This window comes from Anolis carolinensis, chromosome 1 (assembly GCF_035594765.1).
Source record: "Anolis carolinensis isolate JA03-04 chromosome 1, rAnoCar3.1.pri, whole genome shotgun sequence".
Lineage (NCBI taxonomy): Eukaryota > Metazoa > Chordata > Lepidosauria > Squamata > Dactyloidae > Anolis > Anolis carolinensis.
In genome coordinates this window covers 205,657,625-205,801,803 of record NC_085841.1, presented here as the reverse complement: position 1 = coordinate 205,801,803, position 144,179 = coordinate 205,657,625, and the positions used below count along the sequence as shown (strand labels likewise).

The following is a 144,179-nucleotide window of genomic DNA, read 5'->3' as shown; positions in this document are numbered from 1 at the left end:
TATTTTCCAAAAAATCTCTTGTTATTTTATATATTTGCTTGTTTTAGCAAGTTTAGCCTCCATTTGACCCAAGGAAAGTTTTATTCAATCAAGTTAAGAATTCATTCTTCTTTCTTCTCTCCTTGCATCTGCTTGCCAACAAACCACAAACGGTTAAGACAGGCATGTGACCTTTAAAAGGTTTATGAATGGGTAATTTCTATTCATTTATTTGTAAAGCTGATTGCCTACATTATTAATCTAACACACAGTTTGTGTTGCAACATGTCTATCAGAAAATGTAAGGCAAAGGCACAATATAATCTCCAAAACTATGACCGCAGAACACACCCTATCTATCTCAACGACTAAAATAAAAGTATGATTTTCAAGCGATCATATACTGGTCTGAGTCCAGGATGTGACCCCCATGGAACAAAAGATATCCATTCTCAGTTAGTGTCCCTGTTTAATTTTGTGGAAGGAGGGGGGGGGGTATAGAGATTATTGCCCACTTACCCAACATCATGGTTCATTCAGCAGAGTCTCCCAGTCTTTTGAGCACTACTTTCTGGAGGTTGAAGAATGCGGTAAGGAAGTCCATTTTGGTCAACCCAGATGCCCTGGTATAAAACTATATCTAACCATGTAGCTGAACTTGGACTTTCACTAACTTTGGGTAAGGTAAAGGTTTCCCTTGACTTTAAGTCCAGTCGTGACCAACTCTGGGGGTTGGTGCTCATCTCCATTTCTAAGCCGAAGAGCCGGTGTTGTCCATAGACATCTCCAGGTCATGTGGCCGGCATGACTGCATGGAGCGCCATTACCTTCCCGCCAGAGCGGTACCTATTGATCTACTCACATTTGCATGTTTTCGAACTGCTAGGTTGGCAGGAGCTGGGGCTAACAGGAGGCGCTCATTCCGCTCCCGGGATTTGAACCTGGGACCTTTCGATCCGCAAGTTCAGCAGCTCAGCGCTTTAACACGCTTCGCCAACGGGGCTCCCGTTTATAGGGACAACTTTGGGTATGTCCCTATAAATAGCTTGGAGTAAGATGTAGCATGAGTTCAACATGACTTTCCAGGTGGTGCAATAGAGTCTCACTTATCCAAGCTAAATGGGCCAGCAGAACCTTGAATAAGCGAATATCTTGGATAATAAGGAAGGATTAAGGAAAAGCCTATTAAACATCAAATTAGGTTGTGATTTTACAAATTAAGCACCAAAACATCATGTTATACAACAAATTTGACAGAAAAAGTAGTTCAATATGCAGTAATGTTATGTTCTAATTACTGTATTTACGAATTTAGCACCAAAATATCATCATATATTGAAAACATTGACTACAAAAATGCCTTGGATAATCCAGAACTTTGGATAAGTGAGTCTTGGATAAGCGAGACTCGACTGTATTTTGAAGTTTTAAGAAATAGCTGTCTGTCTAAGGTTTTAGGAAACATCATTCATGAAATCACAGGACGCTGGGTGTCTGGAACAAAAAAGACATGCACCCATTCCAGATACAGAATTTTCATCTCGGTTTCCCTTTCTAATCAGGTCTGATACCATCAAGCAGAGTAGTTGGCCAAATTCTGGGACTCTGGAAGACCTATAATAGCATTGTACTGTCAACCTTTCAACTTAAAATGAGCCATTGTATAGGCACCAGGTGTTGCTGTCTCCAGCATTCCCAAGGTGCTTCTGGATGCCAATCTCAGTGTAAAAGCCTATGGCCAGAGCCTATTTGTAACCCTAACTCCAAGCTAAATTAATTTCATCAGGGGGTGCTTTAGGGAGCCCTGAGGACACCTGATCAAAAGTCTCTCCAAACCCAATTTCAGACCTTTTGCAATGTAATTAGGCCTTGTACACTGTGATTAACTGAGCGCATACACAACCATCAATTTATCCAAAGCAGCGATTGTAAAACAACAATTAGAAAATGTAAGCTTTGGGAGGGGCTCTAAGAGAAACAAGCCTTAGCCTCCTCTTTTATAATATTGAAGATTATAACCTTTCTGTCTCCAGTATATGGGTAATTTTATTAAAATATTTTATGTGTTGAAACTTTAAAGATCGAACTCTGCATCTTTGCCTCATAATTCTTTTACAGTGACAGTACTTCACCTTCTGATTGCTGTGAGCTGATTACTCAATTAAGTATCCTTTTTTGTATTTTTGGATGCTCTGCTGCTGCTGCTCAATCGCATAGTCGTTTACAACTCTTCGTGACCTCATGGACCAGTCCATGCCAAAGCTCCCTGTCGGCCGTTGCTGCCCCCAGTTCCTTCAAGTTCATGCCAGTCACTTCAAGGATATCGTCCATCCATCTTGCCCTTGGTCGGCCTCTCTTCCTTTTTCCTTCCATTTTCCCCAGCATCGTGATCTTTTCCAAGCTTTCCTGTCTTCTCATAATGTGGCCAAAATATTTCATCTTTGTCTCTAGTATCTTTCCCTCCAGTGAGCAGCCAGGCATTATTTCCCAGATGATGGACTGGTTGGATCTCCTTGTGGTCCAAGGCACTCTCAAGATTTTCCTCCAGCACCAAAGTTCAAAAGCGTCTATCTTCCTTCGCTCAGCCTTCCTTATGGTCCAGCTCTCACTATTTTATCAAGGTTGGCCATTGCTCTCCTCCCAAGAAGTAAACGTCTTCTGATTTCCTGGCTGCAGTCTGCATCTGCAGCAATCTTTGCGCCTAGAAATATAAAGTCTGTCACTACCTCCATGTTTTCTCCTTCTATTTGCCAGTTATCAATAGATGTAGTTGCCATGATCTTGGTTTTCTTGATGTTTAACTGCAACCCAGTTTTTGCACTTTCTTCTTTCACCTTGGTGATAAGGCTTCTCAGCTCCTCCTGACTTTCAGCCATCAGAGTGGTATCATCTGCATACCTAATGCTCTGCTATTTTGTGAAAATTCCCTAATACAGGGTTGGAAGGACAATAGCTTTATAAACAAGCATCTCGGACTCCCTATAAATGTCCTGATCCTCAAACACTCTCTGTTTCATTTTAAAAAATGCTGATAGACGGCGTTGTATTTCAATGTCAGTGTTGACTTTTGTGGAGAGGTGGCTACTAAGGTATCAGAAGTGGTCAACATTTTCTAATGTTATACCATTAAGCTGAATGTCTGGCATTGTAGAGGGATTGGTTGGTGCTTGCTGGTAGTGCACTTTGGTTTTCTCGATGTTCAGTGAGAGGCCAAGCTTTTCGTATGCTTCTGCAAAGGTGTTTAAAGTAGCTTGTAGGTATTCTTCTGTATGAGCACAGGCTACATTATCATCAGCATATTTGAGTTTTATAACATGAATCAGGAGAGCTTGTATCTTTCTAGACTGGGATGAGCAAATCCCACAAGCTCACGGACTACAAATGGCTCTCCCTGAACTTCAGAGAGGTATTCCGCTCCTGCATCCTTTGACACTCCAAAAAGTTGTTTTTTTACAGAAACTTGGGCATTCCAACCAATGTCTACCCCTGCAGCTGCAATGGCAAAAAAAAAAATGGCAAAATTGCTTCTGCATCTCCTAGAAGGCATGAGTAATAGAATCATAGAGTTGGAAGAGACCTTACAGGCCTTCCAGTCCAACCCCCTACCAAGAAGCAGGAAAATCACATTCAAAGCATGAATGGTCCATTTTACATTTGTGGCTCATGGGCTGCATGTTTCCCTCCTATCTTCTAAAGCAGAGGTTCCCAAACTTCTTTCTCCAGATGTTGTTGAATAATGGTTCCCAGAAACCCCAGGTATGACAATCAACAAGCAAGGCTTCCTGGAGTCACAGTTCAACATACCTAGGGGACCAAGTTCTGGTGCCACTGGTCTAGATGTGGAAACCACAATTAATGCTTGCAATCCTCAACCCAGTGAATTCTAATCCACTTACTATCTTAATAATTTCATTAACGTCAGCCATGGCATCACTTGTAAGTAAAATAGATATTATTCATTTCAGCGCTTTCCAGTCACCGTATTAATCCTTTCTCATGGGAATGGTCCTAATCTGGACTAAAGAATGTCTTCACTCACAAAGAGGTCATTAGCTTTAACAATTGTGTGCCAACATACTGTGTTTGGAAAGGTAATTAAAAGGAGAAGGGGTACAATACGATCCATGTATTCAAGGGAAATACATTCCCAGACTTTGTGTGGCTACAAGAAACCATGGATAACAACAAACCTTATTGAAATAACAGATTTCCTGCCCAAGAATACTATAGAATTGAGCTGGAAGACCTAGAAAATGTCTAGAGAGGCCATATTTTGTAGGATGTGAACAAATGAAACTTCAGATATCTAAGCACAGGCCTTTTACTTTATTAAGAGAGACAGACTCATAGTTCAAAGCAGATCTGCAAGATTCCAGAACTAAGAGGAAACTAGAGCATTTGAATTGACACATAGCTTCCCCTAATTAGGTAAACAAAACTGAAATAAATGATTTATAGGCTTGGATGCCAAGCTCTTGCAACTAGAGTACCTCAATGAAGGTTTCTCATTATTGTGGTAAGATGAAGGGCAGGGAATTGCGTAATAACCCCAGTAGAATACCTCCATGTTGGGATTGGCAGTGAATGTGTAATGACCATCTCATGGCTGCCAGGACAACTATGACATTGTATCTTTGAATAGACTGAAAAGATATGGTTTTTCAAGGTACCATGGGAGGTCCCCCCTCAAATCTTTAAGCAGTCAGCAGGCATAGCTGACACTGGAATATTCTGTTCCATCCTAATGGACTTCCAAATGACTCATACTGCACTATATGTTCTTCAGACAGAGGAGGAGAATGTTCACAATTTCGGTGGACAATGTGATCTACGTGTACAGCAAACGACTGTTTCATTAAACAAGAAGTAGAACTGTAGAGTTTTGGCCGGGACCACGCTGCATGACTGGGGGCTGAATTAACGACTTAGACGAAGGGTTAGAAGGCACGATCATCAAGTTTGCAGATGACACCAAACTGGGGGGGATAGCTAACACTCCAGAAGACAGGAGCAGAATTCAAAACGATGTTGACAGACTAGAGAGGTGGGCTGAAACTAACAAAATGAAGTTCAACAGGGACAAATGCAAGATACTTCACTTTGGCCAAAAAAAAATGGAATGCAAAGATACAGAATGGGGGACGCCTGGCTTGACAGCAATGTGTGCGAAAAAAACCTTGGAGTCCTTGTGGACAACAAGTTAAACATGAACCAACAATGTGATGCGGCTGCTAAAAAAGCCAACGGGATTTTGGCCTGCATCAATAGGAGTATAGTGTCTAGATCCAGGGAAGTCATGCTCCCCCTCTATTCTGCCTTGGTCAGACCACACCTGGAATACTGTGTCCAATTCTGGGCACCACAGTTGAAGGGAGATGTTGACAAGCTGGAAAGCGTCCAGAGGAGGGCAACTAAAATGATCAAAGGTCTGGAGAACAAGCCCTATGAGGAGTGGCTTAAAGAACTGGGCATGTTTAGCCTGCAGAAGAGAAGGCTAAGAGGAGACATGATAGCCATGTACAAATACGTGAGGGGAAGTCATAGGGAGGAGGGAGCAAGCTTGTTTTCTGCTGCCCTGCAGACTAGGACACGGAACAATGGCTTCAAACTACAGGAAAGGAGATTCCACCTGAACATCAGGAAGAACTTCCTCACTGTGAGGGCTGTTCGACAGTGGAACTCTCTCCCCCGGACTGTGGTGGAGGCTCCTTCTTTGGAGGCTTTTAAGCAGAGGCTGGATGGCCATCTGTAGGGGGGGCTTTGAATGTGATTTCCTGCTTCTTGGCAGAGGGCTGGACTGGATGGCCCATGAGCTCTCTTCCAACTCTACTATTCTATGATTCTATGATCAGATGTTGCAGAGGAAGGAACCAGCAAAATTACCTCTGAGTATTCTTTGCCTAAGTACATTATGGCATAGTTTCCATTATCCATTCTTGCAATGTGGGATAGCAGCAACGTACGATGTCATGATGATGGGTGGCTTCACACTGCTACTGGCATTGTTCAATTACAACACCTCGGCTCTCCAAGTGGGAATTATGCCGCCTGCTTCCAAATGGCCAGCGTAAGTCCACCCTCCCACTGTGCCATTTCCCCACTTTTTTTCTTTTTTTCTGTAGAGGGGGGCAGATGCCATTACAGAAACTGGGGGACCTCATGGCACAAGTCCCAGCACTGTGATGCAATCAGAGTAAATTGCAGTGCTCTCTGGACCATTCTCCAAAAAATCAAATGCCCTGACACATTTGTGACCATCCTGTGGCTCCCCCATGATGACATGATGGCAACAGTTTTGGACAGCAATGGCTCTCAAAGTGACCCATTTAAGGTGGAATCAGGTGTCAAACAGGGATGTGTTATTGCCCCAACCTTATTTTCCATCTTCATCACTGATGATACTTCATCTTGTTGATGGGAAGCTTCCCACCGGAGTGGAAATCATCTATCGGACAGATGGCAAGCTATTTAGCCTCAGCAGACTGAAAGCCAAAACCAAGGTCACCACAACATCTTTTATAGAATTCCAATAAAACGGTGATAACGTAGTTTGTACGCTTTCAGAAGAGACCTACAAGCCACTCTAAACACCTTTTGCAGAAGCATATGAGAAACTCGGCGTCTCATTGAACACTGAGAAAGTGCTCTTCCAGTAGTCACCAGCCAATCCCACTGCCATGCCAGAAATACAGCTTAATGGTGTAATGTTAGAAAATGTTCACCATTTCTGCTGCCTTGGCAGCCACCTCTCCACAAAAGTCAACATTAACACTGAAGTACAACACCGCCTGAGCTCTGCGAGTGCAACATTTCTCTGAATGAAACAGAGAGTGTTTGAGGTTCAGGAAATCTGTAGGGATACCAAGGTGCTTGTTTATAAAGCTATTATATATGCCTGTGAAACGTGGACTGTCTACAGACATCACACTCAATTCCTGCAAAGATTCCATCAGCGTTGCCTCCAAAAAATCCTGCAAATCTCTTGGGAAAACAGGCGGACAAATGTCAGCACACTGGAAGAAGCAAAGACCACCAGCACTGAAGCGATGCTCATGTGCCATCAACTCCGCTGGACTGGCCACGTTGTCTGAATGCCCAATCTCCATCTCCAAAGCAGTTACTGTACTCTCAACTCAAGATCGGAAAACAGAATGTTGATGGACAAGAAAAGAGATTTAAAGATGGGCTTAAAAAGGTAAAGGTTTCCCCTGACGTTAAGTGTCAGAACCCTGCTACTAGAGCCTGGATGTGGCTCTGAGTTTCAGGGTCACTGACATTGATAAGACACCTGCGTCCCAGGACTCGGAGGAGAAACGGCTGATGGACTTGGCGGGGAATTTGCGCGGGGTTTTACTGAGCGGGAAGAGACTGTTCAAATGAGGGGGAGGGTATATAAAGGAGGGTTGGCCGGAGCCTCCCATTCTTGGCTTTTCTGATGTTCATGTTTCCTACAGTAAAAGTTTCTGGTGATATCACAGAGAGTCTTGTGTGTTCATTCAGGAGCGGCTGTGGTGAGCTGACACTAAGCCAAGAATACGGACACCATCCCGCTGTAGCGGTGAGGTGTAACATGCAAGTGGAGGATGAAGAGCTCTTGGGCGCCGGAGGAGGAAGGTCGGAAAGGGCCACTCCCGAGACGGACGCTGAGTTCCACCAGCTGGCGGCCCTGGCGTCATCCACCGCTTATGCCCAGCCAAATGGGGTAACCCAGAGGCGCGGAGTGGTGCGGGGAGATAGCACCGGAGGAGAGGAAGGTTCACCTTCCCCAGGCCCGCAAAAGATGGTGTTTCTGGAGGAGAGGATGTCGGCGATGGAGACCACCCTGGCAGTGATGTCGAGGGCGATGGAGCGCCTGGCGGTTTTGGCGGAGCCGGAGCGAGGAAGGGAACTCCGGGCTAGCTCAATGTGGGACGTGAGCATGGGAAGCAGCCAGGGCTTTGCAGACCTCCCAGCACCGAAGGGAAGGGAAATGCGAAAGGAGCCCGGTGCCCGGCCCAAGATCCAAACGAGCCTGACGCGGGTGGAGGAGAGTGACGACGAAGGGGAAAAGCCTCCGAGAATCCCGGCTACGCTCCCAACTGAGACCCTGGTGCCCCTGGCGAATGCCGGGCGTGGCACAGGACAAAGGGAAGCAGCAGCGGGGCCCACTGGCCCGCAAGGGGGCTTGCGACGGGCGGAGGATTGGGGATTGCCACCACAGGGACCCCTACCGAGACGAGAGGAACTAAGGATCGAGTTTGGGGGAGAGTCCTCTGAACTGGATTTTTTCCTGACCACGGTGAGGGGCTATATGGAGGACAATGCCCACACTTTCAGAACGGAATCCAGCCGGGTACGGGCCATTGGTGCAGTGTTGAAGAGGGGAGCGGCCAGCTGGTACGTTCAACTACACGCGCGGCGCGACCCATGTCTGGGGTCACTCCGACGCTTTATGGGGGCCCTGGAGACCCGTTTCCGAGATCCACTGGAGCAAATCCGGGCGAGGGAGGAGTTGAAGACCGTCTCCCAGGGGCAGAGGTCGGTATCTGAGTATGCGGAGGAGTTCCAATGCCTCGCTGAAAAGGTGCCGGAATGGTCTGCAGTGACAAAGATAGAACTCTTCAAAGAGGGGCTCAGGCGGGAGATCCTCTCCTGGGCGGTGCATCGTGATGAGCCTGACACACTGCGCGGATGGATTCAGCTGGCGGGGCGCGTCGAGACATCGCTGGCCCAGGCGAGGAGGCACCGAGGAGGGCTACAGCAGCGGCCGCAGATGAAAGAGGGGAGCCGGAAGGAGGGATCAACCCCAGCCGGGAGGAGAACGGAGCCGCCAGGGAACGTGAGCACCAGCAGGAGGGGCTGCTTCGTGTGCGGCCGTTTGGGCCACAGGGCTGCCGAGTGCTGGCAGAGAAAAGGGGAAGGCGGAGGCCCGCCCAAACCAAGGGCCGTGGCAGGGAAACGCGCCGAGGAAGAACCACCGATGAGGCACCACTCGGGGGGGTTGGTAAGTCAGGACAAAGCCATGATAGTGGTCCCCATTCAGCTGGAAAGTGGCAGCAAACAAGCAACCTGCAAAGCATTTGTGGATTGTGGATGTTCCAGGAACATCATCTCCCCTGAATTAGCCGAGGGATTGGGATGCGAAAGAACGAACCTAGAATCCCCAATAGCTTTTTCGCAGTTGGACGGATCCACAGCATCGGGATCATTAGCTAAGTACAGTGCCGAAGATGTAAAGTGTAAGATAGGGAGTTGGGAAGGAAAGGTGTCATTTGTGATATCACAAATAGCCAGCTATAATGTTATACTAGGCATGCCATGGCTGGGGCAGGCCAACCCGCAAATCAACTGGGAGGATAAGAGCATGATCTTCAGGATGAAGTTGGAAGAAGGGAGCCAGGAAGTGGAGAGAGAGCCGGGGAAAAGGGGGGAGGAAGACTCTATCAGGATAGCAGAACTGGCAGATAAATTACCCCCAGAGTATCGGGATTTTGTGGACGTATTTGATGAGAAGGAAGCAGACAGTTTCCCACCGAAGCGGAGAGTTGAAGTGAAGATAGAGCTAGTCCCAGGAGCAGAGCTTCCTAAGGCAAAAATATACCCAATGTCGGCTAGGGAAAAGGAGGAACTGAGAAAATACATTGATAAAAACCTAGCGAGGGGTTTCATAGAGCCTTCAAATTCCCCTCTAGGGGCGCCTGTGTTGTTCAGGCGCAAAAAGGACCAAACGCTGAGGCTCTGCATTGACTACAGGGGCCTGAATGCAATCAGTTCTGGAAATAAATACCCCCTACCTTTAGTGAAGGACTTGATCGCCCAGTTATCGGAGGGACAGATATTCACTAAATTGGACTTAATTGAAGCATACCATAAATTGCAGATTAAACCAGAGGACAGGTGGAAGACGGCCTTCTCCTGTGCATTCGGATTATTCAATTATCGTGTGCTCCCTTTCGGTTTGTGCGGCGGAGGCGCCGCGTTCATGCAATTAATCAACGAAGTGTTGCATCCATTGTTGTACAAGGGAGTCTTTGTTTTTTTAGATGACATATTGTTAGTATCTCGGACTAAGGAGCAACACGTAGAACTAGTCAGGGAAGTCCTGCAAAAGTTGAGAGAAGCAAAACTGTATGCGAAGCTTGCCAAGTGCGAGTTCAATAAAGACCAGATAGACTTTCTGGGGTATAGGATTTCCTCCCAGGGAGTGGCGATGGACCCTGCGAAGGTAGAAGACGTGAGGGGGTGGGAAGCCCCCAAAACACGGAAGCAGCTGCAATCCTTCCTAGGGTTCGCAAACTTCTATAGAACATTTATCAAGGACTTTGCGCGCCTCACTTTGCCATTAACGGATTTGTTAAAGACTAAAGGTAGGGGAGAAACAGCCAAAGTGAAGGCCCCAGGGGCCAAACTGACCTGGACAATAGAATGCCAGGAAGCTTTCGAAGCCCTTAAAAAGCGTTTTACGGAGGAGCCTGTCCTACAGCACCCTGATATGTCTAAAGCCTTTGTATTACATTGCGATGCGTCAGACCGGGCATATGGGGCAGTTCTGCTACAGAAAGACGAGGGGGGGAACCTGAAGCCATGTGGCTATCTGTCAAAAAAGTTTAGTGATACAGAAAAAAACTGGCCGATTTGGGAGAGAGAAGCCTTAGCGATTCTAAAAGCACTAGAGTGCTGGAGACACTTCCTGGAAGGAAGTGGAACACCGTTTGAGGTGTGGACTGACCATAGAAATTTACAGTATCTAAGATCCCCTCGTAAACTATCAGCGAAGCAAATTAGATGGGCCCAATATTTCAGCCGTTTTGATTTCAGACTCAGATTCTTCCAGGGGAAACATAATATACTCGCTGACGCTCTCTCTCGGATGCCTCAGCACGGGGGAGGAATTCAGGAATCTGAAGGGAGTATTTTTCTTGATAAGCAATGGGGCCTGGCAGTACTAACTCGAGCACAAGCGGCCAAAGAAAACAAACGTACTGCCATTTCCACGGGGGGAGGAGAAATATGGGAGGAAGAGTTGAAGCGAGCGTATGGAATGGACAAATGGTTACAAACAAACAAAGAAAAGGGAGAATTGTGTGGGGATTTGGTGTTTGTAAATAAGAAATTGTATATTCCTGAATGTTTAAGACGAGAAATGTTAAGGAAGTACCATGATAACAAGGGTGCGGGTCATCTAGGCCCCACCAAGACTATTAAACTGTTGGCCAAACAATGCTGGTGGCCCGGAATGAGGAAAGACGCCAGGGGGTACGTCACGCAGTGTGAATTATGCGCAGAGGGAAAAACACCACCGGGGAAGCCCCAGGGGCTATTGCAGAAGGTGGTAGAGCCCATGAGGCCATGGGAATGCGTAGCCATGGATTTTGTAGGCGAACTACCCCCCAGCAGAGGCCACAGATACATTTGGACAATATTGGACTTATTCTCTAAACAGGCACACTTTGTGGCTCTGCCAAAACTTCCTTCAGCTGAAAAACTTGCTGATTTGTATGTGAAGCACGTATATCGCCTACATGGGTGTCCCGACAAGATAATTAGTGACCGGGGAGTCCAATTTACTGCAAAATTTTGGGGAAAATTCTTACAGCTGTTAGGAGCAGAAAGGAACCTGAGCTCGGCCTTTCATCCCGCGACCAACGGGGGGGTCGAACGTACCCAACAGACACTGTGCCAATTCTTAAGGATGTACACCAATTATAGACAGGATGATTGGGCGGACCTTCTTCCGTTTGCTGAGATGGCTTTTAACGGGGCCGTACATTCGGCCACAGGTCGTGCCCCATTCGAAATAGTATACGGACAGGAGGTGGCACCTTTCCCCAGGCTACCCGAGTGGAAGGAAGGGGAGGGCCAGACCGACGAGGAATGGCCGGCCAAAATCAAGCAAGGGTGGCGAACCGTGGTAGAGGCATTGCGGGAAACACAAAAGAAGTACAAGCTCTTTGCGGATCGTAGGCGCCGAGAGGGGGACAAATTGGGCGAAGGAGATCTGGTTTGGCTGAGCACAAAAAACCTAAAATTGGGGTTCCCATCCAAGAAATTGGCTCCTCGCTATATAGGGCCATTCAGGGTAGCAAAAAGAATAAACGAAGTGACCTATGAGCTGAGGCTACCAAAGGACCTAGGAAAGGTACACCCGGTATTCCATTGCAGCCTGTTAAAAAAGTATAAAGGAACTCTGGACAGCGGAGAACAATAGTTGTGTTTAATCTTTTCCTTCCAGGACGAAGGGGAGGAGGACGCCATGTCAGAACCCTGCTACTAGAGCCTGGATGTGGCTCTGAGTTTCAGGGTCACTGACATTGATAAGACACCTGCGTCCCAGGACTCGGAGGAGAAACGGCTGATGGACTTGGCGGGGAATTTGCGCGGGGTTTTACTGAGCGGGAAGAGACTGTTCAAATGAGGGGGAGGGTATATAAAGGAGGGTTGGCCGGAGCCTCCCATTCTTGGCTTTTCTGATGTTCATGTTTCCTACAGTAAAAGTTTCTGGTGATATCACAGAGAGTCTTGTGTGTTCATTCAGGAGCGGCTGTGGTGAGCTGACAGTTAAGTCTAGTCATGTCTGACTCTTGGGGTTGGTGCTCATCTCCATTTCTAAGCCGAAGAGCCAGCGTTGTCCGTAGACACCTCCAAGGTCATGTGGCCAGCATGACTGCATGGAGCACTGTTACCTTAAAGATGGGCTTAAAGCCAACCTTAAAAACTGGCATAGATACCGAGAACTACGAAGCTGCGAAATGCTCTGTGGTTTGCCGTTTCTGCATGATACAGTCCTAAGAAAACCATGTGAAATTCATGGGATTGTAATAAGGCAGTTTGCGCACATATACACACTTTAGAATTTACTATTAGAAACACATTGAAGTTCAATAATTCAGGAGAGAGAAATAATCTCCAGCAAAAAATTCTGATTTCTGGCTTTAAAGGATATATTCTGCACCTTACCTAGAAAATAGCTGCCCCATCTTGAATACCTACTTTCAGGTTTACACTAAAGCCCAATTAGATTCATCATCCAACATACATGAAATTTATTGTCTGACTGCTCTTAGACATCACTCTCACCTGCTATGAGCTGAGAAGATGCTCTAAAAAGACACAAGAAACTTTCCCTATCTTACATTATGCCAGAAATATTGGTAAGAACGTATAAGCATCTTGTAAGGTCAACGTACCTCACCAATGAACCCTAGAAAGGCTTACAAGGCTCCCTGGAGGACAACAGATTGAAACAAGCAAACAAACAATACTGCTAGAAAAGCAAACTCTATCAATAGAAATAAATCAAAGTACAAACAAGAGGCAGAATACCTGAAGGAATATTTGTACCAGGCACGAATGTCCCTGCTTAGAGTTCCTCGATAGACACATTCCTTTGGGTTGCTTTGCAATATTCAGGGATTTCTAAGTGGGTGCCTTTTTAATAGATCCACTAGCCCCATTTGCTAGGGAGCCAATGATGTTTTTGTAGAAACAAATCTTTTACTTTTTCCAGTTTTGGTTTTTAAATATTTTTTTCCATGGATTACCTTTTAATAGTCTACAGATTTGCTGTTTTTATTTTGCTTATTAAGATATTTCATGGTGCTCTTAAATAGAAGTTGCACTGATACTGAATGCATTTGAAGGACAAGTTATAAATATAAATAGTAAATTAGTAATACATTTTAAAAGATTCTAATCAAGAGTTAAAAAGATATTTCTTTTGAGCCTTCAGATCCTTGATTATGAGTGACTAATAGGCACGTCATTTCATGAAAAGGTTTTAAATGCTAACCAGGTAATAATTTTGTGATTAGCTGATGTGATGAATGACACTTGTATAACTAATCCCACAATTTAAGCAATATCTTGGATTGGGTAATGGAGGAATAGAACCAGAACACTGAACTCTAAACAAACACAGTAGGAATAGAGAGCCTTGCAACCTTATCATGTGAGGTCCTTTTTGGCAACATGTACCAGTTTGGTTATACTTTTAAGATGGAGCCTGACGGATCCCATCTCACAAAGTAGAGCAACTTCCAGCAGGCTCCGTCGTAAAAGTATAGGTGAACTGGCACATGCCGCCACAGCGGCAACAATGGAGACTTTCTGTATTGAATAGAAGTCAACGGGGTGAAGCTAGGCAGCCTACGCTTCCCCTCATCAGAAGCGTGAGTCGTATGATGCAGAGTGTGTGGCAATGGGTTCCTTTTGTCCCTCAATGGGCACCGTCAGATTTTCCATGCGGCATGGTGATTCCAGAAGTTCATCTGATGAGGTCACAAAACATACAAGTTATTCTGTTAATATGGCAACTATGATGACTTCAAACAAAGTTTCTGAATTTTAGTATTATCTCTTCTCACAGTCAATTGCACATAATCTTCATCCTTGCTAACATTATACATATTTCCATGATATATCCTTATACAGTAGTGTCTCACTTATCCAAGCTAAACGGGCCGGCAGAAGCTTGGATAAGCGAATAACTTGGATGATAAGGAGGGATTAAGGAAAAGTCTATTAAACATCAAATTAGGTTATGATTTTACAAATTAAGCACCAAAACTTCATGTTATACAACAAATTGGACAGAAAAAGTAGTTCAATATGCAGCAATGTTATGTTGTAATTACTGTATTTACGAATTTAGCACCAAAATATCATTATATTGACTACAAAAATAGCTTGGATTATCCAGAGGCTTGGATAAGTGAGGCTTGGATTAGTGAGACTCTACTGTACTTTACCTTCGATACTCTAAAATATATATCCAATATAGAATTTGTTAACAATTATATTTATGCAAGTTCATTATTGCAGGGTAGTTTGTTATTTGTTTTACTAAAGGAGCCATGTCGAATGGGAATATGAACTTCTAAACCTGAGAGATAAGGAAGACTGCAAGATAACATTTGTTTAATTAATGATATTCATAGCACCACCCATATTTATTCATTCTATGGCTGGACTCATGGGAAGTTCAAGCTTTTACACTCATGCAGAAATAAAGATCTTTTTTTTCATTGAAGTCTGCTAGATTAATATGTATACAAAGCAGTTCATCTCAAGAGAGAGGCCATGGGTAGGCTGAGTAATTTGAATTTCTAGAAGATATATTAATCAGAGGCACCCAAATGGGCTGTCTGCTTTCTCCTTTCCCAGGTATTTACAGGCTGTACCTCAATGGCAACCTCAATGAGGCTTAGACAAGAGGTGAAGACTATAATATCCTCAAGACTCTGACCTGATTCACTCAGACTACATTCTCGGATCACCACAAACTCATTTCATCAACAAGGTATTATGTGATTTAATGATCATATGGAGCCCTGGTGGCAAAGTGCGTTAAAGCATTGAGCTGGAGACCGAAAGGTCCCAGGTTCAAACCCCGGGAGCGGCGTGAGCGGCTGCTGTTAGCTCCAGCTCCTGGCAACCTAGCAGTTCGAAAACATGCCAATGTGAATAGATCAATCGATACTGCTCCGGCGGGAAGGTAACGGCGCTCCATGCAGTCATGCTAGCCAGATGACTTTGGAGGTGTCTACGGACAACTCCAGCTCTTCGGCTTAGAAATGGAGATGAGCACCAACCCCCAGAGTCAGACATGACTGGACTTAACGTCAGGGGAAACCTTTACCTTTACCTTTAATGATAATACACCCTTGAGAGATGGATGCAGAACATGGATGACAGATACAAAACAAATTGTCTATATGTCCGTTGGTAACAGAAGCCAGATTTGTCACTCCTAAAGATGCACCAAGGCCTTCTTCCATGACCTGGAAAGCTCTTTGGGTAGTTAGCACATTTCTTTCCCTCAAAGGGTGCTTCCAGATATAATTTAAGCATGCGCCAAAGTGGGTTTAAGAAATGCACTTTGGCATGAGTTTAAGTCCCCACACCTCCCCCCAAAACCTGCACTTTCCCAGGGGGGGCTGTCCCTATTTCAGTGCGATAACTACCGCGCTGGAATGGAGCAACCCACCCCACCCCCCAAAGCCTTAAAAGAGAAAAAAAAACCTTACTGCACCATCATTAGGCCTTTCTGGAGTTTCCTGGGCCATACCAATGGTGCTCCAGGAGTCGGGGGCCCTGGATCTAATGAGGTATCTAATTGATTTGAGACAAAGCATGGATTACCTTTTTGTCCAAAATTAATTCTCTTTTACTGGAAACGTTGTTTGGATGCTTCCGGTGAAAGCTTGACAGCTCGCGCATTTGGGTCCTGTGTGGATGGGCCCAAAGCAAGAACAGTGAGCTATACAATGGTAAACTATCATATTGGTTTAGTTCACTCCTTTTTGCTTCAAACCTATAAGACATTCCTTTTGCAAGCATAGGTAACTCCAGGCATCTCAAATGATTATCTGTAACAGAAATGGTCAAAGTATAACCCACCAAGAATATTTTGTTGCCAACATGTCCCTGCTGAATTTCCCCAGTGCCCTCACATGACGTTAAAAAATCTTGTAAAGAAAATGAATGGATTTTCCTACTCCTTGAGGTTTCCTGGAGAAACAACTTTGTTATAAACTGGAGCAGAGGAACTCCCTCCAGACCAGGTTAAGAGGATGAAAATAGTGGGATCACTCCAGGAGTGATCTGGAGTTTTCTATATGGCAAAGGGAGAAGTTAAGCATGGTCAGATATGGGTGTTATACTTTCCACTGGGTGTGATCTCATTGTCAAGAGTACAAAAAGAGATGGGAGTTCATAATAGATAGGAGTTTCTTAAAAGTGAGATATTGAAGGCACAATTTCAAACAGTTCCAATGAAGAAGAAAAATGATGAGGATGATGGAATGCAGGGTATGCTTATCAGATTTGCAGAATATGCCAAATTAGAAGGTATTAACCCATAGGACAGTATCATACTTTAAAATGAGCATAACAGATTTGAGAGCTGAGTAAAAAACTAACAAAATGAATTTCCACAAAGAGATGTAAAATACTACTCTTAAACAGTAGAGATGTAAGGTACTACTCTTAGATACAACGTTTTAGGCAGAAAAAAATGTCTAGTTCTGGGACAATTCAAAAAGGATACTGACAAGCAGAAAGGTATTTAGAGGAAGGCAACCAAAATAAGGCAATTGAGAGGAGACATGATCGTCGTCTCACTCGTTCAGTTGTTTTCGACTCTTCGTGACCTCATGGACCAGTCCACACCAGAGCTCCCTGTCGGCCGTTGCTGCCCCCAGTTCCTTCAAGGTCGAGCAAGTCACTTCAAGGATACCGTCCATTCATCTCGCCCTTGGTCGGCCTCTCTTCCTTTTTCCTTCCATTTTCCCCAGTATCATGATCTTCTCCAAGCTTTCCTGTCTTCTCATGATGTGGCCAAAATACTTCAACTTTGCCTCTAATATCCTTCCCTCCAGTGAGCAGTTGGGCATTATTTCCTGGAGGATGGACTGGTTGGATCTTCTTGCGGTCCAAGGCACTCTCAGGATTTTCCTCTAGCACCAGAGTTCAAAAGCATCTGTCTTCCTTCGCTCAGCCTTCCTTATGGTCCAGCTCTCGCATCCATAGGTTACTATGGGGAATACCATTGCTTTCACTATGCGGACCTTCGTTGCCAGTGTGATGTCTCTGCTTTTCACTATTTTATCAAGATTGGCCATTGCTCTCCTCCCAAGAAGTAGACGTCTTCTGATTTCCTAGCTGCAGTCTGCATCTGCAGTGAGCTTCGCGCCTAGAAATATAAAGTCTGTCACTGCCTCCACGTTTTCTCCTTCTATTTGCCAGTTGTCAATCGGTCTGCATGTTTAAAAATTTGCGGGGGGGGGGGGGGGGGGGTAGTCATATTGAAGACAGAGCAAGTTTGTTTTCTGCTAGACCAGTAGTTCTCAACCTTCAGATATTTTGGCCTACAGCTCCTAGAAATCCCAGCCAGTTTACCAGCTGTTAGGATTTCTGAGAATTGAAGGCCAAAACATCTGCTAGACACGAAGACAGAACAAGGGATTCAAACAACAGGGAAAGAGATTCTGTCTAAACTTTCCGAAGAACTTTTTAACTGTGAGAACTGTTTCACAGTGGACTATGTTGTCTTCAATTGTGGTGGAATCTTCTGTTATGGAAGTCCGTAAACAGAGGCTAGATGGCCATCATTACAGAATACTTGGATTGTGTCTTCCTGCTTGACCGAATGAGGCTGAATTGACTGGTCTTTTGGTCTCTTCCAATTCTAGGATTCTATGGCTGTATGATTTTATGAAGTTTTGGGCTTGCTCAGTAGTTAAGTACGGGATGCTCAATAGTCTCGTTTATAAGGATTATATAAGGCTTGCGTCAAACCAATAAACTTGTCTCACCCTCTCTCATACTAAGTGGCCTGAGGAGAGTTTCAACCCTTTGATCAAAAGTTGTGTACGAGATAGATTAATTAGCACTTCTTGCCTACGTGAGTGTGGAATGGTAAAACAAGAGCATTACCTTTCAAAGAGATCTTGAAGAGGTGCCTCTAGAACAAAGTATGAAATGCGAGGCTCTCCAATCCCCCAGTGATAGCCAACATGGCAAGGAATTCTAGGAGTTGCGGTATTCAGCAACTTGAAAACAATACAGCCTCTGCTGTACAAAGAACCTTCAAGTATTAAATATTGTAACATTTCCAGGCATTGAAACAAACTGAAATTAACAGGGAAATGAAGAACAGTATGTAAAAATGCAACAAAGAAAGAGATGTAAGGAATATGACAAGTGATGGAGGATAATGATGCTTTGTGATAGCACTGAGATCAGTCAGACACTAGATATAACCATGTCTCAAATCATCTGATATAGGATTGCTAAGATTATGTACAATGGCAAAGAAAACAGTTTTACAATCTTATGACCCAAAAGGGCTATAGACAGAACACCATGACTTTACTTGGATGGAAGATGCTAATTGATGTGACTGCAAAAGTTGCATAAAACTCAAGTAAGCAGTAAGAAGAACACAAGTAAAAACAGACGTTCGCATCCATGAAATGAGTAGGACAGCTTTAGAAGCAGACTCACAGAAGTTAATTCACAAGTATTTTTCCTGCTCTGTCATCAGCCATGTACGCTTGTGACAGAAAAACTGAGAACAGTAGTGACTAGTTCCAGCCAGTTGGGACACGAGGGACAACACACTCAAGTCACAGAAGATCCAGTGGGCCATTTGGCTGTCATCTGCATTAGGTAAAGGTTTTCCCCTGACGTTAAGTCCAGTCATGTCTGACTCTGGGTTGTGGTGCTCATCTTCATTTCTAAGCCGAAGAGCCGGCGCTGTCCGTAGACACCTCCAAGGTCATGTGACCAGCATGACTGCATGGAACGCCGTTACCTTCCCGTCGGAGCGGTACCTATTGATCTACTCACATTGGCATGTTTTCGAACTGCTAGGTTGGCAGGAGCTGGAGCTAACCGCGGCCGCTCACGCCGCTTCCGGGGCTTGAACCTGGGACCTTTCGGTCTGCAGCTCAGTGCTTTAACACACTTTGCCACTGGGGCTCCGTCATCTGCATTAGGATTACAGAAAACTTTTCACACAGCCAAATGGGAAGGACATAGGAAACGAAAACATACTGTATTTGATAATTAGCTATGCCAACTACACTTCAAGAGCGACATTATAATTAGGGCCAATAAAAACAAAGATTTGTGAAACTGGGGCTAGCAATACCGTGCCTATAGAGCATCACTGTGTTCTTTATCACTTTTGAATGTACTCTGCTGCCCCTATTATAATTATTGACTACAAAGTGACTACAAAGCAACACACCTGGTTGGCATTTACCTTTTTTGTTTTCTTCCCCCATGTAATATTCTTAGAGAGTGAAGCAGGCAAACAGCTAAGGCCAAGTTTTGCAGTGCAAAGATGTAGTTTGAAATTAATTTAATTGCTATGGCTCAATGCTATAGAATAATGGGAGTTGTAGCTTGGTAAGGCACCAGCACTCTTTGGTACAGAAGGCTAAAGTCTTTGTAAAACTGTTGAGTGATTTCTGCTACTGCAAGTACTATAGGTTCTGGGGTCCAGAGTGTCTCACTTTCCAAAAGGTCCAATTAGACATAGATGGGTAGAAGGCAAGAGCGGGAGGTTTTATTCTCCTCTGTCAGCAGAAGAAGCATTCCAAAGTACTGACATACCACAACTGCAAATACAATGCATTTTTATTTCATTTGACAGCTATTCAAGAAACCTGCACCAGCTCCTGATTGGTCCAGAAGCTGTCCAGCTAGGATCTGCATCCCGAGTGGTTCAGGACTCCGTCCAACGTCATTGCTGGCTGACTCTTTGTGTGGCGGGAAATTCAATAAACTGCCACTGGAGCATTTAAAGTGTCAATTTATTGATCTGCCTCCGAGAGGGATGCAATCAGAAATATATGCTGCATGGCGTTGAATAATGAGTCCATGGTGTCCTTAATGGGTTGATTCTTGGCAAGGGGTTGGACTGGATGGCCCACAAGGTCTCTTCCAACTCTATGATTCTAGTGTAAACAATAGGGTTAGTCCAAAGTTGTCAATGGGTGCTTGAAGATGACAAGTTCAATATATGTTGTAAGGTTCTGGTTTGAGTCATGGGAGATGGATCATTCCCACAGATAGCCCCAATCTTATCAATGGGAGCAGGAAACAGAAGCTATTTTCTGAGCACAGTTCCCAGTCTTTCCAGAGCATGGCTGCTGGATTATGGAAGTTGTAATTCCCAAATGCTTGCTGTGTGGGGTACATACAGTATTTTCTGTCCATGATCTAGTGAAAATAATACAGAGTTCAGATGTACTCCTGCTTCCAGGGAAAGTTATTAAGATCTTCCTTTTGTGTGCTTTTGTGGGGATTTGTCTGGCTACCACTGTTTGCCGCTAGTTTTGAAATTCATTAAATTGTCAGTGTAGACAGGGCCATAGTTAAGGCGCATCTGCACTATAGAATTAATACCGTTTGACACCACTTTAAGTGTCATGACTGAATGCTGTGGAATCCTGAGAGTTGTAGTATGGCAAGGCACCAGACTGTTGGAAATGACAACCTTCATCAAGCCTTCTCTAGCAATCTGTTTGTCTATTATCTTGTTGCTTACTGTTTCCTGTATGTATGTTCTGGTATGCAGCTTCTTTTATTCTATGGTTTCGAAAAAGTTATAAAAAGGGCTGTATACCACATGCTCGCTCTCGCTCTCTCACTCTCTCTCTCCTTCTGACTATGTGACCTGTTGATAGCTGTTTTGTTACAAGAGAGATGCCCTGGCCAGCTGGCACAGGGAACCACTTCAAAGATATTTGAAACTAGACTGATACGTTTTTGTACCTGTGTATGCTGAACACATGAAAGTTGTGAGTAAACCAAATATGTTATTTCTATTAAAGTCTACTTCAATTTTGTCTCTTGACTGCATAATATGAAACAAGTTGTTTTCTGGGAGAATATTTTGGGCACTGAAAAAAAAATACTTCTTAAAGCTCTGCTGTTTTTATGCACTGGCAAATCTCTGTCAAATTTCCTGACAGATGAGAGATTGCTTGTTATTTAGTCTAACAACTGACACCATTGCCTAGCATAATTATATTTGGCGTTTGTGTTTTTTCGGTTATTGTGTACATATTATTATTGGTTTTTGTTATTGTTCTTTGATGTTTCATATTTTATCATTGTTTTGTATCTGATTTTGCTGTAAGCTGCCCCGAGTCCCCTTTGGGGGAGATGGAGGCGGGTTTAAAATAAACTTATTATTATTATACTATAAGGGGAGATTCTGCTCTAAAGGGGTTTTTGGCTCTTCTCTAAAAGGTTATGCTCTCTAATAAGACCTTGTAAAACTGCAGATCCCAGGATGCATTAGCATTGATCCATGGTAATAATTGAAGTGTTGTCAAATGGCATTAACTGCATAGTTTTATTATTCCATCTCTCTGTTTGTCTGCATAGTATGTACAGTAGAGTCTCACTTATCCAACATAAACGAGCCAGCAGAACATTGGGTAAGCGAGTATGTTGGATAATAAGGAGGGATTAAGGAAAAGCCTATTAAAAATCAGATTATGATTTTACAAATTAAGCACCAAAACATCATGTTATACAACAAATTTGACAGAAAAAGTAGTTCAATACGCAGTAATGTTATGTTGTAATTACTGTATTTACGAATTTAGCACCAAAATATCACGATATATTGAAAACGTTGACTACAAAAATGCGTTGGATAATCCAGAACGTTGGATAAGCAAGTGTTGGATAAGTGAGACTCTACTGTATTTTAGATTGTACGCCATTGGCAGAATAGTTTTGGGTCCTTTGACTTGGGACCCTTCCACACAGCTGTAGAAAATCCACACTAAACTGGTTTATATGACAGTGCGGACTCAAATAACCCAGTTCAAAGCAGATATTGTGGACTATAAATAACCCAGGCCCCTTCCACACAGCCATATAACCCAGAACATCAGGGTAGAAAATGGCACAATATCTGCTTTGGACTGGGTTATCCAAGTCCACACTGCCATATATTCCAGTTCAAAGCAGACAATGTTGAATTTTATTCAGCTGTGTGGAAGGGGCCTGGGTTATATGACTGTGTGGAAGGGCTCTTAAAGTACATTGATTTTTATTTTATTTTTTCGTGTCAGGAGCAACTTGAGTCGCTTCTGGAGTGAGAGAATTGGTCGTCTGCAAGGGGGTTGGACTGGATGGCCCATGAGGTCTCTTCCAACTCTACTATTCTATGATTCTATGATTCTAGGGGACGCCCAGATGTTTTGATGTTTTACCATCCTTGTGGGAGGCTTCTCCCATGTCCCCGCATGGAGCTGGAGCTGATAGAGGGAGCTCATCCGCACTCGCCCCGGGTGGGATTGGAACCTGGCAGATTTCAGGTCAGCAACCCAACCTTCAAGTCACTTAGTCCACTATGGCATCTAGGGGCTCCAAGTACATTAATGGCACTATAGAAATACAGTAGAGTTTCACTTATCCAAGCCTCGCTTATCCAAGTTTCTGGATTATCCAAGCCATTTTTGTAGTCAATGTTTTCAATATATCGTGATACTTTGGTGCTAAATTCGTAAATACAGTAATTACAATTACAAATACAGTAATTACAGGGAACAAAACAACATAAACAAATACACAAAGAGGTGGTTTGGGGCAGTCTGCACATAAAGTGCGTGCATATTACTTAACTGTACAAAGATCCCACTTGGCCACCACCCTCACCAAGAGATGCAACAAAAGCAAAACATTCCCATCACATGCACCAGCTGTGGCATGTTCCGCTTTTTCACACAAAAACTAGTCAACTACATCTGCTCCAAATGCAAACAGATGACTCTGATGGAGCAGAGGATCCAACAGCTCGAGCACCGTATTAAGACCCTTAAGGACATTCAGGCACTCGAGGTCTTCTTGGACACTGCACAACACACTGCTGTAGATCTGCAGCCTGCATCACACCACACCACCATGATCAGGAACCTTATGGGGAGATCAACTCAAAGGTAGACAACCCTCAGGCTTGGAAGGAGGTCACCCATAGAAGGAGACACAGGACCAGGCAGCCTCCGCAGAACTCCTCTGCTCAGCTGGATTTACACAACAGATTTGAAATTCTTACACCACTAACATACAATCAGGAAACACATCTTGTGGAGGACCACAGTTTCTTAGATACCACTCAGTGGGCCACCCTTGATCAATGCGCAGGAGATAGCCCTGACGGAGACAGTGCATCACCACATTCACACTTATGTAATCATGCAAATGCTCCATCCCCAATCATAGACAGGAACATCCTTGGGAGAGTAATGGGCTTTCGGATGTATCTCAATGGATTGTCATTGATGAATGCACTGGGGATGTTGAGGAGGAGGACAACACTTTACACCTACATGATTCACTTCAACAAGAACACTCTTCAGGGGACATACACACTGTCTTGCACAAAAGGGACCCTGTCAATCCTCAAAGGAAACAGGTCTTGGTAGTAGGTGACTCCCTCCTTAGAGGAACGGAAGCCATCATTTCCAGACCAGATGGGATGGCTCGAGAAACATGCTGCCTCCCGGGGGCAAAAATACACCATATCACTCAGAGGCTCAGCAGGCTCTTAAAGCCCCATCACCCTCCCCATCTTATGTTGATTCATGTAGGTACCAATGACACCGCTAGGCATACTTTTCAAAAGATCACAAATGATTTTCGAGCTCTGGGAACAAAGCTAAAACTGTATAATGTACATGTGATCTTTTCATCCCTCCTCCCCGTTGTAGGACACGGCTCTACAAGGGCCGGAAAAATAGTACAGGTTAATAACTGGCTCAGAAAATGGTGTCAAGAGGAGCATTTTGGCTTCCTTGACCATGGTCTACTCTTCCAAGAGGATGGACTACTGGCAAGTGATGGGGTGCACCTCACACAAGTAGGAAAACATCTTTTTGCACACAGACTCACAAACCTCATCAGGCGCTCTTTAAACTAGATCCACTGGGGGAGGGGAACAACAGGCTGGCGAACACTATATTACCCATGACCACAGGGAACCGCCAAAAGGCTAAACGGAGGGCTGCACAAACACAGCAAGGACCAAGTACAGAGAGCACAATAATCCCAAATAAACAGCTTGAGGGGAGGTCACAGGGGCTTACATGTCTTTACACTAATGCACAGAGCATGGGAAATAAGCAAGACGAACTCCAACTCTTAGCACAGCACCACACATACGATGTCATAGGCATCACTGAAACCTGGTGGGATCACTCCCATCACTGGAATTTAGCCATTCAGGGCTATAACCTCTTTCACAGAAATAGAACAAAGGGGAGAGGAGGGGGAGTAGCTTTATATGTCAAAAACAGTTACGTTGCAGAAGAAATGCAAGACTGTAATCCGGGAAACCAGCTTGAAAACATCTGAATAAGAATCAAGGGAACCGGGACTCAAAAAGACATTGTCGTGGGTGTCTACTACAGACCTCCGAGTCAGGATGAAGGACTTGATGAAGCTTTCTGTCAACAGCTGACCAAACAGGCACAAAGAAGAGATATAGTAGTCATGGGCGATTTCAATTATCCCGATATCTGCTGGAAAACAAACTCGGCCAAGAGTACAAAGTCCAACAAATTCCTTACTTGCCTTGCAGACAATTTTATGGTCCAGAAGGTGGAAGAGGCAACAAGGGGATCAGCAACTCTTGATCTAATCTTAACAAATGTGGAAGACCTGATCAATACAGTTGAAGTGGTTGGATCCTTAGGGGCAAGTGACCATGTGCTCCTCCAGTTTGCAATACAAAGGAATGCTGAAACTAAGACAAGTCAAACACGCATTCTGGACTTTAAGAGAGCTGACTTCCAAAAAATGAAGGAATTACTGTGCGGCATTCCATGGACGCCAATATTAAAAAAACAAGGGAGTTAAGGATGGATGGGAGTTTTTCAAAAGTGAAATACTCAAGGCGCAAATGCAAACAGTGCCAACAAAGAAGAAAAATAAGACAAGTGCAAAGAAGCCAGAATGGATGTCCAAAGAACTTCTAACTGAGCTAAGACTCAAAAGTGACATGCACAAGAAGTGGAAAAGGGGAGAAATCACCAAAGAAGAATTCAAACGTATAGCCAACACCTGTAGGGAAAAGGTTCGCAAGGCTAAAGTGCAAAATGAGCTCAGGCTTGCCAGGGACATAAAAACAACAAAAAAGGCTTTTTTGCTTACGTTGGTAGAAAAAGGAAGAACAAGGAGGCGATAGGGCCTCTGCAAGGAGAAGATGGGGTGATGGCGACAGGGGACAGGGAAAAGGCAGAACTGCTCAATGCCTTCTTTGCCTCGGTCTTCTCACAAAAAGAAAGCCATCTTCAACCTCAGCAACATGGAATGGACGAAGGATTGGGGGAAATCCAATAGGGAAACAAGTTGTCCAGGAACACCTGGCCGCTCTAAACGAATTCAAGTCCCCAGGGCCAGATCAGCTACATCCAAGAGTACTGAAGGAACTAGCGGAAGTTATTTCAGAACCACTGGCAATTATCTTCGAGAGTTCTTGGAGAACGGGAGAAGTCCCAGAAGATTGGAGGAGGGCGAATGTGATCCCTATCTTCAAGAAGGGAAAAAAGAACGACCCAAACAATTACTGTCCGGTCAGCCTCACATCGATACCAGGAAAGATTCTGGAAAAGATCATTAAGGAAGTGGTCTGCGAACACTTAGAAACAAATGCGGTCATTGCTAATAGTCAACACGAATTTACCAAAAACAAGTCATGCCAGACTAATCTGATCTCTTTTTTCGATAGAGTTACGAGTTGGGTCGATACAGGGAATGCCGTGGATGTAGCATACCTGGATTTCAGTAAGGCCTTCGACAAAGTCCCCCACGACCTTCTGGCAAACAAACTAGTAAAATGTGGGCTAGACAAGACTACGGTTAGGTGGATCTGTAATTGGCTAAGCGAACGAACCCAAAGGGTGCTCACCAATGCGTCATCTTCATCATGGAAAGAAATGACAAGTGGAGTGCCGCAGGGTTCCGTCCTGGGCCCGGTTCTGTTCAACATCTTTATTAACGACTTAGACGAAGGGTTAGAAGGCACGATCATCAAGTTTGCAGACGACACAAAACTGGGAGGGATAGCTAACACTCCAGAAGACAGGAGCAGAATTCAAAACGATCTTGACAGACTAGAGAGATGGGCCGAAACTAACAAAATGAAGTTCAACAGGGACAAATGCAAGATACTTCACTTCGGCAGACAAAAATGGAATGCAAAGATACAGAATGGGGGACGCCTGGCTTGACAGCAGTGTGTGCAAAAATGACCTTGGAGTCCTCGTGGACAACAAGTTAAACATGAGCCAACAATGTGATGCAGCAGCTAAAAAAGCCAATGGGATTCTGGCCTGCATCAATAGGGGAATAGCGTCTAGATCCAGGGAAGTCATGCTCCCCCTCTATTCTGCCTTGGTCAGACCACACCTGGAATACTGTGTCCAATTTTGGGCACCGCAGTTGAAGGGAGATGTTGACAAGCTGGAAATCGTCCAAAGGAGGGCGACTAAAATGATTAAGGGTCTGGAGAACAAGCCCTATGAGGAGTGGCTTAAAGAGCTGGGCATGTTTAGCCTGCAGAAGAGAAGGCTGAGAGGAGACATGATAGCCATGTACAAATATGTGAGGGGAAGTCATAGGAGGGAGCAAGCTTGTTTTCTGCTGCCCTGCAGACTAGGACACGGAACAATGGCTTCAAACTACAGGAAAGGAGATTCCACCTGAATATCAGGAAGAACTTCCTCACTGTGAGAGCTGTTCGACAGTGGAACTCTCTCCCCCGGACTGTGGTGGAGGCTCCTTCTTTGGAGGCTTTTAAGCAGAGGCTGGATGGCCATCTGTCGGGGGTGCTTTGAATGCAATTTCCTGCTTCTTAGCAGGGGGTTGGACTGGATGGCCCATGAGGTCTCTTCCAACTCTACTATTCTATGATTCTATGATTCTACAACATAACATTATTGTGTATTGAACTACTTTTTCTGTCAAATTTGTTGTATAACATGATGTTTTGGTGCTTTCTAATTTGATGTTTAATAGGCTTTTCCTTAATCTCTCCTTATTAGCCAAGATATTCGCTTATCCAAGCTTCTGCCGGCCCGTTTAGCTTGGATAAATGAGACTTTACTGTAAACACTACTAATAATAGAAGCCCATGAGAGGTCGCCTTCAGGCCATGGTCTCTAAAGACAGGTGGGTGGAGCCCAAAGGAGTGGGCGGAGCCTAAGCAGAGGACGTGCAGACCCCCAGTTAGTGAGTCACTCCGAGCCAAGGCTAAGCCAGGGTCTCCAAAGGCAGCAAGTGGGCGGAGCCTAAACAGAGAAGACGTGACGGACCCCCAGTTATAGTGAGTCACTGCGAGCAGCTCCTGTGTGCCCAGAGAAGCACGCATGCGCGCGGGCATTGAAGCGCGCGCGGGCGGAGCCGGAGATCTGCGCCTGCGCAATGCACGGCAGGGCAACCTATAACCACCGCCTGGCGCCGCGTGCAACCTTTTACCCGACGTCACTTGACGGCTCAACACGGAAGTGCGATGGCGGCGGCGGCGGGAGGCGAAAGGAACGGCGGCGGTTCGGACGGCGCGGCTCAGCGGAGGCTGCGCATCCTCTCGGGCCACCTACACGCTCCTCCGGGCACGCAGCTGTCAGCGAACCCGTGCCGAGGGCGGGCTGCCACGGCCCCGTCCGCCGCGTCCCAGTCGAGAGTCTTCCCCAAGAGGCGGTAAGAGGCGGAGGACAGCCCGGCCTCGCCCCTCAGTGACGAGAGGCCTCTCAGGCCGGCTCTATACAAGGCAGGAGCAGGCTTAGGAATAGTGGGAGTTGAAGTCCAAAACACCTGGAGGGCCGAAGTTTGGCCTTGCGTTCTCCAGACCCTTGGTTTAGTGTAGGCATGCATGCTTAAGGCAGTCCCACTACACTTAGTGGCGCTTCTTCCCAATCAAGTGCTAGTAAAGAGACCAAAGCAGAAATTTCAGAGTTTCACATATCAGCATTGATTGAGAACTTCTTTGGGTTGGCCAGATCCAAGAAAAACCTTCCTATTCTGTACTTCAGGCTGTTTTGCCCCCCCCCCCCCCCCCCTTACGACCAAGGGTGTTAGTTGAACTAAAACCCTATTTGCATCAAGCCTGCTGTATAATCTGGATACGAAATGAATACATAATATAGCCTGAACTTCATATCTGGAGTTCCACAAAATTAAAGGGCTGTTTGCATAAGTAAGCTCTAGATCAGTAGTCAGTATGGTGGAGCATAAAGATATACCAGCATACATCTGCTGGAGGTAGTTCTGCCACAAGGGAGCTATCTTGACATATTCCTGTAGCCAGCAGATTGCCATAACAGTGGAACTGTTCTAAAATATTCTCCAGATACCAAGGCACAGCATATGTAAAGCTGCTGGATACCTTCTTGCTGGCATATTTATTTATTTATTTAAGAGATTTATTTATTTACTTAATTTGCTAACCGAAAGGCTAGCTCTTCAAATCCAGGGAGTGGGGGTGAGCTCCTGCTGTTAGCCCCAACTTCTGCCAATGTAGCAGTTTGAAAACATGCAAATGTGGGTAGATCAATAGGTACCACTCTGGCAGGAAGGTAACGGTGCTCCATGCCAGCCACATGACGTTGGTTGTGTCTACGGACAACGGCGGCTCTTCAGCTTAGAAATGGAGATGAGCACCAACCCCCAGAGTCACACATGACTGGACTTAACGTCGGGGGAAAACCTTTATCTTTACCTCAATGTGTCAGAACCAAATTGAGAATACAGTTATAATGTATAAAAAACCACAAAGTTAAAAACTTGGCATTATACTAAATTTCCTTTGACCAGAAGCTGGCCACTTTGGGTGCCTCTGGTGTCACTGTAGTAAGGTCCTCCATTGTGCATGTTGACATTGTAGTAAGTGGTCTGTGTTTTGCTCTTTTCCCCACTCACATGTCATGGACTCTACTTTGTACCCCTATTTCTTAAGGTTAGCTCTGCATCTCGGCACTTTCCAAGTCGCCTAGTCATATTCTGGCATAGCCCCTGTTTATACAAGTGTAAGTAAGCAAGAGCATTCCGACCTTATATACAATTTGAGATGCAAGCCTCTCCACTTACGTAGGAATAGGCCTTAGTTAGTCCTATAGATTGTATTAGATCAGGCTCTTTGTGTGCTTGGTATAAACTTATTACTCCAGTAACAAGTTGGCATCCTGAAAACCAACCTGTTCTGTTTAGAAACTTAATTTTATTTTTTATAGATTATATGACAAGCTCTTGCAGTGTACTCATCAATATTGAAATTGTTCCCCATGTGGGTAGCAGTTTTTCCTTCGTTTTTCTTTGTACTCTTAATTTCGTTTTGTGCTGTTGTATTTCATGAATATGTTTGTACGTTTAATAACATTATTTTTAAAAATTTAAAAAGACATTATTCTCTGTGCCAAATACCTTTGAGGGCAGCAGGTAAGTAGAAATGTTGGCAAGCTTCTGTCAGTGCCCATTAGACATGAGTTCCATGTTCACGTTGAGCTCATATATTCTCCAATTTTAATCCGAAGCACACAAATTTAGCTGTAGAAATTAGTTGTCTAATGTTTAAAGTAACTCAAATTCAGTTTTTATCTTGTTCTTTATTTACATCACCTTTCTGAAGAATAAGCTGATTGAATAATGATTAATAGATATGTGTTATGTGCGTGCATAGCTTACCATGTGTATGCCTGGAAATATAGGGAATAAACTTTAATAAGTTGCTTCACTGACTGTTTACTGCATAAATACATGTCTCTTATTTAAAATGAAGTTCATGTTTTGTAACAGTGCTAATAACAGATTTGTATTGTGAGCGGCATTTGGTGGTTACTTAGATCTAGGCGCCTGTGTTGAAATCTTAATAACCTCTATTCCTAATGAATACTTGATGGACCCTGTCTAGGGTATGGAAAGAATTAGAAAAGGCTTGACAATACGGTCTTTCATCTTTTAAAAATGTTGGCAGAAAAGAATGCATCATGAATGGGACCATGGCAATGTTGAAGTGTGTTAACCTATTTTTCTCGATGATATCTTGATGATCACTGTATACACTACGCATACATACACTATGCTGAAGCTTAGCAGTCTTCTCAAGAAAATAATAATGAGGAAAAGACCCCCAAATATGACCTTAGTTTGGATTATTCCTGCTTCCGGCTGCTAGTTATCAACATTTTAAATGACATAGCCCTGCTCACAGCTCCAAATCATATTGTTATCTCTGAGACATAAATTTGTTTATGTGGAAATGATTTGCAGTGTATGGTGCCAACAACATGTCTCTTTGTCATAATCTACACCAGGCATGGGCAAACTTTGGCCCTCCAGGTGTTTTGGACCTACTCCTTGGCTGTTAGGAATTGTGAAAGTTGTAGTCCAAAACTCCTGGAGAGCCAAAGTTTGTGCATGCCTGATCTATACTCTTCTTAGAAAATGCCTTTTTTTAAAGGAGAAAAAACATTTTTAATTAGATACAAAAAACAGCTGTAACTCTGGGCAGGGTATGATTACAAAACAGAATAAGCAATATCAGGAAATGTGTCAGACAGGAATACAATGAGTATAGCAAGAGAAAAGTATGTGAGATATATTATGAAATGACAAGGAGAATGACTAGAAAATTATTCAAGTTCTGGTGCAGATTATTATCTCTTTCTTGTGACATGCATTTTGGGGGTGTATTTTATTAGTATTCACTGCTGTTGTATTCAGAACGTCAAAGCCTCCAGAACTTTGCAGGGCAAAGAATCTGTTCAGGTATAAGAGTGAAACAACACAATAATTGTTTGTTAGCAAGTAATACAGGTTTTGCCATCCCCCTCAAATACAAAAGCTCTTCCCTAATCACAATATAATGTACATATAATTACAGAAATTAATCCTGCTTCAGAACAACAAAACATGCATATACTACAAGAAAAGTGGAAATATCCAAGTGTTTAAGTCATTTGGAACTTATGTACTTTGTGGGGAAGGAAATTACAGTACAATTCCTGTTTCCATGGGTTTCACTTTCATGGATAAGTGAAACCCACGGTTTCACTTATCCATGTCTGACAAAATATGTCATCTTTGCATTTCTTAGGTTCTCCAGGCAATTGTGTGGCATGCTTATGCCAAAAGTTACCATAGAGTTGTACTGGAATACCTGGTGTTTCTTACAGAGGTGTCTTCTCTAGATATATCAGTGCACCTCTGTAGTCAAGAAGTTCATTTAGTGGTGTTCACTATTAGCCCCAGTCTGGCATATCCATGAAAAGTCTTGAAAACATATCCTCCACATATACTGGGGCGGGGGTGGGAGGGTGATACTATAAAAGCAATTACATAAATCACTTGAGAGTCTTTATTGGAGATTGCAACAGGTATATAAAGGATGTGTTATAGAGATCCAAGTTCCTTTTCTTACCAACAGCTCCAGTATGTGCTACAAGTTCCAAAAGGAAAGGTTCCCACTGCAGGTAATTTTCCATCCAAAATTAGAGGACAGAAAGGGAAACCCAGGTAGGGTAAAATAGGGGAGGATTATAAACTTTTGATTCTGAAGGTTAAATTGGTGTCATTCAGGTACCCCTGGAAACAGTTTCAGATATAGTTTAAGAAAATGGTTGACTGAACTTAATGTCCTCATCTTTCCCCATACAGCAGACCCTTGATATTTTCAGAGGTTTGATTCCAGGACCTCCTGTGGATACAAAAATCCATGGATGCTCAAGACTCATTATATAAATGACACAGTACAATGGTGTCCCTTATATAAGATGCCAAAATCAGAGGTTGCTTTTTGGATTTTTAAATTATATTTTCAAGCAATGAGTGGTGGAATCCATGGTATGGGCACAACTGTATATTACACTCTTGTTGCTACTTGTCCTTCCTTCTACTTTTCTCCAAAGTGCTTTTTCTAGTCAAATCATACTGTCCATCTTTTCATTTTAAGAGACTTTTTGTCATTTTGAAACTCTGTCTGTGAAAAGAGGCAATACCCAGTTGAACCTGTGTAGCACTGTGTTCCATTATACTGACTAAACTGTCTTTAAGACAGGAGCTGAAGGTTGCAGTAACAAGAAGATGAGTTTACCTTTCTTCTATTTTCTCAGTATAGCTGTTCCACAAATTGGTAAGTTGTGTGGCCATAGCCATAGTTACAGTGGCTTTACTTCACCCAGTGCAATAACTCATGGACCATACCACAATGTTGTAGCTAAAATTCCAGAAAATTTGACAGAATCGGTGACTGTAAAAATAACCCCAGGAACAAAAACAACAATGTTTGCTTGTAGTCCATGCTAATGACATTGTACGATTTGAAGCAGTATTGTAATTGGCTAATAATGATAGCTCTGACCAGAGCATATGTGAATTAGGTTCAAAAAGTAAATAAACAGTAGACTTGTAGGTACATTGATACAGTACATGTAAGATAGGTTTATGAAAAATATTTTGCAGCTATATTTACAGGGATATTTCTATTAAAATAATACATTTCTGCCTTTATAGGCAGTCATTTTGGTGTCACCCCTTTTGATAGTGTCACCTTGTGCAGTTTTTACCCTCTAGTGATGCCATTTCAAGGCTGTTTCACTAGCCATTGGGGACAGATTTCATCACTTTGCATTTCCTTGCTTATTAAACATTTATATTTTTTGACCCTAGCTTGGACAGCAACAACTGAATTTACTTTAGAAAAGAAAGCTGCATTTTGTGTAAGAGGAAAACGCCTTTCCTAACCTTGACTATTGAGTGATTTTATTTATGCCGTTTTTCTTTAGCTTTGCTTCCTTTGAATGAAAAGAATTCACACACTATCCCAGATACTAGTAATCAATTAATCAATTGTTATTGCACAATCATAGACCATTAAAACAAAGCTATCCATCTGACAATGAAAAGATAAACAATATAAAACTGATTGGAATAATATCAATTCAAGAATTATTTGAAAAATTTAAAAACACAATAAGCTTAGTATCATTTATTATCTTAAAAGGTGAGACAAACCTCAAGTACCACATACGTGTGTGAGCCATAATTTTATGAATCTTGGCAGAAGAAAGCAGGAACTTTGCTAAAATTTCTGCTGAACATTTTTAAATCAAGTGTCATTTGGAGAGATTTCCAGGAAAAATTTTAAGGGGAGTATAATCAATCTTAATCTCCATTCTTTGTCAGAATTACAAAAAAATACATAGAGAATTTTGTATATCTATATCTTTAATCCAGAGAGCAAAAAAAGGGTTTTCCTTAGGAAAGTCTTGAATGAAAAGGAAGTTGTTGGAGGAACATATTATCTACTATTTGTTTTCAATATCTGTAGATAATCAGCTAATATAGTTTTCTTCTTGAAAAAATGCATATGCCCTGATTTGGGTCTTGCATAAAAAAAGTCTTAGCCAATATCTTAAGCATCAAGCAGTACATTCCACTGATGAAAAACCAGCTTTAAGCAGCAAAACTGGATTATGTGATTTTAATAATTGATGTAACCATTTTTAGATGTTTTAATCCTCTGGTTTTTAATGTAGATGTTTACCAATTGTATGTTTTTAAGGCACTGAATTGTTGCCGATATGTGAGGCCACTCTGAGTCCCCCTCGGGTTTGAGAAGGGTAGGATACAAATATGGTAAATAAATAAAACCGCTTATGACGCTCAGTTTTATATGTACTAATATTATGCATTTATTGCCTCCTTATGCAACCAGGCTGCCATTTCTAGCTGGACCACGCAGCCAATCTCGCAATTTTAAAAAATTTTGTGTGTTTGTAACAGGAGACAAACATCAAAGTTAGAAGATGTTTGTCTGCAATATGTAGACTAAAGCAACAATTGATTGTATTCATGTAATGCTGCAATTGTAATTTCAGATGTAATACCTTGAGGTGACACCTGGCTACAGGGAAGTAGCCTATTGCAACAGTACTCACATATGGCTGTGTGTCACATCAATAAAGCAGAGTTAAAAAAATTAATGAGCTTTTGGGACCTGGGATGGCGTATTTCGGGGAATTCTGATGGGTGTTTTGACAATACAGAATATTGTTGTCTAAGCAAAAGACTGTAGGAAATTAAAGTGCTAGGTAAGCTAGCAGATCCAGAACTTTCATGGCCTCTACCTTTCTGAGTGAGGATTGTAGTTCATATAAGAGCCCAGAGTTATTTCTCTTCGCACATGCTTGGGTGTGGTTGCGGGACCAGAAAAGAGTCGTTCTCAGAATCTGAAACTCTGGGTGTGCACTCATGTCTGGAAGTTACAATAAAGAGGTGCCAATGTCTCTACCTCTAGTGAGGCAACCAATGCTTTATTTGCTGTTACTTTGGAGGAGTCATTGTGTCGCAGGTGTCCTCATTAAGTGCTTCAACACTGAAGTTGCTTAATTTACTCATGAAGAACTGGGACATTGATCACATTTCCACAGCTCTGGAGTGGCTGGGAGGAAGAATGGGAAATGTCATTGCTATTAATGCAGCTTTTTCTGCAGTAGGAATTATTAGCAGCTTTGGCATTAAAGCATTCCATTGTATCAACCTCTGTATTAGCATTCCTCCAGTTACATTCCATTCTCTGCCCTTGACTTGCCTGTTACTCCCTGTGAGTAGACGTATAAGGCAAAAGTTTACCTCAACACTGGGAATGAGATACAATCCTGTAAGTGTAACAGGAATTGATTGTTTTTTCCCCTTTTGTATAGCTGCATTCACTCAGTTCTTGCCTCCTTGCTACAGTTGTTGAAACCAGGAAAATATTCACAACTACAAGTAAATGAGTTCTCAAGGTTCATCATAGGGGATTCTCAGCTGCTTGTAAGGTACATGAAGAAGTAAAACTGAGGAAATAATTCTGTGTTATTTTGTTGATGCATCTTTCATTTTATTGGGGGGGGGGGGGGGGTTGCCTGCTTCTTATTAAAAAAAACAAGTGGTATGTTATGGTACAGTTGTTCCCTTTCAGAAAATAGAAAAGGTAAAAGTAAATAGTAATAGATTTATAAATAAACTGTCCTTTGATTATACTCAGTCAGGATAATTTTATATCAAATGAAATTATACACCATAAATTTTATATTCCTAAAATAACAAAGTAACTTTCATCGCAATCATCATCATAGATGATCTTTCGCGACCAGGTATGATTGTCTTCCAAGGATAGAATCTTAGTGGTGGGCCTGTAAGTAACTCTAGGGACCTATTCTGAATCCACATGATCTGTCACAATGAGAACATAAGTTTCCAAGTGGGAGATGGTTGCAACATGGGTTTGCTTGGAAAGCCTTCCTATCGGCATGTTTCGCCCTCTATTCAAGGTTGGGGCAATAACACATTCCCATTTGATACCAGGTCCCATGTTAAATGGGTCACTTTGAAAGCTGTTGCTGTCCAAGACTGTTGTCATCATGGAGTAGCTGTAGGATGTTCACAAATTTTTCATGGCATCTTGATTTTCAAGAAGATGGTCCAGAGAGCATTATGATTCACAGTGTCAAAGGTCCTTGCAAGGCTGGTGAATGCCATATAGAGAGGTTGATTTTGTTCTCTGCATTTTTCTTGGAGGTTTCATGCAGTGAAAATCATATCCTTTGGAGGAGCAGGAGACATTCTGTTCTTTTGGAGGAGCGGAAGCCATTATGCGATTCAGGAAGGATGTCTTTAAAGATAGTTTGTGCGGATTCTTGTGTGGATTTTTCCGATGGAGTTTCAAAGAGAGATACCTCAGTAGTTTCCACAGTCTGTTCTTTCTCCCTTTTAAAAAAAGAGTGATGATAATGGTGTCCTGCTGGGATTTTCTCAGTCACCCACACTTTTTCAATAAGCTTGTGGAGTTGTTGTTTCAGCTCGGGCACATGTTTTTTAAAGATTTCAACAGGTCTGAGGATCCCCTCAGGTTTGCTGGCTTTGTTATTTTTTAGTTGATTAATGGCTTTACTGGCATCCCCCTAAAGTAGGTTGTCCTGCAAGCTCATCTCGGGTTTGTTGTTGCAAGAAAACTTATTCCGCCATATTGGAACTGCAGTTAAGGAGGTTGTGGTAATGCTCTTCCTAACGTAGTGCCAGGGCTGTAGCCAGAAAAAAATTTCGGGAGGGGTTTTGAAAATTTCGGGGGGGGTTGAACTCCTGACTTACCCGCCCCCCGGGTTCAGACCTGTCAATATCTGCTTGAGATAGTGCCTGGAGGGACTCTTAATGTTTTACGTCTCATAGACTTAGCATGGGGATTTGGTTAACCAGTTAAAATTCATGAGTAAACCAGGTTTTTTTTAACCTGAAAATTTTCGGGGGGGGGGGGGGGTTGAACCCCTAAAAAAAAAACCCTCGCTACAGGCCTGCGTAGTGCCATTGATATTTTGTCCTTTAGAAGTTTGCTTCCATCTGATGACTGTAAGGGTGTATGCCATGATTTCTTGGGTTATAAATGACCTTTGTGGCTTCAAAAAACATCTCAGTGCATTGTGGATATCTGTTTTGGATTTCTTGAGCCTTTTTTATTCACCAGACGTTCTTAGGTTCTCTGGTCCTTCTTTGGACCTCAGCTTTTGCACTACCATAGGTCTTTTTTTATCAGCATAGTTGATGTCTCTTTGCCATACTAGGAAGACTTTTCTTTGCTTATCGATTATATGTTGGATCTCACTATTGTTCTCATCAAACCATTCTTGATGTTACTTAGTTTGATGTCCAATGGTTTGTTCACGGGTTGCAATGATTCCAGTGTTCCTCAACATTTATAATTGGGGCAAATCAAATTCTGTTTTTCCCAACCTCTCACCCACACATTCCCATATTTTCCCCATGGCTTCAAAATTTCCAAATCATTTCTGTTTCTAGGTATCAGAAGCAGAGACTTCCTGGTCTTACATTCAGGTGGCACATCTCCATAGTAGAATAAATGCAGTTTGATCTCACGTTAATTGCCATAGCTCAATGCTATGAAATTATGGGAGTTGTATTTTTGCAAGATCTTTAGCCTTTCCTGCCCAAGAATGTTTGTGTCTTGCCAAACTACAACTCCCATGCAGCACTGATCCATGGCAATTAAAATAATGTCATACTGTGTTAATTCTACTGTGCAGATACACCTAGGTTCAATGGTACTGGAAAAGGCAGTCCTCTAACTACTTGGGCCCTGAGCATTTAGGACTTTGTATTAGAACCATAGTGCTGCCATGTATTTAAAGCTTCTGTTTACCTGTTCCTATGACATTAAAACTCTTAAACTTTCTTAGTCTCATTAAAATAGCTATTCAGAACTGGTTTAATATTTATAGTGTTTCTCAGAGAACTCTGGGGAGGAGGAGAAACTTTCCCAAAGCATGCAATGGCAGTCAAAGTGCATGCTTGCTTTGCTTTATTGTCCTGCAGATCATAGTGTTTGACTTACACTTTAAAAACTCCACAAACTAAAAACAATCCATCCAAGGCCAAAGAGTGACTAGACCATCCGGAAGGGGAGTGATAAAACACTTTGGATAGTCACCTATCAGTTTCCTAAATATTTGCCATTGTCTCACGCACAGCCCAGGGTAATGTGGAATAGAACTAAAAAATATTTGAGTAAGCCTTGACTCCTGTGATATCCCTGGCTGTTTGATCCTTTTTTTCCTGAGACAGATTCCTTAGGCTGCCGTTCTGGTGCTGGTGTTATTTAGATGGGCCTTGTGTTGGTGGAGTCTGGTATGAGTATGGTCCTTATCCATTTCTTCACACAAGTACTAGAAGTCTACTTTATTGTTTGTTTTTTTTCTTGTTTCAGAGACAGGAAGGTTTGACAATGGGCATTTGTGTTTTTCTGCTAGAATTCCACCATTTGAGTATTGACTTTGAAAATAAAAGGACATTCATTTCATGTTCTATTGGCCCCTGCATTTTAACAAATTTTGCACATTGCATCTTACTGAATCCACACAGGCCTGCCTCAATAAACACAGCCTCTAACAAAGAAGTTCTTTTTACAAAGTTTTTAAAGCCTACCCAGCCCTCTCCACGCCTTTCCTTATCTGTTGTCTATTTGGAATGCTTTTTAGAGCAGCATGGTGAAGGAGGGCTCAAGAAAACAGAAATGTCAGTGCCACTTTTAGGAACATGTTGGCAATAAAAATGCCATGCTTAAGATGGGCAAAAGTGGACTTACGGTTGGGAAAAGATAGCAAGCAAGATAAACAACAGACCACTCCAGAATCTATTGCCAAGTGTGCAGAATATGCAAAAGGGGAAGAACACATACGCCTGTCTTACCAGTTCCTCCCAGTATGTTAAAAAGTGCATAGATTAATCAGTTCGGCCTCCAAAACAGCAATCTTAAAAAAGTGGAATCTGATGAAGGAAAAATTTATCCTGGGATGCATATGAGAAGAAGTTTTAAAGTCGTGTTTTTGTTTTCTCATTCAAGACTTATGGTACTTGAGTTAGTTGTTTCATTTCACATATGTATATTGTGAACTTTGGATAAAAAAGGTGGCTGAAACTTGTTGAATTACTCTTGTTTTATTGGGCGGGGTGGGGGGGTGTAGGCATCACTTGCCATTCTTTGAATGTTATTTCAGCCTCTGGCACTAAAGTTTCAAGAAATAATGCCCAAGAACATATTTACTTCATTTACTGAGGCATACCTGTATTTCATGGATTATAACATAATCACACTTTTCAATTATTTTCTTGTTAAGTAAGACTTAACATCTGAATATAACAGGACATCAATCAACTGCCCACAGTTCTGGTCTTTATCACTTCATTTGTGGAATTACCTTGTCAATCTGTCTTCTACTCTTGTTACAAAACTTTCTAATACCATGGCTGCATAAATGTAATTATTAATTAACATTCTGCCTCAGCATTATAATAGAAACCTGGATAAATAAAATGGGAAAAAAGAATCTGTTTCAATTTTAACCACTAGTGCAGACTCAACACTGACTTGAAAATCAGGGAAAGGATTTTGCTGTGGGGTGTGTGTGTGTGTATGTATGTATGTATGTATGTATGTGTATATATGTGTGTATACAGTGTTCCCTCACTTATTGTGGGGGTTACGTTCCAGAACCTCCCACAATAAGTGAAGATCTGTGAAGTAGGGACGCTAATACTCTTTTAATGTACTGTACTGTATTCCTTCTTGTTCGCTGAGGCGAGGAGGCACAGGCAGGGCTTACTGGCGCTGCCTGCGGGTGGCTGAGGAGGATAGGCCGGACCAGGCTAGGCCAGGCCCATCTTGGGCCTTTTTGTGCCTGCGAGGGAGGGAGGGTCGTATGAAAAAACCTGCAAAACAGCAAATTTGCAAAAAGCGAACAGTAAAGTAGCAGGGGGCACTGTATAGGTAGTCCCCAAGTTTTGAAAAATGTAGGTTCTGTAGATTTTTCTTAACTTGCATTTTTAAAATGTAACTCCATATATACTAGCTTGGGTACCTGGCGATGCCCGGGTTATTTGAAAAGGGCCTGATTTGTTTTTGGGTGTTATGTCATATCAGTTTTATCATATGTTATGCTATGTCTTAGAAAATAACTCAGTCTTTGCTTTGTTTTTTATGAATGCACCCATTAGAAAATGCATAAGGATGTGGGTGAACTACAATTCCCAAACATTTTCAGTCAATCCTCCCCAAACCCCACTAGTACTCACAGTTGGCCATGTTGGGTCTGTGCCAGGTTTGTTCCAGATCTGTCATCTGCTGGGTTCAGTGTTCTCTGAAAATAGGTGAGCTGTAAATCTCTGATGCCAAGGTCAATCACCCCAAAGTCCACCAGTATTCCCAGTTGGCCATGTTGAGTCTGTGTGCCAAATTTGGTCCAGATCCGTCATCTGCTGGGTACAGTGTTCTCTGGATAAAGGTGAACTACAACTCCCAATTTCCTAGGGCAATCATCCCAAACTCCACCAGCATGCAAATTTGGCTATGTTGAGTATGTGTGCCAAGTTAGTTCCAGGTCCATCAGTAGTGGGGTTCAGAGTCCCTACAACTCCTATAAATCATGGTGAATTCTCCTCAAACCTCTCTCTCTAGCATATTCAGCTGCTGATCAATTCCTTTGTTTACTGTGTGTCGTAGGAAAGGGTTAAGGGAAAGGCAGTGGGTGGGGTTATGCAAATGGGGAGAGAAAGGAACACTGATGTGCTCACTGTAACCTGCAATGTCCTGGGAGGAAGTGACATGGTGGTTCCTCAGCACTGGGAACTATAGCCTGTTTGTGTAGGCCAGAGGCTGAAGGTAATGATGCTCCATACAGTCATGCCGGCCACATAACCTTGGAGGTGTCTATGGACAATGCTGGTTCTTCGGCTTAGAAATGGAAATGAGCACCAACCCCAGAGTCAGACACGACTAGACTTAATGTCAGGGGAAAACCTTTACCTTCTATCTATCTATCTATCTATCTAAAAATGTAAAAATTTCTAAAAATGTAAAAAATTCCCATGGAGTAAACAACAAAATCACTGAACCAAATCACACCAAATTTGGCCACAAAAGACAGTCATCCAATTTATGTCTTTCAATCAAATAAACCTAGAAAAATAAAGTCCAAATTAAAGAAACCGTCAGAAACACAAAGCGGGGAGGGGGGGGTGAGGTAGAGCCATTGTCCTCCTGGCTACCAGTCAGAAGGGTAGGCCCTGCCTCTTTAGGCACTGCCCACTTTGTGTCATAGCAGCCCCCTTAGCCACAATGACGCCCGGGGGACAGGCAGGGTTCACTTAGGCCTCTTTCACATTGCTTTATTTTCATTTTGTGAGCACTCTCTGTCCCTTTATCATCACAGACCACACTAATAAAATATCACAGCAGTTCTTTTCAGGGATTTTGGGTAGTTGCCAGAAAATGGCTTTCATAATTGTGAACCAGCTAAAGAGTGCTTCTTTGTATGTGCCCTATTTATTTGGTGCTGGCATCATGGATGATAGTATCAGGAAATAGTACATTACATTATACCTAGACAAGTAACCTAGTAGAAACTATTGTGCATTTTGTGACCCATTTTGGCAGAAGGCAGGTAATCACAGTGTCTGCCAATTGAAGTCCTGTTGGAACTTGTTACTTTTTGAGCAGTAGTAGAAGTGATGAATGCTTCCCTTAGTCCAATTTTTAGTCCTAGCTAGAGGATACACATTATTTCAGTAGAATTTACATTATTTACCAGTCACTTACTGATTCAGTAGAATTTGGGACTAGCAATTGGATTTAGACCAGCGACATCTAGGCTCAAACTGGAGCCAGGATGCCACAACTTACTTAAAAGATAGATTTATTGAAATGCCAACATTGTTGGAGCTCTCTGATGTCAAAGAGCATCACAAGTCTTCTGGTATTAAACGTAATATGCTCTTTATGCAAACTCCTACATCATCTGATGCTATCGTGATATTTACTGGATTTGATTTATATCTTTATCCAATTTCTGATTTCAGCAGTATATAATTTGGTTTTGATTTATTCAGTTTTACCTTGCATTTGTTACTTCCTGTCCTTTCTACATTGGAGACTTCAAATTGTATACGCTGATGTTAGATTTTGCTTGAATGGCTTGAATGTGTTTACCCTTATTCTATTTGTCAGTTAATGAACTTATGTAGTGTGACAAAACTGAACATATTGATTTATTGATTTATTTTCTAATTTCACATTATAGCTTACCTCTGACCTTTTTGTGAAGAAAACTATAACTTGACTAGGGTATCTAATGATGAACATAAAAACCTATTTTAAATTATTGGAAGTGTCATTAGTTCTACAGACACTTAATTGGCTGTATAGTTCTAAAATGACAGATAGTAAACTGCATGGGCTGATTATGTCATTTTGATGAGTAAGATAGTGTTGGATAAGTACTGATGATGAGATTGGTAGACAGAACATGAATGAAATTATGTGCATGTTAAATGAAAGCTTATCTCACAGCAATGAAGATAATGAGTTTGATTCAGACTTGCCTTTCCACATAAAGGAGAACTGCTTCCATTTGTGGAAGAGGCTGAAATCTAGACGAGCCTCCTACTGGAACATGTTGTGGGAGGCAGTTTTTTGTTTTGTTTTTGAGGCACATTTTTAAGAGGATGCCATTGAGGCTGCGGAGGGAAGGGCGAATCTCATGAAATCCTCTCCACCCCCTGCCTTTAGTAATGATGAAATTGAGCTCATGGATCTTTCACAACGTGAATCTTCAGATGAGCTGCTTTCAGAGAGTTTGTGAAATTATTTATTTTTATTTACTGCATTTATACCCCGTCCTTCTCACCCCAAAGGGGACTCAGAGTGGCAGAAAGGAAGGGATACTGCTGAAGGTGGTAGAAGCTCCTCAAACTAACAAAATGAAGTTCAACAGGGACAAATGCAAGATACTTCACTTCGGCAGAAAAAATGGAAATCAAAGATACAGAATGGGGGACGCCTGGCTTGACAGCAGTGTGTGCGAAAAAGACCTTGGAGTTCTCGTGGACAACAAGTTAAACATGAGCCTACAATGTGATGCGGCTGCTAAAAAAGCCAATGGGATTCTGGCCTGCATCAATAGGGGAATAGCGTCTAGATCCAGGGAAGTTATGCTCCCCCTCTATTCTGCCTTGGTCAGACCACACCTGGAATACTGTGTCCAATTTTGGGCACCACAGTTGAAGGGAGATGTTGACAAGCTGGAAAGCGTCCAGAGGAGGGCGACTAAAATGATTAAGGGTCTGGAGAACAAGCCCTATGAGGAGCGGCTTAAAGAGCTGGGCATGTTTAGCCTGCAGAAGAGAAGGCTGAGAGGAGACATGATAGCCATGTACAAATATGTGAAGGGAAGTCATAGGGAAGAGGGAGCAAGCTTGTTTTCTGCTGCCCTGCAGACTAGGACACAGAACAATGGCTTCAAACTACAGGAAAGGAGATTCCACCTGAACATCAGGAAGAACTTCCTCACTGTGAGAGCTGTTCAACAGTGGAACTCTGTCCCCGGGGCCGTGGTGGAGGCTCCTTCCTTGGAGGCTTTTAAGCAGAGGCTGGATGGCCATCTGTCGGGGGTGCTTTGAATGTGATTTCCTGCTTCTTAGCAGGGGGTTGGACTAGATGGCCCATGTGGTCTCTTCCAACTCTACTATTCTATGATTCTATGATTCCATTGTAATTAATTCCCCATGTTCCAGTACACATTATCTTAAGAGAGTCTTCCAGACCTCTGAAGAGGCTTTTTGTTAGGTGCAGATACATAGGGGAGGATCTGTTCTACGTCTTACAAAAGATACAGCATGATTCCTGTATCCGCTAGACTATTTATTCATCTTTTACCCAAAAAAAAGTTCTGTATAGGCATTGTCAGGTCCCCAGTGCAACTCTATGGTCCTTCATTGCTGTAGGGTTCGTATAACCATGGAAAGTCCAAGAATATATCTTCATGATACTGGGATTGTACTACATTAACACCTTATTTCTAGCATGTCTTAAGAGCTATGTACATAATATGTATTCTAAGGATAACCACGTAAAATGTATATCAGATTTGATTAGATTTGAATGGTAATGTTCTTGATTTGACTTGTATGATATTCATGTATTAGTTTGCTAGATGGGACATTTTTATCTCACATAACTTAGAAGTGTCAAGGTCTTTTTATTTACTTAATCTCCACTGGGCTTCACATATGTACTTGTGATATATTTTGGAAATTTTAGTTTGGAAACATGAGCTTCCAGATAAGATTGTTTTGGGCATGAAAAATTCCAAGAGAATATAGTTGGAAGGGAGAATTATTTTGAGGTTTGACAGCTACTTGAAGCAATTTTATGTGACAAGGGAATTAAATACCTGTATGCCAGATCGATTTGTGGTAAGCAGGGTTTCAGTCTATATTTTTTCAAAAATAATATGAAACCTGAATTTATTTGTAAAAATTCATTTCCGTTTTGTTTTTCCAAAGCTTTTTTGGGGGGATGTACTCTATGCAGGTATATAGGCATTTGACTGCCGAACAATCTTCATGGAACACTGAGGGCAAACCTAGAAATGAAATTCAAGGGAATCTCAAATATTAAGCTGAAGGCACAACTGAAAAATTGAATTTAAAAAGCAGCATTTGCAATGTAAATGCTCATTTCAAAATCTGACCTTCTTTCTACCTCTTTGTTCATGAATGATTTATGCTCTAGTGACTTGGCTTTATTTCTGTTATCAAACTACTATGTGAGGAAAGCTTAAGTCTTAAGTCTGAATAAAAGGCAGCGACTCTCTCATTCAACTATATAGAAATGTTGCCACCTTGTGGATGCTGATTTGTGAGTCTTCACTTTCTCTTAGCTACATTTCTGAATCATAGCACCCATAATTGGGTTGCATGCTGCTCATTTCCTTGGGGAAAATGAGGGAATGCAGTATCTGTTGCTTCGTAAAGGAATGTGATCATTTTTGTATTGAATGCATGGAATTGTCAAAATAAATGTAAAGCTACAAAAATGAATGCATTTTGAAAGGTTATTTTAATAGGGCCTTTCCACAGTTTTTAGGTTTCTAATCATGTTTCTATGGAAATACCATTTTTCAACTGCCTTCTTTGGTATAATAGGGCAAATTATTATTAATTCAGAATGGATATCCTAGAGATGTAGGTTCCACCATTTTCCCTTTATTCTTCTATGATTTGAGCAATGGGGATCTAGATCTGCTATTTTAGCTAAGGCATATTTACTGTACAGCTTCATATCTGGTGAATAACGTTGATATGAAAGTTTCATTATACTTCTCAAGCTCTTTTAACCAGCTATACTCTTCTTCAATAGCTTTAACCAATGTTTCTCAGGTGTAACTGACAATTATTACTATATTATTTTTTGTAGTATTCCAAAGACTAGAACCATATTTGTGTCCATTGGCTACAGTTGTTTCTTTCTTTTCTAGAAGCATGTCAGGAACTAGCAGCCAGTAGTTCAGGGACCACCACTCTGTAACACTGGTTTAAACCATTGGGAACAATTTGCTGACATGGTCATTGCAGTGACATATAGTTCAGTGTACATCTCTGTGTAAAATTCTGGATACTGCTACAAATCATTCAACACTACATTGGAGCAAATAGGCTAAGATTAAAGGACTAGTTATCCAAACATCACCATCATCATTATTATATTTATTTATACTCTGCTTTATCTCTCCCGAAGGAGACTTAAAGCAGCTTAAGCATTAGCATACAATTTAAAATATACAAATATGCAAACATTAAAACAGAATTAAATATAAACAATGTTCAAAATTCACAGTGAAAATCCATTAAAACATGAGGGATATAAGGATATGTGTCATTGGGTTTCTGGTTTCAAAATGATACGAAAATGACAGAGCAAAACATCAGAAAGATATAAAATTGTGTGACTTGATCATAACCTGGGTTGTGTGTTTCAGGTAATAACTTATTTGGTATCTTCCACTTCAATAAAGCTTTACTAGTATCACAAGTAATGGACCTCCTGATATGGTTTGTGGTATTTATTAGATAAACTTTAAAACTGATTTTATGCTTTCTTGCATTGAACAATATATCAGAACAATTTACAAACTTGTTTATAATGAAACAACAAATTATACTTGTTTTAATCTTTCTTCCCCTTTTAGGCAAGAAATTTTAAAGTGGAATGGATGGGGATACAATGATTCCAAATTCATATTCAATAAGAAGGGGCATGCTGAATTCACAGGAAAAAGGTAGCAACTTTGGATATTGTACAGTCAATATTTGCTGTTCTGTTTGAAAAGGTTTTTAAAAATACTGTGTGGAGTTTGAATATTTAAAAATGAAACTAAAAAATTAATATTCCCGCTCTAACAATCAGCAAAATAAAGAGTCAGGAAAGAAGTGATTTATTGTGTAAAATAACACTTGTTATTCAATAGTAGCAAATAACTGTACTACTCATAAATTGGAAACTTGTATACATTTTAATCCAGATCACGTATCCAAAATTTGACTTACATTACCAAGAGAGATATACAAACATTTCATAAATCTGAAACAGTTTGCTGTATGTTACTATGGATACAAGTGTTTTTTACGACTGAAAAGTATTTGGACAAATATCCAGTCTTCATCTGTCACCGATAAACAAAACTAAACCCTTCCTTCATTGGTAACAGAATAAGGAGGCCTTTGCCCTTTGATGACTGCCTCTCCCTTGAGAAGCAAAAGTATAGACTGAAAATTGTAGTTCTGTGGTACACACACACATATAATGCTACCAGAGATTATGGTAGACCTATTTCCATTCATTTTTTTTTCACTGCATGCATAATTTTTATAAGGCTCTTTTCAAAGTCGAAACATTGCAAGTGTTTTAGTCTTTCGTCATAGGAAAAATGCTCAGCCCCCATACCCCATCATTTTTATCACCTTTTCTGGATTCTGAAATCACCTTTCGGAGCATGTACACCTCTCCAAATGTGGTTGCATCATGGATTTATATTTCTAAAAGAATTATCATGTCACTTATTTTCAGGAAATAGTTTTTTTCAATTTAAGTTCATAATGAATTCTGATTTCACACAATTACCATATTTACTCAAATTTAGTGTGCCATCTAATGTAATGCACACTTCAGTTTTCAAAATTCTGAAACCCAAAAAAGTATTTGCTGGCAAATGTAATGTGCAGTGGCAAAAAGTGCACTTTTTGTAATTTGATCAAAAAGGTGTGCCATTACAGTTGCTGTGTACTTAGAATTCCTTTTTAAAAAACTAAAGTGTTAGGGCTTCAAATCTTCCAGCAATTGAAAAGGAAACCAAAAGAAATAGATAACCCTTCCCTCAAAGAGCCTCTACTGTTTATTCTGCCTCAGTTTCCTTGGGTGAACCTATGCTGTAGAATAAAAGCAACTTGGTATCACTTTAACTGCCTTGGCCCAATGCTGTGGAATCCTGGGAATTGTACTTCTATGGACTCTTTAGCCTTCTTGGCTAAAGAGTGCTGGGAACTCACCAAACCACAAATCCCAGGATTCCATACACAGAATAATGGTATTCTAAATGTTATCAAACAACATGCATTCTTACAGTATAAGTGTATCCCAGGCTTCCTGAAATGCAAAGATCTCTACTGGATAGCCTTTTTCCAGAAACTATCAGTGTCTATATGATTTTTTTTGTGTTCATCATTTGGCATACTGGGACTGAATGCTCACTTATGTGAGATTCAGTACAAACCATTTTGTTACTCGCCTACACCAAAATGTTCTTTTGTCTACTTCAGACTTGGGTAATTTGTTGCTTGAAAATTTAACTGTATCTGATTTCATTATATCATTTATGAAAATCTGAACAAATGTTATAAGTAACTGACTAAAATGTTTTTGAATTCAGGTATCAGATAGGTGGAATTGTGTTCCCTCTTTTGAAAGAATGGTTAGAGAAAAATCTTGGAGGAAGTCTGGAGCATAAAATTACCCCTAGAGTAAGTAAATACATGAAAAATGGTGTTTGTACTTTAACTCACATGTGAGTCCTGCAGTTTCTTTTCATGTGGTTGAATTGATCTGTAAAACAACTTAGACAATGGCAGTCTATTCTTCTACTGGAAGTGTCAGTCATATTTTTGGGTTCACAGCCCTGTTAAGAATGTATTACAGTTGCTCCCAAATTGGTTTGATGCACTCTGCTCTTGAGAATTGCGTGCTTTTTTCAGCTTAATGTGTCTTTCCAAATGGGCTGATGTTGCTGTCCATTACACAATTGAAAACTATTTTAGTTCTGCATACACTTAATATTTAATTCAGTATGTATCTAGGACTTTTGCAGTCTTCAATAAGTGCATGATGCAATTAATATAGCATTGCAAGCTTCATGTGCTGTTTGAACACCATTAAGGGTGTCAGTTTTTGGATATTCAAACTGTACTAATAAGTCACTTGGATGCTCTAATTGTATCAAAACACATAGCTTCATGGAGGCTGATAGTCACTGAACAGCCACAGCACATTGTTATAATTGGAGAGAAACATTAATATGCCTTGGAAGATAGCTCATTTGATTATTTCTGAAATCCCTATGTCAAATAAGTGCAGTGAATGATCCCCACAGTGTCCACATCAGATATAAGCAATGTCCAGAAGTAGAAGAAGGGTGTGCCCTGAGGGAAAACTCTTTTCTGAGTGCCTTCATGCACTACTGGTTTCAGCTTGCCACCTCCCATTCAAGCAATAGCAATAAGTAGAATGAATACAGACAGTCTCTTTGAGCATTTTTAATTCTGCTAGATTTCTGCTTCTCGCATTGTACACATTCCTAAGTGTTAGTTGAGGAGAGAGACGGAACCAGGAAAGCTGCAAAAAAAAACAAAAAACTTCTGAGAAGTGAAATAAATGTTTGCCCTCCTTTGTCTTGTTTCTTTTCAAAGAGACCAGTTAGCTGCATCCTGCAACTGAACAATAACAGAAAAAATGTGCTTTTCGAGAACTAACATTTAAAACAAAACATTTGAAATATTCTTTTCTGTGAAGAAACCTGCTTGGGGAAGGAGGTTCTGCATAGTTTTTTATTGTAAAGTATACACAGCTGACTGTTCTAATATTAGCTAACATTTTCAGAGAGTAGTTATTCTAACGGTATGGTAGATTCGAGTCTGAATTTATGTCCCAAAAATCCATGGTCAAAATGAGACTACAAGTTTCAGTGTTTTTGGATAACATTATAGGTGCATTATTAATCTAAAAATATTAATATTTTCATTACTTATTAAATATAGTTATATGTTTCAGAGTAATACTCATGAGCTTATTTTCCATGATTAAAATTTAGTAGAGATTTAATCTAAGAAAAATGCACCTTGAGTTTGGGGAACAGAAGTTAGGAGAACGACTTGGCTGCTGTTCAGGCATAACCACTGCTTGTTTTCTTAGGTAAGATTTTATTGCAGTGAACTCTACTGCCAAGTGTTGGAGTGGATTATTACATTAAACATATTTAAAAATATTGCTGTAGAAATAATGAAAAGAAATGGTGACAGACATCATTTGAGAAGCAGGACCATTTTCCAGAGAAGGGAACAGAATTAAATCTAAGGGAACAAGCTCAAGATCTCATAAAATGAACTTGCAAATGACTTTGTAAATGTGTTCTGGTAGAGTTAAAGAGAAACAGTGTGGATAAATACAAGTGTTAATTAACATCTTAATTCCTTAGAGCCTTTATCTTCCATTCACAAACCTTCTTTAGTTAAAGCTAGTGAGCGCAATATTTTAGCAGCCAGCTCTCTGTGTAGTTCGATGCAGGAGCCTTAGGTGGAGGAAAAGCACTTGCTGAATAGCAGTCTGCCTAGTCCCTGTGTTTTCGGTTTTAAATGCTAACAAAATTGATAGGATTGCTTATTCTGCAGTGTGTAAAAAGCACTATGAGTTTCTGGGGAAGCTTATACAGTTGGTTGTATACATTGTGCTTGTTTGTTTTTTCCATTGAAGGCATCTTTAAATATTAGTGAAATACCTCCTTCCATTGCAAGTGAAGAATTTCTCCAAGATCTTCAAATGACGAAAATACCATATTCCAAAGAAGCAGAATCTAGAGTATTTAGAGCTCATGGTAAGCTAGAATCCATACACAAAAGAGTGCATATTATCTTTTTAAAAATAAAATAAAATTGTCACCTTTATAAGACTGTCTCCCTTTGTGTTTCAGGTCATTGTCTCCATGAGATATTTTTGCTAAGGGAAGGAATGTTTAAACGAATTCCTGATGTAGTTGTATGGCCAGGTAAGCTCTTCTCAATATTCTTTTACTTCAAAGGCTTTCTTTTCCATTAATTTCCACATAACAACATTAAGTATTCAGATCAGTTTTAGTGCAGATATTGGGAAAGTTGCAAATGCAGAATGGCCCTTGGAATTTATTCCAGTCTGTGAATGTTGTTAATGCAACACGGAGCAAGGCCTTCCTAAAACAGAGTTTCCATCTTTACTTGTTTGTTGCCTGTTTTGCTTTCTTTCAAAGTAAAAAGAATTATACCCCTAGCACAGCATGGAAACAGAAACATAAAGCAACTCATACATGATTCCATGTGCACCAATATTTTTTTTTCTTTTTGTACTTTGAAGACAAACATTTGAACTATTAACTTCAGGACCAGATCTTTCTGTAGCTGATTCTTATTAAAGAGTAAAAGTATACTTATGCTGGCATTTTCAAGCCTATATAGGTCACTGATTAAATAGCTTTGCAGATGTAGGAGCTGGCTAATTTAGATTACAGATCTTGGAACTAAGCTGGTGCTTACCCAGCTTGAGTATATTTCTGCAGAGTGCACTACTATGCCTAGCATTCACTGTTAGTGCAAATTCCTTTATGCACCTATCAGAGCTATATCCTACTGCCCTATAAAATCACTGGATGACCATGGGTTCAGATTTTGAATGACGACACAGACAGACAGACATACACACACATAGAGAGAGATGGTAAAGGTTTCCCCTTGACATCAAGTCTAGTCATGTCCGACTCTGGGGGTTGGTGCTCATCTCCAAAGATTCGGCATTGTCCATAGACGTCTCCAAGATCATGTGGCCGGTATAGCTGAAGCAATATGTATTGATCTACTTACATTTGCATGTTTTCGAACTGCTAGGTTGGCAGAACCTGGGGCTAACAGTGGGAGCTCATCCCGCTCCCCGGATTCTAACTGCCGACCTTTTGGTCAGCAAGTTCAGCAGCTCAGCAGTTTAACTCGCTGCACCATCGGAGGCTCCATGTATATAACTTTTAAAATAGTCAAAAATTAGCCAGCTTATCCACAGGTAAGTGTAAGTACTGTATGTACTTTATGTTGGATAAGCAAGACTACTTTATATATATATTTTTTTGGGGGGGGGGGGGGGGAAGAGCCATCACCTTCTCTGAATAGAGTGATAAAAGACAGGAATGTAGTCCATCCCAAAAAATCTAAAAGAAGCATTGACCCCCTCGAATATCTGCAATGGGGCCACAAATAGAACAGAATAGAATAAGTTTATTGTCATTGTACATTGTACATCAAAATAAAATGCCATCTGGCCTTTTTGAATATCTGGGTGGGAAAATGCTGGGGGTGGTTTGCCCTCGAAAACAGCGCTAGCACTTTCTGTTCTGTCACATCAAAATTCATAATTCTGTCCCCCAAACATGCCCACGATTTATATATTAGGTCTACTTATACAAAAGTATATATGATAATTCTCTTTGCTTGGTTCTATTCCTCCCCTTCCCCCCCCCCCCCCCAAAAAAAAATTGCCAGTGCTTCCAATGGCTATAGCTCCTGATTATTTCAGCTAAAATATAAAGACCTGCTCTATGTTCCTCACTCAAATTCACTAGCTGCTTACTAGAAAAATCTTGCATTTTTCCTTTGTGGTTCTAGCTTTAGTAGAACTGAAAAAGTCAGTCAAGACCCAGTATTTTTGGCATTAAGCAAAAGTCTGATTTCTCAGCCAGGATTTTGAGAGTAATTGGTATACAGGTTCCTTTAAGTTTGCTTTGTTTGTTCTACCTGTCTTTAGTCTTCTGAGTCTATAATTTGATATTTGTTCAGTTTTCATTTTGTTCTAATTTATGTTCAATTTTTGTAGCTTTTAGTTTTACATTCTATGATATTTTTATACATCATGTTTGGGCGTAATTTGTTTTTAAAGCAGCATATAAATTACAAAAATTGAATTAATATTCTTGACTCATGCACAGTTTTTCATGCAAGTGCTACATATAGTTTTATTTGTTCTGTATGACCAGTGTTTGCTTTTGTTTGGGAATTCCTTTTCATTCTGTCAAAAATATGTGGGACATTGATTTATTTCCTTAACAGAAGTATGTCCTCTAAATTAATTGTAAAGGCAAGTTAAAATACCTGAATATATAAATAATTCTAAATATTCTAGAATTAATGGATTGTTACAACTGCTTAATATATTGGGATGCATTTTAATTCTGTCTTTGTTTTTTGTGTTTTTTTTTCTTATAGAGTGTCATGATGATGTAGTTAAAATTGTAGAACTAGCCTGCAAGCATAGTGTTTGTATTATACCATATGGTGGTAAGTAATGCAGCTATTTAGCAACTTTAGGAAAATATTTGTTTCTTTGTCTTTAGTGGCCTGGATCCAAGAACTACTTGAGGCATAGCTAATGAGTGGGGTATGCTTAATGGGTTTGTTTGCTTTTAATGGCAGGCTCCTTTGCTATAGCACATTCTGCTTATGGAAATCTCCAAACTTTCAAATACAATTATTAAAATTGCCTGTGTGTACAGTGCATGTTTGTGTGTCCGCTAGACATGCTTTTTATACCTCCCTATTGGTCAAGTGTAAAGAACTAAATTCAAGACAAATGTCTTCAAATGTTGATGTATTTCTGTGTTATTTTTGTAGGAGGGACAAGTGTTTCCAGTGCTCTTGAGTGTCCTCCTGAGGAAAAAAGAACCATTGTCTCACTGGACACCTCACAGATGGTATGTGAATAAACCTTTTCAAGCAGTGCGCCCCTCCCTGCCAAAATAAATATTTATTGTAGAAATATTTCCCTGGAAATACTCCAGGGTGTTACTCAAGCAGTCATTGTTTACCTGACAACCAAGATCAGAGGGAAGCTCCCTGTAAATGTCTCCAATGTTGACACAAATGTTTTATTATCTATACAAAAGGTTATCTGGAATTGTATAGGGCTGGGTAGCTGATTGTACATCCGACCCAGACTTTCTTATACCCTAAACCTAATGCTTTCTGTCACATTTGGGCAGTCTAATATAAATACCGTCACCGGATTTGATTGTTCATAGATCTTTATAAAATATTCCAAATCTGAGACCATGGGAGGTTTGAATAACTTAATGGAGCAGTTTTAAGGGGGCAAGATTAACATGGGAGTCATATCCTCGTACACAATAAAATATGCACTTCCGGTTTAAGTAAATATTACTGCCAGTGTAGTACAAGATACTATTTTATATTTCTTGAACATAATGTTTTTGCAAGGCAGTCTGTGCAGAATCCTTTGCGTTAGATTTCTATGCATGATATTATGTTGGCCAGATCTGAGTGATTCCACTTCCATCGTTCAGGATTTGTATTAGTTATTAGTCGTATTATCTTTAAAATCATGACCATGAATAAGAAACTGCTTTCTGCTACATTAGTATCTTTCACTGTTCCGAAGATTTGGTCTTGGTTTATTGTTGCGTGATACCATTGAAAAAATTGATGTATCATGAAATCTATTTCAAATGGCCAGCAACCTTGTGCTTGGATAGAGTCCTCAATTCTTACTTTAATATCTATGCCTTAATAACTGTCTGCCATTTTGCATCAGTCTCTGGGCAGCAGTCTACTTCTGTTGTATTCTATTCTTTTCACAACTCTCTGATTCAACTACCTCTTTCCCCATAATCCAATGATAATAGGGAGAGACTCAGTAAAGTGTGGATTAAATGTCATGGAAGTCTGCAGTAGGAATGGAATAAAGTTTCAGTTCTGTTATCATTGGGCATGGATGTAAAACATTGGTCTTTATTTCAATTTGGGGGTGCATGGGGGCTGTGCCATTATAACACCAGAAAGAGGATAAATAACTTAAAAGTTATTTTAGTTTTATTTGTTTATATTAGGGGTGGGAAAAGCACAGCCTTCCTGATATAAGAAAGTCCCCTTTAACTTTCCCCAAACTGCTTATATATAGATAGATTTTTTAAAATCTTCTTTGTTTGACTTTTTTCAAAACAGTAACAGAAGGTGTGAAGAGAGGAATTGGCTCCTGTGCAGTTGCTCATAGAAATACATGCTTTCCAGCTTCTGTGGAATATGTTGGTTCTTTCATGAGTCTTTTTTCTTCCTTTGCAATAGAATAGGATTCACTGGATAGATGAGAAAAACTTGACTGCTCATGTTGAAGCAGGCATTGCTGGACAAGACTTGGAAAGACAGGTATTTTCAACTTGTTTCTTTGGTAATTATTGTAGTTTTATTTCTGCTGAATTTACAGTGTGTATTGTTTCAGGGAAGATATTACATTGTCAGGCACTTCAAAATGGCTCCAGTTTCTTCAGCGTAGTTTCTGTGAAATCTGCAACTGTGGTATTTCCTGTGTCCACGCAGCTGTTTCGGATTTTTCAAAAAAGCTTGTTCAGTTAGGGACTCCAGCAATGATATAATCAGGTAGCTTGACTTGAGCCCTCAGTTCCTTTTGTCCGCAAAAGCAGCAACAACTTGGTGTTCTCTACTCCTCTAAAGATTATTGGTTTGACTCAAGGACTCCAGTTTGACTTCTCTAACATACTGGGACTCCAACTTGTGTTCTAGGACCTTTGTTTATCCTACTCAGGCCAGTATGGCATTTTCTTCAACTTTAAAATGTATGGTCTGTGGGGGGAAGTTGCTCCAGGGTAACTCCCATCCCCTTTGTGTTTCTTGCTGGTGGGAGGATGAACCCACTCCCTGTCTCCCAGCTACCACGTCATCTGAGACACAGGCTTCTTTGCCCTTGGCAGCAGGCAGTAGCTTACCTTCTTTTTCTTCTGTACCCCTCACTCAGAAAGCAGGAGGGAAGAAAACTTTTAAATAGCCTACTGCCCCTCGGGAAAACCAGGAAGGGGCAGAGCCTGCTCCGGCGAAATGCTGCTGTAAAACTAAGTGGCTTGCCACCAGTAGCACTGTTTTGGGGTGCGGCCTGGCCTCTCAGCTGCTTCTGTCTTCAGAGGACAGCCTGCTTGCACAGCCCATGCTTTCCCCAACCCACCTACCCCAGCAGGCAGTGGACGCTGCAGCGATCCCTGCCATGCTTTTGCCCCCCTCAGGAGAGGGGAGGCTTGGGCAGCCACGCCGCCTGTGCGAGTGATGGCTAGCTGAGGTTTTGGGCTCAGTCCATGGAGGATGACCCCTCCCTCTGCATCTCGCCACCTGGGAGCTTCAGTGATAGCTCAAAATGCAAGTATTATGTCTTCTGGCCCCCTTTCTGCCCCCTTCTGCCACTTGGTCCATGCCTCAACAGGTAGGATGATACTATTTTGGTCAGGCACCATATGACCCTCTTTTCCTTCTCAGGGATTTGGAGGCTTTTATTTTGGTTTCAAGGTTTTCCTCTCAGCTGCAACCAGCAGGCATTCCCTACTCTTGAGAAAGACTCAGTTTACCAGTTTCCGCGGGAGATGAGTCACCTTCTTTTTCCTCTTTAATTGCATATTTGGCTTATTCCATGCAGTTGCCTTCTGTGTCTTCTTCTGATGCACCAGTAGATTTGCTTTTGCCGGCTGAGCAACAGCAGGAACAAGTTCCAAGTACGGTTCTTCCAGTGCTTGCAAAAAGGCAGTGGTTAGTTAACCCTACTAAACCAAACTCTATTGTGGTCAGAGTCATTCAGTCCAAGAAGGCTAAGAAGCTCAGGCTAGCCTGCTAGTCAGAGAAGGAAAGAAAATGGATGCCTGTGGGAAGAAGATCCACACTGCCACAAGCCTGTTCACGTGCATGGCTCACTACCAAATATATGGCAGCCTGTCAAGCATTCCTATGGGATAACTTAACACCTTATTTAGATCTTCTCCCCCTAGAACATCAGCAGATTCCAAGTGTTTTCTATCAGGAAGCTCTCACCTTAGCCTCTCATCAAAAATACATGGCTAAGCATGGCGCCGATAAAGCAGGTAAGATGTTTGCAGTCACTTTGGCTATCTGCCACCATGCTTGGCTGAGATCCTCTACCCTCTCCGAAGAAGCTTAGAGCCATGGAGGTGAAACTGCCCATGGCAGAAGACAGTCTGTTTCATTCTGAAAAAGTCCCTCAGCTGAAAAGTATGTACAAGATTCAGCAGGCAGCTTCTAAATTTGGTTTTTCAGCTTAACCCGTTTTCCAGCCTAGACTTGGGTGACCAGCCCCTCAGCTCAACTATCATCAACCTACTTGGCCTGTCCCTTTAGGCCTCAGCAGGGCCAGAACCCTAGGACTTCTCTGACTGGAAGACATCATTTCTCCACCCGAAGACACCACCAGACTAAAGGGAAGTAGCAAGATCAGGGCCGTTGCCGCTTTTAGCACTTACATCTCTCATCACCCTTGATAATGGTATTCTTCCTTCCACACAGGGTGAGGGTTACACTTCTTCTTTAATAGCCTCCAACCTTTCAGCTCCTATTTTTGGACCTCGACTAGAGCCATTTTAGATGCATGGCATCAGATTACTTCTGATTAATGGATGTTGGACATGATAGAGCATGTCTATGCTATTGAACTCCTTGAACTGCCCCCAGTAGACTCTGCAGGCCACTCCTTTTTCTCCTGTGTTATGGCAGGTGGTAATTACTTCACTTCAGAAAGGAGCAGTAGCTCCTTTATATCTTTCTATGTTTTCCTTTTTTTCCAAATACTTTTTGGTTCCCAAGAAAGGCGGTGGGGCTTTAGCCATTTTGGACCTTATTTATTTATTAGCAACATTTACATCCTGCCCTTCTCATCCCGAAGGGGACTCAGGTCGACTTACAAGTCATATGTACATACAATATATTATATTATTCGTATAGCACAATATAATAATTATATATTGCTATATTTTACTAGAAGACATAATGCATATATTGCTTACCACAAATTTTGGATAGTGTCATTACCAACCATCCTCACTCTGTTATGCAGCAACACATGGTTTGCTAACACTGATTTGAAGAATGCCTATTTTCATGTGGTGATTCGATCATGAGAACATAGATTTTTTATTTATTTATTTTACTAAGAGTCAGGCCTTTTCATTTCAAGACCTTTCTTTTGGTATCTCCACAGCTCCATGGGTGTTTACTAAGGTAAGGGCTGTGGTGGCGGTTCATCTTTGGATGCGTGGGGTAGTAGTTTATCCCTATATTGATGACTGTTTTTTGGTGGCACCGTCCTGTGAACTTCTACAGAGGAACATTAGTTTACTCTTTTTTTACTGCAGAAGTTGGCCATAGGTAAAATCTCATATTCAGCCTACCCAAACAACCTAATTTATTGCAGCCATATTGGACTTCAGGCACACAGAGGCCTACTTGCCAGAAGACAGCTTCCGGAATCTGTGAACGTTGCCTCTTTGAGTCTGACAGAAGCCTTCCATCTGTGCTACGTATGTTCACTGCCCCTTGGGACACATGGCCTCCACCATAGCTGTCACTCCTTTCTCTCGTTTGTGTCTTCAGCCCCTCTAGAATAGGTTTCTTTGGACATTCCAGCCCATGCAAGATGACCCCAACAAACGTCTTATCGTGCTTTAGCAGGTCTGGTGGACTCACAACTCCAATCTATCTGTGGGCGTACCCTTTCGTCTTCTGAGACCCTCAATGATATTAGCAACAGCTTCCCTGTCAGGTTGGGGAGCTCACCTTGAGGCTCACACCATCCATGGTCCTTGGTCGGCCATAGAGGGCCCACAACACATTAACTGTCTGGAGTTACTTGCAGTAGAAGGGGCAATGCACTCTTTCCATCATTTGCTCAAAGACCGTATTGTTCAGCTTACCACCAACACTACAGTGGTATTCTATATCAGCAAACTAGACAGAACATGCTCTCGTGCTTTGCTTGCCTTCACCATCAGAATCTGGGACTGGTATATAGCCAACAACATCACTATCAGCCCTTTGAATTCAGGGAGCTGACTAGGCCCTCTTAATAACCTTTCAGTAGAGCCAGGATCTCTGGGGGGTGGGGTCCTGGGGGGGGGAGGGTTCCATCGAGGGTTCCATCGAGGTCGTGTGGGGGAGGAGGGGGTGCGGCCAACAGTTTCCCAGGGAGAAGCGCAACAGGTGTCTTGCGACCCTGGAGAAGGTTAGGTGTGGTAGCCTCCATGGCAGCCCCTCCGGGTTGAAGGTACTGCTGCTTAATGCCAGATCCATCAGTGGGAAATCTGCAATTATCCAGGACTTAATCCTGGATGAGCAGGCGGATCTGGCTTGCATCACCGAGACCTGGTTGGATGAACTGGGTGGGGTAAACCTTACCCAGCTTTGTCCTCCGGGTTTCGGGGTGCATCAGCAGGCCAGGCCTGGAGGGCGGGGAGGTGGGGTTGCGGTGGTCTTTCGGCAGTCCATCGCCCTGGTCAGATGCGCCGTTCCGCAATCTGCTGGGTTTGAGTGTCTCCACTTGAAGGTGGGTACCCGGGACAGTTTGGGGATTCTGCTGGTGTACCGTCCACCCCGCGACACAGCAGTCTCCCTACCTGAGCTAGCTGAGGTGGCCTCTAGCGTGGTGTTCGGCTCCCAGCGCCTTTTGGTATTGGGTGACTTCAATATCCACGCTGAGGCCACCTTGACAGGTGCGGCTCAGGAATTCATGGCCGCCATGACGACCATGGGGCTGTCCCAAGTAATATCGGGTCCCACCCATCAAGCTGGTCATACACTCGACCTGGTCTTTGTTGTGGGCGACGGTTTGGTCAAAGTGGAAGAGCAAACTATTCTTCCATTGTCATGGTCTGACCATTATCTGATCAGTTTAAGACTCACCGTGTCCTCAAACCTCCGCAGGGGTGGTGGACCCATTAAGATGGTCCGCCCCAGGAGACTTATGGATCCTGAGGGACTCCTGGCGTCTCTTGGGGTTCTGTCTGCTATGGAGGCTGACGATCCTGTCGATGCCTTGGTCGCTCGTTATAATACCGAGTTGTCCAGGGCTATTGACATGATCGCTCCCGAACGTCCCCTCTCGCTGCGTGGAGTTGCCCCGGCTCCCTGGTTCACCGGGGAGCTGGCGGAGTTGAAACGTGGGAGAAGGAGACTAGAGTGGCGCTGGCGGAGAACTCGCGACGTTTCTGACCGAGCACGGTCTAAAGCCGCTATTAGAGCTTATTCCGCAGCGTTGCGGGCAGCCAGGAAGGTTTTCACGACTGCCCGCATCGCGTCTGCAACAAATAGATCTTCTGAGTTGTTCCGAGTTGTTGGGGAGCTCCTCCACCCTTCTCAGGGTGGGGGGGCACCTGACTCCTCGGCAACTCGGTGTAGCGAGTTCGCTCACCATTTTGCAGACAAAGTCACTCAGATTCGTGCCGACTTGGACGCCAGTCTTGATGCATTGCCAGGTGAGGTAACCGAGGCATCTGTCTGTTCGATCTTGTGGGATTCGTTTCAGTTTGTGCAACCTGATGATGTGGACAAGATTCTTGGAGCGGTGAGGGCGACTACCTGTGCCCTAGATCCCTGCCCATCTTGGCTTTTAAAACAGGCCAGTGGTGGGTTAGTTGATTGGTTTGTGGCAATAATTAATGCCTCTTTGGGGCAGGGCAAATTTCCATCTAGCCTAAAACAAGCAGTGGTTAGGCCTATTCTGAAGAAGACCTCATTGGATCCGACCAATCCGTGTAACTACAGGCCAATCTCTAACCTACCATTCTTGGGCAAGGTCTTGGAGCGGGTGGTTGCCTCTCAGCTCCAGGGATTCTTGGAAGATACGGATTTTCTGGACCAATCTTCAGGCCTGGGTTCAGTACCGAGACGGCTTTGGTCGCCTTGGTGGATGACCTCCGCAGGGAGCTGGACAGGGGGAGTGTGACCCTGCTGGTTCTCTTGGACATCTCAGCGGCTTTCGATACCATCGACCATGGTATCCTTCTGGGGCGGCTCTCTGGGATGGGCCTTGGGGGTACTGCACTCCAGTGGCTCCAGTCCTTTCTGGAGGGTCGTTCCCAGTTGGTGAAGCTGGGGGACACCTCCTCGGACCCCTGGCCATTGACCTGTGGGGTCCCGCAAGGTTCTATTTTGTCCCCCATGCTTTTTAACATCTACATGAAACCGCTGGGAGAGGTCATCCGGAGTTTTGGAGTACGGTGCCATCTCTACGCGGATGACACCCAACTCTACTACTCTTTTCCACCTAAATCCAAGGAAGCCCCTCGGATTCTGGACCAGTGTCTGGCCGCTGTGTTGGCCTGGATGAGGGTGAACAAACTGAGACTTAATCCTGACAAGACAAAGGTCCTCCAGGTCAGTCGTGCGGCCGATCGGGGTATTGGGTGGCAACCTGTGCTTGACGGGGTCGCACTCCTCCTGAAGGCGCAGGTCCGCAGCTTGGGGGTCCTCCTGGATTCGGGGCTGACGCTTGAGGATCAGGTGTCGGCCGTGGCCGGGAGGGCCTTTGCACAACTAAAACTTGTGCGCCAGCTGCGACCATACCTCGAGAAGTCTGATCTGACCATGGTGGTCCATGCCTTAGTTACCTCTAGACTGGACTATTGCAATGCGCTCTACGTGGGGCTGCCTTTGAAGACGGCCCGGAAATTACAACTAGTACAGCGATCGGCAGCCAGGCTTCTAACTGGAGCGAATTACAGGGCACGTTCAACGCCTCTGTTTAAGGAGCTCCACTGGCTGCCGTTTACTTTCCGGGCCCAATTCAAGGTGCAGGTTATCACCTACAAAGCCCTAAACGGTTTGGGACCCACCTACCTTAGAGACCGCATCTCCCCCTACGAACCCGCACGTTCTCTTCGCTCGTCGGGGGAGGCCCTCCTCTCGCTCCCACCACCCTCGCAGTCACGGTTGGTGGGGACGAGAGAGAGGGCCTTCTCTGTCGTGGCCCCCCGGCTTTGGAACTCGCTTCCTAGAGAGATCAGGCAGGCCCCCACCCTCCTCTCCTTCCGTAGGAGTTTAAAAACCTGGCTCTTTCAAAAGGCCTTTGATACTTAATCTGGTGTTGGACTGATCGATCTGCCCATTTTATAATAGCCCCATTCTTGAGGTGTTGCCAATGCTATATTGCACTTTGTCCATTTTAACTGTGAAATTACCTTCCCCATTTCGGCCCATTTCGGCACATGTTGCACGTTGCCTGGGTTCTATGAATTAGTCTCCAGTGTTAATATTGTATGTTTTATGTTGATTTTAACGATTGTTTTTACTGTAATTGATGTTTTTATTGGATAACTGTTTTATTGCTGTGTTTTGATATTTGATTGTTTTATCGGGCAAGGCCCCATGTAAGCCGCCCCGAGTCCCTTCGGGGAGATGGGGTGGGGTATAAAAATAAAGTTATTATTATTATTATTATTATTATTATTATTATTATTATTATTATTATTATCAGTGCCATTCATGTTCTGGGCATCAAGAACTCTCTTGTCAGCTCTCTCAACCAGACAACTTATGCCAACCATGAATGGTTCCTTCAGCCTTCTCAGGTTTGAGCTCTTTTTCTCAGGTGGCAAGCTCTCCTTGTGGACTTGTTCGCCTACCTCCTCAACACAAAATGCCAGGTTTTTTGGTGCACGTCTTCATTGTCATCACCAGACATGATGCTTAGGGGATGCCTTCCTTCTGGATTGGACTACAATCCTCCTTTCCATCTTTCCATCCCTACCACACTTATGCAGAGTGATGGCATGTCTTTAGGCAGAAAGGGTCAACTGCATTTTGATCAACCTGTGGTAGCCTCACCAGCCATGGTTTGCCACTCTTCTTCAACTAGCTAGTGACAATTACATTTGGTTGCCACTCAGATCGGACTTGTTGACCTTAGGCAACATCATAATCACATACTCTTAAATCAGATACTTATGGTTGATGACATGGTGAATCCAACCTTGGGCCTCTCTCAGTCATTAAGAGACATCTTGGATCTTGCTCTTAGGCCTGCCACCAAGTATTCCTATCTTTACAAGTGGTGTCAATTTTGCACCTTTGTGCAACAGCAGGGGGTTGAACCTCTGTCTGCACCCACTCCTATTACTTCACTTTTTGCTTTTACTATCTGACTTTGGATGTCATTATCACCTATAAAAGTTTATCTTTCAGCTATAGCTTTATTCAGAAGAGAACACTCTTCCCTCTCCCTTTTCTGATCCTCTTGTCAATAGGTTCTTACAGGGACATGGGAATTTTTGGCCACAATACGCCCTGTGCCTCCTTCCTGGAAATTGGAGGTTGTTCTTTGAGCTCTTTCAAAGCCACCATTTGAACCAATGGCTATTTCTGACATATCCCATCTCTACTGGAAGACTGGCTTTTTGGTAGCCATCACCTCTGCCTGTCATACGAGCGAATTCATGCCCTTCGGGTCGATGACCCTTACCTTAGATTCCATAAGGATAAAGTGGTATTCCATACTGACATGTTGTTCCTACCCAAGGTAGCATCACAATATCACATGTCTCAAGACATTGTTCTTCCCACTTTATTTCTAGACCCTGCTATGCCTCTTGAGCATTCTTTACATCTCCTTGATGTGCACAGGGCTCTTGCTTTTTACATGCACCACACTGCTCCACTGCGGAAGTCACCAAGACTTTTTGTCCAATATCAGAAAGACACCATGAGCCTTCCTGTATCACCTCAGAGTTTGGCATCATGGATTGTCTCTGCTATCTGTCTGGCATATCTGTTGGCAGGACTGTACTTATTTGTTCAGATCCATGCACACTCTACTCGACCAGTGGCTATGTCTATGGCATTCTTGCACAGAGTGCCACTGGATGCATTTATCGGGTGGCCATTTGGTCGACACCGCACACTTTCCTCTCCCATTACAAACTGAATTTGGCCGCCAAGAAGCATGCGGCTTTTGGGAGAACAATTCTTTTTTCTGTACTGGCATGATGCCCACCATCCGTGGGACAACTCGCTAGTCTACCACAGGTGCCGATTTCACAGAAACCATGCTGAAGAAAGTAAGGTTGCTTACCTGTAACCGTGTTTCTTCGAGTGGTTATCTGTGAAATTCACACAACCCGCCCATCCTCCCCGCATTCTGTCATGCCTTCATTCACAACTGCTGCTTTGCGGTACGAAACTGAAGGCTCAAGCCCCGCTGCCTGGTTATATCATTGCTGGGGATAGGCGGGGCTGGAGTCCCTAATTAAACAAGCTTTTTAGAACAATACAAAACAGCTGTGTGGATGCAGGAAATACCACAGGTGCGAATTTCACAGATAACCACTTGAAGAAATAGGGTTACAGATAAGCAACCTTACTTTCTTCCACCCTTGAAATGTTACTTATGTGCCCGTTAATGTCTTTCCTGAAGTCTTGATGTCTACTCTCACTGATACAACATTTGATACTATCTGCCCACCTGCAATACAAGGTTTTTTTGTGTTGTTGATGTTTAAAACCTTTGTTTATCATCTTTTAGCCTACCAAATCTCCTGAAGTAAAACACAACAGATTAAAAAAATTGAAAATCATTTTAAGAAACAATTTGAAAAACAAACCAATCCTAGTTTTAAGCCTATCTTGAGTTTAAGAATAAAAGGTCATATGAAATATTGTAGTTTTGGCTGAAAAGCTGATGTTCAGTTAAAGGATGGAACCAGCTGAATATCTCTTGTAAAGGAGTTACACAATTGAGGTGCAGAGAAAGCCCTGGCTTTTCTACTTGCCAATCAGTCCTTCTTGATGTTAGAATATGCAGCAGGATTTCTGCTGAAGATGTCAAATACTACACAGGCTCTGGGAGGAGGCAGCCTTTCAGATATACAGTAGAGTTCTGGTTATCCAAGATAAAGGGGCGGGCCCAATCTCGGATAACCGAACTGCTTGGATAATAGGGAGGCCCTATTATCCCTCCTGGCAATCGGGTTTAGGGAAGCACACCGCGAGCGTTGCTAGGCAGCAGCGATCGCGGGGCGCTTCCCTGGGCCGAGGGTTTGCTGAGGGACGAGCCCCGTCCCACGGCGAGCCCTTGCCCCTTCCTCCTCCCTCTCCCTCTCCTTCTCTCGAACTCGAGAGAAGGAGAGGGAGGGGTGCCCCTGGTGGCGCCTCGAATAATACGGAGTCTCAGTTGACCGGAACTCTTCTGTACTGGCCTCAAAGTATTTATGTCTTTTAGGTCAAAACCAACATATTAAGTTCATAGCTTTAGCTTTCAAACATACACACATAGATACCTTCATACATTTACTTTGTATTCTGCTTTTCTCTCATATGGGACCCACAGCATGCACACATTAAAACAATACAGCTAAAACCATATGAAATTCCAAAATTAAAGTATTTAAATATTCTTATTTCTGTTTCAAAATGTGATGCAGGAAATGTTTGAAATGTGTCTTCCATGACAGCAGTGCACACAATGCTGAACAATTTGGCTCATAATCTACATTAAAAGAGCTGTTATATAATGATTCTAAATTATGATGTTGTATTCATAACTGAAAAGGTTTTAATGATCCAATTAATAGCCTTCACAAGTATCTTGACTAAAGAAGAGAAGGCTGAGGATGATGGGAACAGGGAAGCCCAGAAAAAAATATTATGCCCCTGCCCCACTTTGTAATGGGTTTGCTTGTTGTAAAGCCTAATATCCGTTTAGCCCCTTGCACTGTTTCAGTAAGTAACAGTTGATAAAAATATTCTTGTGCTAGATAACTGGTTTCTTAATTCTGAAATCACTGCCTAGTTGTGCTTTTATGAAAGACTGAATTTAAAACAGTCATTTAATTATTAAAAATATAGATGCTTGAAAAACATATTTGGATCCTTGCTATTTCTGATTCAGGGACCACACATAAAGGGAGGAAGATTCAGTAGAGTTTCCCAAAAACTGGTTTTTGTTAGAACCCCTAACACAGCACTTTCTGATGAGCTGGCCTTTCATACTTTTTATTTTTATATCCTCTTATCATTTGATGTAGTATTTTAACCTTTCCAGAGCTGTACTTTTTTTAAAGGTTAAAATTAAAATGCACAGAGCATATTCTCTTAATTTAAATGACATTTTTCCAGGCTAGTAACTTCTGATGTTTCACCAACTGCTCCATTCTTGAAATGCCACAGAATCTTTTGTCCCACTAGAATAAAGTATAATAGCTTCTTTTCTAGCAGTTTCATTCTTTAAAACTAGAACACTAAATTCCAGCCATTTCTGTTTCTGAGCTTTTTCTCTACAGGAAAATAGCTTTGAATAGAATTTTAGTGTATATTTTAGATGCCTTGTATACATCCATATCATCTCTGGATATAAATATACATTGAGGTAGTGTTCTGCATAGTGTTCTGCACGAGGAAACTCTTTAGGGATCTGAAGAACTTTCCAGAACCAGTTCTTTGATGGTACACAGACCTGCAGAAAGGAAAACAAAATTCTAGTATCACAGTCTCCTTATAGTGTTGGATTTATGCTTAGGTTTTGACATGTGAAGCATGATTCTGAAGTTATATCCCCTTTTCTTGTACTAAGTCATGAAGGGAGGTCAGAAGATTTCCTGTAACATTCAAAACATACATTATTTAGCAACTGCTACAGGATTATTTCCATGATATATGAAAGAACAGCCCAGTGAGTCAACGAGATCTCCTAAATACTTTTGATTTTGATACCAGGATGGAAAATGTAGTGCTGTATAGGAAATACAAAAATGATTTAGACAACCTGCAAAAATGCTACAATATGAATTCCTATCCATACAAAAAAACAAACAAACCAGGATTTAAAATATACAGTACTTACATTGTGTATATAAAATAAACTTTTCAAAGAATCATAGAATCATAGAATAGTAGAGTTGGAAGAGACCTCATGGGCCATCCAGTCCAACCCCCCGCTAAGAAGCAGGAAATCGCATTCAAAGCACCCCCGACAGATGGCCATCCAGCCTCTGCTTAAAAGCTTCCAAAGAAGGAGCCTCCACCACAGTCTGGGGGAGAGAGTTCCACTGCCGAACAGCCCTCACTGTGAGGAAGTTCTTCCTAATGTTCAGGTGGAATCTCCTTTCCTGTAGTTTGAAGCCATTGTTCCATGTCCTAGTCTGCAGGGCAGCAGAAAACAAGCTTGCTCCCTCCTCCCTATGGCTTCCCCTCACATATTTGTACATGGCTATCATGTCTCATCTCAGCCTTCTCTTCTGCAGGCTAAACATGCCCAGCTCTTTAAGCCTCTCCTCATAGGGCTTGTTCTCCAGACCCTTAATCATTTTAGTCGCCCTCCTCTGGACGCTCCCTTCATCAACATCTCCCTTCATCTGCGGTGCCCAAAATTGGACACAGTATTCCAGGTGTGGTCTGACCAAGGCAGAATAGAGGGGGAGCATGACTTCCCTGGATCTAGACACTATTCCCCTATTGATGCAGGCCAGAATCCCATTGGCTTTTTTAGCTGCCGCATCACATTGTAGGCTCATGTTTAACTTGTTGTCCACGAGGACTCCAAGATCTTTTTCGCACACACTGCTGTCAAGCCAGGCGTCCCCCATTCTGTATCTTTGATTTCCATTTTTTCTGCCGAAGTGAAGTATCTTGGATTTGTCCCTGTTGAACTTCATTTTGTTAGTTTCGGCCCATCTCTCTAGTCTGTCAAGATCGTTTTGAATTCTGCTCCTGTCTTCTGGAGTGTTAGCTATCCCTCCGAGTTTGGTGTCATCTGCAAACTTGATGATCGTGCCTTCTAACCCTTCGTCTAAGTCGTTAATAAAGATGTTGAACAGAACCGGGCCCAGGACGGAACCCTGCGGCACTCCACTGGTCACTTCTTTCCATGATGAAGACAACGCATTGGTGAGCACCCTTTGGGTTCGTTCGATTAGCCAATTACAGATCCACCTAACCGTAGTTTTGTCTAGCCCACATTTAACTAGTTTGTTTGCCAGAAGGTCGTGGGGGACTTTGTCGAAGGCCTTACTGAAATCCAGGTACGCTACATCCACAGCATTCCCTGTATCGACCCAACTCGTAACTCTATCGAAAAAAGAGATCAGATTAGTCTGGCATGACTTGTTATTGGTAAATCAGTGTTGACTATTAGCAATGACCGCATTTGTTTCTAAGTGTTTGCAGACCACTTCCTTAATGATCTTTTCCAGAATCTTGCCTGGTATTGATGTGAGGCTGACCGGACGTTAATTGTTTGGGTCGTTCTTTTTTCCCTTCTTGAAGATAGGGACCACACTCGCCCTCCTCCAATTCGAAGATGATTGCCAGTGGTTCTGAAATAACTTCCGCTAGTTCCTTCAATACTCTTGGATGTAGCTGATCTGGCCCTGGCGACTTGAATTCGTTTAGAGTGGCCAGGTGTTCCTGGACAACTTGTTTCCCTATTTGGGGTTGGATTTCCCCCAATCCTTCGTCCATTCCATGTTGCTGAGGTTGAAGATGGCTTTCTTTTTGTGAAAAGACCGAGGCAAAGAAGGCATTAAGCAGTTCTGCCTTTTCCCTATCCCCTGTCACCATCACCCCATCTTCTCCTTGCAGTGGCCCTATCGCCTCCTTTTTCTTCCTTTTTCTACCAACGTAAGCAAAAAAACCTTTTTTGTTGTTTTTTATGTCCCTGGCAAGCCTGAGCTCATTTTGTGCTTTAGCCTTGCGAACCTTTTCCCTACAGGTGTTGGCTATACGTTTGAATTCTTCTTTGGTGATTTCTCCCCTTTTCCACTTCTTGTGCATGTCACTTTTGAGCTTTAGCTCAGTTAGAAGTTCTTTGGACATCCATTCTGGCTTCTTTGCATTTGTCTTATTTTTCTTCTTTGTCCAGAATGCGTGTTTGACTTGTCTTACTTTCAGCATTCCTTTGTATTGCAAACTGCAGGAGCACGTGGTCACTTGCCCCTAAGGATCCAACCACTTCAACTGTATTGATCAGGTCTTCCACATTTGTTAAGATTAGATCAAGAGTTGCTGATCCCCTTGTTGCCTCTTCCACCTTCTGGACCATAAAATTGTCTGCAAGGCAAGTAAGGAATTTGTTGGACTTTGTACTCTTGGCCGAGTTTGTTTTCCAGCAGATATCGGGATAATTGAAATCGCCCATGACTACTATATCTCTTCTTTGTGCCTGTTTGGTCAGCTGTTGACAGAAAGCTTCATCAAGTCCTTCATCCTGACTCGGAGGTCTGTAGTAGACACCCACGACAATGTCTTTTTGAGTCCCGGTTCCCTTGATTCTTATTCAGATGCTTTCAAGCTGGTTTCCCGGATTACAGTCTTGCATTTCTTCTGCAACGTAACTGTTTTTGACATATAAAGCTACTCCCCCTCCTCTCCCCTTTGTTCTATTTCTGTGAAAGAGGTTATAGCCCTCAATGGTTAAATTCCAGTGATGGGAGTCATCCCACCAGGTTTCAGTGATGCCTATGACATCGTATGTGTGCTGCTGTGCTAAGAGTTGGAGTTCGTCTTGCTTATTTCCCATGCTCTGAGCATTAGTGTAAAGACATGTAAGCCCCTGTGACCTCCCCTTGAGCTGTTTATTTGGGATTATTGTGCTCTCGGTAATTGGTCCTTGCTGTGTTTGTGCAGCCCTCCGTTTAGCCTTTTGGCGGTTCCCTGTAGTCGTGGGTAATATAGTGTTCACCAGGCTGTTGTTCCCCTCCCCCAGTGGATCTAGTTTAAAGTGCGCCTGATGAGGTTTGTGAGTCTGTGTGCAAAAAGATGTTTTCCTACTTGTGTGAGAACAACTGTTGTATGCATTTAAAAAGTGAAATGAGATTAATTGCTTACTAAACTATTCAGTAATCTGTGGTTAATTGTGTTTTTCAAGACCTTGACATTAATAGTTATGCACCAATTTACATTGTGTTACATTTATAATCGCCCAAAATTATTTGTGTCAAATGGGGGGGCCCTGCCTGAACGGACATACTGTGATTTCTGATTAGATTCCATAAACCATGGTTTGCAGTAGCCTTTCAGATCTGTTGTTTTTGAAAGGTTTGTGCATCTGTTGCACATGGGATAGCATAGGACAGAGAGTAGATTGCTTGAACAGATAGAAAAGTCCCATTCTGAAAGATAGCTTACCCTTATATTTAATAGCTAAAATGTATAATTTGTGTTTCAAATAGAGTTCAGCATAGATCATAGTTTTCATGTGACATCTGAACCTGGTCACTAAGGTTGTTCCCATATAATCTTAATGGTCTAATGCTATGAGGGTCCGCCTCCAGTTTGAGCATCCCTTTCTCCCTGCTGAGATTAGCTGTGGCCGACTCCAGTTTTTCTGCAAAATCTTATTTGTACTAAGCCTGTTTATTATTTTTGCAATTGGATACATTTTACCTTACAACAGCCCCAGATTTGCTGCATTAACAGGTACTGGTACATCTTTATGTTTTGGGCATGTTGCGATCCCCTGCACTCATGAAATTCCATAAATAATAACCATATTCTAGTAGAAAATACTAATATTTGATATTTAGGGCCTTCAGGTTATTTAGGGCAATTCAGGAAATTGTTTGTTTGCTGACACTTCAGAGATATTCCACCTCTATTTAGCATTATTAAATAATCCATTTTCTGAACTCTTTTCAGCTCAGAATGTGGTTTCAGGCTCCGTACATGTGACTGGTGGTTGATCCACTTGACATAAGAGAGACTGCTTTGTTTGTCAAGTCCCTCTGCTAGGGTAGCTGTGGGGTCAGCATGTAAAGGCGTTTCATTCAATCTCTCTGAGGCAGCCCAGATGGCAAAGCCAAACTAATAAAGAAAAATGAAACCAGTAACAAATGTATAGGGATTCCTGATCTGCCTAGCAAATATGCTGTCGTTTTACCTACAGAATTCCCAGCCAGATGGCTGTGTATTAAAATAGCTGTTCCCTTCAATCAGTTGTTCAGGATTTCTGCAGACCAGCTGCAAACGATGTAACACAACCTACAAATAAGTGTTTGTTTTATGGCTTTATTTTTTGTTTGAAAATATTTTGTTGCAGTCTTCTGGGTGGTATTGTGCTCTCTGGAATATTCTACATAGTTACATTTAGATTTTTGCAAGTATGGAAATGTACAAGGCTGTGTTTTACAGGAGCATAATACCAGACGTTTAGATCCAGTTCACAATGGAATGTGTGGTTATTATTTTTCATGTTAATGTTCTCCTTATGGACATAGTACAGTGTTAACTTGAGATAGAGGAAGACAAACTTGCAGCATTTCTTATAATACTACTCCTGTCAAATTGATTTCTGTAATAGAAGAAATTGTTGCAATAGTGAAGCATTGTACTGCACTACTTTGCTCTAATACGCACTTACACACTGGAAGAAAGCATAGTAGCAGATATTAGTGTCTGCCACCAATTAAGAATAAGCATTTGTTAAAACTTGTCTCAAACAGATGTATTTCTATTGCTCCAAAGTAAACCTTTTCCTGCTTGTCACTAAAGAAGTACTCATGTATCAACAGAATTATTTTGCTTAAAGATTTTCACCCTTATAAAAGGTTGCAATAATGAATTGTTCTTTCCTTTCTTTAGCTGGGTGAAAGTGGCTACTGTACAGGCCATGAACCAGATTCCATGGAATTCAGTACTCTTGGAGGATGGGTAGCAACAAGAGCATCGGGAATGAAGAAAAATATTTATGGAAACATTGAAGACTTGGTAAAGTTCTGCCCTTTTTTCCCCCCAGAAAATGATTTCACTAAAGTGTTTACATTTCAAGAATACTCCCTTGACTTTTTCTCACTTGAGGAAAACTGTTCTGAGAGGCCAAGCATGTGTTCCAATTTAATCTTAAGCGGACAGCACTTGAGTGTTAAATGTTGGGTTTAACTGAGCCTTTAAGGTACAATTCAGTTCATACATTTAAGAAAAATAATGTTTTCTCTGGCTTGGAGACAAGAAAAGAAAGGTGGAAACAAAAAAGATCTGTATCTTTCTATTCCCCAGTGGTATTATGTTATTTTCTCCTTCCACAGTAGATTGCCTTTTTCTAACAGTGGCATCAAAGTTTGGTCTGGAAGTATTGTGAGCCTTTGCAGTGTTTGTCTGCTCTGTGCATTTACATTTAAATTTAATTTCAGACAAATATCTTATTTTGTGCAGGTGGTTCATATAAAAATGGTAACTCCAAGAGGTGTCATACAAAAAAGCTGTCAAGGACCACGAATGTCAACAGGGCCTGACATCCACCACTTCATTTTAGGATCTGAAGGTAAAATTAAAGCAGAATTGGATCATCTTTGTTGTAGCATTTTGGAGTTTGTGGCTGGCATTCTGTCTTGCAGTAATGGATTTGTAACCTAGAGTTACGGATCCATAACTGCTCCATATTCAGTAAGATTATGTAGCTTTCATGTAAGACTGTGTGAATGCCTCCCCAGGCCCATCTTAACATCCAGCAGCTGCATCGGTGTGTTCAGCTGTCAGTTGGGGCATAAGGAGAAGGATGTTCATTTCCTTTTGCCTGACATTCTGAATATATTTGCCACCAGAGAAAAGAGCAGCTATAGCTGTGATGCCCCAAGTCAAAAAAATAATGTCAAGCTGAAGTTAATCCAATCCATGGCTCATGAACCTCTCTGAAAGCCTTGTGTTTTGACAAAGTGAAAAATCCTGACTGCTTAGGAATGAACGGCATGCTGGAGCATGCCAGTCACTTACTTGTAGTGGGAGCAGCTAAACATACCACAGAGCCTCACCTTGCACTTAGCTTAATATGTCTGTCAGTGATCAGACTTCCTGATCATGTTTATTCCCTCTCAATCAGCCAGAAAAAGGAACCAGAGATTTTCTTTGTGGTCTGTGTAGCTGCTCCTACTGTACATAGGAGTAGTAGAGCTACAGGTCCCAACTCATTGTTTGTGGGAACCATGGCTTATCACGCTGTGTGAATGTAGCCAGTGTCTCTTGGCTGCTAGTTGCTCACTAGATGTAACAACTCAAATCAGATACCTTACTAAATCTCCATTGTTAACAATGGTTTATGATGTATGGATTGAACAAATGGAATGGAGTAAACGTATTTCAACTATTTTGAAACAGAGCAGGAAGTAGGTAATTATTCTCATGTGAGCTCTTCTTTATGCCCCTTTGTTTGCTTCCATTCGTTTCTTTGTCATTTCCCATCATACATCATTCACTTTTCTGATATTCAGCCATTGCCCTTTGTGCCAAATTTCCTACTCATCTAAGTTAAAACTGTTGAAGAATTGAAGATAGCCCTACTGCTGTAGTACATAACAAACAGTACAAACTAATTTTCTTCATATTGGTACTTGGGTAGCCCATCTGAAGAAAACACTCAGACTGAATGCTTCTTCCTATGTGTATCTTGCATTGAACTTTCTCTTCTAGGGCCTTTAAAAAGTTTTCTTATTGCATTCTCCTGTTACATATGTTTGGCTGTTGCAGTGTATTACAATTAATTTAAACTTTTGCAATACATGATCTTTCAAAATACAATATTTATGCAATTAGAAGCCTGTTCCTCACAGTTTGAGAAATACTGCATTAACTGTACACTCCTGTTTGAAGGTTCTCAAGCGGGAAATGTTTTAAGAATTCAGTGAAACTGCCATATGGTTTTCAAAATTAATTTAACCAAAATGACTTCAAATAAATGGAAAGCAATAGGATTCTAGACTTTGCCTTGTAAAATCGTGAACTCTTTTAAGTAATTCCAGCTGCATTAGCAAAATGATTATTTTCCTCTTTTTATAAAGGAACCCTTGGAGTGGTAACAGAAGTTACAATAAAAATTCGACCAATCCCTGAATACCAAAAGTATGGCTCTGTAGTATTTCCAAACTTTGAGAGAGGGGTGGCCTGTTTAAGAGAAGTAGCAAAGCAGGTAAAGTAATCTTATCTTCAATTGTATTTTAATTGCACTTTTTTGAAAGTAGCAGTCTCTGAATGCTTTCACTAGATGGCACACTAATACTCCACTCATCTCTTTCTGAGGCAGGAAATACATTGTGAGGAGGCTTTTCCTCATGCAAGTAGATAGTGAAATAGAACATTGAGATCTTACATTTCTGTGAGTTTCAGTCCTTATACGATAAATTTAAAAAACCCTATTTCTTATTATACTTGGGTAGTGTTTAAAACTTCGGTTGTTTGAATACCCCTATTTCAGTTCAGACATTAATGGTAAGAGAAGAAATAGATGGTCTTGCATCCAAAAAAATAAACCAAGTAGAGTTTTCAGCCTGATCTACAATTGTGTCACTAATAATCTTGGGACATCTCAAGTGCAGAATGCACATAATTTATTGCTTTTAAAGGAAGTTCTAGGGACAGAGCTTGAAGGGTAGGGGAACCCTGACTATTCTCCCAGGTGCCTTTGGTTCCATGGGATATCAGACGATTGAAGATTTTCCATTCCAAATACACAAAATGTCTGATGGCTCATCATCCACTTGACAATACAACTTCCATATGCAGCAGTATAAGTGTAGCATAGATTCTGAATGTTCGTATTGTATTTATTGGACTCGAAGATTAAAGAAACATGTATGTGGAAATCTGAAAAATATTTAAAATTAAAAAGTTATACCTTCTTTAAGCTAAACAATCATGTAGCCTCTAGATTATTTTTCTGAGTAGTAGAAAAATTGCAAATAATAGATGGTCAATAAGGAAGCAGTTTGAATTTTGAGTTCCATGAGGTGTTTATGAAGTCATCAGGTATCTGCTATTGTTATATGTTTTCTTCAAGATATTTTTCAGCCTAGTTTTGATTCAGTAATGATGAGTTGATGACTACTCATAGATAGATTCCAATACCTACTTGTTCCTTTCTTTAGTTCTGTAGGATTTTCTAAGGATGTCTGTAACTCTTTGGGTTAGGTCTTTCTCATTTTCAGTTTAATCCCACAGAATTTTTACAAAAAAGATTATTCTCAAACCGGTTTTTGGGTGTCATGAAGGGGAGGAGATTGACTTATTATGCAAGTTTTTGTTATGTCGGGAGCAACTTGAGAAACTGCAAGTCGCTTCTTGTGTGAGAGAATTGGCCGTCTGCAAGGCTGAGGCATTAGTATGGCATTGGGTTCACAAGTATTAGTTCTTAACTGTAAAATTGGCCTTAGTTTATTAATGTAAACATTCTTTCAAAATGATACATTTCTACATTGATTGCTCTTATATGATAGTGTATTTTATAAGAGCTTTATAATGTAGTTTATAACATGTTATGTTAGTGTTTGATGTATTTTATATGCTTTTAAAAGTCTCCTGAAGAAGGAAACCAGTTTTCTGAAGTGTATTGATTCTTAATAAATTCAGGCACTTCTAAGAGCTTGTTTGTTTCTTCGGTCATTTTCATTCATAAGTCACAACTATATAAGTCATTTTGATTTCAGTCTGCTCTAACTATGATTAAGCTTGGATCAGACCCATGTTCTCTATAGTACAGGAAGACCAGGGAATGGTATTTCACACATTGGAACTACTTTGTAACACTGGAAGTGTGTAACGTTTCCTTTCCTTGATAATTTGGGGTGTAAAGGAAGAATACATTTGTGAGGTGGCATCAGTGTCTACATCAGGGGTCCCCAACTTTTTCAACAAGGGGCCAGTTCACTGTCCCTCAGACCTTGGAGGGCCAGACTTCTTTGGCTACCGCCGCAGGAAGGGTGCATGCGGGGCGAGGGATGCACGCATGTCTTCTTTGGTGGCAGCAGTGGCGGGAAAGGTGCGCATGGAGCGAGGGATTCTAACTGATCACTAATTCAACTCATGACAAGTCTCCTTGAAACTCTCTCCTCAACTCTCTTTGGACTAAATACCTTTTCACACTTTCAGTTGCATTTTAAAATTAATTTCCTTTGTTCCAAACTTAAATCTGAGGTTGTATCTACAGTGCCCTATATCCCAGAATCTAATCCCAGATTTTCTTCTTATCCCAGATTATATTGCAGTGGGGACTCATCCAGTTTATATCAAATCCTCAGATATAGAGCAGTGTAGATTCAGCCTGAGGCCCTTTCTATACTGCCCCTATATCCCAGGATTTGATTCCCTACACTGCCAGATAATCTGGGATAAAAAGATAATCTGGGATCAGATCCTGGGATATAGAGCAGTGTAGATGCAGCCTCAAGGGGCCCCTGGTGGCACAGTGTGTTTTGGTCTGCTGAACTTGCAGACCAAAAGGTCCCAGGTTCAAATCCCGGGAGCGGAATGAGCGCCTGCTGTTAGCCCCAGCTCCTGCCAACCTAGCAGTTCGAAAACATGCAAATATGAGTAGATCAATAGGTACCGCTCCAGCAGGAAGGTAACGGCGCTCCATGCAGTCATGCCGGCCACATGACCTAGGAGATGTCTATGGACAACTCTGGCTCTTCGGCTTAGAAATGGAGATGAGCACCAAACCCCAAAGTCGGTAACGATTGGACTTAACGTCAGGGGAAACATTTACCTTTACCTTAGATTCCGCCTGATTCCTCTTCTACAGTGCTCCTGTATCCCAGGATCTGATCCCAGATTATCTGCTTTGAACTGGATTATATGAGTCCACACTGACAGATAATCTGGGATAAAATAATCTGGGATCAGATCCTTAGATAAAGGGCAGTGTAGATCCAGTCTGAGTCCCCTTCCACACTGCTCCTATATCCCAGGATCTGAAGCCAAATTATCTGCTCTGAACTGGATTATATGAGTCTGCACTGCCAGAAAATCTGGGATAAGAAGATAATCTAGGACCAGATCCTGGGAATTAGGGCATGGATTCAGCCTGAGGCCCCTTCCACACTGCTGCTATATCCCAGGATCTGATTCAAGATTATCTGCTTTAAACTGGATTATTTGAGTCTACATTGCCATATAATCTGGGATAAAAAGATAATCTAGGATCAGATCCTGGGAATAAGGGCATAGATTCATCCTGAGCCCCCTTCCACACTGTCCCTATATCCCAGGATCGTATCCCAGATTACCTTCTTATCCCAGATTATATGGCGTGGAGACTCATATAATCCAGTTTAAATCAGATAATCTGGAATCAGATCCTGGGACATAAGGCAGTGTAGAAGGGGCCTGATTTCCATTATTAATTCAAATGGGTTTAACATGATGGGGAAACAAACCTCAATTAAGCTTTCAGTTTTTAAGTGTGTATACTTTTTTGGGACACCCTGTTTAGAGCAAGTTCAGATGGAAAGTGAGGCTCTTAATACAGGAGGATTAAAGGCATATTAATCTATCCACACTGACATTTCTATGCAGTTTCAAATCAGTATTGTAAGGGGGGAAATGCAGAAAATCCTGGAACAAGCCTGGAAGGGGAGGGAATTGCACCCATCACAGAGCCTTGATCCGCATTAAAGAGCTTGCTGGAGTTCTCAGGAGTTTGTAGGAAGCTGCATGTAAAGGATCAGCCTCAACTGGGGGGAAGAGAGGGGACTTGATTTCTCGTTCATGCAGTCCGGACAGAGGGGATTTTCCCCATTTTCATGGATCAACTAACCTGGATTCCCAGCTGTATGCAGCTTTGGGGAGGAGGCTGGGGCTATGTTTGCTGTGGCGGCAGGAAAGGTGCGTGCGGAGTGAGGGAGGAGGGAAAGGCACGTGCCTTTTCCTCCTTCTCCTTCACACATATGCGCCTTCTCTGAGAAATACGAGGGATCTGCTGCTGTGGGGGCCGGATAAATGGCTTTGATGGGCCGCATGTGGCCTGTGGGCCATAGTTTGGGGACCCCTGGTCTACATGATCTTTAAAACGTATTTCATGCATAAATGGAAAAAAGCCACATATTTTATATGAAATAGGCTCTTTCAATACTTCGGATAACATAGGTGAATTGTTGTGTTAAGGAATGGTATGTTAGGTGTGTTTATATGGCACAAAAGCTGGAGCTCCATGGCAGTCGTGGCTTCTCATGGATGGGAAAGAACACAAGAGCAAACCCTAAATTATTTTTCTAGTTTGTTGGGAGGGAACAAAGCAAAGAAAGGAGGCTGCTTGCTTCCAGCCACAGAGAAAGTCCTGTCTGGAGCAGCATGGATTGGCACGTCAAATGTTCTTGACAAGACAGGAGTGCTACAGATTTCTGGGATTTTGTGAAACTACAGTATACTCATTGTGGTAGTAACCGAATTCTAGAGCAATGTTTTTTGTATCTGGCTGAGCAATATCTTATTTAGCAGGGTATATATATCTTAAGACTCAAACACTGGGCGTTGCTCTGTCTTTTAACTGCATTTCAGTGAACTGAGTAATATCCCAAACATAGGAAGATGTGTAATAGTTGACATTAAGTCTCCTGGGTTGAGATTTACAAGGGGAGAAGCAGGTCAGCAAATACTGAGATGATAAAAACTTACATTTGAATCATTCTCTTTTTAAAAAAAGAAAGCTTGTACATTATTAAGCGTATACAAAGTTTTCTTTGATGGGTGTACAGGAAGCCTGACATAACCTTGACATATATTTTAGGAGAGTGATGACATAAATCTAGATCATGAAGGCAAGCAGAAGGAATTTCTACTTGTATCCATGCTGTATATTTTCTAGTGAAAGGGGGAGTAAAACCTTCAGGAGTTGCTTTTCAGGAAATGTAGGGAATTATGGAGAGTAAGATGGGGAAGAAAAACCCTGCTGAGTAGGCATACATCTTAGGAACCATCCTAACAATTGTTCCCCAAAGATTCTCCTGTTCTCCAGCAATATTCTCAAGTTACTCCATTTCCATTGGCCATCTGTTTTGTATCTTTTCCGAAAATCAGTTTTTCTGCTCTTTTCTCCCTTTATTAAAATATATAAGTCTGGTTGCTCTTCCAGCATTTACATTTCTATCTAGACATGTTTATGGTTGTTGTTGTTGTTGTTGGTTATAATCAATTTCTTTTGCTCTGATTATTTTTCTGATTGATGTAAATTTTTTAAAAAAATCTGGTGTCTAACTTCATATTTTTAAATCCTTTAAGCATTTCCCTCCTAAAACAATTATGGATTGCTGTTTTTTTCTCATGTATTATCATTACCTTAAAAACTAACTCTTCCAATAGGCCCTAGAAGTGGTTCTCAACCAGATTTTTTGGCCTTCAACTTCCAGAAATCCTAACAGCTGGTAAACTGGCTAGGATTTCTGGGAATTGGAGGCCAAATCACCTAGGGATCCACAGATTGGGAACCACTGTCCTAAAAGGTGCTTATTAAATTTTGGCTGCTGATCCCTATTTTAACATAGTTTTACGGTATCCACACTGTAGAATGAAAGCAGTTTGTCTGTCACAGACAGAACGCCAGCGAGTAAAACAAAACTCAGTTTATTGAGGTTACAGAACTAAAAACGCCCGTAGGAAATAAAGAACAGGGCAAACACTTGACTTCAGTGTGATAAGTAACAAAAAACAGCTCAGTTTGAGCTTAAACAGTTCAAAGGGATAAACCGGGTTAAACAGAAGTATAATCCGGATTAAATCAAAAGTGCTTACTTCAGCCTGGCAAACAATGCAAACAAAAGAGGATCAACAGGAGTCAGAATGTAAACAACAGACTGGTAGCAGATTCCTCTCTGCTACTCAGAAACAGCAGGAGAATAAACCAGGCTTGTTTATTCCTTCCTGCAGCAAACGAAAAGCGTGGTCGTAGTCAGGATTCAGGTTAAGGTTCAGCGGCCAACGATATCCAGGTCCAGGCACAGCAATCAGGGTAACGGCAGTCAGCAGGGTCCCAATCCGGTCCAGAGGTCAATAGCCAATCGTAGTCGTCTAGAAATCCAAAGGTCTCACCGATAGCCAGCAGAAGGGATAATCCGGAATCGAAGTCATTCAGTCCAGCGTCAATCCAGTGCGAGTAGGTATTGCCCGTCAAAAAGACGATGGAGGTCCAAGCTATCGAGATTAAACACAAGTTGCACAGAGAAAAACCCCGCACAGTTCCTCCCGCCGTCGATGCCCAGTGTCCTTGGTAAACTTACGTATCCAGTAACGAATCACACCCGTCTTCAGGAAGTTCCCCAACAAAAGCCCAAGCGTCCGTCCAGATTACCTTGCCCAACGCAATTAGACATTGGTCCCAAACCCTAATTTATCCCAGTTCAAGCTCATCATCGCTGTCAGCTGCCATCCCAATTCCAGGTGCCCCAACATCATCACCCTCATCAGAGCTTAAGCACCTTTGACTACGCCCCACAGCATCCCCAGCTGTGGATCCCGCTCCATCCCTCCAGCCAGTCCATGGGTCTGATCCTGCAACCCGCCAATCACCTCCCATGCTTTCATTGCCTGTTTCCCCAACACCCAAATCCTCCCTCACACGAGTCCATTCCATATCGTCCTCCTCCGAGCTGGCCATCTCTTCCTCCAAACCCTCAGAAAAACCCTCAAATGAGTCCTCATCTGTCGGGTCTGTAAACAAATCCCGGAGCCGTTTTCTTTCACGCTCCTCGAAAGAGTCTGACTCTCGAGGAGTCTTATGACCCCTTCTTCTATTACCGGAGCCCGAAGGCTCAACCATAACATTGTCACCACTTCAACTGCCGTGGATCAATACTGTGGAATCCTGGGATTTCTAGTGTGGTGCAGCACCTGTACTGTTTGGCAGAGAAGGCCTTGTTGAACTACAGCTCTCATGATTCTGTTGTGTCAGCTCACCACAGCCGCTCCTGAATGAACACACAAGACTCTCTGTGATATCACCAGAAACTTTTACTGTAGGAAACATGAACATCAGAAAAGCCAAGAATGGGAGGCTCCGGCCAACCCTCCTTTATATACCCTCCCCCTCATTTGAACAGTCTCTTCCCGCTCAGTAAAACCCCGCGCAAATTCCCCGCCAAGTCCATCAGCCGTTTCTCCTCCGAGTCCTGGGACGCAGGTGTCTTATCAATGTCAGTGACCCTGAAACTCAGAGCCACATCCAGGCTCTAGTAGCAGGGTTCTGACATGGCGTCCTCCTCCCCTTCGTCCTGGAAGGAAAAGATTAAACACAACTATTGTTCTCCGCTGTCCAGAGTTCCTTTATACTTTTTTAACAGGCTGCAATGGAATACCGGGTGTACCTTTCCTAGGTCCTTTGGTAGCCTCAGCTCATAGGTCACTTCGTTTATTCTTTTTGCTACCCTGAATGGCCCTATATAGCGTGGAGCCAATTTCTTGGATGGGAACCCCAATTTCAGGTTTTTTGTGCTCAGCCAAACCAGATCTCCTTCGCCCAATTTGTCCCCCTCTCGGCGCCTACGATCCGCAAAGAGCTTGTACTTCTTTTGTGTTTCCCGCAATGCCTCTACCACGGTTCGCCACCCTTGCTTGATTTTGGCCGGCCATTCCTCGTCGGTCTGGCCCTCCCCTTCCTTCCACTCGGGTAGCCTGGGGAAAGGTGCCACCTCCTGTCCGTATATTATTTCGAATGGGGCACGACCTGTGGCCGAATGTACGGCCCCGTTAAAAGCCATCTCAGCAAACGGAAGAAGGTCCGCCCAATCATCCTGTCTATAATTGGTGTACATCCTTAAGAATTGGCACAGTGTCTGTTGGGTACGTTCGACCCCCCCGTTGGTCGCGGGATGAAAGGCCGAGCTCAGGTTCCTTTCTGCTCCTAACAGCTGTAAGAATTTTCCCCAAAATTTTGCAGTAAATTGGACTCCCCGGTCACTAATTATCTTGTCGGGACACCCATGTAGGCGATATACGTGCTTCACATACAAATCAGCAAGTTTTTCAGCTGAAGGAAGTTTTGGCAGAGCCACAAAGTGTGCCTGTTTTGAGAATAAGTCCAATATTGTCCAAATGTATCTGTGGCCTCTGCTGGGGGGTAGTTCGCCTACAAAATCCATGGCTACGCATTCCCATGGCCTCATGGGCTCTACCACCTTCTGCAATAGCCCCTGGGGCTTCCCCGGTGGTGTTTTTCCCTCTGCGCATAATTCACACTGCGTGACGTACCCCCTGGCGTCTTTCCTCATTCCGGGCCACCAGCATTGTTTGGCCAACAGTTTAATAGTCCTGGTGGGGCCTAGATGACCCGCACCCTTGTTATCATGGTACTTCCTTAACATTTCTCGTCTTAAACATTCAGGAATATACAATTTCTTATTTACAAACACCAAATCCCCACACAATTCTCCCTTTTCTTTGTTTGTTTGTAACCATTTGTCCATTCCATACGCTCGCTTCAACTCTTCCTCCCATATTTCTCCTCCCCCCGTGGAAATGGCAGTACGTTTGTTTTCTTTGGCCGCTTGTGCTCGAGTTAGTACTGCCAGGCCCCATTGCTTATCAAGAAAAATACTCCCTTCAGATTCCTGAATTCCTCCCCCGTGCTGAGGCATCCGAGAGAGAGCGTCAGCGAGTATATTATGTTTCCCCTGGAAGAATCTGAGTCTGAAATCAAAACGGCTGAAATATTGGGCCCATCTAATTTGCTTCGCTGATAGTTTACGAGGGGATCTTAGATACTGTAAATTTCTATGGTCAGTCCACACCTCAAACGGTGTTCCACTTCCTTCCAGGAAGTGTCTCCAGCACTCTAGTGCTTTTAGAATCGCTAAGGCTTCTCTCTCCCAAATCGGCCAGTTTTTTTCTGTATCACTAAACTTTTTTGACAGATAGCCACATGGCTTCAGGTTCCCCCCCTCGTCTTTCTGTAGCAGAACCGCCCCATATGCCCGGTCTGACGCATCGCAATGTAATACAAAGGCTTTAGACATATCAGGGTGCTGTAGGACAGGCTCCTCCGTAAAACGCTTTTTAAGGGCTTCGAAAGCTTCCTGGCATTCTATTGTCCAGGTCAGTTTGGCCCCTGGGGCCTTCACTTTGGCTGTTTCTCCCCTACCTTTAGTCTTTAACAAATCCGTTAATGGCAAAGTGAGGCGCGCAAAGTCCTTGATAAATGTTCTATAGAAGTTTGCGAACCCTAGGAAGGATTGCAGCTGCTTCCGTGTTTTGGGGGCTTCCCACCCCCTCACGTCTTCTACCTTCGCAGGGTCCATCGCCACTCCCTGGGAGGAAATCCTATACCCCAGAAAGTCTATCTGGTCTTTATTGAACTCGCACTTGGCAAGCTTCGCATACAGTTTTGCTTCTCTCAACTTTTGCAGGACTTCCCTGACTAGTTCTACGTGTTGCTCCTTAGTCCGAGATACTAACAATATGTCATCTAAAAAAACAAAGACTCCCTTGTACAACAATGGATGCAACACTTCGTTGATTAATTGCATGAACGCGGCGCCTCCGCCGCACAAACCGAAAGGGAGCACACGATAATTGAATAATCCGAATGCACAGGAGAAGGCCGTCTTCCACCTGTCCTCTGGTTTAATCTGCAATTTATGGTATGCTTCAATTAAGTCCAATTTAGTGAATATCTGTCCCTCCGATAACTGGGCGATCAAGTCCTTCACTAAAGGTAGGGGGTATTTATTTCCAGAACTGATTGCATTCAGGCCCCTGTAGTCAATGCAGAGCCTCAGCGTTTGGTCCTTTTTGCGCCTGAACAACACAGGCGCCCCTAGAGGGGAATTTGAAGGCTCTATGAAACCCCTCGCTAGGTTTTTATCAATGTATTTTCTCAGTTCCTCCTTTTCCCTAGCCGACATTGGGTATATTTTTGCCTTAGGAAGCTCTGCTCCTGGGACTAGCTCTATCTTCACTTCAACTCTCCGCTTCGGTGGGAAACTGTCTGCTTCCTTCTCATCAAATACGTCCACAAAATCCCGATACTCTGGGGGTAATTTATCTGCCAGTTCTGCTATCCTGATAGAGTCTTCCTCCCCCCTTTTCCCCGGCTCTCTCTCCACTTCCTGGCTCCCTTCTTCCAACTTCATCCTGAAGATCATGCTCTTATCCTCCCAGTTGATTTGCGGGTTGGCCTGCCCCAGCCATGGCATGCCTAGTATAACATTATAGCTGGCTATTTGTGATATCACAAATGACACCTTTCCTTCCCAACTCCCTATCTTACACTTTACATCTTCGGCACTGTACTTAGCTAATGATCCCGATGCTGTGGATCCGTCCAACTGCGAAAAAGCTATTGGGGATTCTAGGTTCGTTCTTTCGCATCCCAATCCCTCGGCTAATTCAGGGGAGATGATGTTCCTGGAACATCCACAATCCACAAATGCTTTGCAGGTTGCTTGTTTGCTGCCACTTTCCAGCTGAATGGGGACCACTATCATGGCTTTGTCCTGACTTACCAACCCCCCCGAGTGGTGCCTCATCGGTGGTTCTTCCTCGGCGCGTTTCCCTGCCACGGCTCTTGGTTTGGGCGGGCCTCCGCCTTCCCCTTTTCTCTGCCAGCACTCGGCAGCCCTGTGGCCCAAACGGCCGCACACGAAGCAGCCCCTCCTGCTGGTGCTCACGTTCCCTGGCGGCTCCGTTCTCCTCCCGGCTGGGGTTGATCCCTCCTTCCGGCTCCCCTCTTTCATCTGCGGCCGCTGCTGTAGCCCTCCTCGGTGCCTCCTCGCCTGGGCCAGCGATGTCTCGACGCGCCCCGCCAGCTGAATCCATCCGCGCAGTGTGTCAGGCTCATCACGATGCACCGCCCAGGAGAGGATCTCCCGCCTGAGCCCCTCTTTGAAGAGTTCTATCTTTGTCACTGCAGACCATTCCGGCACCTTTTCAGCGAGGCATTGGAACTCCTCCGCATACTCAGATACCGACCTCTGCCCCTGGGAGACGGTCTTCAACTCCTCCCTCGCCCGGATCTGCTCCAGTGGATCTCGGAAACGGGTCTCCAGGGCCCCCATAAAGCGTCGGAGTGACCCCAGACATGGGTCGCGCCGCGCGTGTAGTTGAACGTACCAGCTGGCCGCTCCCCTCTTCAACACTGCACCAATGGCCCGTACCCGGCTGGATTCCGTTCTGAAAGTGTGGGCATTGTCCTCCATATAGCCCCTCACCGTGGTCAGGAAAAAATCCAGTTCAGAGGACTCTCCCCCAAACTCGATCCTTAGTTCCTCTCGTCTCGGTAAGGGTCCCTGTGGTGGCAATCCCCAATCCTCCGCCCGTCGCAAGCCCCCTTGCGGGCCAGTGGGCCCCGCTGCTGCTTCCCTTTGTCCTGTGCCACGCCCGGCATTCGCCAGGGGCACCAGGGTCTCAGTTGGGAGCGTAGCCGGGATTCTCGGAGGCTTTTCCCCTTCGTCGTCACTCTCCTCCACCCGCGTCAGGCTCGTTTGGATCTTGGGCCGGGCACCGGGCTCCTTTCGCATTTCCCTTCCCTTCGGTGCTGGGAGGTCTGCAAAGCCCTGGCTGCTTCCCATGCTCACGTCCCACATTGAGCTAGCCCGGAGTTCCCTTCCTCGCTCCGGCTCCGCCAAAACCGCCAGGCGCTCCATCGCCCTCGACATCACTGCCAGGGTGGTCTCCATCGCCGACATCCTCTCCTCCAGAAACACCATCTTTTGCGGGCCTGGGGAAGGTGAACCTTCCTCTCCTCCGGTGCTGTCTCCCCGCACCACTCCACGCCTCTGGGTTACCCCATTTGGCTGGGCATAAGCGGTGGAGGACGCCAGGGCCGCCAGCTGGTGGAACTCAGCGTCCGTCTCGGGAGTGGCCCTTTCCGACCTTCCTCCTCCGGCGCCCAAGAGCTCTTCATCCTCCACTTGCATGTTACACCTCACCGCTACAGCGGGATGGTGTCCGTATTCTTGGCTTAGTGTCAGCTCACCACAGCCGCTCCTGAATGAACACACAAGACTCTCTGTGATATCACCAGAAACTTTTACTGTAGGAAACATGAACATCAGAAAAGCCAAGAATGGGAGGCTCCGGCCAACCCTCCTTTATATACCCTCCCCCTCATTTGAACAGTCTCTTCCCGCTCAGTAAAACCCCGCGCAAATTCCCCGCCAAGTCCATCAGCCGTTTCTCCTCCGAGTCCTGGGACGCAGGTGTCTTATCAATGTCAGTGACCCTGAAACTCAGAGCCACATCCAGGCTCTAGTAGCAGGGTTCTGACACTGTTGCATTGAGCCATGGCAGTTAAAGTGGTGCCAAACTGCATTCATTCTACAGTATAGGTGCCCTCGTGGATCTTCAGGCAGTTCTAAATTTTCTGCAGCCTTTGAGATTGGATATAATACAAGCTAGAACACATTATTAAGGGCAAATACTGATCTGATATAATAACAGATTTTGTAAACTATGTAAATCTTGCCCTTGTGTACTAAATCTGGTTATTAATCCTAACAGAGGTAGGCCATTAAATAGTTAAAATTGATAAATCAACACTTATTCAAACCAGATTGTTTTAATAAGGTAAAGGTAAAGGTTTCCCCTGACGTTAAGTCCAGTCATGTCTGACTCTGGGGGTTGGTGCTCCTCTTCATTTCTAAGCCGAAGAGTCAGCGTTGTCCGTAGACACCTCCAAGGTCATGTGGCCGGCATGACTGCATGGAGCACCGTTACCTTCCTGCCAGAGCGGCACCTATTGATCTCACATTGGCATGTTTTCGGTTGGCAGAAGCTTGAGCTAACAGCGGCCGCTCATTCCGCACCCGGGGTTTGAACCTGGGACCTTTCGGTCTGCAAGTTCAGCAGCTCAGTGCTTTAGCACACTTCGCCACCAGGGCTCCTTGTTTTAATAGTTCTGCTCTAATTGGGATTAACAGTTCCTGCTGAGTTGTCTTTCTTTTTGGTTATATGAGAAAACCTAAAGTTCCATGAGGAAGTTTAGTATTTAATTATTGGTCGGGCAGCAACACTAAGTCCGATGCTAGATAAAACATGTAACATTTGGATAATTCAATCTGCCATATTTTATATTGACAATATTCTGCATTAATAGACAACTTTTTGTTGTTGTTGTTGTTGTAGAGATGTGCTCCTGCATCCATTCGCCTTATGGACAATGAGCAATTTCAATTTGGTAAGTTTTTACTAATTTTATTCAGCATTTGTTTTGTAAATTAATACCACACATTTTTCTGTTCCTTCTAACTTTAGGTGTCAATGTCACACAGTGTGAATAATTTTCTAATTATTTGCTGCCCTCTGTCTCTCCACCCATAGCTATGACTCTGATTCACATACAATGCTTTTGTTTTCTACCATGCATTATTAAGACCTGGTGGCACCCTTGAGACTGGTATAGTCCCCTCCCACAGTAGTTATTGGGAAGGATGTCCAAACGGAGTGACTGCCCACTTTCCCCGAATGAAAATGAATGAGTCTGCCTGAGGTCCCCTTGTAGTTTCTCCTCATCTCTCATCCCAAGGTAGTTGCCAGCAGGATTGCTCAGCTTGGCAGTTGCCATCTGTTTTTTATTTTAAAAAACAGACCTTCCTTTTTTCACAGAAGGAGGCTGTGTTTCCTCCGAGCTGATACTCACATGTGTGCATCAAAAACACAGTGTGCTTAGTTTTTGGGTGCTATTATTCATATACAAATTTATGTAGATTTAGTCATTTAAAAACTGATACAATAGATCAGGCTACTTTAACAGAATGTCAAATAGAAACAAAAGCTGCTGACAAGTAAACTTAAGCATAAGGTATTGTAACAATATGTGCAATAGCTCAACTTCTCCGAAGGCTGTTCCAATAATAAACATATTTTGATTATAACACATGTTCTCCTGTATTCCTCCTAGATTAATGTAATCTCTTGTTTTATACATTCATGACTTGTCTGGCTAGTTTAGAAGGAGGAAACAGAGGAGGAGTATTGTTTTTCAGTTGTTTGAAACCATATTGTTTGCCCCTTCTTGAGCCACATTCACAACAGGAGGTGGAGAGAGTAAATTAAAAACTCTTCCAGGAAGAACAGTGTAGAGCAGAGGTGTTATTGGACTACCACTCCTAGCATTCCTCACAATGGGAAAAACTTGTTTGCAGACCAGTGGAATCTAATTTCCATCCCTAGTGTCCAGCAATAAGAAAGGGGTGTTGTATTATACAGAGAAGAAACTCCCCACGTTTCCAGTGCAGCTTCAACAGTGAAAACTAGATGATGCAGAAAGTAGCCTGTGATTGAATGAAAATCTCATAGTAATTTTGCTTAGCATAGCTCTGAGCTAGACTGGTAAAGAAGCAGGTGAAGTGAAATAGCTGGAGAACCTTTTGGGAAAACAAGGTGCATCACAGTTTTGATTGTGTGCAGTCCTGGGGGGGAAAGTAACACTTAAATGAGCAATGTTCTTCAGTGCTATATATGTTTATAAAATAATTAGTTGTGCTCAAACTCTGGCTTTAACCATAAATTTCAGAAATCAAAAATTCATAGGAACCAGTCAATTTTAGCTGCTTTAAACTTTAAAGTTTTACATCCAAGGATAGATACAGAATTTACAGGATGTTAGAAATGGCCCAGTGTGGAAGTGCACTCATCATTTTAGCCAGACATGTAGCCTTCACTTTGGGATGGAGTACAGGAGGAATCAGTTTTGGGAACTTGCCACATAATCCAGCTGCACACAGTATTGAATTGTTGATGTCACACGTTCCCCAAGGATAACACCCCCTGGCAGTTCTTCATCTTTTAAAATTACATGGGGCTTACCCTTAAAACAAAATACACCAGATGGCTGGAATGCATCAGCTTACAAATTACATTTAAATAAAAATAAACAATCCATTCCATGGGTCTGGGGGAGGATCAGGTGAAAATAACAAAGTTGGAGACTAAGTCAATGTTGAAATTGGAAACGTGTGTCTGTCACCTTCAGTAATGTTGATAGGAATTTTAAGAAACTGAACATACAGGTGGTGTTTAAGCCATTTGGTCCTTCTCTAATTAGAAATCTAAACCTTGAATATTGCGGTTGTCTTACAAGTTTCTCTCTTTCTCTCCTCCTCCATCCCCGCCAAGGACATGCTCTTAAACCACAGGTTGCCTCCATTTTTACATCACTTTTGGATGGATTGAAAAAATTCTACATCACAAAGGTATTCTAGTCACAACAACTGACCGATGCAAATCTCAACCACAGCCACTAGGATAGCTAGAATGAAAGTATATTATCACCATGCATTTATTAACTTGATGTGATATTTAAAATTTTAAGATGTGAACATCTGTACTACCACAAAAGAGCCAAAAAAGGACAAAAGGATTAGGGAAGGTTACACAAATGTTACAGCAAAATGATTTCAGTGGGAAAAGAAAAATACCTGGAATCAGGAAATTCAAAGTTAAGTTCATTTCATTATGTTCAGAGGGTAAGTCATTAGCAGAAGGCTTCATATGATTATGATTTTAAAAAGTGATTTTTCAGACTTCCTGTATTCTTGATAACAGTTTTAGCATTTATGAGTACAGTATATTGCTCTTATCTGCTTCTCATTAGCTTTTGAAATGTGCCTTTTCTGTATTTCTTAGTGTTACAATAACTGGCCATCAAGAGAAATTACAAATGCAGTTAAAATATGCTGATTACTGTATTTTGTTTTTTGAGTACAGAGTTTAGGGAGGAAGGTACATGAGAACTTAAACCTGTATAACATGAATTCTTGAGAATTAGTGCAGAAATATAGATATATGAGATTTTTATATTAGTATAACATTTTTAAAGCAGTACACATTGCAACTGATTGCTTCTTGTATAAAGGTTGTGATCTAGAGAGCAGTGCTCAATCAGTGCTGCTCCTGAGTCATTGGGGAGTTTCCATGAAAGTCCCCCAGACCATTGGAAAAACAATAATACTTGGTCCCTGTATTAGGTAGTCTAAGAGGCATCGGTCTAGAAGACATGATTTATGCATTCTCTTCAGTGGTTTTTCAGCATAGAACTTGGCAATATCACATTAAAGTAACAATTGTTCAATAAACACCATATGTTTATTCTAAACCTCACAACCTCATCTTAGTAGTTTCAGCCCAGTGTTCCTTTTTTATTTGTCTTCTTTAGAGTTTGTTGTCTCTCCTAGCTTGGAATCATCTGCACAGGCGATGATCCTCACCTCTATAGTTCCATCCATGTCCCTTTATTACAATCATGAACAGCATAGAGTCCAAGGGAAAATCCTTTAAAACTTCAACCACATACACAGAGTACTCTTTGGATAATTGCTAACCCAGTTGCAGATCCCATGTAACAGTAATTGTGTCCCAGCCCACATTGTAGTATCTAATAATTTTAAAAGTAATTTTTTAGAAGCCTATCAAATAGTTTGCTGAAATCATAGTGTCTCTAGTATTCCCAGATCGGTCTGTCATGACTTATGTATGACACAACTATAGTTATCAAAGCATGTTTCTCTGCCAGAGGGATCTCTGGCCTTTTCAGTCTGTGGATGTAGTCACATACTCTCCATTTTATCTTGGGCGGTTCCTCATCAGCAGAGTATGGTCTGTGTTAACCAAATTATCTGTTCCCGCCAAACCTCGACACGAGCTAGGGCTCATGGGAATTGCAGTCCAAAACATCTGGAGAAGATTGCCTATTGTTAATTTCTGCTAACATTTCTTTAGTGTCAGTGACAGTGAGCTATTGCATGGAATGCGCTTCTGGGGTTCAACATTATTGTCATGCTTGAACTTAGAGGTTCAGTATAAATTAGTTTTGCATTTAAATAAGTAGCCTAGTAGCAGTAGGCACCCAGAATTTCTCCATATAAACAAAGAGAGAAGGAACAGATGCCTGCATCCTGCATCACCAACCTGTACAATTGCTCCACCAGCTGCATAGGAAAGAAATCCTTTCTCCAGAGAAATATGGAAGTTAAGGGCAGCTGCTTCATGTTATTACCATCTCTACTTAAAATGCTTGCGAATTTGCCCTAGAAGGAGTAGATTGAAAGTGCCATATGAAAATGAGTAGATTGTAAATAAAGAGTAACTTTCAAAAATACTTTTAGATATATACAAATTACCTATGTAACAGAGATGTCTCTTTTTACAGTTCAAAGGATTTGATCCCAATCTATTATGTGTTGCTACCTTGCTTTTTGAGGGGGACAGAGAGAAGGTTCTTCAACATGAAAAGCAAGTTTATGATATTGCTGCAAAATTTGGGTATGGCTTCCAAATTACATTTTTATATGTTTAACACCATATGAAAATAACATATCTTGCCTAAATAATATCATGCATTTCTGAGTAAGACAAAACAATTTGAAAAAGTGAGAATGGATTCAAGAAAGAATTGACTCATCCTGGATGTAAGAATTCAGTGAAAAGATATTCATAGCAACTTGAACTTGCTTTAACATACTTTTTACAGAGACTTAATTTTTCCATAATCCAGCTGAAATCATGGTATTTAAAAGCTTTCCCTTTTCTCTGAAAGTCAGGAAAGTTGCATTTATGACACTAAACAAACAGGCCCTAACACAGCGAAGGGAGGCAATGTTATGAGATTAAGGTATAATGCTGTGTTTTATTGACTGGAGCTGTGAATCATGAAAGCCTGTTTTAAAAAGGAAATTGTCTTTAATCAACAGAACTTGATTAATTATATGTAACCCACCTCCTGTCACCAGTTGCTCTGTGCTGGTACAAAGAAACAGAAAAGATTTCATTTTCATTGCAAGCTGAGTAATGATAGGGTGGCTTGCATCTGTCTGGTTTGATTGATTACAAGACTAGCCAGAGTAACCATGGTGAAGATATTTGTCCAGGTCACAACTTTATTTCTCATATAAACAAATTATTAGTCTGATCACTGCTGTTGTTGTTTTCATTAAACATAGATTCATTGTAGGTGTTTATTATGCCTCCCTTCTGACTTTGAAATCATAAACTAAGCAGGGACTTGGGACAAGGTATTATCAGGTTTTTTTTTAGCTCCTGGCTCTAAATCAGATGAATGCATAAAGCTGGACAAACACTCTGTTCCAGAAAATGATTTGGTTCTTGAATAGCGCAAAGTCACCAAATCTTATTTGATCTTGGATGCTAAGCAGGCCAGCTTGGATGAAGATTGCCAGTAAATACCAGGTGCTGTAGGCTATAGAGATGTGGAAAGGAAAACTCCCACACGTTCAACCCATAGAAGTTCAAATATGTGCTATAAGTTCTGCTTTCAAAATGTAAACACATTGATCATCACAACACATGATACCAGAGGATTCACTATGATTTTATTGGGATCTCTATTGTAGCATGATATCCACAACTCAAATTATTATCATATTTACTGAGTGTATCTTCACTATCGCCTTCACTAAGGCACCAGATCTCATCTGATTTTGGAAGCTGAGCAGGGTCAGCCCTGGTTATTACTTGGATGAGAGACCACCAATGAATACCAGGTGTTGTGGAGGAGAAAGGACAAATAAAACCACTTCTGAGTTGTCCTTGCAAAAAAAACCCCATAAAATTCATGAGTTTGCCATAAGTTGACAGATGATTTGAGGGCACATATGTGAAACACATACACAACATATTCACACAAACACACACCACAGAAGTGTGTGGTTTTTCACCTGCCAGAAAACTAGAAGTAGAACATGCACACACAGTTTCTCGAGATACTATGGATACTGAACAAAGCATCACTTGAGAAAGTCCACAGAAGTGATTAGTTTTGTTATAAATGCTTTTGAAATGTTTTACTTAATTGAAAATTTTCCTGCTCCTGAGCTTTTCATCTGTCAGCTTTTTAAAATGTTTTTATTCATTAAATGTAAATTTATCCTAATCTGCCTACTCAAATTATAAATCTTAAACATATATGTTATCTTTCCTACTATAATAGTTAGTGTGATAATACTTTATTGTCTTCATATTTCAGTGGTCTTGCAGCTGGAGAAGACAATGGACAGAGAGGATATATGCTAACTTTTGTTATTGCTTACATTCGGGTAAGCTTTTCCTTTAAAAAACCAATTTCATTTGTTTAGATGCAGAAAATTGTATTTCTCTTTCAGCTATATGTAAACCACAAGTCTGAAATAAATCAAGAAAAATATATCTTCCATTTTGTTTGGGAAAATATCTCAGTTTTAACTGGTCAGCGTTCTCATAGCTTCTAAAAGATCATGCAGTTCGGTTGCTATGCTTCTTTCTTGAATGCTATGTAACAAATAACTGTATCTGGACATTGCACACCATGCATGACAAATGATGTAATGAGGTTGGGCTTGAGTAGGAGAAAACTGGCTTAAAATCCATTTACATCTCATCTTCAACTGGCTCAATCAGGCTCCAATAATCTGATTCATTGATATATTCATACTCAGTGCAGTTTCTTCTGGTGCAGGGACGTTGGCAAAAACATAACCCATTGCTTTGTTATCTATAGGAGCTTCTGCTTATGGCTCTTTTAAACATTTACCCTCCTCTTTAAAGGCTGATAAAGAAATTGTGTGTGTGTGGGGGGGGGGGGGGGGGTCTTCTCCTAACATCCAAGTGTGTACAAACAGAGTGTAGCTTCTGCACTGAAAGATTGCGTACTTCCCAGGTTTTGCTTCAGAAAAATGTGTCTCAGCTATGAAACTTGGACAGACATTCAAGTTACTTCTTCAGTGCAGAAACACAATTTAAAATTGCCGCAACACATCTGTATCTCAAGTGAATGAAAGAAACTGCAACCCCCTGGGCCACATGCAGTAGACCTTTGTCAAGGTTTTTGTCCTCTTACCTGCAGCATGTATTAAGGGAAAGTCAGTTTGCTTGCAGATGCCATTATATCAGCCAAACATGGCTGGATTTCACAGAACCTGTGATGAATCACTTAATCGCGCTGGCCTCTAGCCCTTTTCAGTATTACAAAAAGAGGCCGAGATTCATTAGTTATGCTGATGTGCCAGGTTAACTATGCTGTTGATGGGGAAGAGGGCGATACAGAGGTAATACCTCTGACTTCCTGGCCATTTAATGGCTGTAAGGGTGCACCTGAGAACTGTCCAGAGCCCTTCTGCACTTAGAGAGAAGCTGAAGCTGCTGTTGCTATGCTTCTGTGGTTAACAGGGATAGCTGGATGATATCTGAGCACACTCCTGTGGCTAGTCAATGGCTAAAGGAGACGAAGCTTCCTCAGGAATTTCCAAGTTTCCTTGAGCTTCGTTGTGCAAGGAGGGATAGGACAGGACAGGATGTTTTAGAATCATAGAGTTGGAAGAGACCACAAAGGTAACCCAGTCCAACCCCCTGCCAGCCTATAAATACTTACACTGGTTTCTCCAGAATAAGCCCCCTGCAGCATTGCAGTCAGATATGGACAGCTTGGTCACAATGAGTCATAAGCAGTTTTCTGAGGCTATTAATATTTTCTCTATCATTTTATACAAAGAAAGTAAGAATCCTTGTTTCATTTGTACAGTGTTCAAAAACTAAGCGTGAGAAAGTTGTGCACATGTAAAAGGCATTTAAGAAGAATAAATGACTAGTACTTGCCAATAGTTTGCACATCTATCTGTTGTTGTCGCATACTTCCTTTGATATTTTGGATTAAAAATGTGACAGATCCCACTAAGAACTCAAAATGGTAAACAAATAACTTTAACACAAAGGTTACCTGATGTGGCAGCACAGCTCCACCATGTGTTTGAGGCCTAAAGGGGGTCAATTCAGAGTAATTAGGAATGAATAAAGTTAGCAATGGCATGTCTGGTTTATGTCCTCCTGACAAATGTAGTTTGTCAGAAATGCAAATGTTAAGGTGGAATATTTTCATTGCAATTGTGCATAATAGCAGAATAAACACCAAGTCTACAGGAATATAAATTTAGGGATATTAATCTGAAACTTTTCCGGTTTCTTTAACAGGACATGGGCTTGGACTATTATATAATAGGAGAATCATTTGAGACATCTGTTCCCTGGGATAGGTAAAAATGGCATTTTCTGATCCATGGAACTTTTTCTTACCACAATTTAGAAAATGTTTTGCATTGAAATTGATGTTCTACTGTTGTAAAAACTATGGTATATGAAAAGGATCACTAAAGTCTTCCAAGACTGGAAAAAACAATGTTATACCAGTCATAGAAAACTCATTTGGGTGTTGGAAGTTGAAACAAGACTTATGGGAGGGGAAGGTGAAAGTTTAATTCCCCTTTTCTGCTACAAGAATCGTTTGCTGAATGAAATTCCATGTTGGAAGTGTGGGTGCTTTTACCAGGAATATTGAGTAAGCAATTTAATTTAAGAACAAAATATTATAATTCAATTTTTGTGCTTAGAGCTGATGAACCAAATGACTTGTTGTCTCTGTTCATGTAGTCTTTTGAAAATCATGAGAGTTGGCTCCATTTGTTGGTCCTTTCATACTAAGGGGCTCTTGCTTTGGAGTTCATTTATTTTGTCTCAGCTTTAAAGGGATATTAGAGCAAGAGACTGAAGAGCTATAATTGGTTGGGTAGTCTTCTCTTCAAAGGATTAAATTGGGATAATGGTTTCATACCATACCTCATATCTTACCCAGTGCCAGAATATTTGTGTTATCTGCAATTAGCCAGTGCTAATGCAGCTATTGTCATTACTTTTGCATTTAATTTCTCTCTGATTTTACTGCTAAAAAACACACCTCCGACAAGTGTGTGAGAATTTTTCATTGCATTGGTGACATGGGCTACAGTTGATGAAATTTCATGCTACTATGAATATCTTAGTATTTAGGGAACCCAAAGACTTGGATGTCTTTGTTACAAGAGGTTCACCTAGTTATCCTTTTGATAACTAGTAAGATAATCTGAAAAGTTGAACTACACAAACTGCTCTGTACTAGGATAAAAAAACTTGTAACCAAGGTCAAAGTCATGGGAAAGGAAATATTCTATCCATTTCCTTATTGAATAGAAGAAAACATTTGTATATATAAACTATATTCTGTTTCAAATCCTCTTAAAGCTTTGTTCCCACTTCTTGTTCAGTAACTACTTATATTAAGCAAAGAAGCAAAACTAAACCTTTTATCTCTGACACTTACAGTATATCCTTATGACTCGCCTGATCAAAACATATACAGTAGAGTCCTTAAAACCATTGGCAGGTTTTAATTTAGCATAATTCAGAAAAAATACAAACAAGCCTATTTGTAAATGGAGCAAATAAATCAAGTTGATGAACATGTACAAAATGATTGTCAAAAACCTTCTCTACTGTCTTCTGTTTCAGAGTTCTAGACCTCTGCAGAAATGTAAAAGAAAGAATAGCAAGAGAATGCAAAGAGAAGGGTGTCCAATTTCCACCTTTTTCAGCCTGTCGGTAAGGCACCTTAATTGAAAACATATTCTCTAGATCCTAGAAACTTGTTTTGTTTTATTGCAGTTCTGTAGCTGATGCTATATTATTGATTTTAATTTGTCTGAATTTATTTATATTTATTTATTTATTTTTCAAACTTATATGCCGCCACTCCCCTAGGGCTCGGAGCGGCTTACAAGAACCGGCTAAAATCAACAATTTAAAAAACATTTTAAAAACATCTTTAAAAAAAATCTTAAAAACATCCTAAAAGCACCTTTTAAAACATCAGCAACAGAACTCAAAAGCCTGCCGAAACAGGTGTGTCTTACATGCCCTGCGGAAGGCCAACAAGTCCCTCAAGGCACGGACTTCAGGTGGCAAGGTGTTCCACAGAGATGGCGCCACTACTGAAAAGGCTCTGCGTCTAGTTGCAGTTAGACGCAAGGTCTTAAAACTGGGGACTTCCAGCAGGTCTTGGTCCTCAGAACGGAGGGATCTCTGGGGTTTGTAGGGGGTGAGGCGGTCCCTCAGGTACATCGGCCCTGGACCATGTAAGGCCTTGAAGATAAGGTAAGTTGGGGGCTCAACTAACATAACTTGCTGTTAATGGGAAATACTTGAGTGTAGAGTTTGATCCCAGGTTTCAGGGATCCTTAACAACAGTTGGCCTTTTTCTTTTGCTAGCAGTGACAAAGTAAAGGCCAAAAAAATCCCCAACTAAGTCTTCTGGTTTTATTAATGTATTCCAGTAGTCTTTTCTGTTTTACCCATCGGCTTTGTTTCCAGTGAGTGCAGTTAGACATTAAAAATGTCTTATATTGGTATGTACCTAAATTCTATCTAATTTTCTTTTTCTTTTTTTCTTTTTTTGAAGGGTGACACAGACATATGATGCTGGTGCTTGTGTCTATTTCTATCTGGGCTTTAACTACAGAGGACTGAGTGACCCAATGCGTGTTTATGAAGAAATAGAGGTAATTTTTGCTATATAGAGATTTTATGTTACACATTAAGTATGTAATACTCAGTAATAGTAATAATACTGCTACCCCTCGCCCAATTTAACATGAGCAATTTAGTAGCCACAAAAACTTTAATGTAAGTTGAGATCTAGGCAACCAGCAGATGTTTTTGACCATAACACCCATGATCTTTCACCATTGGCTGGACTGGCCAGGGCTATGGGAGGTGTAGTCCAACATCCACAGTCAGAGGCCCCTTCTATACTGTCCTTATATCCCAGGAGCTGATCCCAGATTATCTGCTTGTCCCAGACTATATGGCAGTGGAGACTCATATAATCCAGTTCAAAGCAGATAATATGGGATCAGATCCTGGGATATAAGGACAGTGTAGAAGGGGCCAGAGTTACCCATCCCTGCCTTAAAAAGTGGGTGGAAGGCAACCGTTTGGAAAATTATACGCTGTGTTTTCTCCAATAAAATATATGAATCACCTTGATTTACATTGTTTTTATGCTGCTACTGAAGTGAATGTAAAGTGAGTATTGTCTTGCTGGTTTTAATTGGGCAAATTATTTTGGCCTTCAGATGGCAGCTCGAGAAGAAATCCTTGCTAATGGAGGGAGCTTGTCACATCATCATGGAGGTATTGTTTCTGGTATCATTTCTAGTTTCTTCTGTCTGCAGTTCTATATCTTCAGCAGCTTTTTGTATAAAGTACTGTAAGGTTAAATTTACAATTGCTTTAGTACCTTCAAGTATGGATTGTGGATTTTGTGTGCAAGAGTATTCTCAATATAAAAGGGCCTTTTAAAGTATTATGGCATGGATAGCGTTTGGTTTTGTTTTGTTATTTGGAGGGGAGGTTGCCATAAGAAAAACCTAGCACAATGATACTGTTTCCAAAATTAATTTTAGTCTCCCACACAGGAGACTTCATTTTGTGGGAGATAGTAAATAATAATCACTTTATTTTTGTATCCCGGCATCATCTCCCCAAAGGGACTCAAGACAGCTTACAAGCAGGACCAAGCCCGATAATAACAGAGTTAACCAAATGAAATACATTTTAAACGCAAATAAACATATAACAAGCTAATTAAATAATTAAAACAATAAAGTATTAAAATATAATTAAAATAAAAGCATTTATATATGGGCATGGATATTAAGCCTGTTTCTCCAGCCATTAAACATCATTCCCCTTGCTCTTTCCGGTGTATGCAAATTCCAGTTTAGCCCCTATGTCCTGGGACTCTTACAAATATAGTAGAGTAGTGTGAGAGGATATATGTAAGTCTCTTCCTCTAATAAACACACACACATATATATCAGTCAACCATTTTCAACTTGCTTTCATCCAGATGTGTTTGGCCATGACACAATCACTTCAGCAACCACTAGCCATGCTGCTGAGGGATGATAGTCAAGTTGGTCCAATACATTTGGAGAGACTGTAGCAAGAGAAAGGGAGAAATGAAGGAACAAGTAAACGCACTAAATGTGTAGTCTGTAAAGGCTCAATGAAACACTCTGACTTGTGTCTGGAGAAATGTGGGATTCTCTGAGCTGTTTTCCACTAATTTTCCAGCACAAGATTTGAAAACATCCCATTGTCCCTTTTGGCTACTGCTAATCCTTCAAGCATGCCTACGAGAGTTAAGAGCCCCATACATCTAAAGCAATCCCCAAAGCAAATGACAAGCAAATATTCTGGACAACCTTCCCCAGCGTGGCAGTGAGGTTTGATGCCCCATACACACTAAGGTCACAATGTTAGATGAGCCACCGTATCTGTAAGACTTCTTACATTTAGTGGGCTTTTAGCAGCCAGAGATAGGTATGATAATAGTCCTAATGTAAACTTGTGTTATCTCTTTAACATTAGAAAATACTGATTACCTGCCCAGAGCCTTGGGATAGGGCTGAATAGAAATAGAATAAATGTGTATGGCATGATAGTGTCATAAGGGCTGAACATGTGAAAGTTTTAACCACAACTTGAAAGTGAAGGCTCCCTTCCACTCCTTTTCTGGGATTGGCAAGACTACCACATGGTGCAGCATCAGAGTTTACAAGCTGGTGTTGAATTCCCTCCTCCCATTTTCCAGGGGCATTTCTGTGTTAGTCTTCCCTAATGCTGTGTGCTACATTCCTATCCTGCATTTTAATGTTCTCCCTGAGCTAGAATTTACTGTTTGGAAATAAATTAGTAGTATTTATATGTATTGTTATTATTTACTGACCTTCAGGCCTTGCCATGACATTCTCAACATTGCTTTTTTACTTCTTGTGTGGGTAAGAGAAAATATTGATGCAATTCCTCTTCAGTGTTTGCCCTATAATTGTGATTAATAACAGTTGCCTTCCCTATCTGGAAACAGACAGCCTGGTTTGTCTGCCTACAATCATGTTGTGATAAATGGAGTTATTTTAACTCTGGTTTTGTGTATCAAACAAAACAGATGTAGTCTGGGTCTTCAGGCTATAAGGAACATAAAGCCTGTTTAACTCAAGTCTTCGTAGTGTTCATTGTTTTTAAGGAAGGAACTGGACAGTTTATACCAGCAGAGATTATTCTACAACCCTTAAATAGCTGTAGTTGGCAAAAGCACTGAACCCTCGTTGTAATTATTCATTCCTCAGATGCAGTCACCTGCTGTGAAAACAAATCTTAAGAAATCCCAAGTCAAGAGAAGCAACTGCACACAGAAATTACATAAATATATCTGTATTTGTAATCTACCATTCTTTATGGTTCAAACATACGTAACTTATTTAACTAAATTTGTATACAAATCCATCTGAATGCCAGCCTTGCACAAGACCTAATGATATAGGGAGAGTTAACATGTAGTGTTGTCCGAAAGCTGAAATAACAAGGAAGGTTTGCCTTATTTCTGCCTGCCAGTGATCCACACAGTAGTGTGTTCTTCTCCCATCTGGCAGGGTCTTTTAAAAGTAGGAATTGATTGCACAAGAATTGGATAAAGAGGCACCTCCCACTTCTTTCTAGAACCAATGTGAGGTTTTCTTCCATGATCCTTAGTCCCATCTCAATAATATCCTGAATGTCAGCAAAACTGGGAATGGAGATTGGGGTCCATGCCGAATCTAGAGTTAACATTGGCAGGTTCTATGGAACTCATTGCCTCCATATTTTAGAGCAATGTCGGAGTTGCGACCTTTTGTAAAAGCGCTCAAGACTTGGCTGTTTGGTTGTGCATTTAAGTAAATCAGATCTAATTTGCCAAATAGTCACTGTTGAATGTTTTTAGGTTGAATGTTTTTATGTTGAATGTTTTTTGTTGAATGTTTTTTATATTGTGGAATGATATTTCAAATTGTAAGTCGCTCGGAGCACTCTGGTGGAGAGCGGCTAATTAAGAAATAAAGTGAAGTGAAGTGAAGAAGGTTGCATTGAGATAAGCCTAGCATAGTTGATGTTCAACATCAGCAGAAAGTAGTAAGATAAGCTTCAGGTAATGACAATCTTTCATTTTTCCTAGATATTTAATTATCCATGCACCAAAGAAGAAACATAGTTATAGTGTCAAAAGGTTCCTCAAACTCTTATCAGATGTTCTGGATTTTTAAATGATGTTCATTCTCTAGTGAGAATAAGTAAATAAATAGTGATTAAAATGTCTTGGCCATTATGATTTTTTTTACTTCATCACCATTAAACAAATTTTGCTCAACTGATCTATGCATGCAAGGCCTTGCCTTATTATAGGCCAGGGGTCCCCAAACTAAGGCCCGGGGGCCAGATGCGGCCCTCCAAGGTCATTTACCTGGCCCCCGCCCTCAGTTTTATAATATAATATTTTTATATCAGTTTTAATAATATAATATATTGTATATACATATAATATTGATAATAATCTTATGTTATACAATATAATACTAATAGTAATACCATATAATAATACTAATTATATGTTATATATTACATATTATATAATAGTATAGTGGTATAGTTCAATATAGTAATATATAATGCTAATATTGTGTTATGCTATTAATATAATATTTGGTATGTACATACAGCTGCTCTGAGTCCCCTTCGGGGTGAGAAGGGTGGGATATAAATGTAGTAAATAAATGCAGTAAATAAATAATTAATTTTAGACTTAGGCTCGGCCAAAGTCTGACATGACTTGAAGGCACACAACAACAACAACAATCCTAATTAACTTGACTATCTCATTGGCCAGTAGCAGGCCCAAACTTTCCATTGAAATTGTAATAGGTTTATGTTGGTTAAAATTGTTTTCATTTTCAAATATTGTATTGTTCTTTCGTTGTTGTTGTTGTTGCACTACAAATAAGACATGTGCAGTATGCATAAGAATTTGTATTTTTTTTCAAATGATAATTCGGCCCTTCCACAGTCTGAAGGATTGTGGACCGGCCCTCTGCTTAAAAAGTTTGGGGACCCCTGTTATAGGCAATATCCATGCTGGTTAACTTAACCCAAATAACAATTGGTTGTTTAGCTTGCCTTTGAAATTCAGGTTGCCAAGAGCTATTTCATATGCTGATGTGTGACCAGGGTAGATAAGCTATTGATAGTAAGAGGTCCAACAACCAAGTGACAAGAAATATTATAGTAGCTAAGAGATCAAAAGAGTGATCGTGAACATGGATGATGTTCTTAATGCTGAGATTTCACTGATTCCTTTGGTAACACTCTAACTCTGTATCAGGTTGATTTCTATGTCAAATGCAGGTACTATCTGAAGGACAAAAGCAAATCTGGATTAGAGGTCCACTGTATTAGTGGTCCACTTGCTATTACCTACCAAATATCACAGAAAATAGTTGTACCAGCTTGCATGCTCTCGTAGTGGACATTTGCTAAATGATTTGTCATGGGTTGGTTTGATCAAGTGATGGCTCTTATGACTCTCGATGGGGACAATGATTATATTTTTCCCAAGGAAGACCAAATTGTGTGTTGCCACTTTTTAGGTGGAAACATAATTAGTCATGAGTGCAGGATGTGCTCTGCCCTTGTAACTAACATGTGCACATGAATTTCCTCTTGTTGACAGTTAGGAACTTTCACTCCTTGCTATCAATGGGTTAACTTTTTCCCCCACCAAATATGTTCATAAAAGGCCACCAATGTCCGCTATACAGTTGTTGTTTTTTTTACTTTCCGGTTCGCTAATCAAATGTATGTTAGATTTATTATTGTAAAAGTATAAAGCATAGAAAATGTGACAAGATAGATGTGTAAATTATCACTCTGACAGAACTAATGATGCACTCCCAGCACCTTCTGTTTCCAAGCACTTGGTGAGCGACTTCATTAAATATGCAATGGCTGCTTGGTGGCTGCTCAGACATCAGTTCAGTCCCTCGTGGAATTGCATTATTACTGGAGGTGGAGAAAAGACAGGCATGCTCGCTGTCGGACATCCTGCTGTGGCTTTAATGTGCTCCATCTTGTTGGGCCAGTTGTTTTCACTTCTTCTTTTTTTAGACAATTACATCCATAACCACAGGATGCAATTGATGAAACAATATTGCAGATAATGTTGAATAATCACATAGACTATTCATTGTCCTTTTAGATTTGGATGTAGGAGAGGTGACTGGACTGGACAGACCTTTCCTGTCCTTGGCATATCGGTGCTAAAGTTACCCTATTAGGGAGCAGGTCAATGATGGCAGGAAAATGTAAGGCTCTTTATAGTTAAGCCTGTTTAATGAAACAGCAAGCATAAAACAATAAACCAGGCTGGCTAATTCTTCAACACACAAGTATTGAAACAATACACAAAGCTTTTCCTGAGATTCCAGCTTTCTCTTCGGGTAGCTCTGCAACCTGGTTGTATTCCTCAGAGGACAGAAACAAAAATAATCTGCTCTCCATCGGTGTCCCCATCATTAATTATTCCAGTGACAGTTTAGCTACCCTGAGAACAGACCGTGCAAGATGGGTTGAATGTAGCTTCAAATGCTTCACAGAGACAGATGCTGTGGCCTCTCACCTCATACAAAGGAATTGTGTCTTAGGTTAAAACTTCAGCCAAGACTTAAATTACTGGAAGAATTAAGCCACTAAATGACAACACAGGTCATTTATTTTTAGAAAGTTGTATATGTGTGTGCGTGTGTAGTCACTAAAGGTGGAAAATTGTGTTTGTGTTCATATTTGTTGTTATTTAGGATGTAGTCAGTTATAAAAAGATTCTAACAGCTGTGATTATGATATTGGGTGTACATGAGTCTCAGAATAATAAAACCTGCCAACACACATTTTGGTGCCTTAAATATTAGCTCTGTTTCTGGCTATATTTGACCTGCTGATTCCAAAAATGGCACTAGTTTTCCCCTATCAGCTCTAGATTTTGAGATACTGAATGTATGCCATCTACCAGTCTTCATCGGCTCTCTCATACTAATCCATGAAACTAGAGCAGATGTGATCTATCCAATGCAATTTTCTGAATCAACACCCCAAATAACCCCAGGAACAGACCTAAAAATGAAGACACCAAGATTATTTTTTTGGATGGGCTATGTAATCATAGGGAGCCCCAGTGACGACGTGTGTTAAAGCACTGTGCTGCTGAACTTGCAGACCGAAACGTCCCAGGTTCAAATCCCGGGAGCGGAGTGAGCGCCCGCTGTTGCTCCAGCTTCTGCCAACCTAGCAGTTCGAAAATATGTCAATGTGAGTAGATCAATAGGTACCACTCCGGTGAGAAGGTAACGGCATTCCATGCAGTCATGCCGGCCACATGACCTTGGAGGTGTCTACGGATAACGCCGGCTCTTTGGCTTAGAAATGGAGATGAGCACCAACCCCCAGAGTCAGACATGACTGGACTTAACGTTAGGGGAAACCTTTACCTTTACCTATGTAATCATATAGTTGGTTAGCTTGGCTTCTACTTGAGAATTTCTTCCTAAGTTCAACAAGACTTACTCCCAAATGTGGATAAAGGTTGAAATCTGAATTTTAAAAACTCACTCTTGGAAGTGCTTGCTAGCCAAAGGTCTCTTTAATATACAAGTACATCCAACTTTCATATTCCATGTTTAAAACTCAAAATTCGAGCCTCATTATATAACATCCTAACTGGAAAAGAACAAAAATAGTTACTTGCAAGTGTTGGTGTTTCTGTGAAAGTTTCCTGTTGAGAAGATTTAAAATACTGGCTTATGCAGCTTCAGTTTAATTATTTTTGATGTGACTCATCATCTTCGTCTAAACCTTATCTAAATTTCATACTTTGTGAAGAGAGTAGGCAGTGTGGAACACAGGCTTCCTCTGGGAGTACATTGAGCTTAATGAGCTTGATAGTCTGGTGGGCTCAATAAATCAAATAAAGCAAAACATTTCTCATTTTTGAATAAAAGCATTTATCACCCAGTGTTTGTTCATTCATGGTCACAAGATTGATTGGCTGCTGCTATTATGGTGAATATTAAAAGGTTTCTCTCTCTCCCCCCCCCCCCTCTTTTTTTTCTTCCAGTGGGCAAGTTACGGAAGCAGTGGCTGAAAGAGAGCGTCTCTGACGTTGGCTTTGGGATGCTGAAATCTGTAAAGCAATTTGTGGACCCCAATAACATCTTTGGAAATGGGAACCTTTTATAAAGCCTCCAAAACAGAAACTAAATAACACAACTAATAATGGTTTGAGTCTCATGGCTATCTCGGTATCCAAATATAGCATGGACCCAGTTTCAAAACTGTTTTCTTCCTTACGTCTTTTATTTCTTCAGTTAAACATGAGTGTTCCATTATTTGTAGTAGACTTTTATGGATTACGGCTAAACCTTTCACAAACAACCAGTCCAAAGTTTGCCCAGGTTAGTCCTGTTGATAACCTGTTTGGATGGCTTCCTGCCGCAGTGTGAGTCTGTCTGCGCCAGAGTGACACTGGTGCTATTGTTCTCGGGGCCTCTCTTGACAGAAAAGTGTTTTCTCGGAAGCAGATGAAAAATGGGATAATGTTTAGATTAAATGGGCTTTTCTGTTGAAAGGTTAGGAAAATAAAGAAGGAATGCCATGCTGCAGTTTTTGTAAAAGAAAAAAATCCAGCCATTTTGTAGTAGGAAGAGGTCAAATCTCCTATATTTTACTGAAAACATAGCAGATGTGTGGTCTTAATTTCATTTGTAGTAGTACTTAATATTCTAAAAAAAAATTCTACTGACCCAGAAGAGCAAATGTTTCTTTTTACATACTGGAGAATCTTTGTTACATAAAATGCAGGGCCTTCATAATAATTGTGTTGTTAAATTGCCTGCAGTTGTTTTGGAAGGCAGTATTTCTTAAGTGGAAAAATGATTTGGTTCTTTACGGCACTCAAGACGTTTCCACCATTTTAAACTTGAAACAACTTTTCAGTTGTCCTTTTTGAAATTTTAATTACTAGTTATGAGTGTAATCCAACTTTTTCGCTTAAATAAAATGTCAAATGTCTTTGAAAAATTAATGAGCATTAGAATGCTATGTGTCTTGAAACACAGATATTTAATACTGCTTAACAATATGAGATTTATTTCAAAAAAAACCCTGATTTTTTATAAAATGTAAATGATAAAATTTTGATTTAGAGATTTCTGTCCTTCAGCTAAATTACACTCCATGGGCAATTTTCTCCTTTCATCAGCAGCAAAGCTACCAGGGTATGGAGTGGGGGTGGGTGGGTGGTATTTTTGTCAATTTCCCACTGGCCCAGATTTTGGAGCTGGTCTGGGGGTTATATGGGAAGAAAGGTCAATGAAAATCTAATCTTTCCCCATTCTGTCAGTGGGTTTGCTCCACTGCATCAGAAGGCTTCTGTAGATAGAAGGTACTATTCCATCTGCAGAAGGCAAATTCTAGAGCCAGTCCTTTGGGCCTTTTAAATAAAAATAGCATACATCAATGAAACTCAATTACTCAACACCTTAAAATATGCTCATTGTAACTCAGTGGTCGAACATCTGTGAATATTAGATATATTCTGTTTCTAAAATAAATTAAAATCAACAACAGTACCTATAACGGTGGTTGGTGGCTCTTGTAATTTTTAAATCATTAAATTGCATTAAACCACTCTTGCTTTTTCCCTAACAACCTACCATATTTTGTCAAAATTTTGTCAAAATTTTAAACGCTGAACCCAGAAAATTCACCTTCAAATTGACACATGCATAATATCATAAAGATTTTGTAGATCTAAAGCAGAACCATGGTGAATTCCAGATAGCCCTTCTTCAATTTAACCCACAGGAGTAAAAGAAAATTACTGTGTATCTAACAGAGTTTAACTCTACTGTAGTGAAGTTTATTGTGGGGTAGAAGGCTTCTGTCTATGACATCCAATGTGATTTTCAGCATATCCCCTCAGCACTCCATGCCTTTAGAGCAAATCGGGCAAATGGGATGATGGTGAAAAGTGGGAAGGACTTCCAATCACCTCTGTCCCCATTCCATTGATGGACATCTTCCTTGGTGGAAAGTTAGTCTGGCCCTAAGACAGATGGAGCACAACATTTACATAATTTTGATTTTGTCTGTTTGAGATAATGTTACCAGTATCCATTTGGTTTCTCAAACACAAGGATACTTAGTTTTGTGCGGGTGGAAATGCAAGTGTTTTCATGTGCCTAATAAGCACCGAAACTAGCACAAATGGGTGTTTCAGGGAATAAAATGGCCTTTTGATGGAGTACAAGTAAAAGTGTAACTTTTTGGTTGTCTTTGCTTGTTCTGACCAAATTTGTGTGATCTCCAAAATGTGTAGGTTCATTTATGGTGCTGAATTGATTTATTTTACCGATAAAAGAGTTTCTGTAGCCCAGTGGTTCTCAACCTGGGGTTCCCAGAAGTTTTTGGCCTATAACTCCCAGAAATCCCAGCCAGTTTACCAGCTGTTAGGATTTCTAGGAGTTGAAGGCCAAAAACATCTGGGGACCCCAGGTTGAGAACCACTGTTCTTGCCCTTTGATACTGAAAATTGCACAGGGAAATTCTACTTGGGGGTAGTTCTCATAAATTTATAGATAACTAGATGACAAGGAGTGTTCAAATCATGAAGTATAAATTTGTGTCTTGCTAGTACTTGCCCTATGAGAAGAAGTAAGAAGTGTGGGGTGAGAGTATCACAAAAGTGGATGGGTTTGAAGAAAAGGACACAATGCATATACTGTGAACATATTGTACATTGCTTTACTTATGTCTATTTTGCTCTACCTTATTCTTTACCTTTTTGTAAAAAAACACAAAAAACAGTTCAGTTGTTCGGAGTCTTAGCAAGAGCGCTTGTAAAACCTGCACATGCCGAATGCTAGTTCAACAAGTGTACTGCTCATTAAAAAAATACCAGTGTATCAAATGGAAAGCTACTGTGTTTTCATGGTATACAGATGGGAAAAGATAATAGCTGGGATGACTTGGATATATGGATGAATATTCATTTTAATTCCCTTTAGAATGACTAAATATTATTTTCCTGACATTGGAAGGACTTCATTTTTCTGTGAGCTTCCAAAGTTCCCATGCTGTACATCTTCTAGCCATCAGGAGTAGCATCTCGGGGAAGACAGGGAATTCCTACAGAGTAAGATACACATACTTCCCAAAGTGAAAATCGAAATTGGGGAATTTTGAGTGTCAAGACTGCTGAAAGGGTATGCTCCTAAAATGGAAGAATTTTGCAAACTCGTCTTTTGTGGTCCTGATACTTAACTGAACTCCTAGCAAGCACACCCCTGTAAATAAATGCATTTAAGGGAGGCTTTCTTTGTTTTGTAGAAGGAAAGACTTATATGCCATTCCGCAGGCTTAAGACATGTTGAGATCCTGACCCTAACATTTCTTTAACATCTGTTTAAAAACTAAAGCTTTGCCGATGAATATGCAGTATATATTAATGTTGCATCTCCTTCACAGTAGAGGGACAGGATCCAAACTCTGGACAACTTGTCACACACAGTAGGTTCAACCAGACTAGCATACAACCATTTGTTATGGAGCATTCTGCCTTTTGAAACTGAGGGGTTCCAAAATACCTTTGTAGTGCAGTAGGATGAGGAGTCGTCAAAAATCCCATTGACCATGTATAAGTTGGGTTGCTGTGAATTTTCCGGGCTGTATGGCCATGTTCCAGAAGCATTCTCTCCTGATATTTCACCCACATCTGTGGCACACACCTCTGAGGATGCCTGCCATAGATGTGGGTGAAACGTCAGGAGAGATTGCTTCTGGAACATGGCCATTCAGCCTGGAAAGCTCACAGCAACCCAGTTATTCTGGCCGTGAAAGCCTTCAACAACACATGTGCAAGTACTTTGTGCTTACAGTAGATTTCTGAAACAGAGATAAACATTTGTGTATTTCTCTCCATGTTTCACCATAAGCTTCGTAACATGGATCCAAAAACACTTACCATTTTGTAATCGATAGCTCAGAAAGCAAAGGAAACTTGGTTTCATTTTACATTAAAGGTGCCTCCTGTTCTAGAGGCCACATTATGTTAAATGTGTCTTTGTACTTCCAGTACTGGTGTTGAAAAAGCAGCAGTGGGGTATGACATATCTCAGCCTGAACCATTTACACAGACTGCAGTGGGATAGAATAATGATTTCTGCAAGCACCACAGTCCCAATCTGAAGTGGAGTTATCACAGTTGTCTTTTTTTAAAATCAAGGATATTGTCGTAGACATGTTTCACATATCATTTTAGCTCCAGGCCAAATTAAACTGTTCTTCCATTCTAAATGCTAAAGTACTGAAGAATGATATTCCTCCTAATTCATTGAGACTATGTTTGATCGTATACTGAAAAGTGACTTGTACAATTCTAGTTGCAATGTTGAGATTATAAATGCTTAAGTAATAAAAGTTCTACGTTTTCTCCTTAAACGGGATTAAATTATTTTTTTCAAATGGATTGTTTTTCCTGCATTGAAGTATAGTTTGAGCGCAATTGAAGTTTTGTATATGTTACACTCAGTTAGGAAAATCTTTTATAACTAACATTTGTTATGCCTCACATCAGTCTATATATACCACCTTAGTCATATTTAACTGCCTGTTTGTTATGGCATATGTCATTCAGTTTCTTTAAAAAATGTAAACTGGTTTCTGAAATGTTCAACAAAACTTTTTCCAATTAAATGTTATTTGAAAGAGGCATATTTTGGGATGTAGGTATGAATACTTCAAAAAAATAAATAATATGAGGTCCAAATCAATAGCTATTGAGATTTTTGTTGTTTTTGTCTTTTAAAAAAACATGTTATTTCTAAATCTAAAGCAACAAAGTCTGTGCAAATGATATCTGAGCCGAGGTGGTTTCACTTTTTTGTGCTTGATTTTAATCTAGCTCAAAATAGCACTTAACATACTGTTTTTCTACCTGTGAGGGAAATACATGGAAATCCATTTTCCTATAGATAAAATAGTATGTTACTGAAGAGTTTTGTGCATGGAGAGGGAAAGGGGATTTTCAATGGGATTATGTGAAGATATTAACCAAATATAGCCCTATTTATATAAATGTAGTGTCCTCATCTGCTGTGGTAGACTCAATTTTGAAAATCATTATGGAAAAAAACAGGTACTTATACGGAACATTCAATTTTAAATTGAGAATCGGCAACAAAATGAGATGTGACAAGAATATTGTTGTTATGTTTATTTATACCCCACTTTTTTCTCTCCACAAGAAGATGTAAATCTATCATGGTATGTTAATGCCCTTAATTATTTGGAAATGTTCATCTTTTCACACTTTCCTGGGATAGTAATAAATTCTGGTTGAAGAAAGAACACTATTTTTACCATCACAGATACATAGGTGGTACATAAAAAGGTAAAGGTAAAGGTTTCCCCTGACATTAAGTCCAGCCATGTCTGACTCTGGGGATTGGTGCTCATCTCCATTTCTAAGCCGAACAGCCGGCGTTGTCCGCAGACACCTCCAAGGTCATGTGGCCGGCATGACTGCATGGAGTTCCGTTACCTTCCCGCCGGAGCGGTACCTATTGATCTACTCGTAGCAGGTGCTCACTCCGCTCCCGGGATTTGAACCTGGGACCTTTCAGTCTGCAAGTTCAGCAGCTCAGTGCTTTAGCACACTTCGCCACCGGGGCCCCTGATACATAGGTTTAACTAATAACTGTGTTACAAAATTTGAAAACCTTTCTGTTCCTGGTTTGAAAGTGTTATTTCCTGTTTAATTGTGTGGTACTTACTTTGAAAGTAGTTGTGATACTCCAGAAACTTGTGTTTCTGTGGCTGCCTCAAACTATGTTGAATTGGTTGAGATTCTATGAGATATTCATTGAAAAATATAGCAAAATGTGCTGCAAGATATCATACTCAATGACCATAATAAAGATTTTGATTTGATTTGATATTCAGCAAAAAGGCTTTTGCAGTTTAACAAACTTTTTCCATTTTTTATGATAAGAACCAATTAGGAAATTACATTTATAAAGCAGGAACAAAAATCGTGTTACATAGGGTAATATTTACCTCCTCATATGACTATAGATATGGTGCTAGGTGAGCCAAGGAGAATACTAGGCAGCCCAGAACTGAATATATTTTATGTATCTGCAAACAGCAGTCCTTCCTCTTCTGCATATTTTTGACATCCAGGGAAAGCCAAGATAAAGCTTAGAGCAGTGGTGTCCAACCTTTGTTCCTCCAGGTATTTGGACTACAACTCCCAGATGCTCTGGCCAGCTTGTCCAAAGCCCAGGAATTCTGGGAGCTGAAGTCCCAAACATCTGGAGGACCAAAGGTTGGACACCACTGGCTTAGAGCCAACCGTGGAGCTGGCATTGAATGTTCATGGAGGACTTCAGTTTGGCATACGTTTCCTATCAATTCGCTATACCTTCGGGATCTCTGTCAATAGTATTTTGAATTGCCATAGACCTTGACTGGCTTATGGTAAATGCAGAATTAGATAGATAGATAGATAGATAGATAGATAGATAGATAGATAGATAGATAGATAGATAGATAGATGCCTTTTCCATAGCAACCCGGGATTGCATTGGCAGACAAAAGTCGTGTCCCAAAAGGGTGCCAAAGGGGAGAGGTGTCTGACCTGTGTCACCCTCTCATTCAGATAGTCCTCAGGTCAGACAATCCTTAGCAGGAAAAATAGCTTGTAGGATAGAAGCAATTGCTTTTGTCTCTGCCTTGGGAAATTGGCGATCCAGTAATGCTTCTAAAACTAGTAGGTTGTGTTTGGTTTCAGTCCACCAAGTATGTGTGCCATTCTATTCCAGGCACAAGTTCCTTAATAAAAAGAGAGTGCTCCCAGTGTGTTTACACTTTACAAAATCACCACCATACATAGAAAAGCCATTCAAAAACTGATACGGATCTATTTGGAGGGAAGCAGCCATTGGCGAAGTAAAACAGATGCCTGATGTGTGACACAGAAGACAATGCCAGTGCAATTTATCAACCTTGAATAGATGGAGCTCTGGGGAAGCCTGAGGGAATGACATGGGCCAAACGCAGCAATTGACCTTCATCTTCTACCCAACAGGCAGCAACAATGAGGATTTAGGGATGAAAGATCACTGGAACATGATGGTGAAGGGCTCCTGACTCCTGAATGGCCATACATTTTAGCATGGATATATATATATATCTATATATATAAAAGAGTGATGGCATCACGGCAATTCACAAAACAACAAAAGTACAGGCCCCCCAACCTCAAAATTTGACAACACAACCCATCATCCACGCCTCAAGGTTGATACAACAAAAAGAAAAGAAAAATAAAGTCCTAATTAGAGGGAGAGCAATAATTTTTTTTATCCAATGGCTGCCAGTTTAGAGGGCTAATCTCTGCCCACTTGGTTGCCTAGCAACCAAGGGACAGCCAGGTTTCAGTTAGGGGACAAGCAGATTTAGGCCTCACTTAGGCTTCTTCCACAGATTATCTAATTTGCACTGGATTATATGGCAGTGTAGACTCAAGGCCCTCCCACACAGCTATATAACCCATTTATAATCTTATATTATCTGCTTTGCACTGGATTATCTTGACTCCACACTGCCATATAATCCACTTCAGTGTGCATTTTATACAGCTATGAAGAAGGGGTCTCATATAATCTAGTTCTAAGCAGATAATTTAAGATTATCAATATACAGTAGAGTCTCACCTATCCAACGTAAACAGGCCGGCAGGATAAGTGAATATGTTGGATAATAAGAAGGGATTCAGGAAAAGCCAATTAAACATCAAATTAGGTCATCGTTATACAAATTAAGCACCAAAACATCATATTATACAACAAATTTGACAGAAAAAGTAGTTCCATGCGCAGTAATGCTATGTAGTATTTACAGTAGAGTCTCACTTATCCAACACTCACTTATCCAACGTTCTGGATTATCCAATGCATTTTTGTAGTCAATGCTTTCAATATATCATGATATTTTGGTGCTAAATTCATAAATACAGTAATTACTATATAGCATTACTGTGTACTGAACTACTTTTTCTGACAAATTTGTTGTCTAACATGATGTTTTGGTGCTTAATTTGTAAAATCATAACTTAATTTGATAGGTACTGCTCTGGCAGGAAGGTAACGCCGCTCCATGTAGTCATCCCACATGACCTTGGAGGAGTCTACGGACAACGCCGGCTCTTCGGCTTAGAAATGGAGATGAGCACCAACCTCCAGAGTCAGACACGACTGGACTTAATGTCTGGGGAAAACCTTTACCCTTGACCTTAATTACCACCAATTCCTCAATACTTTATTTCCCATAACACCATACTTCGCCACAGCAACGCGTGGCCGGGCACAGCTAGTATATATATATATATAGAAAGAGAGAGAGAGCCTCCAATGGCGTAGTGGATTAAAGCCTTGTGACTTGAAGGTTGAGTTGCTGATCTGAAAGCTGCCAGGTTCGAATCCTACCCGGGGAGAGCGCAGATGAGCTCCCTCTATCAGCTCCAGCTCCATACGGGGACATGAGAGAAACCTCCCACAAGGATGGTAAAAACATCAAAAACATCCGGGCGTCCCCTGGGCAACATCCTTGCAGACGGCCAATTCTCTCACACCAGAAGCAACTTGCAGTTTCTCAAGTCGCTCCTGACACAAAAAAAAAAAGCATGGATATATGAGGCAGCCCCCCAACCAACCCATTATAAATCTCTTGTTAAGTCTTGATACACAAAACATCAAAATGTGAGATACCTTTAGATGCAAGAGTAAAAGGAGATCTAGAAAGAACTGGATAGAGATCTGCTATGTGTTTTTGTATTCTGCCACAGGGTGGATAAGTAGTCCTCTGAGACTGGGCCTAAATTTTACTCTTGATACTTTATGAATAATATCCCAGATGTCTTTCATTTCTTAAAAAACGGGACAAAAGGGGTGGAATCAGAAAAGAAGTTTAGAATCAACAGGAAAAAACAACTACAGTAGAGTCTCACTTATCCAAGCCTCACTTATCCAAGCCTCTGGATAATTCAAGCATTTTTGTAGTCAATGTTTTCAATATATTGTTATATTTTGGTGCTAAATTCATAAATACAGTAATTACAACATAACATTACTGAATATTGAACTACATTTTATGTCAAATTTATAGTATAATATGAAGTTTTGGTGCTTAATTTGTAAAATCATAACCTAATTTGATGTTTAATAGGCTTTTCCTTAATCCCTCCTTATTATCCAAGATATTCGCTTATCCAAGCTTCTGGCCCATTTAGCTTGGATAAGTGAGACTCTCCTGTATGTGTGAATCAGTCTTGTTCAAATGACAAATAAAATGTTGAAATGTGAAGCCGGTAACTTCATATCCAATAGCAATAGTTGTTGTGCAAAACAACTATTATGGAGCCTGAAAATGAAGTAGTTGGACTAATATATTTTTATTTTAAAGTCCGTTTTAAATTTACCGTAGTTTTCAAGATTTTTTGTGGAACCCACACACACACGTACAAACAATGAAACTTTAGTGTCTATGGATTTTCGTATCCACAGAGAGCCCTGAAATGAAACCTCAGTGTATATTGAGGACCACTATATTGGGCTTCCCCCTATAAATGGACCGAGGGTTTACTTACCCATACCACTAAAACACATTACTTTGAGAGATACCAGTCCTGCAAAAATTGCACATAGAAGTTAGAAAATCTATTGTTATGTCGCAGCAAGTGAGCCTCCTTTTGCCACCTTTGAACAAATAACATTGACTTCCTAATAAAGCACCTTCGTTCTTCCTGTGAAAACTATGAAAGGGTCGTTTCTGTAAATGGGAGAATCACTGCTGTTAACTTGTTTTAGATATTGCTGGCTGAAAGCTCAAGTTTCGAATAGCTGCTGATTTTCCAAAAGCCTGAGACTGGATTTTCCATTTGTTCAGCCTTCTCTGTCTCCAGAGCTTCAGCGATTCTTGTTGATTCTTTTAACTGCTGCAGAATTTGCGTCCCAAATGTGGAGGCCGGGTTAGTCTGATCTGTATTCCACCTTCACCAGCCTTTCTATGAGCAGTAATTCATGATCCTTTTTCTTTCACTATTATGTTTCCTGAAAAGAGAGGTAAGAATGGTATTAACTGTAAGATTATGGTGTCACAGTAGTAGATGGCAGTATTTATTTCCAGTAAGAAATTTAGGCAGGAAGGCTGCAGTATAAATGCAGAGAAGCAAAGAAGCTAAGGTATGAATAAAAATGAATTGAATCTTATTATATGACCTTTTCTGTTAAATCATTTGCAGAAAATATACATATCTAATTTGTTTACATCATAACATTCTAAACATTTTAATTTTTAAAAACCCTGCTGCATTTACCCTTAAAAAACTTTTTAAAAATACCCATTCTGCTTTTTATTCCATACCTTGCATCTGTTTGATAAAGGTAAAGGTAAAGGTTTCCCCTGACGTTAAGTCCAGTCATGTCTGACTCTGGGGGTTGGTGCTCATCTCCATTTCAAAGCTGAAGAGCCGGTGTTGTCCGTAGACACCTCTAAGGTCATGTGGCCGCCACCGGAGTGCCTATCTGTTTGATATCCTCATGTATTTCTTGCAGTAAAGTCTCTGTTCCTTATAGTTTGGCTTTAAGGCCAGGTTCGATAACTCTGGTCTTCCATATGAGGCTGGAGAACACCGGAGCCCCCAGTGGTGCAACGGATTAAACTCTTGTGCCGGCAGGACTGCTGACCCGAAAGTTGCCGGTTTGAATCTGGGGAGAGTGTGGATGACCTCCCTCTGTCAGCTCCAGCTCCCCATGCGGTGACATAAGAGAAATCTCCCACAAGGATAGTAAAACATCAAAACATCCGGGCTTCCCCTGAGCAACATCCTTGCAGGCGGCCAATTCTCTTAAAACAGAAGCAACTTGCAGTTTCTCAAGTCGCTCCTGACACAGAAGAAAAAAAAAACAGCTGCCATTCATTACAATAGCTATGTTAGCTAGAGCTGCTGAGAGTTGCAGCCCAACAATATCTTCGGGGCCATTGTTACCCATTATTACATTATTTGTTGCCCAAATTCTGGCCTTCCGAGTATTTTGGACTTCAACTCCCAGAATCCCTGATCATTGGCCAAAAAAGCTGTATCTTATAGGAACTAAAGTCCAAAAGCACTTTGAGAACTAGAGCTTAAGAATCATCAGCTTTAGAGAGAAGAGCTGATTGAAGGCCACCATGAAGAACATCAACTTGGAAGTGGAGACTGATCCCTCTTGACTGTAAATAAAACACTAGAAAATATTTATACCAGCATTTATGGAGAAGGCAGACATGGGCCGTGTAGTGATGCAGCAGTTTAAACCACTAAGCTGCAGAACTTGCTAACCGGAAGGTTAGTGGTTCAAATCCGCTGGACAAGGTAAGCTCCTGTTGCTATCCCCAGCTTCTGCCAACCTGCTGCTCAGTCGTTTAGTCATTTCCGACTCTTCGTGACCGCATGGACCAGTCCACGCCAGAGCTCCCTGTGGGCCGTCGCCGCCCCAGTTCCTTCAAGGTCAACCCAGTCACTTCAAGGATACCGTCCATCCATCTCGCCCTTGGTCGGCCTCTATTCCTTTTTCCTTCCACTTTCCCCAGCATCATGATCTTTTCCAAGCTTTCCTGTCTTCTCATGATGTAGCCAAAATACTTCAACTTTGTCAACCTAGCAGTTTGAAAACATGCAAAATTTGAGTAGATCAATAGGTACCTCTTCAGCGAGAAGGTAACGGCGCTCCATGCAGTCATGCCAGCCACATGACCTAGGAGCCATCTACAGACAACGCCAGCTCTTTGGCTTAGAAATAGGAGATGAGCACCAACCCCCAGAGTTGGACTCAACTAGACTTAATGTCAGGGGAAGCCTTTACCTTTACCTTTTTATGTTGTGGTAATCTCTGAGCGGTTAGACTCAATTTAACCCTCTCTGAGGGAGATTCCACCAAAATGCAGCAGAGTAGCAAAAGCAAAGCTTTCAAATGCAACAGTTACTTACACGGGGTGAGCAAAGAGAAGCCTTTCAACTTAGGATGGCAATGGAGTGCAGAGTCTCAGTAAAAGTTCAAAAAGTATTTATTCAGTTAAAAAGAATTCCATTGTAGATAGAAAGGATTGGGAGCTGTCTAGTCTACTCTAGACTGGTTTCTAAGGAAAAATAAGAAAGGAAAAATAACAAACAAATAGTTTGTAACAAATAGTTACATCTTGCCAGGAGAGACAGCCAGATGCTTCTTGTTAGCTAGAAGAACAAAGGGAGAAGAAGAGAACCAAAATGGTTCCGACCTCATGGTCCAGTTTACTGGGGCCATAAAAGACATTCTGACCAATGAGAAGTTAGTGTCCCTAGAGATTCACATTTCTACTAACTTCAAAGTAAGGGATGTGATGTAAACAGGATAGAGTGAAACACAGTAAAGCCTATCTAGGCATGCTTTGGAAACAGGGAAAGGATTCCCTCAATCTAACTCTATCATCTATCTAACTATATCTAGACTTGAGTAGTCCAGGATGATTCCCAACATTTTAGACATCCTCAATAGAAACAATTATAATAAAGGCCGCATGGATGAGTTGTTCAGGTGAGAAGGAAAAGGATTAGTCCTTCTTAATATATTTTTGTTTATTAAATGTGCTGCAGCATGGTGTACGACTGAGTTGCTACGTCTTTTCTGAAATATGTAGGATTGCTTTCCCTGCTGGGACAATAAACAAAGAATGGCTTAGAGCTGGTTTTTAAAAAAAGTATCTTACAACATCCTCTGAGGATGATAATTTTATCGTTGCTGAAGATTTATAGCAGGGAAGATCTTGAACCCCTTCAGATATTGTTAGGGTGCAACTTCCAATGGTGGAGCCCCAATGGCGAAGTGTGTTAAAGCACTGAGCTGTTGAACTTGCAGACCGAAAGGTCCCAGGTTCAAATCCCGGGAGCAGAGTGAGCACCCGCTGTTGCTCCAGCTTCTGCCAACCTAGCAGTTCAAAAACATGGCAATGTGAGTAGATCAATAGGTACTGCTCCGGCGGGAAGGTAACAGCGTTCCATGCAGTCATGCCGGCCACATGACCTTGGAGGTGTCTACGGACAACGCCAGTTCTTTGGCTTAGAAATGGAGATGAGCACCCACCCCCAGAGTCGGTCACGACTGAACTTAACGTCAGGGGAAACCTTTATTTTTTTTAACTTCCAATGGTAAGGATTGATGGCAGTTACAATTCTGTATAGTACCCATTCCTGTATTTGTAGTTCAGAAAAGTGAAACTATAGTCCCTACTGAGGAATCCCTATTCACTTTGGCTTACCTTGGGACTGCAGGCAGATGTCCTACATAAATATTTGCTGGTGAAATACATTGAGATTGCATTACACAACCCCTGTGCTAAATACCAATGGGGCACAACGTATGTGGATAATGGTCAATGTGGAACTCAGTAGAATCATAGAATAGTATTCACAGCCACAGCCTTTCATTTTCCATCCTCTTTTCTCATTAATTCCACTCCAGAAAAAGAAAGGTTTGCTCACACTTCAGCAGTAGCAGACTCTGCCATTACCAACATGACATGACTATGTGCTAACATAGCCGTTGAAAGACATTAGGGACAGGGACACATATTACTGAACACACAATAAACACCAGACTTGATGTGCGAACAGGAATGTTGAAGTATGGGATGTGCAACAACGACATGTTTCTCTTCACTAGGAAACAGACGCTTGAATGAGTATGACATGAAAACTGCAATGCAATACATTTGACAACATGTTTATCAGGGGAAATGGACACTCAAACAACTTTTAGATACAACACATCTCTTGCCAGAAGCCCTTCTTAAAGCTTCTTATATTTATTACAGTAGAGTCTCACTTATCCAACATAAACGGGCCGGCAGAATGTTAGATAAGCGAATATGTTGGATAATAAGGAGAGATTAAGGAAAAGCCTATTAAATGTCAAATTAGGTTATGATTTTACAAATTAAGCACCAAAACATCATGCTATACAACAAATTTGACAGAAAAAATAGTTCAGTACTCAGTAATGCTATGTAGTAATTACTGTATTTACAAATTTAGCACCAAAATATCATGGACTACAAAAATGCATTGGATAATCCAGAACGTTGGATAAGCGAATGTTGGATAAGTAAGATTCTACTGTACTACATATTTATTCTTGTCATATTTGTTACTATCTTGGGTACCTGACGGTGTCCGGGTCATTTGTTTTGGGGTGTTAGAAAATACCATTTTGTTAATTAGTAACACTATTTATTAGAAAAAGCCAGGCTTTGATTTTGTTTTAATGTATGCGCCCATTAGAAAATACGTAACAATGTATGTGAACTACAATTCCCAGAATCGTGACTCAATCCTCCCCAAACCAGGCCTGTATGCACAGTTGCTGATGTTGGATCTCTGTGCCAAGATCCATCATTGGCTGGGTTCAGTGCTCTCTGGATAAGGGTGAACTACAACTCCCAGATCCAAAGACAATCACCCCCCAAACCCCACCTGTATGCACAGTTGGCCATGTTGGGTCTGTGTCAAGTTTGGTCAATATCTGTCATCAAATGGGTTCAGCGTTCTCTAAATAAGGGCAAACTATAACTCTCTGATGCCAAGGTCCAAAGTCACATCCCAAAGTCCACCAGTTTGCAAAGTTGGCAGTGTTGGTTCTGTGTGGCAAGTTAGTTCCAGGTCCGTTGTTGGTGGGGTTCAGAGTGCTCTTAGATTGCAGATGAACTATACATCCCAGTCCCTCTAACTCCTATAAATCATAGTGAATTCTCTCCAAACCTCTCTCTCTCTTCAAGTTCACTTTATTACGATCAATGACCAGCTCATAAGAAGAGGGACACAGTCCCGCAGAAACACATCAGGAAATTTAAACAGATCTCTCTCTAGTATGTTCAGTTGCTGTGTGCTATAGAAAAGAATAGGAAAGGGTTAAGGGAGAGGCAATGGATGAGGTCTTGCAAAGGGTTAAGGGAGAGGCCGTGGGTGGGTCATGCAAATTCCACACCAAAGGAGAGAAAAAGAAACACTGGGATGTGGCCCGTGTTGGATTATGGTTGTATGTGTATGAAATGTAAATCAAGTGTATTCTGCTGTTTTGCAAGAGTGTGTGTTTCAGTAATGAAACAGTTAACAGCAGGCTAGTTTTGACTGACAGCCTGTTGTGACTGCTATGACCTATCAGGCTTTGGAGGTTGGAATTTCCTGCAGACTGAGGAATGTGCTTTCTTATCTCTGTGTGTGTTGAGCTGTGCTTGCTGAGGCAAGAGGCTATAGAGGAATGCCAGCTCAGAGCGATGGCTTTTGCTGTGCTTTGTAAATATGTATTATAGATATTGAAATAAATGTTTGGACTTCAGACTACAGATGTGTTTGAGTCTGACATTGAACAGAGGAATTGGTGTGGCAGACGATTGCAACCAATTCATCAGGGTGCTGGAGAAGATGATTGATGGAGTTTGAAGAAACCCACCCAGCACGCACCCTGAGCCCACGTTGTCAGCCCGCTGTAATCTGCAGTGTCCTTGGAGGGAGGGCTTTGGTGGCTCCTCAGCACTGTGGGTTAAAGCAGTTTGTGGAGGCAGGAGGCTGTCTTGTATAAATGGACACCTCCGCCACATACACACATACAGATTTTCACTTTTATTATGTGTATGAATATATAATATGACAATATGCAAATATTTAAATGTGTTTATCATGTCCCTTCTTAACCTTTTTCCTTGACAAACTCTCTGCAGAAGACTCTTGTCTGGCCTAAAACAAAGAGCAGTTTGCAGGGAGTTTGCTTACAGATGGAAAACTATAATGTAATTGTCATTGACTGGAAGAAGGATCACCAAGTAGTTGCTCCAAGTAAGAGTGCCAGTAAAGGAGAATTCACTGGAACCCAATTTCATGTCACCGCCTGCTTACCATTCTCCGTTTTATTCTGATACTGCCAAAAGTATTCACCTCCAACCATAGCTTTTGTGAGTCATCTTTTCAGTCTGTGTCTTCTTCTGTCTTGGTGGAAGCAACAAGGTAAACAATGACTTTGACAGTGGCTTTTGTTATAAACCACATAACATGACCTTGCAGAGTCTCAGGGGAGCACCCTTCTGTGTAGGCCATGGGCAAAAACAACTGACAGCCAGGACAGAGAAGAGCGATGTGGGTGATTTCACTAGTGGAGCTGACGGTGCCTCTCTTTCCAACAGGATCAGTCTTCCTTGGAAGGAGTCATGGCATGAAATCACCAGAATTGGCACAGGAGGACTTTCTGGGAACACCCAATAAAAACGGTCATTTTCCCAGAGCTTGCCAAAATTATTTCAGAACACACCAGTCCCTAGACAGGCACAAACCTGCTATTTAGGTAATAGGAAAATGAAAGGTTTGATGTTAAAACTGTCAAACATCCCAAGTGACCATGTTGTCAGGCTTCCCAGGAAGCAGTGGGCTTGCTTTACAGGATCTGTGTGCCACTTAGGAGCCATGGTATTGAATTCAGATATATACACATACACACGTGTGTGTCCATGTGGGTGCACACACACATATGGTCTTGTCAAAGGAGGGGTGTGAGTGTGTCACACAAGCTGTGTGTGATTTCTCTCCTCTCATTTGGCCTGGTAAATGCAGACACTTTCCCATATACATGCACACACTGCTAATCAATGCATTTGTTTTGTTTTTAATAAAGATTGTTTACAAATCTGCAGGGGATATGTTCCTGAATTTACTGTGGAAACAGGAAAACATACATAATAGTAAACACTACTGAAATGAACTCCTGCTGGAAAGTTACAATATAATTGCTTTTAAGGACTTCTCTAGGTATGCTTTCTAGGAATTTTCTAGGTCATCTAGGATGGCTCTATGGTATCCTATGGTATGCTATGGCAGAAGCATACAATAGCATAGTGATGGCCAACCTATGACACGCGTGTCAGCACTGACACGCCTAGCCATTTTTGCTGACACGCTGCTGCATGCAGATTGATTGGATGACTATGTATTTTGTGGCCAAATTTGGTGTGATTTGGTCCAGTGGTTTTGTTGTTTACTCCATGGGAATTATGCACATTACATTTATTTATTTTATTTTATACATTTATACATTTATTTTAGATATATATCTATATCTATATATATACATACATACATACATACATACACACAAACACACACATACATACACACACACACACACATACATACATATACAGTAGATTCTCACTTATCCAAGCTAAACGGGCCAGCAGAAGCTTGGATAAGCGAAAATATTGGATAAAGAGGAATTAAGGAAAAGCCTATTAAACATCAAATTAGGTTATGATTTTACAAATTAAGCACCAAAACTTCATGTTATACAACAAATTTGACAGAAAAAGTAGTTCAATACACAGTAATGTTATGTTGTAATTACTGTATTTATGAATTTAACACAAAAATATCACGATATATTGAAAACATTGACTACAAAAATGGCTTGGATAATCCAGAAGCTTGGATAAACGAGGCTTGGATAAGTGAGACTCTACTGTATATATATTCATTCTATTATTATTCTATTATTATTGTAGTGTATTAGCATATTATTACTATTATATTATTATTATATTATTTATTATTCATGACTACAGTGAAACTAGAATAGAGAGAAATCAGCGTGGAAATTGCAAGAGGTACCATACATTGTCGTACGTGGAAATAATGGTAGTAAATAGTTTTTGATTTATTAAATACAATTATATGTTACAATTATATATTTTTGTTATTTAAACTATACATATTGCAAAATTATGGTGTTTTTTTTCTCAAAGTGGCACACCATCCAAGTCATGCTAGGTTTTTTTTGGTGAATTTTGACACACCAAGCACAAAAGGTTGCCCATCATTGCAATAGGATCACCTGGAGGACCTAGAAAATTCCTAGAGGGGATATATTTTGTAGATGAAACTATGGTAGCGTATTCAACTACACTTTTTCCTCCTCCTAGAAACAAGAGAAGAATAATTTCTGGTAACAAATTTCCAACATACACTATCCACCCCCACCCCACCCCAACAATTTGGAGGTGCTTAGTCTGCAAGTCTGAGAGATTCTGGAAACATGTTTAACGTTAATATTAGACAAATATATCACAACACATGCATTATGGTCCAAGAAGGAATCCAGGTGGTTACACTCCCCCTGAAAGACTGCGTCTGCAGCTTGGGTGTGTGCCTGGATCCATCTCTCCAAATGTCAGCCCAGGTAGATGTGATGATCCGGAGTCCTTGCTATCAGTTGGACTGACTTGCCAGCTGTGTGCCTTCCTAGATTTGGGGGACCTGAAGATAGTAGTGCATGCACAGGTAACCTCAAAGTTGGACTTCTCCAATGCACTGTACATTGGGCTACCTTTGTATCAAGCTCAGAAACTCCAATTACAGTAGAGTCTCACTTATCCAACACTTGCTTATCCAACGTTCTGGATTATCCAACACATTTTTGTAGTCAATGTTTTCAATATAACATGATATTTTGGTGCTAATTTTGTAAATACAGTAATTACAACATAACATTACTGCATATTGAACTACTTTTTCTGTCAAATTTGTTGTATAACATGAGGTTTTGGTGCTTAATTTGTAAAATCATAACCTATTTTGATGTTTAATAGGCTTTTTCTTAATATCTCCTTATTATCCAACATATTCGCTTATCCAATGTTCTGCCGGCCCGTTTATGTTGGATAAGTGAGACTCTACTGTAGTTGAAAAGATAGCAGAGGGATCACAGGAACATCTATGAGTGAGTATATCACATCTATACTAAAATCATCCCACCGGTTGTCTATTAGCTTCCGGGCAAAATACAAAGCATTAGATGTTTTAAAGCACTACATAGTTTGGGTCCAGGTTACCTACAGCAGTGGTTCTCAACCTGGGCTCCGCAGATGTTTTTGACCTACAACTCCCAGAAATCCCAGCCAGTTTACCAGCTGTTAGAATTTCTGGGAATTGAAGGCCAAAAACATCTTGGGACCCCAGGTTGAGAAGCACTGACCTACAGGATCACATTCTCCCATACAATTCTCCCCTTATGACTGAGGTCCTAACTTTTCCTCCAGCGAGGGCCTGGCCGAGGAAGATCCGGGGAGACGTCCCTCGGCGACCACTCGCCTCTTGGAAACCTCCGTGAGTGTTGCTAGGCAGCAGCACTCACGGGCACTTTCCTAAACTGGATTGCCGGGAGGAATAATAGGGCCTCCTGGCAATCCGAGGAATTTGGTTCTCCAAGATTGGGCCCGCCCCATTATCTCGGCTAACCGAGACTCTACTGTACATTATTTCTCCCACCAATTCCTCTGCTATACATACTGACATTGAAAGAAGGCCTTGTTTGGGCAAGGATTCTCATTCTAAAATATAGGTAAAGGTAAAGGTTTTCCCTGACGTTAAGTCCAGTCGTGTCCGACTCTGGGGGTTGGTGCTCATTTTCATTTCTAAGCCGAAGAGATGGCGTTGTGCATAGACACCTCCAGGTCATGTAGCCGGTATGACTGCATGGTGCGCCGTTACCTTCCCGCCAGAGCGGTACCTATTGATCTACTCACATTGGCATGTTTTCGAACTACTAGGTTGGCAGGAGCTGGGGCTAACAGTGGGCGCTCATTCCGCTCCTGGGATTTGAACCTGGCACCTTTCGGTCCACAAGTTCAGCAGCTCAGCGCTTTAACACACTGTGCCACTAGGGGCACAGCTTTCATTTACAGTAGAGTCTCACTTATCCAAGCTTCTGGATTATCCAAGCCATTTTTGTAGTCAATGTTTTCAATATATCGTGATATTTTGGTGCTAAATTTGTAAATACAGTAATTACAACGTAACATTTCTGCGTATTGAACTACTTTTTCTGTCAAATTTGTTGTATAACATGATGTTTTGGTGCTTAATTTGTAAAATCATAACTTAATTTGATGTTTAATAGGCTTTTCCTCAATCCCTCCTTATTATCCAAGATATTCGCTTATCCAAGCTTCTGCCGGCCCGTTTAGCTTGGATAAGTGAGACTCTACTGTATTTCTCTACAGCAAAACAATTGTTTTTAGTCGAATCCTCTGAATCCTTTCTATAACCTAAGTTAAGCCATTGTAAAAACAACAGTCTTTGCAGTTATATATACCACCTGTACTGGGTTTTAAAGTTTGGGTTCAAGGGTCGAAGTCTGAAGAAGAGCTTTGTGGGATTTAAGATTTTATTTATTTATCGTGTCAGAAGCAAATTGAGAATACAGCTATAATGTATAAAAAACGCAAAGTTAAACACTTGTCATTATGCTAAATTTCCCTTGACCAGAAGCTGGCCACTTGAAGTGCCTCTGGTGTTTCTGTAAGAAGGTTGTGCATGTGGCAGGGCTCAACTGCATTGTAGTAAGTGGTCTGTGGTTTGCTCTTCTCCACACTCACATGCTGTGGACTCCACTTTGTGGCCCCATTTCTTAAGGTTGGTTCTGCGTCTTGTGGTCCCATAACGCAGTCTGTTCAGTGCCTTCCAAGTCACCAAGTCTTCTATGTGCCCAGGAGGGAGTTTCTCATCTGGTATCAACCATGGATTGAGGTTCTGGATTTTAGCCTGCCACTTTTGGACTCTCGCTTGCTGAGGTGTTCTTGCAAGTATCTCTGTAGATCTAGAAAGCTGTTTCTTGATTTAAAAAATGACCCTCCAGTATTTTTTAAAATGATACACATTTTGTTCTAACTTTACCTAAAGATGTGTGAATATCCTCCAATATGCTTCCCACTTCATTCACGGTAATAACTTTTGCAAAACCTTCCTGCTGAAATCAGTTACTAAATCCCCCTGAGAAACCATGCAGGCGGGTGGAGGAGGCATTTCATCTGGAATAACAATCTGCTGGGCTCCTCGTATTTCAGGGAGCGGGCTCGTCAGTGTTTGTCAGAAGGCCGTATTTTATGAAAGATTTATCGTACTTATTCTTTTAAGGGATATGCACATGGCTTTATCTTTATTTTGACTTAATATCCCAGCTGCATGGCTGGTAGATGTTAACTCTTTCAGTGGGAGGCTATAGATTTTCTGCTGTTTTCTTAGTGAATCCAGGAATCCTGAATATAATCCAGGCAAAGACTCTGCAACTATTTGGCCTTAAAAGTGTGCTGTGTGCCTCTAATACAGCATTTCTCAACCAGGGGATTGTGAGGGGGGTTCACCAAAGACCAGTATTTTCTGTTGGTCAATAGGGTTCTGTGTGGGACGTTTGGCCCAATTCTATCATTGGTGGGGTTTAAGGGGCTCTTTGACTGTAGGTGAACTATAAATCCCACAACTACAATTCCAAAATGTCAAGGTCTATTTCCCCCAAATTTCACCAGTGTTCAAATTCAGGCATATCAATTATTTGTGCCAAGTTTGGTCCAGATCCATCATTATTTGAGTCCACAGTGCTCTCCGAATGTAGGTGAACTACAACTCCAAAATTCAAAGTCAATGCCCACCAAACCCTTCCAGTATTTCCAGCTGGTCATGGGAGTTCTGTGTGCCAAGTTTGGTTCAATTCCATTGTTGATAGAGTTCAGAATGCTCTTGATTGTAGATGAACTATAAATCCCAGCAACTACAACTCCCTAATGTCAAGGTCTATTTTCCCCAAACTCTACCAGTATTCAAATTTGGACATATTATTTGTGCCAAGTTTGGTCCAGTAAATGAAAATACATCATATTTACATTACGATTCATAACAGTAGCAAAGTGACAGTTATGAAGTAGCAACAAAAATAACTGTATGGTTGGGGGTCACCACAACATGAGGAACTGTATTAAGGGGTCGCAGCATTAGGAAGGTTGAGAACCACTGCTCTAAGAGCTGTGTGGGAAGATTTTGCAGCATGTTTCATTTTCGGCTGTCACTCTGTGTGTGTTGAGCTGTGCTTGCCGAGGCAAGAGGCTATAGAGGAATGCCAGCTCAGAGCGATGGCTTTGCTGTGCTTTGTAAATATGTATTATAGATATTGAAATAAATGTTTGGACTTCAGACTACAGATGTTTTTGAGTCTGACATTGAACAGAGGAATTGGTGTGGCTGATGATTGCAACCAATTCATCAGGGTGCTGGAGAAGATGATTGATGGAGTTTGAAGAAACCCACCCAGCACGCACCCTGAGCCCACGTTGTCAGCCCGCTGTAATCTGCAGTGTCCTTGGAGGGAGGGCTTTGGTGGCTCCTCAGCACTGTGGGTTAAAGCAGTTTGTGGAGGCGGGAGGCTGTCTTATATAAATGGACACCTCCGCCACATACACACATACAGATTTTCACTTTTATTATGTGTATGAATAGATAATATGACAATATGCAAATATTTGCAAATACTTGCTGAATATATTCCAGTTATGGAGTTATCAAAGTTATAAGAACTCTCTTTGGCTCAGAAGAAGGCAGGCCTGCTAGTCCAGAGGTGCCAGAAGAATCAATCCCTTCTTCAATGATAAACAAGTTGGAGGCTGACTATTATCTGGATGAGAAGCTTTTAACCAACATAATGAAGTTGTGTTGTCGAAGGCTTTCATGGCCAGGATCACAGGCTTGTTGTATGTCTTTCGGGCTGTGTGGCCATGTTCCAGAAGTATTCTCTCCTGACGTTTCGCCCACATCTATGGCAGGCATCCTCAGAGGTTGTGAGGTATGGATGAACTAGGCAAGGAAAGGAAAATATATATATCTGTGGAGAGTCCAGGGTGACAAGAGTCCTTTTTCAGTTGGAAGCCAGCATTAATGTTTCAGTTAATCACCCTAATTAGCATTGGAAAGGTTTGTCTCTTGCCTGGGGGCATCCTTTGTTCAGTCATTAGCCGTCCTTGGGGCTCCTCTGCCTTCAGAGTGTTGCTTCCTATCTACTGTTTTGATTTTAGAGTTTTTTAATACTGGTAGCCAGATTTTGTTCATTTTCATGGTTTCCTCCTTTCTGTTAAAGTTGTCCACATGCTTGTGGATTTCAATGGCTTCTCTGTGTAGTCTGACATAGTTGTTGGAGTGGTCCAGCATTTCTGTGTTCTCAAATAATACAGTAGAGTCTCACTTATCCAACACTCACTTATCCAACATTCTGGATTATCCAACGCATTTTTGTAGTCAATGTTTCCAATACATCGTGATATTTTGGTGCTAAATTCATAAATACAGTAATTACTACATAGCATTACTGCATATTGAACTATTTTTTCTGTCAAATTTGTTGTCTAACATGATGTTTTGGTGCTTAATTTGTAAAATCACAACCTAATTTGATGTTTAATAGGCTTTTCCTTAATCTCTCCTTATTGTCCAACATATTCGCTTATCCAACATTCTGCCGGCCTGTTTATGTTGGATAAGTGAGACTGTACTGTATACTATGACAGTTGGATGCTGGCTTCCAACTGACAAAGGACTCTTGTCACACCCTGGACTCTCCACAGATATATGTTTTTTTCCTTTCCTTGCCTAGTTCATCCATACCTCACAACCTCTGAGGATGCCTGCCATAGATGTGGGCGAAACATCAGGAGAGAATACTTCTGGAACATGGCCACGCAGCCCAAAAGACATACCCCATAATGAAGTTTCTAATTTTTTTTCCAAAAATGCTACTCTATTAATGTTTTCTTCCTATTTAAAGTGGATCAAGCATTTTTTTGGTGGTGTTGTTTATTCGTTCAGTCGCATCCAACTCTTCATGACCACATGGACCAGCCCACACCAGAGCTTCCTGTCGGCCATGGCCACCCTTGGCTCCTTCAAGGTCAAGCCAGTCACTTCAAGGATAGCATCCATCCATCTTGGTCGAACCCTCTTCCTTTTTTATTATGAGAATATAAAACAAGCCTACGGCAACATTCATGGACATCCACCGCAGAAATTATGTCCTATTACCATGTTCCCCATGAATACAGCCTCCCTCCTGTACCTAAAAACACATCTGTACAAAGAAAGACTTCCTAAGAAATGTTTCCTGGAGAATTCCTTATGCCTTTACATAAGGGAGCTCTTTCGTTACAACAGGGAGGGATGAACCTCTCCAGATGTTTCCCATCTTTGAATTATCACATGCCAGGAGAAATGGGAAGAATACATGTAACCGCTGGTGGTTAGCCTAGAAAACTCCAGATGTTGTTGAACAATAAATCCCTCAATTCCTGCTTGTCGGAGCTGATGGGAGTTATAGTCACAATTGCGAATCACCAGCTCCACATTTATTAGCATGTACATGTGTACTTGGGGCCCCTGGTGGCACAGTGTGTTAAAGCGCTGAGCTACTGAACCAAAAGGTCCCAGGTTCAAATCCCGGGAGCGGAATGAGCGCCCGCTGTTAGCCCCAGCTCCTGCCAACCTAGCAGTTCGAAAACATGCAAATGTGAGTAGATTGATAGGTACCGTTCCGGCAGGAAGGTAACGGCGCTTCATGCAGTCATGCCGGCCACATGACCTTGGAGATGTCTATGGACAATGCCGGCTCTTCGGCTTAGAAAAGGAAATGAGCACCAACCCCCAGAGTCAGACATGACTGGACTTAACGTCAGGGGAAACCTTTACCTTACCTTACATGTGTACTTAAGAGTTTTCTAATTGTCCTTGGAAGGATTGGTTGTTCAAAAACAAAGTAATTAACCACCCAAACTCAGCACATCAGAATGGAAGGGGCAACAGCCACAAGCATGTTGCCATGGGAAGCGGAACACTCTGTCCAAACAGAAATACCAGAAGAAAGAAGGAAAGCTGAGGGAGGTGGGACATGGAAATAACCAAGTGCTGGTACGGGTTGTTCCTCTCTTCACCAGTTTCACCTGACTTGAACCTGGCTATGACAGGAAAGGTTGGGCAACTGTCTGGAAGAAAGGTTGTTTCTCTTCTCTTCTTATCAGAGAAGGAGATTTCTCCACCATGCCCCACATTGTTCAAAGCAATTCTCCAAGCCTTGAGAAAGCAATGTTTTGAGCACACAGGAACCGGGGAAGGGAGAGCAGGGGAGAGAGGAAAGCTCTGGTTTGTGGGTGTCTACTTTCACAGAAGGAAAGTTGGAACTGAAGCTAATTCCCTAAAGCAGTGGTTCTCAACCTTCCTAATGCCGTGACTCCTTAATACAGTTCCTCATGTTGTGGTGACCCCCGACCATAAAATTATCTTCAGGGTTGTTGTATTTTTTTTTGGCTGTGTGGCCATGTTCCAGAAGTATTCTCTCCTGACATTTCACCCACATTTATGGCAGGCATCCTCAGAGGTTGTGAGGCATGGATAAACTAGGCAAGGAAGGTAAATATATATCTGTGGAGAGTCCAGGGTGTGACAAGTGTCAGTTGAAAGCCAGCGTTAATGTTGCAATTAATCGCCCTAATTACCATTGGAAAGGTTTGTCTCTTGCCTGGGGGGGCATCCTTTGTTCAGAGTCATTAGCCATCCTTGGGGCTCCTCTGCCCTCAGAGTGTTGCTTCCCATCTACTGTTCTGATTTTTGAGTTTTTTAATACTGGTAGCCAGATTTTGTTCATTTTCATGGTTTCTTCCTTTCTGTTGAAGTTGTCCACATGCTTGTGGATTTCAATGGCTTCTCTGTGTAGTCTGACATGATAGTTGGTGGAGTGGTCAAGCAGTGGCCGTAGCAACGAAGATAATTTCAAAATTATCTTTGTTGCTACTTCATAATTGTAATTTTGCTACTGTTATGAATCATTATGTATTCTGTTACATGTTCTTGCCAGTGCCATGTTTCCCCTCCCGCTTCTCCTCTAAGTCTGGGGAAGGTGGGCCGCCTTCCTAAGACTCAGAGGAGAAAGAATAACATTGCGCTGGCGAAAAGCACTTTTTCCAGCGGTGTTTTGTTGCACCTCAGGTTAGCTTCACCTTGCTAAAGACACCAAGCCACACAGAGAAAGTAGTCTTTTGTAATTTATTTAGAAAATAGGCAAAAGATAGTTCAGAAAGGTAAAAGTTCAGCTCCAAAAGATAGGTACAGTAGAGTCTCACTTATCCAACATAAACGGGCCGGCAGAATGTTGGATAAGCGAATATGTTGGATAATAAGGAGGCATTAAGGAAAAGGCTATTAAACATCAAATTAGGTTATGATTTTACAAATGAAGCACGAAAATATCATGTTAGACAACAAATTTGGCAGAAAAAGTAGTTCAATACGCAGTAATGCTATGTAGTCATTACTGTATTTATGAATGTAGCACCAAAATATCACGATATATTGAAAACATTGACTACAAAAATGCGTTGGATAATCCAGAACGTTGGATAAGCGAGTGTTGGATAAGTGAGACTCTACTGTATAAAACAAGGTTGTAAGCAATAAGTCCATAGAAACATAGAGCATGAAACAAGGTCCTTTTCATAGAAGCCAAAAGTCCCAGGAATGAGAGAATATCCATATGGTAATACAGGAAAGCAAACTTGGTACAGGAAAGCAGACTTGCTTCTTGATCAAGCGGTGAAATTGCATTGACCGAGATCTCCCTTTCAGCAGACTGTTTTAAAAGCATTATATAAAGTCATTCCTTTGCACTTTGACCTCCCGTTTATTAGCTATTTGAAGACTTCTACACAACCCTCTAAATTCCAGTCTCGAAGCCCGATCAAGAGACTCGGCCTCAGAGTCAAGGCCACTGAGCTCATTAGAGTTATCAGGCGAAGGCAAAGAGCTACCCTCCCTTTCTGCTTCTTACACCTGAAATCCGTCATCAGAAACAACAACATCATTTCTTCCCATGGGAACAACTCCCTGCTCTTCATTTCCCACAGCAGGAACAGCTCTGTGGCCAGCTAGGAGAAGCAGCCAAAATCCATTAGTTCCTAAATTCCCATTCCCTGCACTGATAATAATTATAATCCATCTCCATTCTCTGCACTAATGAAAGGGTGATGTAAGTACTCCTTAAGGTCCAGCATATTGGACCAAATTAGATCTCATCCAGTTGTCCTGAGTGCCCAAAACCATGAGATGCTCTGAAGTTTCCAGCAAACAATGGAGTATTCTTTGACTTTGCCCGAAATGGTGCAATGTTGATTTAAACCAAAGTAACCTGCAAGTACCAAAATAACGAGAAGGAGGTATGCATCATAAAAACAGGTCCTTGCCAACCAGGCTGCTATAGGGACACCATTGTCTCACTTCTTCCTCTAATGAAAGCAAGATAAATTTTGGGTTTTTAGAGACCGAAAGGTCCCAGGTTCAAATCCCGGGAGCGGCGTGAGCGGCCACTGTTAGCTCCAGCTCCTGCCAACTTAGCAGTTCGAAAACATGCCAATGTGAGTAGATCAATAGGTACTGCTCCGGCGGGAAGGTAACGGCACTCCATGCAGTCATGCCGGCCACATGACCTTGGAGGTGTCTACGGACAACGCTGGCTCTTCGGCTTAGAAATGGAGATGAGCACCAACCCCTAGAGTCAGACATGACTGGACTTAACGTCAGGGGAAACCTTGACCTTTAATAGTACAGTAGAGTCTCACTTATCCAACATAAACGAACCAGCAGAACGTTGGATAAGCGAAAATGTTGGATAATAAGGAGGAATTAAGGAAAAGCCTATTAAATGTCAAATTGTGTTATGATTTTACAAATTAAGCACCAAAACATCATGTTTTACAACAAATTGACAGAAAAAGCAGTTCAATACACAGTAACATTATGTAGTAATTACTGTATTTACAAATTTAGCATCAAAATATTGCAAAGTATTGAAAACATTGACTACAAAAACACTGCCTACTAAAAGACAAACTGCGTTGGATAATCCAGAATGTTGGATAAATGAAAATGTTGGATAATAAGGAGGGATTAAGGAAAAGCCTATTAAACGTCAAATTGTGTTATGATTTTACAAATTAAGCACCAAAACATCATGTTTTACAACAAATTGACAGAAAAAGCAGTTCAATACACAGTAACATTATGTAGTAATTACTGTATTTACAAATTTAGCATCAAAATATTGCAAAGTATTGAAAACATTGACTACACAAACACTGACTACTAAAAGACAAACTGTGTTGGATAATCCAGAACATTGGATAAGTGAAGGTTGGATAAGTGAGACTCTACTGTAACACCATTTTTGAAAAAGACTAAGTTTTTTGTGTTTTTGTGTTTTGCTTCCTGGATAGTTTTAGGAAAACGTTTGAGAGAAAATATTTTAAGCGATGTTAGACAAAGTTCTAGTAACTCATCTAACAACATGGCATTACAGTAGAGTCTCACTTATCCAACGTAAACGGGCCGGCAGAATGTTGGATAAGCGAATATGTTGGATAATAAGGAGAGCTTAAGGAAAAGCCTATTAAACATCAAATTAGGCTATGATTTTATGAATTAAGCACCAAAACATCATGTTATACAACACATTTTTACAGTAAAAGTAGTTCAATATGCAGTAATGCTATGTAGTAATTACTGTATTTACTAATTTAGCACCAAAATCTCACAATATATTGAAAACATTGACTACAAAAATGCGTTGGATAATCCAGAATGTTGGATAAGCGAGTGTTGGATAAGTGAGACTCTACTGTATTTGAAATTGCCACATAGCTATTCTTTTGGTCTGCCTGTATGTCTTTTAACTACTGCTGATACATGGCAGGCACATGAATAATAAATCCAGCATTTCTAAGTTTATCTCAAAAAGACCCAACAAAATAAGGATTAAAAAAATTAATCCATAGCACATAGCAGCTGACCACTCATACGAAACATCTGTCTCATTCGGCAGAATCCTGGCAGTCTCCCAACACCCACAGCTCAGGAGGGGGTTCTTGGATTTTAATGTTTCAGCAGTAACTTCTTAGGTTTATGTGTCTAGATCACACAGATGCCTCTTTTAAAAAATTACATAGAGTTTGATGGGGAAGAATGTGGGGCGGAAGGGAATAGCTGTCTTCTTATGTAAGTTTTCAGAGGAGGATGTGGGGAGCCAATCCCATAAAATTACAGATCCCAGGGGGAAATTCCCTCCATATGTCTGCCTACCCGTTGCTTGGGTTTTATGGTGCATAGAGCAATGACAGCATTTACAGTGTGGCAAAACTAGATTTAAAAACAAATTGAATCACACCTTCTGGCCACCGCAGCTCATTCAGAGTGCGGCAACAAGAATGAGGCAAAGTAAGTTATTATGCAGAAATCCTTATTGGCTCAGTCTGAATTCACAGGCCAAATGTTCTCTGTCTATTTCACCTCTCCACCCATCCTTCCCACCCTCCCTCCACTTCTTTCATTTCATCATGTTTCAAACCAGCGTGGCAACTGATATAAAACATGCCTGTCTTCATGTGCCTGATAATATTTAGTTCATCTATGAATTCATATTGCTTTTTTAATATAGTTGATAACGGGTCGCTTTATTTCTGGACTGTTTAAAGGAGTCAAGAGACACATTAAGGCATACACAATGCCTCTGCCGCCATGTCAGGTTGAGCAAAATTCACAGAAGAAACCTAAAGCTTCTAGACTTAATGCAGATGGCTAAATGAAACAGCTATGTAAAGCAATTGGAAAAATGCTTCTCCCAAGCCCTTCGCCAATCTTTCTGTACTGGAAACTTATTTTTTTAATTAGGTAAAGAGAGGAATGATCAATAAGTGACTTTGTGGTGTGTGAAATATGAAGGGAAATGGGACTTCAAACTATCCTAACCTTGTAAAATAAGCTCACAGAAGTTACTAGCTTGCAGCACACCCAAACACCCCATCCACCGGCTTTTTGTAGTTGTTCCTTATAAAGGCGTTGACCCACTGCAATTTTTAATGGATCAGCATGGCTTTTTTTTCTATCTTTCTCTCTTTGGCCATGTAGTCACCAAATATAATGGTGACTATATAATTTCCGGGGAGGAAAGAGGGAGAAATGGGGCGAATCTCTTGCCTTGCACACAGCTGCATCTCGGGAGGCCCTGTGCTGGCTTCAGTCTATACAAATACAGTACATACTAGGCTAGAACATTGGTTTTCAACCTGTGGGTCCCCAGGTGTTTTGGTCCACAATTCCTAGAAATCCCAGCCAGTTTACCAGCTGTTAGGATTTCTGGGAGTTGAAGGCCAAAACATCTGGGGACCCACAGGTTGAGAACCACTGACCTAGAAGATAATAGAGTAAAATCAATAATTACTTGATCTAAGGATTTAGGGAGAGTTATAGATCTAGAAACCTGAGGAAATCTCTGGAAGAAAGAATTCAATTTTACAATTGCAGGGTCAATTAAAGAAAACTTATACAAAATGTTTTACAGAACCTATAGAACACCTCTGAGGATGCCTGCCATAGATGTGAGCGAAACGTCAGGAGAGAATACTTCTGGAACATGGCCATACAGCCCGAAAGACATACAACAACACCAATCCTACTTGCAAAAATAGACAAATCTTAATAAGACAAGTGCTGGAGATGTAAAACAGAGAAAGGAACTTTCTTTCACGTGTGGTGGTCATGTGAGAGTGTTCAAGTATTCTGGAACAACACAATCAAGGAAACAAATAAAATGTTGAGCAATAAGGTTAAAAAATCCAAGGATGTGTCTGCTGGGCTTAGGGAAGGCGTCAACCAGGATGATTAAAAAAAATGCCTATACAGTATTGCAGCTGCAAGAATGACAATTGCTAGAAATTGGAAAGGGGAAAAGTGCTAACTATAAAAGATTGGACAGATAAACTAATGGACTATTTGCAAATGGCCAAGTTATCCTTTTTTCTTAATTTGTTTTTATTAATTTATCAATCCAAATATACAAGCTCACATTTTCCTCATTCTATAATATCTCAAACACATCACATTGCATTCAATCCGACAGCAAAAAAAAAAAAATCGAGAACATCCCCAAGCATATTTCACATCAGGCTTTTAACTTTTCCGTTACAACTTCACTATACATCTCTCCACTACACACCCTTCATCTACCTATACATGTTTTATTATCAATATTATTATTAATAATTTATAATTCAAAATGTATAAGTATACATTCTTTCCCCATTTTACAGTATCCCAGACATATCACATTGTATGCAATCCAACAATAAAGAATAATCAGAATTAAAACATCTTTATGCATATTTCTTATCAGTTTTAGACTTTTCCATTACAACTTTACTATATATCTCTCTACTACACCTTTTTATCTACTTATACATGTTTTATTTATTTATTTATTTATTTATTATTGTTATTATTGTTATACCTTTCCCCCCTCTTCCCTTCCCCTTATTTTGTGCCACCTTCACCAGGACCAACCAACTCATACTGTTTCACAAGTCCAAAATTTCATTGTCTCTGTTGCTGGCTTATACCCCTTTCCCTCATTAAAAATATACTCAATAGATTTTCTCCATATTTTCCAAAAATATGTTTGTTTTGATATTCCCTTTTTAATTTTAATATTGCAAGTCAGCTTATCATTAATTGCTATGTTTCAAATTTCCCTGTACCTTTCTTCTAATTGGATTTCCTTTTTTTCTTTCCAGTTTTTTGCTATTAGCAATTTTACTGCAGTTATCAAATTAGAAACCAATTCTTTCTCCTCTTGTGAGAGGATATTGTCATGCATAAGTAATAATGCTGATTTAGGTGTAGGCATGGCCAAGTTATCCAATAATTTGGTGGTCAAAACCAATGATGGCTTCTTAAAGAGATGGAAACGGGCTATGGCATATCTGGAAGGAGAGGTAAAGAAGTGAATTGTAAACAGCCCCAGGAGGAATGTATGGTTAAGCATGTTAGAGGGGTAAATAAGAATTGTTATAGGCATTACAGTGACTAGGGATGGAAGTCAAGGTAGTGGGTGCACAGATGAGTGGGATAGGGGTCAACTTTGTGCAGGATATGGGCACATTATATTATATGTGAAATTGTGTGTGATATGTGTACTGTGTATATTTATTATGTTTTTAAATTTTAATAAAAATAAATTTAAATAATAATCATTTAAAAACATCGGGTGCCTCTTATGTTGCCGGGGAAAGCGTCTGGTGACACTTTTACTCTGGTTGGGGGCAGAGCCACTAGCAACGTCATCTGATGGCTGCAGTGGGGCTCTATCCTCTAAGTTGGCTCTAACCGTCCTAGGACACTTATTTGGAGCCATGTGATGAGGTCGTAACTGAGGGAAGAGAAAGAATATAAAGAAAGTGGCTGTAATAATATTAGAGAATCCCAACTCTACTAGACCTGTTGAGTCAACTCACACATAAACTCTAATGAGTCACGGATAAGGATTTAGTCCATTGTGTATTGGTGTGAATTATCTTCCAGTAATCTGAAACCCACTGTTGACCAGATTTTTCATGGGAGTAATCCAAAGTACTTTAAGCATGCCGAGTCTTGCTGAAGTCATTAGAACTTTCAACAAAATCTAAATTATAGCCATATACTACATTTTTGATCTCTGGTTCGTCTTTTGACTATGATCTGCCTCTTTTTTCTCCCTCTCCCTCAGTCGACTCTGTATCACCTAGTGTTCAGTCTTGTTTTTGCAAGCTAAAAAAGACTGGGTTCCATTTTTCAACCATTTTTGATTTGACAAGCTCTGTTGACTAATGGGAGGAGAGCTGTAGTGCATACTAGAAGTTCAAGAACGCAGAACCTTATCACACAGTCATATACCTCATTTCTGACACCCTTTTCCTACTCATGTCAACAGGTATTATCGCATGATGCACTGTCTGTTTAGTCAGTAACCCATAAGCACATGTAGGCAAAGGATCTTTTGCGCTTACCTGTTGTAAAAATGAGTCTGAATTGATTTCACTCATCTCTCATTTATCCACCCATGTCAGAGATTCAATTTTTTGTGTACACTCTGGTTTGCAGTGTTTTTAAAATCTAAATGAAGGGATGTATGCCTTTAAACCTGTTTACTGCTCACATTTCCTTTGTAGAACACGTAGAGGTTTAAAATGGTTACCAGATTTTGTTGTGATACAAGCAAGAAATCACCCATATAAGTACCACCTCAATCTACCAGAAGTTTTTTTTTGGTGTCTTGGTTTTTAGGCTTTTTTCTGGGGTTATTTGGGGCATTGATTCAGAAAATTGCATTGGATAGGCTGCATTAGCTCTAGTTTCTTAGATATGGTAATCATGATTTTCTATGGGCAGGCAGATGACAACTGTTATATGGCAAATGATCTGTATCGCAAAACTTAAGACCTGGTAGGGAAAAACTGGTGCAATTTTTGGAATCAGTAGATCAATTATACCCAGAAACAGGTCTAACATTTGAGGCACCGAAATGTGTGTTGGCCAGTGTTATGTATTCATTTTGTACATCTGGCAGGCCAGGTTGGACTATTAGAGGTTTTGTGCTTGTCAGTGGAATGTGACCTCCCAGACATATATTAGCAGGAAGATACCTTGCAGAGAAGACACAGCTTGAGTTACAAGATGGAGAATGAGATTCATCACAATTTCAGTGACCCTGAACCATCACAACAGAGCCAGGCTAGGGCAGATTTAGGAATAAGCTTATGTGGTCCCCTATTTGGACTGCCAAGCTCCTGAAACCCACACTTTCCAGACTCTCCACTTGGATGGACCAATCAAGGCAGCAGGAATTCCTGGAACTGAAGAAGAGATAGCTAATCATGTGGTTTTCAAACTTTTTGGTTTTCTAAAACAAATTTCTGAAAATTAATATAATATATGCAACCACAAGAATGTTTGATGCTTTTAAAGCAGAGGGTGAAAAGTATTAATCCAGAAGTGCATTTGCTCTTCATTCAGCTATTCTGTCAATATATCTGTAGTCTGCCATTCTAAACATACTGGCTGTAAGTCCCATCCAGTACAGTCAGGTCTACTTCTGAGGAAATACATGTAGGATTCCCTGGATAATGTGGCGTATAGTACTGAACCACAGAGATTACACTTCAAAAAACAGCAACACTCCATCCAGCTAGGTTAGGTAAAGGTTTTCCCCTGACGTTAAGTCCAGTTATGACTGACTCTGGGGGTTGGTGCTCATCTCCATTTCTAAGCCAAAGAGCTGGCATTGTCCGTAGACACCTCCAAGGTCATGTGGCTGGCATGACTGCATGGAGCATTGTTACCTTCCCGCCGGAGCGGTACCTATTGATCTACTCACATTGGCATGTTTTCGAACTGCTAGGTTGGCAGGAGCTGGGGCTAACAACGGGCGCTCATTCCGCTCCCGGGATTTGAACCTGGGACCTTTCGGTCTGCAAGTTCAGCAGTTCAGCACTTTAACACACTGCACCACCACCAGGAGCCCTCCGTCCAGCTAGCCACCCCTATTTTGCTATTTTTTCTCTGTTGATTTGTATGTCTTTTATTCTTGTTTAAGAAGAAGCTGAAATATTGATAAATTTAAGGGAAGTGGATGAATAGGGTTTGTGAGAGCATGGTATCAGGGTTTGAACATTGGTCTAAATCTCTGGAAGCCCTGGGCTCAAATTGCCACCAAATTGTGGGAACCCGCTGGGGTGAATTTGGGAAAGTCACATTCTTTCAGGGAAAAATAATGGCAAACCTGCTCCGAACAAACCTTGTCAAGAAACTTTGTTATAGGTTGACATTAGAGTTGACATAAGTTGAAAATGACTTGAAGCCATTGAATGAATGATCAATTTAACAGTACTTTGGACTGGATTGTCAGAAAACTTGCCTTTCTTCTTACTTCCACTTCCCAGTTCTACTTCATAGAAAAATGGCGTCTAGTATACCTTGGAGGTGTCTACGGACAACGCCGGCTCTTCGGCTTAGAAACGGAGATGAGTACCAACCCTCAGAGTCAGACATGGCTGGACTTAACGTCAGGGGAAAACCTTTACCTTTTATAGGATAAATATGTTCTATAATGAATAATTTGAAATGCCTATTTTCCATTCTGCCTTTGCCCTTAGAGAGGTGTGTGGGTTTCAATTGGACGGAAAAGTATTTTATATGTAAAATGCTGTAAAATGTCCCAGCCCTTCACTTACCGGGCAGGGTATCAAACCACCAGAGCCTTTTAAAAGGCATATGAATATAGTATACTGTAGCAGCACCCTGTCAACTTGCAAGATTGCTTGTATGCTTTTCCTCACCAACACTGATTTTTCCCCTTTTGATTTTTTACACACAGCAGAAACAGCAGAACCCTTCCCTTCTTGTTTCCAAAATATATATCTCCAGCTTTATCCATTCATCCAGATGGACTGAAAGTACTGATGCAAAGTGAGGGTCTCCAGTTGCAAAACTGAGTTGCGATATTATTGACAGCAGAGCAAAAGCAATGTATTGTGTGCGTGCACTAAAAGTTATTGCTGGCGTGATTGGAATATTCATATATTTTAGCACATGGATAGCATTAGCTGCTTGTGTTAGATTTCAGCAGAGGCAAAAAGCAATGGTTAAACACCTAAATTCTCAGTAGACACAGGGGTCATAAAATTTTACAACCATGAAGTGAGGAGATTGCAGCATGTAGATTCCATTAAGATTTTTTTTTTCCGAGGGGGTGAGTTGGGAAACTGAAAGTATGCTGCATTGCATATTTTAAAGATTTTGTCATTGAGCTGATTGGCCTGACTTAAGTTATTAGCTGTTGCTAGAAGCTTTCCACTGAGAAATGGAATTAGATTGGTAAAGCATCACTTGTTGCGTTATTATTCACAGTCCTGTTGAAAACAAGCTCAGCTTCATGGATGGTTTGCAATCTGTTAAGAGACTTCATTTGTAATAATAAAGTTCTTTGTTTTGTTTTGTTTTGTTTTTCTTTAAGAAAAAGGAGCTTGTCTCACTGCAATCAACTATTATTCCAACAATGGACAAATATATGTTGTAGCAAGAATAAGGCTCCCAACTTTGTTAACATTTTGGCTTTTGTTATTGCCATAAAGTCGGTTTCGACTTACGGCGAGCCTATGAATGAGGGGCCTCCAAAGCATTCTACTATGCACAGCTCTCTCTAAGTCTTACAAACTCAGGACCTTTCTTGATATAGGACTTTACCATCGAGGCAAGGAAACTGGACTCAATACAGGACCACCACCTTTAGTGACTGTCCCTATCACACAAAGCCATGCACATCCCACTAATTGTTTGCCTCCCCTGTGATTTTTCCATCTGTATCTGTGGCGAAGTGTGTTAAAGCACTGAGCTGCTGAACTTGCAGACCGAAAGGTCCCAGGTTCAAATCCCGGGAGCGGAGTGAGCGCCCGCTGTTAGCTCCAGCTTCTGCCAACCTAGCAGTTTGAAAACATGCCAATGTGAGTAGATCAATAGGTAAGGTAAGGGCGCTCCATGCAGTCATGCCGGCCACATGACCTTGGAGGTGTCTACGGAAAACGCCGGCTCTTCGGCTTACTTATTTATTTATTTACAGTATTTATATTCCGAAGGGGACTCAGGGCGGATCACATTATACACACATAGGGCAAACATTAAATGCCCATAAACACATCAAACAGAGACTGAAATGGAGATGAGCACCAACCCCCAGAGTCAGACATGACAGGACTTAATGTCAGAGGAAACCTTTACCTTTTTATCTGTCAATAGTTCCCAATCCCGCACCATTTCCATCACCTACCTTGGTGCGATGTATCCCCTCTACTGTCCTCTTCTCTTCCCCCCCCCCCCCCCCCACTATTCCCAATCTGGCTGTTTTCCTTTTATTTTATATTTTACATTTTCCTTTTTTAAAATGTTGAAATAGCACAACTGTGCTAAAAATAAAAAAGATAAATAAAGGAATCACAGTAGTGTAGAAAGGCAGGGTTACAAAGGTGTGAGGAAGTACAATCAGGGGCCCGTGAATGGTGAATTTCCCCTCCTTCCTGCTGGTCACCCTTCTGATACCACAATGGCCAGGCATTTGCATGGAGTTCGTGGGAAACAGCAGCAGCAGTGGCACAGGGTCATGGGATTGGTCCAAATCCAGCTGTCCAGACTGCCCTGAAATACTGGGATACTCTGGACTTTTATACTCCAGAGTATTCCTCAATTTTGTCTAAACCAGGGCATAATCAAATGAAAGGCAGAACTGGAAGTTACTATGCATATTGAAGACTGTAAGCCAGTGGTTCTCAACCTGGGGTCCCCAGATGTTTTTGGGCTTCAACTCCCAGAAATCCTAACAGCTGGTAAACTGGCTGGGATTTCTGGGAGTTGTAGGCCAAAAATATCTGGGAACTCCAGGTTAAGAACCACTGCTGTAAGAAGTGCATTTCCAATAAGTCCAGAGGTTTTTTGGCTTGTGTAGTCCTAAATGATAGCACAAGTCTTCAATTTTTTTGGAATGCAAAAGATGGAGCAGAGTTGTTTCTTGTTACTCCAAAAGGTAGGACTAGAACCAAGTCGCAGAACTGGAGGGAATGCAATGTTTGGTTAAACATGAAGAGATAACTCCTAATAGTTAATAATATTCAACATCAGAGATGGGCTTGCCACTTGGAGATGCTTAAACAGAAGCTTGGCAGCCATTTGTCGAAGGTGGATTGAGACCTCCAATATAGAACAGGAATCTATGATCATGTGTGCATTCAATAAATGGGGAAGGGAATTGAGCAGGTTGATGTCAGAGGACAAGAAATAAAATGTATCGAGATACTTGCCAAGTCATGCTGAACCTGCACAAGCTTTGCACAGAAAGTATCAGTAGACAGCTGAATAAATACTGTAGACTGAATTTAAAACAGCATTAAAAACCAGTCTCTTCTAGCAGGCCAATTCATGTGATTTTTTAAATTATAATTTTAAATGATCAATTTTAAGCCATAGACCAATTGTTTTAATATATATTGATCCTATAGATTTTTTTAATGATGTTATGTGTTCAAGCTGGTTTATGTGTGTTTTAATGTACGTTATGAGGTTTATTTTAATCCATGCTATTGGATTACAACTTCCAGAATCCTCAGTGGCATAGCCATGATAGTACAGTAGAGTCTCACTTATCCAACACTAGCTTATCCAACGTTCTGGATTATCCAACGCATTTTTGTAGTCAATGTTTTCAATACATCGTGATATTGTGGTGCTGAATTTGTAAATACAGTAATTACAACATAGCATTAATGCGTATTGAACTACTTTTTCTGTCAAATTTGTTGTATAACATGATGTTTTGGTGCTTAATTTGTAAAATCATAACTTAATTTGATGTTTAATAGGCTTTTCCTTAATCCTTCCTTATTATCCAAGATATTCACTTATCCAAGCTTCTGCCGGCCCGTTTAGCTTGGATAAGTGAGACTCTACTGTAAATAAATAAATACACCCAACCCTGCCAGAGTCCTGAGGCATATTTTCACTAAATCACTTTAACTGCCATGGGTCTGTCCTATGGGATCTTGTAGTTTGGTCAAAGGCATCAGAGAACTTCTATGTCTGGGTAAAGTAGAATTATTGGTCCATCTACACTGACTGTTTAATGCATCTCCAAGCCAATGTGAAACTGTGGCAGCCACAAAACGCACACCAATTTGTGCTACAGCCTGGATTAAAGGGTATACAGTGCATTAAAGAAAATTACAGGAATGTCCAAGTTACGACCTTTAATGTGCTGCAGCAGATCCTAATATATGGCAGATCCCAGGGCGAAATTGGCTCTGCAGAATTGGGAGTGCATTGTAGATACTCGCCTTTGCTGAAGCATTTTGAAGAATTCTGAAAACCATCTGGCCTTTTCCAAAACCTGAGATGTTAACATTTCTAAACGGATGAGAAGCTCTTCTCTGCCTGTTTATGACTTCAGCCATCTCAACTATGTGGAATAAGCTAAACCGGGAGGCACAACAAAAACACACACTTGCTCTGTGGACCTGGAAACAGTAGTAAAACAGTTACTTTTCGATAAATACCAGTAACTCCTCTTGACATTTACAAGCACTGTCTGATTCTTTTACACAGTCCATGATCACTCGGGTGTTTAATAGATCAGTGAACAACACTGTCTGCGGCAATGAAGAGGCTCAACGCAGGTAACTGCAGAGCTATTTCACACATATACACACATACAGAGCACTTTCCAAAATTGAGGACATTTACATTAGTGCCAAAGCATAAACTGAAAACAAGAAATATGTGAAGAGGACTGAATGGGTGAACAGAATCTGAGACCCCTGACTTGAAGAATATACGGATGTTAATGCTTTCTTTAACTACCATGTATGTCAAGTGAAGACCACCATTTCCTAATTCGGAGAAGAGTTTTCTCCAAAACTTACATTTGGCAACTCCAGTTTTGAAGAAAAGTAATGCCATTGTTTTTTTTAAGGAAAAGGGGCTCAGCGGAGCGCATTTTTATTTGCTAAGAATGGAAGTTGGCAGACCTGGGAGAAGCAAATATATAAAACTGAGCAAGAAGAATGAGTAATGCCTGGAATTTGATTAAAATAATCAGCATGTGTTACAACCTCAGCTGGGTTTTTTTGCCTTGTGTAAGAAGAATGGAGGGGATGGTGAAAACAGGGGGTTAAATTCTGGCTGATAAGGCAAACTCACCTTGATTTGTTCTGAAAACTCACACATTTATTTCCCTCACATCGCTCATATTGCTATGAAAGCTTGAAAGCCTATGTTAAAAAATGAGCAGAAATCTCACACGCCAAAAATCAGTTACATCAGTCCTAATGTATACTCCTTTAAGAGGCAACTTCAACAGGTGTTAGTGCTATAAGGGCCCAAAGAGAAGTGTACATGTTCAGTTCTAGTCCGGAGAATAAGGGTGTATCTACACTGCAGAATTAATGCACTTTAACTGCCATGAGTCCATCCAATCGCACTCAGGGATTTGTAGTTGTTGTGGCATTACAGCAGTGGTTCTCAACCTGTCGGTCCCCAGATGTTTTGACCTTCAAATCCCAGAAATCCTAACAGCTGGTAAACTGGCTGGGATTTCTAGAAGTTGTAGGCCAAAACATCGGGGGATCCACAGGTTGAGAACCACTGCATTACAGCTTTCAGATAGAGAGAGGTAAATATCTCACAAAACTACACATCCCAGAATTCTATAGCATTGAGCCATGGCAGTTCATGCGGTTCTGCAGTGTGGATACAGCCATGGCCATGTTAGTCTGGAGGATCCCCAGTCAATACTTGGGTGTTGCTCCTTCAACCACCCAGACGGACATTTTTGAAATTTGGAGCAACCTAGCAGTTTGAAAACATGCAAATGTGAGTAGATCAATAGGTACCAGATGAGATGAGAAGTGTCTTCTGTGAGGGTGAGATAGGGTGACCCTTAAGGCCTCTTCCAAGTCTGTGATTAATTGCATCCACATTCCTGCCCCACATACCACACTGACAAGATCATGTAGCCCCCATTGCACTTACCAGTATAAATCATGCTAGCAGCTAACCCCTGGTCTTGTAAGCTATACTTACTAAAACAGACAATGAAGGAAACCACAAACAGACTGCTCATGCCCAAGGAGAGGATACTTTCATGTCACTATGAACTATGAAAGAGTCTCCAAAAGTAATGGTCAAGCATAAGACCAAAAGAAATCTATTAATGGTGCATTTACAATCGGTTTACAGTATGCCTGGGATTCATTTATTTTACTTTCCACTGTTATGCTCTTTCTCTATGACAGCTGCTTTTGCAAAATTGAATTCCAGTACCTTTCTTCTCACTTAGCATTCCAATTGGAGGCAAAATTGTTTTTTTTTTCCAGAAAATATCTACAACTGTTTGTTGCTTGAAATATTTTCTCCC

At 41.4% G+C, this 144,179-nt stretch overlaps 2 protein-coding genes across 2 annotated transcripts; both read left to right on the top strand.

Annotated features, from left to right (window-relative positions):
• The first annotated feature begins 7,198 nt into the window (after positions 1-7,198).
• LOC134294131 (uncharacterized) lies at positions 7,199-12,519 on the top strand. Its single transcript, XM_062964130.1, has 2 exons — positions 7,199-8,962; positions 12,191-12,519. Exons 1-2 carry the CDS (start codon positions 7,415-7,417, stop codon positions 12,230-12,232), a joined length of 1,590 nt encoding a protein of 529 aa, XP_062820200.1. The 5' UTR covers positions 7,199-7,414; the 3' UTR covers positions 12,233-12,519.
• A 15,354-nt stretch (positions 12,520-27,873) lies between these two features.
• agps (alkylglycerone phosphate synthase) lies at positions 27,874-108,221 on the top strand. The gene is made up of 20 exons (XM_003226768.4): positions 27,874-28,185; positions 46,056-46,145; positions 47,793-47,883; positions 49,886-50,006; positions 50,103-50,177; positions 52,411-52,482; positions 52,816-52,895; positions 54,283-54,363; positions 70,567-70,692; positions 71,137-71,245; positions 72,756-72,883; positions 85,798-85,849; positions 87,790-87,866; positions 89,822-89,934; positions 91,655-91,724; positions 93,631-93,692; positions 94,981-95,070; positions 95,927-96,026; positions 96,603-96,660; positions 103,508-108,221. Exons 1-20 carry the CDS (start codon positions 27,998-28,000, stop codon positions 103,627-103,629), a joined length of 1,905 nt encoding a protein of 634 aa, XP_003226816.2. The 5' UTR covers positions 27,874-27,997; the 3' UTR covers positions 103,630-108,221.
• Positions 108,222-144,179: the final 35,958 nt, after the last annotated feature.

Bases quoted from the DNA above. Each gene is read 5' to 3' on its own strand.
- LOC134294131 (XM_062964130.1), top strand. From the start codon at position 7,415: ATGTTCATGTTTCCTACAGTAAAAGTTTCTGGTGATATCACAGAGAGT. The intron at 8,963-12,190 runs GTAAGTCAGGAC...TTTTCCTTCCAG, and splicing joins GGCACCACTCGGGGGGGTTG to GACGAAGGGGAGGAGGACGC.
- agps (XM_003226768.4), top strand. From the start codon at position 27,998: ATGGCGGCGGCGGCGGGAGGCGAAAGGAACGGCGGCGGTTCGGACGGC. The intron at 85,850-87,789 runs GTAAGTTTTTAC...ATCCCCGCCAAG, and splicing joins CAATGAGCAATTTCAATTTG to GACATGCTCTTAAACCACAG. The intron at 93,693-94,980 runs GTAAAAATGGCA...CTTCTGTTTCAG, and splicing joins ACATCTGTTCCCTGGGATAG to AGTTCTAGACCTCTGCAGAA.